The sequence below is a fragment of the Balaenoptera musculus genome, chromosome 10 (genome assembly GCF_009873245.2).
Source record: "Balaenoptera musculus isolate JJ_BM4_2016_0621 chromosome 10, mBalMus1.pri.v3, whole genome shotgun sequence".
Taxonomy (NCBI): domain Eukaryota; kingdom Metazoa; phylum Chordata; class Mammalia; order Artiodactyla; family Balaenopteridae; genus Balaenoptera; species Balaenoptera musculus.
This window is the reverse complement of record NC_045794.1, coordinates 51812839-51932231: the sequence shown is the minus strand read 5'-3', so window position 1 is coordinate 51932231 and position 119393 is coordinate 51812839. Positions and strand designations below refer to the sequence as shown.

Genomic DNA, 119393 nt, shown 5'->3' with positions numbered 1-119393 from the left:
AGCAAAAAACACACAATTAAAAAATAGGCAGAAGATCTGAATAGACATTTTTCCATAGAAGACATGCAGATGGCCAACAGGTATGTGAAAAGATGTTCAACATCACTAACCATCAGGAAATGCAAATCAAAATCACACTGAGATATCACCTCACCCCTGTTCGAATGGCTATTATCAAAAAAAGACAAGGGGCTTCCCTGGTGGTGCAGTGGTTAAGAATCTGCCTGCCAACGTAGGGGACACGGGTTTGAGCCCAGTCCGGGAAGATCCCACATGCCTCAGAGCAACTAAGCCCGTGCGCCACAACTACTGAAGCTCACACACCTAGAGCCCGTGCTCTGCAATAAGAGAAGCCACTGCAATGAGAAGCCTGTGCACCACAAGGAAGAGTAGCCCCTGCTCACCGCAACTAGAGAAAGCCCGTGCACAGCAACGAAAACACAATGCAGCCAAAAATAAATAAATAAAATAAATAAATGTATTTAAAAAACAAACAAAAAGACAAGACAAGGGGGAGTTCCCTGGAGGTCCAGTGGTTAGGACTTGGCGCTTTCACCGGCCATTGCCCGGGTTCAGTTCCTGGTCGGGGAACTAAGATCTTACAAGCTGTGCAGCATGGCCAAAAAAAAAAAAAAATTTTTTTTAAATTTTTAAATTAAAAAAAAAATTTTTTAATTTAAGTTTTTTAATTTAAAAAAATTTAATTTTTTAAAAAATAATAAAAGACAAAGACAAGGATGTGAAGAAAAGGGAACCCTTGTGCACTGTTTGGTGGGAATGTATATTGACATAGGCACTATGGAAAACAGTATGGAGGTTCCTCAAAAAATTAAAAATAGAACTACCATATGATCCAGTAATCCCACTTCTGGGTATTTATCTGAAAAAAAACCCCAAAACACTGATTTGAAATCCCACGTTCATTGCAGCATTATTTATAATAGCCAAGGTATGGAAACAACCTAAGTATCCTATCCATCAAAGGATGCATGGATAAAGAAGATGTATATATATACATACAATAGAATACTATTCTGCCATTAAAAAAGAATGAAATCTTGCCACTTGTGACAATATGGATAGACCTTGAGGGCATTATGTTAAGTGAAATAAGTCAGAGAGACACATACTTTATTATCTCATTTTTTTAACATTTATATTGGAGTATAATTGCTTTACAATGGTGTGTTAGTTTCTGCTGTGTAACAAAGTGAATCAGCTATATGTAGACATATATCCCTATATCCCCTCCCTCTTGCATCTCCCTCCCACCCTCCCTATCCCACCCCTCTAGGTGGTCACAAAGCACCGAGCTAATCTCCCTTATTATCTCACTTATATGTGGAATTTAAAAAAACCAACTACAACAGGACAAAAACAAAGTTCATAGATATGGAGAACAGACAGATGGTTGCCAGAGGTGGGGGGGGGGGGAGAAATAGGTGAAGGGGGCCCAAAGGCACAAACTTCCAGTTATAAAACAAGCCATGGGGATGTCATGTACACCGCAGTGACTATAGTTAATAATACTGAATTGCATATTTGAAATTTGCTAAAGAGTACATGTTAAACATCATCACAAGAAAAAAAAATGTGTAACTATGTATGGCAATGTATGACTAATATAATGACCAAACCTGGTTTACCAAGAGAAACTGGGGCAAACCTTTTGCCAAAACCTATCCAATTGTAGGTACCTGCGACAGGGCAAAGCTGTCCAGTGGTAGAGGCTCGACTTGTCTCCAAAGGGGGAATAAAAAAGTCTTACATACATTATATACTTTAAGAGTATAAGCAAACGCCATTTTGCAGCTATAATTACTAAAACCAAGTAGAAGCTGCTTTGTTGGAATGGTTGCTCAACTGGTGGTCTCAGCACATGCTGGAAAATATTTTAATGGACTCTCTCGGCTGGCAGACCCCAGACACAAATCCAAGTCTTCCCTCCGGGGGGGGGTCTCCATAGCCCACAAAGGCTGGTGCAGGGGAGAGCACAGCACAGGGGTGGAGCTGCTCTTTTAGCAGCTGCTACAGGCCAAGATTCTGGCCTGCTTTCTGAGGCACCTGTTGTCCAAGATCATCAGACGCTACTCCCTTGCCTCATCCTAACGCTAGGAAAGTAGCTCAGAAATGCGAATGATTCTGTTCTTGCTTAAGTCCCTAAGAAAGTGGCTGCCCTGTGTCCTTTTCTTCCCCAATCCTCCTGCTTTTCCCAGCTCCTCCCAGATCAGGTGAGGAGCAACTTCATTAGGCCTGACATCAACATGACATCTTGGATTCTCTCCGCAGTCGGGAATGAGTGACTACTAACTGAGTCATCTATCAGGCAGCCTTCAGACTGTGACTGCACTTTGACGGAGGCTCCCATAAAAAATGAAGCCCAGGGTGCTGAGTCTAGTCCTCTGTACAGCAGGGGAAAACAAACACTGGGGGCCTCGGTCATCCTGCCCCCTTCCTCTTCCTGTAATGCCACTTAAGGCCCTAGTTAAGGGTTCAGCCAGGGGTGAACACTGACTTCACGAGGAGAGGCAGGAAGCTGTAGCTCAGGGTCTGCCTGTAGAGCAGCCCCATCCCTTCTCAAAGCTGCCCAAGGAGCTGTTTCCAGACACTGTGACATGTTTAGTCCCACAGATGTTATGCCCTGCAGCTCAGAGAGATACAGAAAGAGCTGAAGATATGCTCCAGTCCCCACAGAGATTCCTAGTGGTAGAGGCTCACTTGTCTTGGGGTGAGAATTCACATGCATGGCAACACTGAGCAGAAACAAAGGCCAAGGCCCCCAGACAGCACCTACGTGTGACCCTCTGGTCTGAATCGCTCAGCACCTCACAGTAACATGACGGCACGGGCAGCCCTAGTCCCAGCTGCTCTGAGCATTTTGGGTCTAACCTGTCAGAGAAGTCAGACAACACTCTGCCACTGTATTTATGGAGAGCACAAGGAAAGGCACTGAACGAAGATTTCTTGGTCTACTAATTGCCCTAGAATCTTTTGTTTTGCCTTCCCTGAACACGAGTCTAAAAAACAAAAACCAAGAAGATATTTGTTTGAAAAAAATGCCCCTCCTGGAAATTACATCCTAGGTGTTGCTTCTTAGATGAATTTTAGTGTCAACGTGATATGTAAACATCTTGGCCCAGTAGTAAAGCAGCCATACCACTATAGGAAGAAGAACTTGGAGAATAATACCACTCTACACCATGTCAGGCTTTGCGATGTACAGAGTACCTTGACCTTCATTATCTTATTCAGTCCTCACATGAGCCCTGTGAGGAAAGCCAACACATGACACCCACTCCACTTTACAGGGGAAAAAAAGTTGAGCTTGATCCAGAGCAATTGCCATTGTAAATTTTAACTTGCCCTTGCCAAAGATGAACTCTTAACCTGTGGAGAATTATTTAGACCTATATAAGTTCCTTTCTCATAACAGAGGAAAAACAGCTAGCGTGACGCCCATATAACAGGCTGTCAAAAAAAGGCCTGAGAAACCAGTGGCCATTGTGTAGAAAATTTTCATGTAAATCATGAATTCTGCCAGGTAACTCCTGCTCATCCTTAAAATCTTAGCTCTCTAAGTCACTCCCTCAAGGAAGCCTTCTCTAACTGCCTAAGTAGTAGACTCTCATAGCACTCTGTACTTTATCTTTGTGACACTTACCAGTTTGCATTGCTCATAGTCTGGTTTCCGTGAAGACAGGACCATGATGTTCCTTCTCAGCATAATCTACCCAGTACCTAACATCCTTGGGTAATTTATACATACTTGTTGAAGTAAAGAAGTTAAAACACTTGGTGTTCTACTCAAGTTTCTTTTTATGTGAAGAACAGAACAAACTAATATAAGTGACAGGTAAAAAAAAAGAAAAAGGATGGTTGTAAGAATACAGCTATCACAGAACCCAACAGTAAACAGATACACTCATTCCTCAAATATGATTACAATTTGTTCTAAGCTGTTGGTGGGGGGGGGGAAGAGGGAGGGAGGGGAATAGGAAGGGGTGGAAGGAAGGGAGGGAGGAGGAAACAATAATAATTCACATTTTAATAAGCATAAACCCTACTGTATTTCCAATAATATGAAAGTAGGCTTAAATATTAAGTTAGAATATTATTGATCATATGCATTAAAGTTACATACTGTAAATAACTAAATTTCTGAGGGAACCAAAAAGTTGACAGCACCAAGCGACATCAGCACTTGTCATTTGGCAAACTTTTCAAAACTAGGCCAAATTAGGAATGTGTAGAACTCACCTTTTTTTTTTTTTTTTTTTTTTTAAAATAACACTAATTTTTAAGGAAACTTACTTCAATGCAAGGACCTTAAATACAAACATATCAAGCATATCTGTAGGATCTGTAGTGATGTCAACTCTCCTGTTCCTGAGGTGGTAATTTGCATCTTCTCCTTCTTGCCTGGTCTGTATGGTTAGAGGATTATCAACTCTGTTGATCTCTTAAGAACCCACTTTTGGTTTCATTGATTTTGTTTCTGTTTTCTATTTCATTTATTACCACTCTTTATTACTTCCTTTCTTCTGCTTACTTTGGGTTTGCTTTTCTTTTTCTTGTATCTTTAAGTGGAGGCTGAGGTCATCCATTTGAGCCTTTTCATCTTTTCTAATAGGCATTTAGTACTGGGTTGGCCAAAAAGTGCCTTTGGTTTTTAAGTAAAAATAAAAGACGCATTTTTCATTCTCACCAAGAACTTTTTTGGACAACGTATTCACCGTTTTGTTCCACTACCTTCTGCCATTTATCAGGCAACTTCAAATTCTATCTTCCCAAAACTTTTTATCTTTTTGAGCAAAGAACTCTTCCAGGTGCCTTTTACAGTCTTGCAGGGAATTGAAATTTTTCCCATTAAGAGAATTTTATAAAGACCAAAATAAATGGAAATCCAAAGGTGCAATGTCTGGTGAATACGGTGGATGAATCAGAACTTCCCAGCCAAACTGTTAACAGTTTTTGCCTGGTCATCAAAGAAACATGCAGCTTTGTGTTATCCTGATGGAAGATTTTGTGTTTTCTATCGACTAATTCTGGACGCTTTTTGTCAAGTGCTACTTTCAGTTGGTCTAATTGGGAGCAGCACTTGTTGGAATTAATTGATTGGTTTTCTGGAAGGAACTCATAATAGAGGACTCCCTTCCAATCCCACCATATACACAACATCACCTTCTTTGGATGAAGACCAGCCTTTGGTGTGGTTAGTGGTGGTTCATTTCACTTACCCCACGATCTCTTCCGTTCCACATTATTGTACAGTATCCACTTTTCATCACCCGTCACAATTTGTTTTAAAAATGGAACGTTTTCGGGACTTCCCTGGTGGCGCAGTGGTTAAGAATCCGCCTGCCAATGCAGGGGACACGGGTTCGAGCCCTGGTCCAGGAAAATCCCACATGCCGTGGAGCAACTGAGCCCATGCGCCACAGCTACTGAGCCTGTGCTCTAGAGCCCGCGAGCCACAACTACTGAGCCCGCATGCCACAACTACTGAAGCCTGCACACCTGGAGCCCATGCTCTAGAACAAGAGAAGCCACCATGGTGAGAGGCCCGCGCACTGCAACGATGAGTAGCCCCTGCTCGCCGCAACTTAGAGAAAGCCTACATGCAGCAACAAAGCAAAAATAAATAATAAATAAATAAATAAATTTTTAAAACGGAACATTTTCATTACGTTTCAGTAGAGAATCGCATGTGAAAATACGGCCACGGTTTTCTTCACTTATGTGGAACCCAAACATCAAAGTGATTAACATAACCAAGCTGGTGCAAATGATTTTAGACTCTTGATTTGGATATTTTGAGTATGTCAGCTGTCTCCCGCATGGTATAACATTGACTGTTCTCAATTAATGTCTCGATTTGATTGCTGTCAACTGGTCTACCTGACTGTGGAGCATCGTCCAGTGAGAAACCTCCAGCACGAAACTTTACAAACCACTTTTGACAGGTTCGATCACTCACAGCACCTTCTCCATACACTGCACAAATCTTTTTTTGCATTTCGGTTACGTTTTTAACTTTCTTGAAATAATAAAGCATAATATGCCGAAAATGTTGCTCTTTTTATTTCCACCTTCAATATTAACACAGTTTTGACCGGAGACGTATTACAGCCACAGGCGTTAGTTTCTGCAAAAATCCCCCGGTCAATAATGTGTTAAAATGGCTACACAAAAACTCACCAATTTTGATAAATCTTTTTTTAAATGCACGCTGATAAGACAGCTGTCACATACAATCTAACAAAATTGTTTTGAATGAAGCTAAAGACAACTAAGTGCTACTAGAGCCATCTTACGGAAAAAAACAAACGAAACTTTTGGCCAACCCAATACTATAAATTTCCCTCTGTTTCTACTCTGGATCCCATTGCAGAAATGGGCACATGAGTACACAGCTCACGTAAACAAAGATAATTCCTTCCTGAGGGAAGAGGGTATGATTAGGCATCCAACAGCTAACAAATATCAAGTAGGTTCTGAATTTACTTTCCATCTCCCAGAGGCCACACGGCGTCTCCTCTCTGCTTCTCTCTGTTCTATTCTCCTGCTTTCTCTGTAGTCTTTCTCTGCCCCTGAAATAAGGCCCAATGGTGGGTTCAGTCCCCTGGTTTATAAGTACCCATCACAGACTAACTACAATTCCTTTGTTTCTTTATTTAAAATTTTAAGAAAGTTTAACTGATCAACAGCCTTGTATCTGAAGTCTAACTAAGATCCAATTAGCCGTGGTCAGGGCACAGGGTCAAGCTATGTATAGAATTATCCTTTCCAGTGCTAAATGAGGCAGGTCAGGGAGCCTCTCTGCAGGCTAGCCATTACTCTCAGTATGGAAGTAATTTGTTTAAAAAAAAAGAGAGAGAGAGGGGTACAACTGTGCACATGGATATATCCTTTCAGTCTCTGAAATACTCTGGAGAGCTCTAAGATTTACAGTTAGTATTTGAAAAAACATGGGGTGCTTATTAAGGTAGCAGATTCTCAGGGCCTAGTATTAGCTTTGGTGGGGGGGAAGATTTTTAAATCCTCCTTTTAAAAATCAGCACCTCCAGTAGTTCTGGAGGTGGTCCATAAAGAGACAGAGTAATAACTTCAGTTTTGTCTTGAAATCTCTTCCAGCAGATCTTAAGCACTGCCCTTTCCCAACTATTAGCTTCATAACAACTTTTCCCCCAAGACCTACTGCGCCTCTGCTTGGATCGCCTTACTTGCAAAAGAACGAAAATTTTAAAAAGCAAGCTGGGGGTGGAAGGTGACACAGGGGACAGGAACATGGTCCCAGCCTCACCCACACCCTACACACTAGCTCGTTATCTTCCTTGAAGCACACGCCCTTCCCCAGCACACACAAACTCCTGCAGCAAGTTTATCTGGAAGAAAGGCAATGAGGCTTGGGGTTTCCTGAAGGCTGATAGCCAGGTTCCTCGATTTCTAAGGCTGCGGTGTATTCTTAGACAATCATCTTTTATTGATAAGGCATTCAGTGACATGCTTGATTTTACCTAAAAGTCATTGACTTGGAACATTTTCCTTGAGAGATCACACATGCAAGAGAAAACATTTGAAATGTTTGCCATTCTAAAAAGAATCTGAAGACACCATTTGTAGTTTTGAATAAAAGATTTGAATTTATAAAAGATTTAAGCTATCACCTCCCACCCACAGATTAATAATTCAAGGATTCTAACTTTTGGCAAGACACCTCAGTGTGCTGCTCCAGAATTACTAGAACTTTAGCAAATTTTATCACACTTGAAAATCAGAAAGCCCTCTCAAGCAGAGCCCCCTAGAATCCCACTTCAGAGAAAAGGAACTGCACAGGGTTTAATTAATCTCCTGTGTCCACACAGGATGGCTAAATTGAGGGGAGGGTGCACACACCAGGCAAACAACCAGATCTGTGCCACTAAAGACAGAGGAACGTTCAAGGTAACCCTCCTTGTTTAGAAAAATCAATACCAACTCTCGTGGTTAAAGGAACTCCCTCCCTGGGAATTCCCTGGTGGTCCAGTGGTTAGGACTCTGCGCTTTCACCAGTGAGGACAAGCCACGCAGTAAAGCAAAAAAAAAAAGGAACTCCCTCCCAAACAAAAAGCCAAAACCCAACTTCTCTTGAAATTTACAAAGAGTCCTGATGTTTTGTTTGTGTGCAAACATTTTCAAACACCAATACTCACCTTTCTCAGAAAGGAGAAAAGAGGAGCTTTTGGAGTTCAGCTGCCACCAAGTGAGTCACAAGTGACTTTGGAAACTAAGATGAAAAGGTCTGTCCTCTACCTGGTCATTCTCACCTTACAGAATTAAAGGGAAAGATCTGTCAAAAAACCAAAATGAAACCAAAACCACCAACCCCCCAAAAAACAAAAACCAACAGAACTTAAAAAACCCGGAGGTGGGATGGATTGGGAGATTGGGATTGACATATATACAGTACTATGTATAAAACAGATAACTAATGAGAACAGACGGTTAGCACAGGGAACTCTCCTCAATGGTCTGTTATGACCTAAATGGGAAGGACATCCAAGGAAGAGGTGATATATGTATACGTGTGGCTGATTCACTTTGCTGTACAGCAGAAACTAACACAACATTGTAAAACAACTACACACCAATTAAAAAACAAACTAACCTTGCAGATGGAGTTAATACATCTTACCTCACAGTTATTTAACCTGCCCACTCCTTTCCACCACCAACCCCCAGCCCCGGCCCCATTTCTCCCCCCATCTTTATACAGAGCTGCTTTCTTAATTTAGCACTTAATTAAGCAAGTAGTGATTCACACCAGACAGGTGTATACTTTCAAGACTTTGAATACTTAGTTTCCCATGTTTCTTTGGAGAGGATCATCCTTGATGAGGGAGTAAAACTCCAGCGTTTGCAAGTATTTGGTGGCTCCTGGGAACTGTGACTTCTCCCTGAAGCTATTATTCTGGTGGTTCCAGGGAATTATTTTACTAATTACAGTGAGAACACGGGGTTTGGTTACCTGCTCTCTGTCAGTTTCTTTCACGCAACAGAACCTGTAAACAAAAACACAGGTAGGCGTCTCCTTCTACATAACTTAGTAAAATCACTTAAATGGAACGCTAAATGAACAGCAACAACAAAAGGATGATAGAGCACTCTGACATCAAGCCACAAACCCCAACTGTGCCTAAAGAGGCCTGCTTTCAGATGAACTGCCCATTCGAGGCATCCTAATGGGCCCTTCACAGGTAGTTTTACTGAAAAACTAGGTAGAGCTTATAGGAAAAGCCAGTGGACAGGCAGGGCGGCTCTGCCACTCACTCCCAGAGGGGCCGCGGGCAAGTTGCTGGACCTCAATGCGTTTGATTCCTCATCTGTAAAATGGGGATGTTGACAATACCTATCTCATGGGAGAGAAAATGAGTTAATACATATTAAGCTTTTCAGAATAATGCCTGGCACATGGTAAGCACTGTGTTTGAACTTGCTATTATAGTACAGAATGTCCCCAACTTAATGATGGTTTGACTTACAGTTTTTCGACTTTACGATGATGTGAAAGTGATACGCATTCAGTAGAAAATGTACTTGGATTTTTTAAATTAATTTATTTATTTTTACTTTTGGCTGCGTTGGGTCTTTGTTGCTGCGCGTGGGCTTTTCTCTAGTTGCGGCGAGCGGGGGCTACTCTTCGTTGCAGTGCGCGGGCTTCTCATTGGGTGGCTTCTCTTGTCGCGGAGCACGGGCTCTAGGCACGCAGGCTTCAGTAGTTGTGGCACTCGGGCTCAGTAGTTGTGGCTCACGGGCTCTAAAGCACAGGCTCAGTAGTTGTGGTGCACAGGCTTAGTTGCTCCATGGCATGTGGGATCTTCCCGGACCAGGGTTCAAACCTGTGTCCCCTACATTGGCAGGCGGATTCTTAAACACTGCGTCACCAGGGAAGCCCCTGTACTTGGATTTTGAATTGTGATATTTTCCCGGGCTAGTGATATTTTTTGTTTACGAGGGTAAACAACCAATATACTTAGAACCATTCTGTACCCAGACAACCATCCTGTTTTTCACTTTCAGGACAGTATTCAGTACATTACATGAGATATTCAACACTTTATTCTAATAAAATAGGCTTTGTGTCAGATGATTTTGCCCGACTGTAGGCTCATGTATGTGTTCTGGGCAGGTTTAAGGTAAGCTAGGCAGAACTATGACGTTCGGTAGGTTAGGTGGATGGAATGCACTTTTGACTTACGATATTTCCAACTTACAATGAGATTATTAGAACATAACCCCACTGTAGATTAATGAAGATCTGTATAGAGACTTTCCCCCTTCTTTCAAAAACACAAAACTCATAATCAGGATCACCTGACAGAGTCCCAAAACAGTGTACAATTCTTGAGAACTAATTTTGCAACATAAGAATATTCATTTAAACTATTATCAACAGGTAACAAGTTCCTAGGGCAGGAAGCTAACTCCCTTTAAGGGATAAAAATTCCAAAACACTCCCACTGCACCTTGGGTAGTAACCCAGGCCAAACTTCCAAACTAGATTCTTCTGGATATTTTGGTGAAAAAGATCTATATTGAGCCATCATTTCTATCATAATACTTTCACTTACAAAGCAGCTATGGTACTTGAAATGCTTTCCTCCTTACCGATTCACCAGTGCCTCTAGGGGGCAGCGCAGTAGTGAGAACACTTGGACCTGCTTCACCAGTGCCTCTAGGGGGCAGCGCAGTAGTGAGAACACTTGGACCTGCTTCACCAGTACCTCTAGGGGCAGCGCAGTAGTAAGAACACTTGCACCTGCTTCGCCAGTGCCTCTAGGGGGCAGTGCAGTAGTAAGAACACTTGCACCTGCTTCGCCAGTGCCTCTAGGGAGCAGGGCAGTAGTAAGAACACTTGCCTCCAGCAGGCTTGGAAGCCTAAGAGGAGAAGCAGTTGTGCACCCAGCCCATGTGAGACAGTCACATTGACCCCAAAAAAGGTACTTTAATGTTGAAAGTGGTCTATTTTAAGGGCAGGAGGCCTCTGGGCAGGAACGGGTGGTGAAGGAAGAGGCTAAGAAAGAGACAATGTTCTATTTTGGTAGTGGTCACAGGGCAGCCACTTTATAATAATTTTTAACCTATTCGCATGCTTTATAAACTTGTAAATATATGTATATTTCACAAAACAATTGTTTTAGGAATCTGTTGTATGGCCAGACACTCACCTCTGGTTATTCTCCCCAGAGGATAAGGCAAAGGAAAAAATGACATCTGGGAGAACAAATGTGCCCCATTCAAACCTAGTGAAAGTTGTCACATTCCAGCCCGTGTCCCCACGTATCTGCAAAAGCAGCTCCTTCCACCCGTGACCTTCTTTTATCTGACGTATAACCATAAATAAAAACACACAAACATCAACTAACAACTTCAACTTTTAATAATGGAAACGATTTGCCATACCAGAAACAATTTTAGGGAAGAAAACTCTTCCCCATAAAAATAAACTCATCAAAATTATAAATATTATAATTTTTTTACTTCTGCGATTTAAAATGCTCCCCTGCAATACTACCGCTTCATTTAACCTCGTTCCTGTACCATCACATATTGAAGAGAAAACAGTATTACAGCAAAACTTAGATAGTTTAATTTAACATAAGAATTTGTACAATGATTTTTAAAAATCTTTGGCCTCAGTGGCCTTTTACACATTAAAAATGCTGCTGCAGTCACCAGTGTTTGGGAGAGACCGTCGGTCTTCAAGAACCACGAACCGACAGAATTTCAACACAGTAAGTTTTCCAAATTGCAACTTGTAGTGCACATGACAATGAGCGAGGTCCTGGATAATACAGACGAGGATGCCTAATTTAGACAATCTACTTCAAGTAAAAAAAAAAAAAAAATTTCACAGATACCCATCAGCTACTACTTTAAGGTTCTAACAGTGTCTTCATCTGAGAAACAAAGGCTTCACAAAATATGAACTTACTGGGATGGGTAATTAAAAGACCAGGTGGTCGATAACAGTATACTCACACCCAAGCCATCATCTGAATAGTAAAACCAGTATGAAAATCATGAAGGCGTTCCCTGAACAATGAAGGTAAAAGCGTTGGATGACAATGTCACTAAAACCTCACTGATGCACTAAAAAGAACTTACATGCAAAATTAAACAAGATGTGCCATACATATTTTATAGCTATTTCTACTTTTTTTTTCTTTCCAACTTTCCTTAAAAAGCTTAGGAAGATATGATTGTCTCAGTACGTGTGTGGCACAGTAGAAGCGACACTTACATCTGCCTCCAGCAAGACGGGTGTTCTCTGAAAGGTCAGAAGAGCCACCAAGAAGGGAACAGAAATGCAATAAAAAAGGCACAGTTCACTTAAGAGGCAAAGAACTGAAGCACCTTGGAATTTCAAAAAGAATCCATTAGGTGTCACCAAAGTGTTAACAATTCCTTGGGAATTTATAAACAAACAATATCTAAACTAACAATAGACTGGCACAGTACACCTTTCCTGTTGTTTTCAGATTAACTGCTGCGTAAAATGAGGTTATTAACCTGCTTTAAGGAAGGCTCTTATTGCACATGCATTTCTTTGGTTTGCAGGAACATGCACTTCTGTTAAAATGTTTCCATAAAGAACGCCCCCCTCCTGTGTGGTCCGCTGGGGGTGGACACTGCCCGCCTCCTTACAGTCAGGTCACCCTTTTGGAACTGAGGGTCTGACTGTCCTGGGTCTTTAATCCATACCCCTGTTCTACGTTATGTAAGATCGCACTTCTATTGATAAGACAAAGGGAGAAGGGAAAGCAGGGAGGAGAGGGAAGGAGGAAGAAGGGAGGGAAAGACAAAAGGGAAACCAAGGGGGAGGAGGGAGGGACTGTCACAAGTATACTGGGAGCTCCTCACCTGACAAGTCCCCCGGATGCTAACAATCGGGGCAAGTGCCTCCTCCCCGAACTCCTTTTCCACTCTGAAAACGACCTCAGGGGAAAACTGTCACTTCACGGGAGTCATAGCAGATGCTCACTGCCCCATCGGCCCAGAGAAGCTGCACCAATCAGACCTTCCACTCCGGGAAGGAAGGCAGAAGGGGCGCTGGTCCACTGAGAGGGCGGCTCTGTCCCTGTTTGAAAGATCCACCTGCCTTCTCTGCTCAGCTGCAGTTAGTCCCTCCTTCTGGCCCAGCTCCTACTTTCTTTGGTTCTGCTCCCACATTTTACTCACTCATATTGTCAAGCAATATGACAATGGATCTCATGTCTCTAAACTGAAAGCTTTTAACTCATCCACAAGCGAATTCACCTTCTCCTCTACCATCCACTTGCCCAAGACACCTCCCCCATCAGGGCTCCCCACTTCTACCCCACCTTCTTCCAAACTTGCCCTTTACTTTCTTTGTCAGACTCCTCCAAAATCCTTCACCAACCCCTCAGAGCTCCTAGCTTCCTGTGCCCTTCAATTCACATGGATCGTTTCCTGTGACCTTTAAAAAAAACAAACAAACAATAACAGACAGGTAGTTTCAACATAAGACAAGTGTTCAGATAGATTCCTCGTTAAGCTTTTAAAAAATCATTTGCACAACCTTAAGCTTAACATCCTCATCACATACTTAAAATAACTAAAACAAAATAAGAGAAGAGGGAAAAAAAACCCAGAGTCCATGCTTCAAAACACTCTAGAATGCTCCAGATGAGACTACAGGTTCACAGCTTGCCAAGAGGTAAACACCTCAGTGCCGTAACAGAACAAGCTTGCAGAATCCCTTACAGGGGATGCCCAAGGTGCAGGATGCCGCGTGACCGGTTTGGGGAACTAGATCTAGAGATTTTTAAAGGGGAAAGGCCCTAGCATCATGGGGCAAGAAAACCGCCCTCCGACAAGAGACACACTGGCTGCTGGTTTGCACGCAGGTCCCGCACTGTCCCCGAGGGGCAGGGAGCCCCACGCTTTACCCGGGTTTCCAGGCCTCACTGAGGACTTCTTCCAGCTTGTGTCTGTAGGCCGCGTAGCGCTCCTTCAGGTTCTGTAGCTGCTCGTCTTCTTCCTTGTCCAAGATCCGCAAGAAATTCTGTAGCTCTGGCAGGCTGAAGGCTTCCCACTGTGAGAGAACGCAAATATGAAAAAATGCCAGGTGTTTAATTCAGCGTCAAGACTGAGGAATGCGGACGGCAAGCAGAGCACAGGGAGGTGTGGCTGCCCTCCCCTCCCAGCGCACACTGCCCAGCACCGCCCGGCCCTCCTCTCGGAAGTCCTGCTGGACAAGAGCTGAGCCTCCCGACCAGACCTCCACGCCCTCCACGCCCCGCCCCTCCCATCGCCCTCTGCTCCCCTCCTCCCAGCCCCCTCCAAAAGGGCTCTAAGACCAAAGTCCTCCTTATGCCTAAGTCCATTATAGACACTCTAACCCCGAGAGGCATGAGAGATAACTCCACACTCCCTCCACCTTCTCTCTACGTGGAGCCCTCATTGTCACCGTCTTCTTTCCCAGCTCCCGCGATCAATCTCACCACCTCCTAGGCAGCTCTCCCTAGTGCTGTCCACTGCCATCTTCTCCTCCATCCCTGGGACAGCCTCCTAGCTCCACCAAACAGCCAGCCTGAATATGAATACTCTCTGTAAAATGCCAATCTAAGCATGACCCTCCCCTGCCTGGAATCATTCAATGGCTTCCCTTGGTTGTTTCTGCTAAGTCTGAAAGGCCCTACCCTCTCCAGCCACATCTCTCTCACTGTGCCCCTCACTCATTACCTGACATGGCTTTGCACATGCTCTTCCTTCCTCCACTTTGCCTGGCGAACTCCTTCTCAACCTTCAAGTCCCAGCTTAAATGCCACTTTCTCTAAGAAGCCTGCCATGATTTCCTCCCCTTCTCTCCCAGCCAGGATTAAGTCTATTAGAGGCTCTCACTGGGCTCTGGTAGCCTTGAACACAACCTGATCACAAAAGATCTAAAAATTATTATAATTATTTGCTTAGTATCTCTCTCGCCTACACTGCAACTATTGTACTTCTCACTATTTGGGCTTTGTCTTTGGCCCTTGAGTTTCTGAGTTCTCTTTCTCTAACAGAAGCTGGTACTTAGCAGGCACAAAATAAATGTTTGTCGGGTTTTTCTTTAAAAATTTTTAAAATTTAAGCAGTAAGTATCAAGAAGGGTATATGGCTTCACCTGGGAGGGTTTTTTTTATTTTTCAACCTACATGTCCTCCCCGCCCAAAAGGAGGCCCTGGGTCCTGGGCTGAGAATCACTGTCTCAGCCAGGAGCAATTTCTGATAGGGGATTCCCAGGGGTATGGGGTAGGGAAAAGACGAGATGACCTAATACAGGTGCAGAGAGAGGAGACACAATAAAACCACCAAGTGGGCCAATGACAGAAGGCTCTCAGAGATTGAGTGTGAGCTAGTTTTTAAAGAAAATGAGAAGTGAAGCAGGAGAGCAAAACTTTCTACATTAGAATATTCTGTTAACTTAAAAATTAACATCTTATTTTTCACATAAGTTCCTCAAAGTAAAGACATTATAAAATATCATCTCCCTCCCACTCCCTGACAGCTATGGAAAGTTTCTTCCCTCAGTTCAGTTAACCTTGAAAACCCGAGAAACAGAACACAATACAGAGGTCAGAACAGCAGTCCGGAACATTAGAACACAATGTGAAGTGAATTTCAAAACTAAGCCAACATAATTCCCTCCCAGACAATGTAGCTCCAACTGCACTAAACTATGTGCAACACTTAGAAACCAGCACCAAGAAAGACAAGACGCTGACAAGACTACGCTGATGCGTCTGGCTTGGGCTTGCAGAGGGAAGGCTGCCATGTGCCAAACTCAGAAGCCAAATTTTAGACTTCTGCACCCAGCTTTCTCCCCAAAATGAGAGTGGATTTTAAAAATTTCAAAACAAGAGAATCGAAAGAAGCTTCCAGAATGTCCAAAATCATTGTCTTCCTAAAACTTCCTAGTTAAGTTCCAATTTACACTGACATATAAACATACTCTTTACTAAACATGTTTACATACATTTCTAATTTGCGACTCAAAACCAACTTTTCAAGTCTTTAGTCCCACTTTACAGATTTTAAAACTGAGGACTGAAAAGATTAGAACATTTACCCAAGGTCGTGCTCCTAATCTAACAAGAGGAACAGTAGGAAGCAGAGTCTTGGTTTCCTAACTTTTAACCTAGAAACTCTATTCTCACCACATTACAAAATGTTCTGCATGGACAATTCATGCCATTTCCGATTCCAGACAAAAGGCTGAGACCCAGAGCTTGAGAGATTTCCTCAAGTGACACTTTATCTAGAAGGACAGTCTGAAGTGCTTTTTCCTTCAACTGAGTTGACCTAAATACAATCCGCCCTGGAGAGAAAATGGCAAATGATGTACATAGAAACATAATTTCTTAATCATCTGGGCAAAGAGGAAACAAAGATTCTAAAAAGTTAAATGTCTTTCCTAGTAAAGAGATGGCGTTTCCTTTTACTTCCCTTTAGAGCGAAGGAGCCTGGGGGCTTTGGTTAGCAGCAAACATATGGAGAGTGTCGACTTTCAAAGCTCAGCTGGATTAGAGTAATTCCGGGGTAGAGGGGTGAAAATGACTCTCTGGGTGGAGATCAAGTTAAAAAGATTTATTTCCTCCCACCTCTGAAAATCACAGACCAACATAATGAGTGTTATAAAAGAATTATATTGTAGGCTAACTTTGGGTTCATTTCTGACAACTCAAAAACACACAGGAAGCTACCCTCCCTCCACAGGACAACCTCTCCTCCCATGACAGGCAGACAGACAGACACACAGACAGACACACAGGCACATACATTCCCTCTCCCCTCCACCGCCCCCAACCCGTCCTCCTCTGCAATGGTAAAGTCACTAGAGCAGAGCAATAAGACAGGGCCAGCTGGTCTGTAGAGTCTAAAGCAAGAAGGAACAATCACTTACCTCTCCAAATTCATGTTCACGAAGAACAAAACTGAGTGTGTCTGTCCTGGGCCCTGCTACCAAACGCAGAAAGAGTGGATGTTCCCGGTCTGAGAGCTTGCAGGCGTAGACTGGTGAGGAACAAGCGCCATGTCACAAACAGAGCACGACATCATTCCCCAGACCAGCACCCCTCACCACCCTGCCCCCAGATCAAGGCAACAGTGTTATTACCCTGGCTACCAAGGCACCATCCTCCTCATCTTGTTACCAATAAATAGCCCACAGTGGAATGAATTCTATACTATTTCTATTCTATCTGCATAATATGAACTGTGCCTTGATTAAAAAGGAAACCATTCTCAAGAAGGAATTTAAATGAGTATCGCTCCTCAAATGGGCTTACGATTAATTCTGCTCCTCCTTTTTAGAAAGCAAAATAAACTTAAAAAAAGGATCTGCAAACCCCTTTAAAAACAATAAAAAAATACCATCCCAAGAACATGAAATCAGAACTCTAGAAGCAAATCTCTCTACAGATTAATTTAGAATTAGCAGCCGCAAACAAACGAAGCAGTCCATCCAAACACAAGCTCTGGTGGCTTTAAGCCCAGCTACATGTACCTTGTGCTACACACACACACACACACACACACACACACACACAGTACTGGCATTGCCTTGCAGGGTTGAAAGATTTGCCGTGTGGGTAATATATCAGCAAGATGCTATCACTGTCAGATTATGCAGCTGAAGTCCAGGTGGGCAGGCAAAGAAGCTGGCAGGACAAAATGCCATCTGAATTGACCTGTATTATTTCAGTACTTCCGGATACAACCACATTGTAGGTGCTGATTTCCCTGTAGATGTAAACTTCCCCCCACTGCTGAGCCTGTGGCCTCTGGAGGACAGGAACCTTATACCCTATTCATCTCTGTGTCCTGCAGGCCCAGCCCATAATACGGTTTGAAGAAACATGACCATACTCAGCATCTAGCTGGGTTTCATCCCCAGGCAACCAAAGGATTTTCCCGTCATGCCAAGGTGAGTTTATTTTCTGCTCCAGCTGCTGTAGGCTCAACCCAGGAAAATTAGGGAAAGCTTAAATGTTCACATATACACACCATTTTCAAATTAGTGAATCACTGAATCACTTGTTGCCCCCCATTGGTATCAATTTCTGTTCAATGATGACCTGACCTGGAATACCGTATTCAGTTTCATGCAGTAATTTAAGATTCTCTTTTTACTCCACTGATTGTGGGTATTAAGTTCAGATAGGCGGACCTCAGATCAAAACGTTATTTGCCCATTGCATGCGCCCCTGGGGGGCCAGGGTGCCAACACGCCCCCCGGGGAACACCTAGTGCGAGGCAGGCTAAGGGAAAAGGAGAGCCCAAGGCTGTGCCATTTACATAAGTCTGCAATGTGCACTAATACACATGTGCCTCCTGATCCTCGGGTCTCGGGAATGCAAGGCCACCAATCACTCCATGTTCGGATGCACATCCAACGTCGATGTGCTACTGAAAACTTCAAGCGCAGACGCGTTCTTTTCTGTCCGACAGAGAATTAAAATCAAAGCGACGGAAAAAAGAAAAGAAAAAAGGCTATCCTCCTGTGCACATCACAAATCCTCCATAAATACCCATCACATATGGATGCCTCTGGGCTCCTAAGACCCACAACTGTCCAACTGAAAGACACAGACAGCCAAGAAGCATTAAGCACACACCATGATCACCATTTATTCCAGAATCTGGCCCTGGGCCCTGACATAACTGACACACCTATCACTCCCTTCCACTAATGAGGCCAGAAGACAGAAATAAAAGCAGGGACCATTTTCATTTTAAGTGTGGCAGGGTACCTTGATCTTCCCTGTGACAACGCTTATAAAGTGCAAACTTGGTAGGGCTCTCGGTCACAAGAAACTTCTTGAGCAGGGCCTCGATCACTTCCCCGACAGTGTTTGTGCTGCTGATGTGAAGTGTATTCATACAGCCATTGCTACTGGGAGCAAGTTTTCCAGAAGTCTGTGAAGGTTTGCAGAGTTCCATCTGTACTTTAATGAAGCCAGTGTAAATCCCATTTGAATTCTGAAGCAGGAATAAAAACACACACATTAGCTGGGCATTTTAGGGAAGGAGCATATCAAAACAACAACAAAAAAGGAAGGTGAAACACTCCTTCTCTTGTTCTTTTCTTTTTCAGCTCTGTGGCAGAACCTCACTCAAGACTGCCCCTCAGGGAATGACCTCGGGGGAGGTTAACGCGCTCCAGGAAAGTGCTTCCAGAGGCGAGGTCTGCAGGGCAGATGTGGGGACCAAAGTCCAGGACTCCTGCCACTGAAGCTACATGTGAAAGGTCAGGGCCCACGGGTGAGGTTACAATCCCCTGGCACAGATGCTGGCCAAACCACAAGGCTTATTAAAGCTTGGGGATATGTCCAGGCTAACTGCACAAAGGAAACATCAACTGATGACCAGCTATCACACAAAAAAGGAAAGTCACAACTAGGACTTTGAAATACTCAAGTAACAAGGAGCAGACGGGAAGAAAACAAGCTATTTTCATTCCTAGTGGTACCAGAGATTACCAATTTTGCTTAACCTTTTTTATATAGCATGGGATCTGTCACAGCATGGGATACATGATGAGGCATTTCAGACACCTCAAGCAGCAACATTTTTAAAACAAATTCAAGCTATGATGTGAACTATAGACATTATAATACAAGCACTTCTCTTTTTTTTTTTTTTTTTGGGGGGGGCGGTGCGGGGAGGCCAGGCCACACAGCATGCAGAATCCTAGTTCCCCAACCAGGGATAGAACCCGTGCCCCCTGCAGTGGAAGCATGGAGTCCTAACCACTGGACAGGCAGGGAATTCCCAAGCACTTGTCTTTGATTTAACATGGTATTGATGCCTCCTTCTATATATAAGTATGTTTTTAACAGCTTTACTGAGGTACAATTTTTCCATACAAAAAACTGCACATATTTAATATACACAATTTGATGAGTTTAGCACTTGTCTTAATTGATGTAGAATTATTATTTCTTAGTTGCTAAAAATAGTTACAATAGTCTGGTCTTCACTTTTAACTTTTAGTATGTTTAGGTAAAAAACACTGTAATGTTTTATTTAAACAAATCTTCAGGTGTTATAAATAAATGACACAGTTAACACAGAACATGAAAAATCTCCTTTATAGGCCATTATTTTTCTTCCTTTCCACAAGGTCAATTTATAATACTAATTCACTCATTCATTCTTGTGGAAAGTATTATACAACACTTCACATTTTTTTTAGTCTTTGAAACGACATGGAAACTTGCATCTGTTTTAATCTCCAAGGGGAAGAGGAGGGATGTGGAATTTTTCTGCTTTGATAAAAACCGTGTTTGAAGAAGGAGAAGTATGACTGCTGGAATAATGAGGAATAATCTTGAGATCATCCGCTGCCTCCCCTTTTTGGTGGAGTCCCCCTAGGGAGGGATCCTTTATCACAAGGGTTTATATTTAAAAGCTCCTCCCCAAGGGTCACAGAATTCAGTAGGGCCTGTTCTAACCGGTCGCCCTGTCCTTTGCTGAACTCTGTCAGTTCACAGTCAATAGACTGCCAGGCAGGGGTCCAAGGGCCCTGGACATTGGCACCGAGGGATGGCAGGTGCCTCGAGGAAGGTCATCAACTGGATGGGCAAGGCCAGACCAGTTAGAGGAACGTGCATCTGGCTCTGCCTTGGGCTCCCCTTTCTTTGTCACTAAGCCTGTGCTTCTCCCTCCTACACCCTTGCTCCCCACCGAGCTTCTAACAGCATCAGCACAAAGCTGCAGGAGCCTGAAACAACAATATAGAAAGCTGAGTATTACATACTCCATCTTACACATTTTTCTCCAGCTGAGAAAAATCCGAGCTCAGTCAGATCCCAATCCACGGGCACAAGATCCTTTTCCTGACACTTCCAAATTTATTTACACAAGATAAAACTTATCTAAGGCCTTATTAGAATCTGAGTTACTGCCCATGTGTTAAACAGGCAAGGGATTACACTCAGCGTTAAAAATCCTTTGGGGGTCATAACATGTTTTAAAATAAAATTTTAGGAAGTGCTGATTGATTTTGAGATAAAGCTACTTCAAGATACAGCTTTCATTTGAAAGATGCAGAAATATCCCATTCTCCGGTCCTGTATACCTTGACCATTAAGCTTCTGCGAGTATGATTCAGAGATTTTAAAACATACAGACTGTAGTAGCAACAACTTATAGTTGTCTTTCAACACGTGTCAACCTAAACAGTATTATTAGTATGGGTGCTCACCAAGGTCATCTTCAACTTGTCGGTGACTGCTAAGTTGTATTTATGAACTTTCTCTTTGATTTCCTCTTTGCTGAGGTAATTGTGGGTTTCCTTATCTTTCTCCACATCCTAGAAGAAAAATAAGCCAAGTCACACATGAGCAATCACAGAAGAAAATGCAGATAAGCCAGGATTCTTTTCACATTCCATATAACAACAACTACGGAGCACTTTACCTTGACACACACACACACACACACACACACACACAAATCCTATGAACTTTATGATCTTTATAGCTTTACCATCTTTATCAGCAAAAAGTATGGTAGTTAATAAGTGTTAAACTGGCACTAATCACTGACCTGTCAAATTCTATACAACTACCAAGAAGGTCATTTAATCTTCCAAACAAATCCTCATGCCAAGATACAAGTAACCAGACTTCCTGGACCCACCCACTCTCAACCCCTGTCCCCTCCCAGTCTCACCCCACCCTTGCCTCCCCACACTCTGGAGGGGAAGATTTTAGTTAAATCCTCTCATCACTGTGAAACATTCACTAACTGTTTTTGTCTAAAGAGCTCAACCAGGGCATGACATCATGCGACGGCTAATATGCAATCACTGATGGCCACACTCCAGAATATGTTGGCCCCACGAAGCCCGGTATACCAGGCACCTGACTTATACTGCATTTACTTCTCCCAACAACTTACCCAAGTCGGCATTTTTACTCTGGTTTCTGGATGAGATCAAGGTCTAAGAAGTAAATCAACGTACTAATAAAAACTTAACTGCTCTGCAGAAGTGCTGGAGCTTACCTGAAAAAACCTGATTCCAAAGCCCACCAACCCTCAGTAACTCCAAGTACTTCCATATGGGATCCCCATTTAATCCTCACTAATTACCATCCCCTTGTTACAGACAGGGACACTGAGACTCACAGAGGTCAAGTGGCTTGCCGGGGACAACCCAACTGGTTAAGAGACCAAGCTCAATTTTAATCCAGGTCCTCTATGTTGTTTCCACTAAATCGAATAGATCCCCACCATTCCCGTGTGGGTGTTTGAAAACGTAAAGAAAGCCTGCATAATCAGATTCAAACCCGAGAAGCAACTTAAAAAAGACGAAGGGTCCTAACAATCTTCAGGACAGAGAGGAAGAACAATAAGATCGGATGATTTCTCCCCCAAAATAAAACCTTTAAAAAGGTACCTCTTTTCCAGCCAGATAATCACCCCAACCTCACAGCTGGAGGTTATCGAAGCAGGTGTTTGCTCCCACCTACCCACTGTGAGCTACTGTGATAGATACACACGGAACGGCCACGACAGAAACTGCAGGAGAGCTTTAAGGGTATAAAATCCATTCAGGTCTCAAGTTCCTGGATTGGAGACCCCGAGAGGGGTGTGCAGACTACAAGTCATCTCAGTAACTTTTCGATTCCAGCCCTGTCCTAGTGTGGGCTGAGGGGTCAGTGTTGGGGGGACGGCATGGTCATGGCCCAGCTTCAGGAGCAAGCCTCCAAGTCCCTTGGGAGCATTCTATCTACCAGTGTAAAACCCCAACGCAGTCTTATTTTTGGCATCAGTGGTTAGGGGGAGAAAACGCCGTAGATTAAAGTAACTTTTCAGAAGCTTCAATGACTATTCCCAACGTGTCTCTCACGTTTCTCTGCTGGCCCTGCCCCTTCCAATCCACAATTAGGCAGCTACAGGCCATAGCTAAAGTAGAAAATGAGACAGTCTCTGTTTCAACATTCATTTTTCACTATGAACTGTCCGAAGACTCTTCAAAGCATATCCTAAAAAGTACACGGTAAGAGGGGGGAGGGATAAATTAGGGATTTGGGATTAATAGATACACACAACTATATATAAAATAGATAAACAACAAGGACCTACAGTATAGTATAAGGAACCATATTCAATATCTTCTAACAATTTATAATGGAAAAGAATCTGAAAAAGAATATATGTATCTGGGGACTTCCCTGGCGGTCCAGCGGTAAAGAATCCGCCTTCCAATGCAGGGGACGCGGGTTCGATCCCGGGTCGGGGAACTAAGATCCCACATGCCGCGGGGTAACTAAGCCCGCGCGCCTCAATGAGAGAGCCCGCATGCTGCAACCCACAGCGCCCACGCACCCTGGAGCCTGTGCACCACAACCAGAGAAAACCCACACGCCACAACTAGAGAGAAGCCCAAGCAGATCGCGCGCCGTAACGGAAAGATCCCACAAGCCTCAACAAAGATCCCGTGTCCCGCAACTAAGACCCGATGCAGCCAAAAGAAAAGGAAAATAAATTAAAAAAATATATATATATATATCTATAGATGTATCTATAGATATATAACACTGAATCACTTTGCTGTACACCTGAAACATAGTAAATCAACTACATTTCAATAAAAAAAAATAATTATAAAACAAAATTTTTTTTTAAAGACCAAAAAATGTATACAATAAGAGATTTTCCATTTCATGGGGGTGGGATGTGATGATGGCAGGGCAAAGGGTGCTGGGAAAGTGTCGCATTCCAGCCAGACCTGGGCCTAGTCCGGGTCTGTCACTGACTAATGCTGTGCCCTGGGCTACTAACCTGTCTGCATCTGCTCCCTCGTTTCCTATCAAATAAAGGGACTGGAGTAGGCATCTCCAAGGTGCTTCCTGCTTGCAGAGATTTGCTTCCCCGGTGTGACCAACGGGACAAGATGGCTCCACTCAAGGAATCGAGGAAACCAAAGGCTCACCATTAAAAATATACAAAACAGCAAATTACATGAATATTGTAGCATAGATACACCTTAGGGGCTTACTACTTAAAGAAGAAGGAAGAAGTCTAAGAATGAAGAGACAGAGAAGGGGTGATGGGAGTGATTAAGAGCAAAGGGCAGGGTGGTCAAGTTATCTTGGTCAGTTTTTTGTTTTTTGTTTTTAAATGTCTGTTCAATTTATTTGCCTCTTCTTTTTTTCTTTTGGCCACGCCACGAGGCTTTCAGGATCTCAGTTCCCCAACCAGGGACTGAACCCGGGCCACAGCGGTGAAAGCGCCAAATCCTAACCACGAGACCACCAGGGAACTGCCCCATTTTGGTGAGTTCTTAATCACAGGTTTTGCTGATGCTACTGGACTTAGCGTCCATCCTGAGGCCTCCTCAAGTCATCCTTCCCAGAAGCTTGAGCAAAGTCAAAGGAGCAAGCCAGTCTGGGAAGAGAAACTTGCTCTGGGTCATCCAAATACAGATAACTGAGACATGCTTGTATAACCACTCTGCTGCCTTCATCAGAGATTAAAAACCCAGGAAACTGTAGGAAGCAACGACAGAAAACAGGTGGACCCAAAGATCCCTTCCAAAGCTAAAATCTCACTATTAAAAGTGAGATCAACTGGAAAGCAAATCCCAGAGAAGCAGCTAAAACCTAAAGGGCTATGATCCTGTATTTTTTTTCATCGAAGTATAATTGACTTACAATATTATATTAGTTTCAGGTATACAACATAATGATTCAATATTCTTATACATTAGAAAACAATCACCACTGTATTTTTTTTTTGGCCTTGAGTCATAATAACAGGAAAAGAGTTGCTCGCATTATTTCTGATGAGAAATTAGTTGTCTTCTTTTTTCAATTGAGATATAACTGACATATAACATTGTATTTGTTTCAGGTGTACAGCGTAATTTTATGTATATAAAAATGATCACCACCGTAAGTTAACACTCATCACCATACATAATTTTTTTTTTCTTGTGATGAGAACTTCTAAGATCTACACTCTCTTCTGTGATCTTGTTTTTGTTTGTTTTCACCACTCCCCGCAGCTTGTGGGATCTTAGTTCCCCGACCAGGGATCGAACCCGTGCCCCCTTACAGTGGGAGGGCAGACTCTTAACCACTGGACCACCAGGGAAGTCACTGTGATCTTGTATATTTAAGTCAAGTGAGGCAGCAACTGTACACCAAGGCCACAGATCAAGGCCTATTCATTCAGCAAATATTTGCTGAGCAGAAGCTGTGGGCCAGGCCTTGCTCTGCGTGGGGACGTCAGACAGCACCTCCGCCCTCACGGCACTTCCTGTCCAGCACAGGTGGAGTATGAGTGTAGAATGTCAAAGAAAAAAGGCCTCCAAGATAACTAAGCACAGTTCCTCCGAGTGAAGGAGTCTGGCAGCAGAGGGAAAAAGGCACAGGAGTCGCAAGCTCAGGCCCTGGAGAGGAGGACACTGGTTTCTTTTAGTGTCAGAACTGGAGAAAGTCTCCTGATCCGGAAAACGTCCGGATTGTTTGCCCCTTTAAAAGAGACCCCCCACCTCTTCCTCTCACACAGGGAAGAACCCCGCCTGTCCTCCAAACACAGTGCCTTTGGGAATACGGCTATCTTCGCAGGATGGAACCCAGAAGGGAGGAAGTAGGTACAATGCGTACAGAAGTGAAATCAAGAAGCAGAGGGTTAAAAAAAAAAAACCTGTGTGGTGGGCATGGAACAGAGACAGCGGAGTACAGACGTTCATCTTTAATTGTATGGTGAGGAGAGGAAATGGCATGGGCGCATGAGTCTGTGAACGCATCCATTATTGTTCTTGGCAGCGGAGGAAGGTATGATGCCACGCCTGAGAGTGTCTGTTTGGGAAGTTACAAGTCATCTTTTTTATAAGCCACTTTTCTTTTACATTCCCCAAACCCTCCAGTTTCTCAGAGGGAGAGTTCTTCCACGCAAAATTATAAACCCTAGACTCTTCTCTCATGTTTACATCTAGCAAGCAAGCCCTGGACGGCTGCTCTTGGGTTTGCCTCAGTTCCTGGGTGGGGTCACATCACTGTTTTTACACCGGTGACCTTTCATAAAGGACACACCCTACCTCGCAGACACATAGGAATCCCAGGCAGTGTGGCCCCGCCCTAGGCAAGAGCGGATCGCAAATCAAGATCGTCCAAGAATATACAGACCCCTACAAACTTGGACAAAGGGTCTGGACACTGTTCATACCCTTCTTGCTAACTTTTCTGTAATTTTGAAATAATATCAAAATTAAAGTTTTTTCCTTCCAGTTTTATTGAGATATAATTGACAGGACTATATAAATGCAGCATAAAATAATTTAAGTTAAAAATACAACAATAAAAATAAACCTAACAAATATAAAGCATCTGAGAGTAACTATGTGCGAGAGAAAGAGGGAGAGCGAGAAGGTGAATATGGCCCTACCGCTCCCTCTGTTTGAGCCTGGTGAAGGTGTGTGGTCTACGGCTTAGGCACACGTAGGTCTGAGTCACAGCTCTGCCACGTTCTGGCTGTGTGACCATAGGCAAGTTATTTAACCTCTCTGAGTCTCAGTTTTCTTATCTCTTTAGAACGTGAAAAGCAATATGGACTTTATAGAACTGTTATGAAAATATAATACAACTCATTTATTATCAACAACTATTTATTGCCTGCCTACTGGTGCCCATCTCTGTACCAAGCACTTAAAGCCGGGAGAGACCACTGTGGTCCCTGCCTTTCTGCCTTTTCTTGGCTCACAGTCTCGTCAAGTTTGTCTTACTCTCTGCCCCACCCCCTGGCATGTGTGGGGTTGTTTTGTTTGCATCATAGACCTCTTTAAAAAATAAAACTACTGACCCTTTTTTAAAAATGCAAATAGCATAGATTCCCTGATTGAGTGGAGGACAATATATGCACTGTGCCCGTGACAGGAGCATGACAGACAATAAGAGTGTCATCACCTCCCCACTGGTGGTCCTGCCGCTCTCATGGGGAGCAGCTCTGACTCCTGGCCAGGTTTGGGGTCCAGCCTGTGTCAGTGGAGAAGGGTAAACTTACCAAGTCAACAGGTGCCTTCCCTAAGTGAGGCTCCATTCCAAACTCACGAATTCCTACTTGTCATCTTCTCTCCAGTTGGAGAAACAGGCAGTCGCCTACTCATGTCCCAAATAGACTGGGGTACCCAGTGCAATTACAGATAGAACAAATGCCAGCCTTTTACTGTGTACGGAATAAAACACCAAGCACCTCTCATCCTTAAGACCACACTTCCCTGGACCAGTCAGCCCTGCTGCAAATGGAATTCAGGGATAGCTCAAACGGAATGGAGTCTAGGTAATGACTCCTTCACATGTCTTTCTTCCAGGCTCCGTTCCAACAAAAGACATCAAACCAAGTATCGTGTACCTAAACAAAACAGAAAAATCTCCTCTGGGAGAGATCCTTCTACTGCAATCAGGGAGGGACCTACAAGCAAATCAAAGCAGGTTTGCACATAAGCACAGTATGCAGCAGTGATTTTCAGGAGCTAGTGAGCAAGCCGTCTGGGGGGCTCAAAAGAAACTTTCAACAAGTCAGGTTAGATGCTCCTGAACTAGATTTTAAAGTGTGATTAGCAGGAAAACACTGTCCTGAGATGTCCTTTAGGTGTGCAAAGTGGAAACCCGGTGATGAATACAGGAAGGGCTGTCACACAGAGCTAAGCTTGCAAAGCCCCAAGAGGGTCTTTTAGGCTGGGAGCATGTCTTGCTCAACCCTGATGAATGTGTGCCAAGAAAGGCCACGGGGGACAGCTTCGTATTTACAGTTGATGTCTGTCAGACATTCCTCACTTGCGGTACCACAACCTCTAAGATGTTAAAGTAGGCAGAGGTGGACTTCCTTGGTGGTCCAGTGGTTAAAAGACTCCATGCTTCCACTACAAGGGGCGTAGCGTCGATCCCTGGTCCAGGAAGTTCCACATGCCGCAAGGTGCAGCCAAAAAAAAATCGGAAGCACATTAAAATGCTAAAACAGAACAAAACAACAACAAAAACAACTTTTAAAAAAGTAGCCAGAGGTGCTGAGGGGACCCAGAAAAGTCTTCCCAGACAAGGATCGGCATGGCTGATATACATCAGTGCCATCCACCAGCATTATCTGCAATGACGGAAACATTCTATATCTACCTTGTCCAAAAAAGAACCAGCCACACATGGTATCTGAACATTTGAAATGAGGAACTGAGTTTTAAATTTTATTTCATTTTAAATAATTTAAGTGTACATAGCCCCGTGCAGCTTGTGGGACTCCAGTGGACAGCGTGAAGCTGTACTGTAATGTGCACAGGTGTAAATGAACAACTAGGGAGGAAAAGCCACAAGAAAGCAAAGTAAAATAATATGTGACAGTAAAAAGACAACTGTCCTAGAGCAAGGAAGAGTCTATTCCTGAAGGAAAGAACCAGAACACTTGTTTCTGGGGTGTTGGGGGTTGCTGTTCTTGACCTTAAAAGAACAGCTTGCTGCTTGCTGCCGTGTTCTCACCGCACCAGGGTTGGTCGCAGGACGAGTGAGTGCCACGCCTAGAGTCACGCTTATCTTGGTGTCCGGGCCACGGCGTGCTGATTCATCCTGGCCACTCTCAGGTTGTTCCCCCTGCCACACGGGAAGATTTTTTTTTCTTTTTTTTAATGGCAGGATATAGAGCTAGGACTCTATTTCCATTTATATGAGGATTTGGGGACTCATCTTCCCCAAATTTAGCTTGTAGGCAACTCTTCTATGCAGCCATCTAAGATGTTTGCTGCTCCAATAGCAAAGAAAAAGGAAGGGAGGGAGGTAACACCCCCTCACCCTCCCTGGTTCAAGATATGCATCACTGTTATCTTGGGGTAGGAAAAGTAAATGGACAAATGGAGGGCAGCTAAGAGGGCAAGGGCAATGCACACAGCACTGTCAAACAGCAGGGTGCCCCATGGACCGCTAATCCTCCAAGATGTCCTGTGGACAGAAAGGGCTGCCCCCCTCCTCCTCCACTACCCCCCACTGCACTGATTCCCAATGCACTTTAGAATGCTAAAGGCTCTGAGAAGTCCTGCAGGTGAGAAACCTGCACAGGGTGCACACAGCAAGGAAACCTGAAGAGAACAGACCTTTAATAATGTTTTAAGTGTGACATTAATTAATTATGAGCAAATGGGTACATTATACAGGTACAGATATTTCTTTTCTCATCCATTATTCACTTAGTGAGTAGACTCTGTATTTATTAGAATATATTAGCATACCCAAACCACATCTGTTGAACCCAACAATTTTAAACAACCTCTCTGTCTGCAAGGCTACTTGTTAAACAATAACAAAGAGAACGGCAGAAGGGAGTCTAGATGGGTATTTTAGAGGACTTCTAAAAAAAAAAAATGGGCCGCAAAAACAACTGGGCAGCAGCCTTATAAGGACGCAGTACTGTACTAGCCTTCTCTTACATGCACTTGTGAAAGAGAGAGATGGAAAGATCAAAGTGTGCCATCTACTGCCTTTAAATTCTTCCAGCCTTACCCCTACCACTGCACCACCCTACCACTCGGCCCACTTATCTCTCCCCCCGAGAGTACCATGTGCTGTCCCCCTCACCGGCCCCCCTCACCTTGTGACTCTCCCAAGGGTCACGAGGCCACCCCACCCAGGAAGCCATCCTAACCACAGCAGCCTCAGGAACCCCTGCACTACCCCATCAATTCAGACTTAGCATTGCAGCACCTTTTACGGTTTGCTGTTTCCTGTGTTTACGCTTGCCTCCCAACAAGTCATGTTTTTAAATCTTTCACTCCCAGAACTGGAACGAGCTGGATGCTGGGCACCTAGGAGGGAGCTCCATCCCCTTTTCACCTGATTCTGTCTGGTCCCAGAGCCCACAGCTACAAGACTGCATTTAAAACCCATCCTCTTTTGTACATCTTATCGATCTGGATCGTTTTGTTTGCTTCTCAAAACTGAATGCGTCTGCACGGGCACACAAAAGGCCTTTATGGTACCAGATACAAAGTCTGATACGCTTCTGCTATCCATCTGCACCATCAAAGAAGAGAGTCCTTCAAAGCATGCCCCTCGAATACCCCTGCACACCCAGGGCAGGAGAGCAGGCCCAGGCCCAGCATGTTAATAAGATTAATTGCAGTTGTGATACACATTAAAAGCATTTCATCTGGGCCTTCCATGACCTCACTTTGTAAACCCCCCCGGTTACCAGTCTGCCATACCCTATATGGTTGTACTTTTAAAACCGGGTCGCGTGCCAATCGTCAAACAGCCACTCATTTGTTTGGAGCCAGAAAACAAACTTGGAGGTGGACCAGTCTCCCCAGCGTGCCCCAGCTGGAGGTCCCAACCTCAAGGCATACCAGATTACACTCGGACTTAAAAATCCCAGTTTGACATGTTTTCAAAGGGAGTCAATTCAGATGCTATTCATTTCTGAAAGGTGATACATTTCACAACTGGCTTAAGTTTCTTTAAATTCTAGGCAACAAAGAAAGGAAAGATTATAAAAGGCCTCAGAGCCAAGCACATCCAAATCCCGCTCGATAATTAGAAAAAGAATGTGGCCTGAGGTGAGCCAGCACTCCTGCCCCTGCCCCTGCCCCGGCCCCCATCTCTGAGATCTCGGTAAGAAGAGACTCAGGTTTCCAAAGGAAGGCATGGCCTCAAAAACTCAGTTTCCTTGATTATTAAGAGAGCATTGGATTATGGTCCCTTTCAGCAGCAAGTTTTCTAAGATTCTGTACCATCTACAACACCACCCTAATCAAGTACTTATGAAGTCCACTGGGCAGCAGGAAAATTAATGGGAAAAATACATATAAGAGATGGCTGAGAAACCAGGAGGGAAGGGAGACTGGCACTACCATGGCGAGCGGTGACGTAACGCCCGCCCTAAATTTTAGATTAAGACCTGTCACTGCTCAAGGCTCTACAGGTCACCCAGCAGCCGTCCATTTCCTTTGGCAGCAATTACGAGCCACAGCTCCCTAATTCAGGTCACCCCAGGGACGAGAGAGGCTCTTTCAAAGGTCAGGGTTTGGAGGTGAGGTCTGGTGACCACCACATCCCTGGTGAAACCTTGGCAATAAGGGGAGGTTCCAGAGAAGGGAAGTGAGCAGGCTCGTCTGGAGGGAAGCCAGACAGGAAGCATGAAGGAACACTGCAGCAGCCAGGGAGGAGGCGGGTGGAGCCCATCTGGGAAACTCAGCAGGCTCCAGCTCCACGACAGCAGGGATCCGAGAATGAAGGGCAGAGGCTTGCAGACCAACGGAGTCATCCCCCTGCCAGCTGCAAACGAATCTGAACAGAGGATGGAGAGCCTCAAGCAACTAAGACATGTCTGTAGACCAGCACTCCAAGAAAAGCTATCAGAAGCAAGCTTGGTGTCTTCTTCCTTGCCAATTATAATACGGAGTCTAAGTTGCCACCACAGGACTTCCCTGGTGGCGCAGTGGTTAAGCATCCGCCTGCCAACGCAGGGGACACGGGTTCGAGCCCTGGTCCAGGAAGATCCAACATGCCGCGGAGCAACTAAGCCCGTGAGCCACAACTACTGAGCCTGCGCTCTAGAGCCCACGAGCCACAACTACTGAAGCCCACGTGTCTAGAGCCCGTGCTCTGCAACAAGAGAAGCCACCGCAGTGAGAAGCCCGCGCACCGCAACAAAGAGTAGCCCCCGCTCTCCGCAACTAGAGAAAGCCCGCACACAGCGACAAAGACCCAACGCAGCCAAAAATAAATAAATAAAATAAATAAATTAATTTTTTTTTAAAAAAGTTGCCACCACAGGATAAAAGGAGATTTAAAAGCAACTTAGATTCTCCATTTTCAGGTGACACAGAGTTTAAAAACGTAGACGACAACAACTTGTTCAGGTTGACAATGTCCAGGGAGACAATCACATCCAGCTCCTCTAAGGCCTGGATTTGTAAATCCTCAATTCTTACTCAGTGCAGCCCTACTAATGCACTAGTCCAAACACATCTGTACAGCTCGCTCTCATACCAACTGAGGTGCCGAGATAGCACCACAGGAGTAGGGAGAGAATAGGCAGTCCTTCCAAGCCACGTGTCCAGACCATGAACTTCTTTTTTAATAGACAAAGGTGAAAGTCTGAAGGGACCCATGAGGAGTTAAGCTGCTTTATATCACTCTTGCTCCCATTAATTCAATCCACAGCCTCGTCCTGAATTCTCCTCCCCCACGCACTCCACTGCACTCAAGATGGCTCTGCTGATTAAGTCTGTTCATAGCCCTTAAAAGGCATGGCTGAAGTACCAAGTGTACGAGGACTCATTCTTCTGTATCCATGTATTCTTCACAGGCAATACATGATGTGCTCCACTCTCAGAAGGATAATGATCTGTGCAGAAAATGGGCACACGAAGAACATTTACAGATTCAGTGCTACCTCAGCTGTCCCGGGTTTGGGTTTTATCTGAGGAATCACCTTCCTCCTTCCTACCAAGGAGGTGACAGGACTCTGGAGTAATTAAAAGATAAGTTAGAGCAATTCATACAGAAATCAGGGGGATTAGTGCCTTGAAGAGCTTCACACAAGTAACTGCTAAAGATGCTCTTTTCTACAGAAATCCCTTCTTGCCCTCCTGCTTCGCTGTGGATGGGGTGAGAAACACGGAAGACTTCAGTAGAAGACTTTCGGCGGAGTCTTCCGTCAGAGAGGCAGAGGCCGTCAGAGAGGCAGAGGCAGAGGCTTGGGGTGAGTCAGGTGACACCCACAGACAGGCCAGAAGAGAGACTAGGGAGGCAGACACCACCCCCCCCCAGGTGAATGCCCAAGGGCCTGGCGCCCCTGGACCACCCCTCCCACCTCACTGACCCCAGCCAGGGGGCTCAATCCGGGCCCAGACGTCCTGCCCTGGAGGGTTCAGGCGGTGCCGAAACAAACACTTGAACTTTACACTCTTCTCAATACACCTCCCCCATTCTGCTTCCCTTTCCTTTCTGTTCTTCTTCCAAAACTGGACGGGCAGAATTAGCCAACCCGAACCCCTGGAAGGGGCAGAGCAGCAGGACGATGGAAGCAGCTGTATCCCCCAGGTCCAGATACCGCACCACACCCTTCACACCTGACTTACAGTTCTTAAAATAACTTGTGATGGGGGAATCACTCTTATCCCTATTTTGCAAATAGGAAAATGGAGGTTTAGAAGAATTCATGGGCCCAAGAACACGCAGTTAGTGCAGGGGCTGAGGTTCACAGCAGGCCTGTCTGATGCAAAGCCAATTCAGCCAAGAAAGGAGAAAGAGAAGAGAAGGACCGTGGACAAAGGCAGTGAAAGTGCGTGGGGAGACCCTCAGTTTTGTGCATCACTGGCTTCCTGAGGCTGAGGTGTTTGATACACAGGATTCAGCCTGAGTTTTGGAGGGTGAGGTACTAACACAACTAGCAATTTACTAGGGAATTGGTAAACTGGCCAGGTCCACAGAGAATTAGTTTAAAAATCACAAACTATATGCCCAACGTTAAGGAAATGGCTAAATACTTTCATACACCTTAAGAGGGACCATACAGGAGCTGTTAACATGAAGCCTACGGAGACATTCTAATGGGGGAAAAAAAAAATCAGAGGAGAAACTGCACATCCAGTATAACAAACTGTGCATGAAGACTAGAAGGAAATATTCCAAAATGTTAAGAGGGTTTTTGCCTGAAAACTAGAAGGAAATATTCCAAAATGTTAAGAGGGTTTATGCCTGATTGGTAAGATTTGAGGCTTTTTTTTTTTCTTTCTGTAAAAACTTTTACAAAATTCTCAAAAACTTCTCTGGTCTGTATGACTGTTAACTGGGGAGGGAGTGGGGAGTAAAATCTAGTGCGGGTGGGAGAAAAAGACTTTCATGTATTAAAAAAAAATTAAATTAAAAAACAGCCTTGGAAACAAAAGTAAACAAAAGCAGTGCAAGCACTCTGCCAGAGTAACTGAACACACTTTGATGTGCCGACTGCCCCTGACGGGTGAGCCACCCTCAGGAAAACAACTCTGACATTGAGAACAGAGGCACCAAAGTGACAAAGCTAACGTCGTGACAAAGCTAACGTCGGCAGCCAAATGCACTTACAGACGTCAACATATGGAAGTTGCTAGAGAGAGCAAACTAGAGATCTCCCAGGTGACAATAAGCCACTGTGGTCTGGAAAATAAAGAAGGCTTCCCTAGTTATTAAAAAAAAAAAAAAAAAAAAAAAAAACTGCTATGGCCAAGGACTGACAAAAGGAAAAGTAGCTTTTTAAACATTACCCTATTAGTCGACTAATTTATAAATAAAAGCTATATTCTAGTCGCCCAGGAAACTGAATTGCCATTAATTGGCGGGGGGGGGGGGGGGGGGGCGTAATTTACAAGCAATTTAGATTTTCTTTGTTGTGCAGGAATGTTTCTGTCACTTGCACAAGAGAAGGGCTCACACACCCTCCAGCTCCGTTTTCCTCCAGGCGTGCACAGGAAACCCAAGGCCTGAGGAAGTGCCCTCCCGCCCCGCCTTTCCTCAGTACTAGGCGTCCTCGGCAGCCCCGCTGCCCTGCCCCCCCCTCCCCCCTGGCACCTGGAGCCGGTTTCGGGGTGCTGCTCAGCTGAGAGGTGTGGGCTATAAAGTGAAAGGCAGACCTGAACTGGAAGAAAGAAGAGAAACTGAAGTGAACTTAATGAATATACTGGCATTAGGGGTCTGAAACAAACATGCGGATCAAAGTTGTGTGTACTTCGCTAAACTGAAGATCTAGACAGGAAGCAAACAGCAGACACTGCAAGTGGAGGGTCAATGCACAGTATTCAACACAGGATGTGCGCCTGCCTGGAGCTGTATCCTTGTCCCCAAGGGGGGCATCGCCTGAAACAACAGTGTCCCGGAGGGCATGGGTAACTGGTTCATCCAGTACATCTAAGGAAACACCAAGACAGGGACTACATCCCATCACAACGTACAAGTTCTGGGCCAGATCCCTTACACAAAGGCTGTTTCACCTTTCCACCCCTTCACTTAAGCCACTAATGTGCACACGCCACCCCCCACCCCGAACTTTTTCATAGACTCCTCTAACACATGACAAAACAAGACTTCTCCAACAGCTACTTAAAGAATGTCCTAGAAATGAGAATATTTAGATTTGAAAGGCATTAGCTCCCCAAGGTTAAACAGGCCACTTTCAACTCCTGACTATAAAATCAATTCTGATGTGATGCAAGTTTTTCTAAGGTCCGTGTGACATGTGAATTTCTTTCAATTTAGGACTTTTCTTCCTTAGAAGCAATTTTTTTTCCTTCCAAAACATCAAACTTAAAATAGTCAACTTCCAAGTCCCACTCTGCTGAGAACCATCCCCCAATCACCAACTTGGCTGAGGCTCCAAGCCAGATTTTTTTAAAAAAAGAACTGGTGGATTGGTAACTGCCCCAGGCTGGCAGGGTGACATGTGTGACGATTATTTAAGGAAATGGACTGGCCCAGGTTTATATATATATATATATATATAAAAGTTTACTTATTTATTTATTTATTTTTAATTTATTGGCGGCCTTGGGTCTTCATTGCTGCACGCGGGCTTTCTCTAGTTGTGGTGAGCGGGGGCTACTCTTCGTTGTGGTGCACAGGCTTCTCACTGCGGTGGCTTCTCTTGTTGCGGAGCACGGGCTCTAGGCGCGCGGGCTTCAGTAGTCGTGGCACGCGGGCTCAGCTGCTCCGCGGCGTGTGGGATCTTCCCAGACCAGGGCTCAAACCCGTGTCCCCTGCATTGGTAGACGGATTCTTAACCACTGCGCCACCAGGGAAGTCCCCGGCCCAGGTTATTAAACACAGGTTAGAGCTAATGTAACCCTCAAGAGCCCTTGAGGTAGAAAGTTAACCCCACTGTATAGATGCATAAACCCAGGCAAAGGTCACAGAGGTAGCATGTGAACATGAGGCCTGGGCAACTCCAAAACCATGTCCTTTCTACGCATACCAGATGGCCTGGAGAGGCCAGGAGAAAAATCTGTTGCCAACTAGCTGGGTGACCTTAGGAAAGTACATAACCTCTCCAGGTGTCATTTTCTTACCTCTTAAAAGGAAAAGAAGGCTTCCTCTCTCCACCCCATCAGTCTCTGTGCCCACAAGGAAAGGGAATGGGAGCAGTGACTCTGGAAGGAGAGAAAGTGGGCATGCACGCATAGCCGGCCCTTCCCTCTGTCCTCAGTGGGGGCCAGCATCCTGCTCTGACCCTGTAGGGGGGCCATCCCCAGCACAGCACAGGAGGTCAGCCTCGGGATGGCCCCTTGCCCACAGGGATAAGCTGCAGTCTCCACATCGGCTTTATCTGTTACCAGCGGTACAGGTAAATTTTTTGGTCTCTATCCTTATTCCAGTCTTCTCAACTGATTCAGAACTCAGGCAGGGAAATGGGATGTAGTCTGGTCCTATAAAATGGGAACATGCCTAAGACAGAAATTCTATTGGTCTAGAGTACAAGCTATATATAGCCCCCTTCTCTCAAGGAACTACTGATAGAAAGAACACACACGCACACACACACACGGACACCCCCCAACTGAAAAACATTTCCCGACACTAACAAATGGAATCTGTTTACTAAGTACACATACTTTCACAAAAATAAATGTCATTTCCCAATCAAAGCAGGTAAACCATATTTTTGAAAGCACAGACATTGTTTTAAAAAGCAAAACACAGGACTTCCCTCTGGTGGTCTAGTGGTTAAGACTCCGCGCTCCCAATGCAGGGGGCCAGAGTTCGAGCCCTGGTCAGGGAACTAGATCCCACGTGCTGCAACTAAGAGCCCGCATGCCGCAACTAGAAGAGCCCTCATTGTTGCAACAAAGATCCCAGGTGCCGCAAGTAAGACCCGGCACAGCCAAATAAATAAATACATACATACATACATACATACATACATACATACATAAATAAATATTGGAAAGCAAAACACAACTTAGAAATGCACAAAGCCGTCTGGGGCTCAGGCAGAGGAGGATGGGCCCTAGAGCTGGAGGAGGGTGGGTGTGAGACCCTCCACTCCCACCCTCCTCCAGCTCTCCTCCAGGCAAGGGGCTTCTCCCACCACATTCTGACCTTGTCAACACTTCTGAGCCACTCCCATTTCAACTAGTTTCTCTCCCACTTTCTTTTCTATCCCCACTTCCTTCTTAATTTTCATGTGAAAAGATAAGTCTCTTGCTCAACCTCACCATCAAGTAGTATTTTCCTTTCAATCTGCTTAGTCAATGCACCAATTTTAGTATTCAACAAATATCTGTTAAGCACGTAAATATTTAGCCAACAGCTGTGTGAGGCACAGACAGGACAGTAAGCAGCACAGCGTCTGCCCTTCAGGGCAGGGTGGGACATGAAAAGTGGTTTTAGTGGAGGATAAAGTGACAGATGGTCCAGAAGAGAGTGCAGGAGAGAAAAATCTGGGGAAGGCTCCCTGGAGGAGGTGAGATCTAAGCTGGAACCTGCCTCAGATATTTGCAAATTCTTCTGCAAAAGATAAAGTCATTCCCAGTTTGCTTCCCCATCAAACATGCTATCCAGAGCTCTTAAAACCAGAGAGGAGGAACTGGAGCACCTAATGGAAGGCTTCTGAATACCAGAGTGCCTAGCTCAAATCAGCTAATTTTAGACAAAGAGAAAATACTTTAGCATGCTGCTAAAGGGTATGTTTAGAGTTTGCTTCAGTTAACCACTCTGACTTATCGGTAGTTAGAAAGAAAAAGAGAAAGAAAGAAAGACAAGGGGAAGGGAGGGAGGGAGGAAGATTTCAAATTTGTAACAAATAAAAAATGGTCTTCCCTCTTTGTGTCCCATTTCTTTCACCCTAAAACAGAAAATAAACAATCGGCCTTAGGCAATCTGTAACTAATTCCATTCTATACCTAAATACCATAAGTATTTGCTTAGTACTTGGGGAAGAAAGTTGACTACAGCCTGAACTTCTCACTACATATCTTGAGAAAACACTGAACAATGTAAAACACACATGAGCAACAGGCAATAAATTTGGACAAAATGCTGTTTTCCTTCCCTTCCCAATACCACCCAAGAAGGGGCTTAATCACGTTTCATAACCTGAGAGCAACCGCAGGTCTACCCTATGCTCTTAAAACCTAAAAACTAGCCCAGCCTAAGACCAAACCAAATTCCAAAGTTAACGATGGGAAGTTCCAGAAAGCTCAGCTTTCACGATGCACAATGGCACCTGCTTATTTTCTGCAAAAATACATCAGTCTTGGGGATTTCGGCTGCATCACCCAGTACCTTGCGGCTCCTTCTTCAGATCTGTTACTAACTCAGCCTCATTTCCCTAAAAACGCCCCCTAGAACTAGACAGATTCCCCTTCATCCTTGGATTCCTGCCAGTCAGCGAGTCTGCAAGGAAAAAGCAACAACCCCTTTCAGATGGTCACTGCTATTATATCAATACTAGTTGAGCATTTTCCCCATTCCTTTAACAGAGATTAATGAGTGCCCGACACTGTGCAAGGTGCTTGGGGAAGACTCAAAGACAGACCGGACCCTGGAGGAGCTCAGTGTAGGGGTAGAGCTGGCAGTGCTGGCTAGTTTCTCTGTAATGAACTCCCATTCAGTGACAGTTACTGTGCATGTCACCATGTGTCAGGCACTCGGGCCGGTGTAGCGACTGCCCTCAGTGGGTTTAATGCCACCGCTGTGCAGGGGGTGAGCTCTATTTTTTGCAGAATCACTTCTAAATTGCAGACATGATGGCGTTCTACCCCTTCATACTTAAGCATGAGAATCTTAAGAATAAGGTCATTCTCCTGCATAATCAAAACACCCTTATTATCATACCTAAGAAAATCAATAATTTCGTTTCATCATCCAATATCAATTCCATATTCAGAGTTCCCTATTTGTCCCACAAATATCTTTTATAGCTGTTTTTGATCCAATCAAGGTTCTTACCTTGGTTTGCTATGTCCCTTTGGATTTATTTTCATAACGCTGTTGCGGTGAGGTTCACCCCCCTCGCCGCAACTAGAGAAAGCCCGCGCGCAGCAACGAAGACCCAACACAGCCAAAAATGATTTCTCTGTGTATTCACTAAAATGTTGGCATTCAAAGAGAGAAATAAGCACAAGTATAAGTGTGGGGAGCAATGCCGCTTTCTAGAACTTTAAATTTTTGATTTGCAGGTAATTGGAGTATTGGGTATATCAAAAGTTCTAAATTGGTAAGTTTAAGGACAGGCAACCGCTGATTCACCACAAATTCCCAACGGCCTGGAGAGCCTCAGCAATCCTGGAGGAAGAGAGCAAGTGAGAGAAATCATGCACATCTCAGCTTGGTCACCAGACACCCTGGGCAGGCCTATCTGTTGTTTTCCAACCGATTTCCTTCCCTGCAAAACAGAGATTATAGGCTGGACTCTCATTCCAGTGAGAACTGACAGTCATCAGCAGTAATCCAGTTATTTCCCAGGGGAACAGATCAATTTAGAAGAAAGCAAAGTTAGAAACTTCCTGGGAATTTTCAGGGAGACTATGCAAATATACCAGACCTTTAGGATTCCATTCAATCGGCATTCAGAGGGCCCAGTGCTGTATGCATGAAACAAACAGTGGTTCCACGCTGTAGCCACAGGACTGGGCTTCTGCCCTGCAAAAGGCTGACTGCTTCAAAATGCTCTCTTGTATAAGCAACCTCCCACGACCTTTCTGCTCAGATGTTATCTTGATCAATAAAGAGCGATCTTTTAACGTAACATTTTTCTTTCCTTACTTTCTGAATCTCTTAATCTCATGAAGCCGCCTCAGTTTCTTGTCTGCAAAATGAACATGATATAAATACCTGCCCTCAGGTGGTCTTTGTTCAGAGTAACCAAGATAACACACACAAAGCACCTTATAATGATGGCTGGCTACCATCATTACTATTACTATTATTATTAAAGTTGGTGTTTAATAATAACGTTAAGTGAAAAGCTAACATTAAAAATTAACGTCTGTCAGTTGGGCAGTCTGACTGAGGGCTCTCAAAATCAATATTAAGAATGAACAAGGGCTTCCCTGGTGGCGCAGTGGTTGAGAATCTGCCTGCCAATGCAGGGGACACGGGTTCGAGCCCTGGTCTGGGAAGATCCCACATGCCGTGGAGCAACTGGGCCCGTGAGCCACAACTACTGAGCCTGCGCGTCTGGAGCCTGTGCTCCGCAACAAGAGAGGCCGCGATAGTGAGAGGCCCACGCACCGCGATGAAGAGTGGTCCCCGCTTGCCACAACTAGAGAAAGTCCTTGCACAGAAACAAGACCCACCACAGCCAAAAATAAAAATGAATAAATAAATAAATAATAAAAATAAAGGAATTCCTTAAAAAAAAAAAAAAGAATGAACAAACTAGTTCTGACAGAAGTCAGATAAATCAGGTTAAATTTTAGCATCTACCTTGTGCCAAACACTCACACATATATTAATCCATTTAATCATCACAACAACAACCCTGTGAGATAATAATAATCATTACACATGTGAGGGACTTCCCTGGTGGTGCAGTGGTTAAGAATCCGCCTGCCAATGCAGGCAACATGGGTTCAAGCCCTGGTCCGGGAAGATCCCACATGCTGCGGAGCAACTAAGCCCATGCAACACAACTACTGAGCCTGTGCTCTAGAGCCCGCAAGCCGCAACTACAGAGCCAGTGTACCACAACTACTGAAGCCCGCGTGCCTAGAGCTTGTGCTCCGCAACAAGAGAAGCCACCACAATGAGAAGCCCGCGCACCGCAGCGAAGAGTAGCCCCCCCTCGCCGCAAGTAGAGAAAGCCCGCACGCAGCAACGAAGACCCAACTCAGCCAAAAATAAATAAATTTATTTTTAAAAAGATCGAGAAATCATTACACATGTGAGAAAACTGAGATGGAGAGATTAATCTGCCCAAATTTTATACAACTGGCTGAGAGAGGAGCTGACATTCTAACCCAGATCCATGCAAATTCTGAAACTTTCCGCAATACTTCACTGCTTTTCTGATTTTAGAAGATGATTTAGCAGTAGCCTTCAATAAAGTTTCCAGTATAACTTTTAAAACCAGAAACCCATATTCCTTAAACTAAAAAACAACATTGAGAAGTAATGAGAAACTGCAGGTATAAACCACCTAGAATAAGCTTGCACTCCTAAATGGAATTCTGTATTTTCTAAAACCCACATTGAGCCACTAAACAAGAGATGGCCAAAGCTTAAGAAAGCACTGTATCTTTTTTTTTCACCAGTCAGCACGCACCACATCTTTACTAGATTGTTATCCTCTTCTCTTTATCCCTGTACATATTTAGAAACCTGATTATTCTTTGAAAGGTTTCTTCCTTTTACCTATTGATTCAGTAGATAATCACACAAGGCGGCCTTTGTCGCAAATATTAACTGTGGTTCCTGCTTTAAAAACCTATTTCTCCAAAATGGCCCCAGGGGATGAAAGAGGGAGGAGGAGAGAAGACGGGGTGTTTGAAAAGAGAAGTACCAGTGTGGGAAAGATGGAGGGGGGCGCGGTCAACATTACATCTCTGCTCCAAATTTGGTACTTACGTAATTACTTCTTCTAGCACTGGGCACTTTTTTCCCAAGAAAGTGGTCCCTTCAGTTTCTATTTAAAGCTTTGAGTTTTATAACAGAAGACACAACACAGTGTTAACATATAACAGCTAAAATTTATTTATTTTTTTTTTTCAGCTAAAATTTATTGAACGCTTGACACTATTCTAAGCACTCTCCATGGATATCCAAAGACCACACACACACACACACACGCACACACACGCACGCACACCTCTCAAACCTTAAACCTTGCTGTGGAGCCCTCATTCCCAGCCAAGCAAGATCCAGAACCCACCTTCTCCCAGAAACACCACGTCAGGGACAGCAAGGAATTTCTACTTCTACAGAGGGGTGAGTGCTGGCCTCCAGCTAGAGCCTAAAGACCCCATTACACACGGAAACAGCACGCAGCTACATTACAGGTTAAATAATTCAGTGCTCCTTCTCCCCCCATACACACACACACACACACACACACACACCCCGTATCTCACCTTCCATGCTTCACTCGGTTCTCTTCACTTACCACTATCTAAAATATCATATATTTAGTCATCTTATTTATTACTGCCTCACCCACAAGAATCCGCACTCCCTGAAGATAGAGATTTTTCTGTTTTGGGATCCAGTCCCGAGGGCAAGTCCTGGTACACAGGTGGTGCTCAGTAAACATTTCTGAACGAAAGAAACAAGCAGGTTTTGGTGGGCATAACATCCATGGAAAGGATTCTTTCTGAGAACCTGCTGCATAGCAGATAAGTCAGATAATTTTATCTAAAAAAATGTTATCACCACTGTGGGCAAAGAATGTCGCCTACTGTATCAGTAAACAAAGTTTACTTGTTGTTGTGGCCAGCAAGCCCTCAGCCACTGCGGCACCCCCAGTGGTGCACCCTGAGGGGACTCAGGATGGGAAAGCACAGGATACAGGCTCTGGATAGCTGAGGTGCACATCAACGGAATTATGTCAGTGAGCCAGACTCTTGCATCTTCCCATACATAGAAAAGCGCTAAATGCACTAACTTGAAAGGTCTGGTTTTCTTTAATTAACAGTAATCTTTTGGGGACTTCCCTGGTGGTGCAGTGATTAAGAATCCGCCTGCCAATGCAGGGGACACGGGTTAGAGCCCTGGTTGGGGAAGATCCCACATGCCGCGGAGGAACTAAGCCCGTGCGCCACAACTACTGAGCCTGTGCTCTAGACCCCGTGTGCCACAACTACTGAGCCCACGTGCCACAACTACTGAAGCCCGCGCGCCTAGAGCCCATGCTCCGCAACAAGAAAAACCACCACAATGAGAAGCCCGCGCGTACAAGGAAAAATAGCCCCCGCTTGCCGCAACTAGAGAAAGCCCATGTGCAGCAAAGAAGACCAAACACGGTCAAAAATAAATAAATTTATTAAAAAAAAAAACAACACAGTAATCTTTTGATGTTCCGACTACCTGGGGCTTTTTGTTTGTTTGTTTGTTTTGCAAATACCCTGGCTCCTCCCTTAGCTCTTCAGACCTATCTAAGGGGCTGCCTCCCAGGCTTAAGTCCTCAGTATGTCCACCAAATAAAACATAATTCTCAGCTTTTAGGGTGTGCGTCTGTTTCAGTCGACACCACTTACACACGAGCATGCTGAGTTGAACTTGTCGCCACTACAATTCGACTGAGTAGCGGGCCCAGAATCCGGACCCAGGGCCTCCCACACAAGGGCTCTTTCCCTTTGCAAGATGCATTCTTGATTGTCAAGCCTCAGACTCAGGCACAAGCCCTGGTGACACATGTTCATAAGTGAGGAGCCGCTGAGGGACGTTCCACTGACCAGACTACAGATTTCAGCGTTTAACAAACTGCAAGACAGGAAGTGGGTGGGGCGAGAAAGCCAGGTGACCGCCTTCCAAGTCCTCCAAACCCAAGAGACCGGAAAGCCGTGTCCTTGACGAGCCCCTCCACAAAGCAGATTTCCAAACCAGAAAGAACTGCTGGTATGATGAGAGAGAGGCAAGTCAGCAGAAACAAAGTTTGCTCAAAACAAAACCAACAGCTTCCCTGAAAGAAAGAGATTTTCCAGAAACGTATCCATTTTGTCTAATTTCCACGTTTTCTGAGTTGGGTATATATTATTTTAGTCATTGGGGAAAGTCTATTTTAAAAAGAAATTCCCTTGCTCTTATGAGGAAAAACAAACGATAGTGTCACCCCCTATTTTAAAAATATATATATTTGTGACTTACTCCTTGAAGGTCAAGAAATTTGAGTATAACGACAAAGTAGTAGCCTTTGTCCCTCATAGCTAACAGCACGAAGCCAGGTTCAGGCAGCAGTTTTCTCACGACACAGGCCAACACAAACTCCTCGGTATTCACAGCTTTAAACACAATGAGATAGCTCGTTACTCGCTTCCTTTAAAATGCCTATTACAATGACTTCTAAATGTAACTGGTTAACAAGAAGGGAATTGTGAGCAAGTGGAAAGAAAGAAGTATCACTAGTGCAATTATTTTCTAGTTTTCCTTTTCTGGAAAAAAACAGAGGACTTGTTTCCAGCAACATTAGAATAATAATTCTTGGCATTTGATTTTTCTAAACTTCCTTTCAAATTTTGCTGTATTCTGAATTGCTGCAAACCACCACACACACACAGAGTGGAAAGGTGACAGGAAAATAAAGACTATGATTCACTTGTATTGTGAAATTCATAAACAAATCTCAAATCAGAATACAGTACTCCACAAAAACGGGTCCCTCCCTTGGGACTTCCCTGGTGGCACAGTGGTTGAGAATCCTCCTGCCAATGCAGAGGACCGGGTTCGGGCCCTGGTCCGGGAAGATCCCACATGCCACGGAGCAACTAAGCCCGTGCACCACAACTACTGAGCCCGCGAGCCACAACTACTGAGCCCGCGAGCCACAACTACTGAAGCCCGCGTGCCTAGAGTCCGTGGTCCGCAACAAGAGAAGCCACCGCAACGAGAAGCCCGCGCACTGCAACGAAGAGTAGCCCCCGGGCTTCCCTGGTGGCTCAGTGGTTAAGAATCCGCCTGCCAATGCAGGGGACACGGGTTCGATCCCTGGCCCGGGAAGATCCCACATGCCGCGGAACAACTAAGCCCGTGCGCCACAACTACTGAGCCTGTGCTCTAGAGCCCACGAGCCACAACTACTGAAGCCCATGTGCCACAACTACTGAAGCCTGCACGCCTAGAGCCGGTGCTCTGCAACGAGAGAGGCCACTGCAAAGAGAAACCCGCGCACTGCAACGAAGAGTAGCCTCCGCTCACCGCAACTAAAAAACAAAGCCCGCGCACAGCAAAGAGAACCCAAGGCAGCCAAAATAAATATAAATGAATTAAAAAAAAAAGAGTAGTCCCTGCTCGCCGCAACTAGAGAAAGCCCGCGCACAGCAACGAAGGCCCGACACAGCCATAAGTAAATAAATAAATTTATTTAAGAAAAAAAAATTAGCTGTGTCTTTCTTCTGTTACCTCAGGAAAGAGTAACCATCAGATGGACTACCTCACTGTCATCCTGGCGGTTCCTCCAGCACCATGAGGAATTCTTTCTTCCACGAAGAATTTTTAAGGTAGTGACATGTCTTACTCTTCTAGAGACACTCTGTCTTTCCAAAGAGTACCTCTGCAAGTATCAAATTTCAGCCACACGCTGATTTTACCACTTTAAATTAGGCTTCCAGACATCTCACGGTCAGCCCCACCTCACCCCCATCCAGTACTACCTAAATAGTGCCACCCACACTTCCTACCACAGATGAGCACAAGGCACGGTCACATTTAAAAAAAAAAAAAGCAAACGCACCTCTCCCAACCTCCTTCTGCATTATAAGTGCCTTGTGGGCACACTTTTATCCTTCCCTGGTGCCCAGCCCAGCTTCTGGAACACAGCGGATGCGCCATGAGGGACTGGTGGAAGGAACAGAGAGAAAGTGGGGCAGGTAGAGGCCTCACTAAGCACCTTGGTTTCCTCTCTCTCTCTCTCTCTCTCTCTCACACACACACACACACACACACACACACACAACAGCAGCAGAGGCAAGGCCACCAAAAAAGGTGTCCAGTCTAGTAGAGAATCCAAATACCCTGTCTCTTCCTTTTTCCCTCTCACTTTATTATTTTTTTATTGTGGTTAAATAAACATAACACTGAACTTATAACATTCCAACCTTTTTTTTTTTGGCTGTGCGGCACATGGGATCTTAGTTCCCCGGCTGGGGATGGAACCCACGTCCCCTGCATTGGAAGTGCAGAGTCTTAACCACTGGACCGCCAGGGAAGTCCCCATTCTAACCATTTTAAGTGGTCAGTGGCATTAAGCACATTCACACCGTTGTGTAACCATCACCACCATCCGTCTCCAGAACTTCTTCATCTTCCCAAACTGAAACTCTACCCATTAAACACTACCTCACCATGCTCCCCTCGCCCCAGGCCCTGGCAACCACTGTTCCACATTCTGTCTCTATGAATCCGACGACTCCAGGTGCCTCACCGAGGCGGAATCACACTTCTGTGACCGGCATATTTCACTTAGCGTCACGTCTTAAGTTTCCTCCATGCTGTTGCACGTGCCACAGTTTTACTCTTACTTTGCACTACTACTTTGTTGACGGCCTAGCATTGTCCACAAATTAAGGGACCAGTTTCAGGAAACCCCAGATTTCCCAGCAGGCAGCCAGGCCTATTTCTCTGGTCAGTTTTTGCCTGAGTGGGCCTTCAGCCTGCTTTTTCTTATCTCTTGGGCTTACAGCCTGAAGGCTTGTGTAAACAACTTTCACTGCACAGATCTGGGGCCACTCACTCACCATTTCCCCAGCACCAGAACAGAAGAGTGTTTGGTCTTTTTTATCTTTCGTCTCAACTACTTTGGGAGAGCTGGAGAATGGAAAAAGGAAAGCAGGAAGTCACACGCAATTTTGGAATCTTCTCTGCACTGTGAACTCATTAATAAGATCTTTTTTTAAGCACCCTTATTGAGATGTAACTCACATACCATAAAATCCACCCATCTGAAGCATACAAGTCAATGGCGTTAGTATATTCACAAGGCTGTACAATCATCACCACAATCCAAGTTTACAGTTCTATCAACCCAAAGAGAAACCCTATACCCCTTAGTAGTCGGCACCTCACTCCTTCCCATTAATACGATCTTAAACTTTGTCTCTAGCTGATAGTCTTATATTCCTTCCACATCTCCCAAAGTACTTAGCAGGCACTTGAAAGTCCCATAAATACTTGTCTACTACCGTCAAATGCATATATACATATACCGCAAATAACCTCAAAAATAATTCCTTCCAGTAAACATTGTGTTCAGAAATTTTGTTGCTAGGCATATGCCAAGATCTCTTCCTCCCCCACTAACTTGGATTCAAGTTAAGAATAAAAGAATTTATGATTTTTAAAAAAGTATGTTCCTAAAAAAGTAACTTTTGTTTCTGTTGCCTACTAAGGCAACAGAATTGTTTTTTACAATTAAATAATTATTTATTATTAAATAATTAAATAATACAATTATTTATATAATTAAATTATAATTAATATAATTATTAAATAATTAAAATATTTAATTATTTACAATTAAATAATTTTAAAGCAGTAACAAACAGTGGCTAAGATAAGCATTTCAGGAGAGGCCTCCTCTGCAGAACATCCAGTGTTCTTTTCTCTGGGCCTTGCCTCACTGACACCATGGGAGACTAGATCTGCCCACCTGTTCTACGGAGATTCCAGCCTCTCTCCCATCAATAATGACAGTACAGGCTATGAAATGACACTTCAATTGGTAATGTGTGCTTTAAAGTTCTGATGCTGTGTCCTCTTAAATAAAGCAACATCAAAGAAATGGGATATCACAGCTTTTAAAAAAACAAAAAAAGGCTAATTATTTACTCATAATCACAGAGAGCTAAATACTAGATAAAAAACTTGTGAGCATTCTGCCGATTTCAAAACCTCTGTGGATCTACACCAGTGTTGCTTAGAGGACAGCATGGGCTCCGTCCATGAACCAGTTTTGAATTTAAAATCTCCCCTTACCCTTGTTTCTCGTGGGAGCTGATTCCTCCTGGGACAGGTACTGGTCTCATTTGTTCTTGACAGTCAAATAATCTTAGCAAATAAGTAATTTTTTTTTAATAGCATTCACAGACGTTAACGCTGCAACAAAGGAGACCAGGACGTTTACTGAAATCGTTTACTTGGAAATGAGAGAAGGCAATCTTGGTGAATTCGTTCCAGGTGGAACATAGAGTGTTAATTAAAAAGTAGTCAGACTATCGGCAAGATCATTATGCCCAGGTAGAAACGACTCCTCCCGGTGCTACTAATTGACAGAGGAAAAACTGACATCTGGCACTGGAGCAGGCAGATCTTTTTCCAAAATGGACTTGCTCATGATCCAGAAAAGGAGCTCCACTGAAAACTGCCCTCCGCCAACCTGGTGATCCTTCAGCGTCAACCTGAGCTGGGTCATCGTCCTCAGACATCACTCCGTAGGCATGCTCTGGGTGGCTGCTGAAGATGCCAGGACTTCAAAGATAAGAGAATTACATACTGAAACAAAGATCTCCAAGCACCGCACAATTAGGTAATATAAGTATGGGATTACTGCGATAACCTTGACATAATTCCATCATATGTTCAAGGACCTCTCCTGGAGGTAAGAGGCAGCAAAAGACAACACTAAGTGAGAAGTGCAAAGGCCTCATTCATCTCAGTACTGGATGGTCTCCGAGTTCTGAGTGCCGCTCAAGCACTGGCCAGGCAAATAAATTAATCTGTTTCCTCTACAAAATGGACATAATGCCTGTAAACCATGGGCCAGGGATGTGTGTTTAAACAACAGTCTGAGCACCTGCCATGAAGAAAAACACTGTGCTATATATATATAGCACACACTGAAAGATATAGAAGGTTTAAAAATGGACAGTGTCCTTAAAGAAGTCACAGACGGGTTTCTATAAAGCTAAATAAAAATACACTATCTATTCAGAAAATTACATTATTCAAGAAACCGTAAGATTACAATGTTTATTCTGCCATTAGAAACTCTGTCCTCTAGTTTTTAGCTAAGATACCACCCTTCCTCATCTCTATTCAGTAAGTGAAGAAAAGGAAACTGCTGTTACACTGAAAAGCATGGTAATCTATATCTAACCACCAACTAGCTTGTTGTAGCAAACTTCAAAACTGTCTTTGCACTTCCAATAATTCAAAGCAAGAATGTTTAATAATTTACACATAACAATCACCAAGTCTACAATTAAACATTAAATGGTACCTTAAAAGTAACTCTCAATAGATGCCTCTTAAGGCACCATGGTCATTATCATTTTTATTGCCTCTCCAAATATCCTGGGCCTTAAATTAGGTAACCTGCCAAAGTTCCTGACATTTAGTCAGCACTTTAAAAAAATAAAAATGAAGGGGCATCAGAGAGAGGCACAGCCTGTTAAGAGACTGCTTTTGCTATTATTAGATTTAAGTGTCTGAAATGCAATAGCATATCCTTAATAAGTTAGCTCTGTGTATGGTTATAGGGCACTTTCCAACACCAACTTGAAATCTATTTATATCAAATGTAGCCAAGCACATATAGCAAATACCTCTTGGACACTATTCTAAAAGCATGTAAGAAATCAGTGTCAACAGCAGTAGAAGCAGAAGAACTAGCCACACAAACAATCTGACAGGCCCAAGTCATAAAGTTTGCAGAACAGTGTGACTAAAAGTAAACATCCAGTGCAGGGACATTCCAATGCACGTAATATATTTGAAGCAGAAATGTGTAAGAATCTATATGAAACACCTACAACAGTAAATCTCTCTAGTGCAATTGGCTCTTTAAAGTGCAGGAAAAGGCAAGACCCCTAAAACTCCTTTCCCAGTAAACATCTCCTAGGGTGCAAAAGCAATTTTTTTATGTTAGCATCCGGAGCACAACTCAGTATTTTTTTTTTTATGAGGATGATTTTTTGGTTAACATCTTTATTGGAGTGTAATTGCTTCACAATGGTGTGTTAGCTTATGCTGTGTAACAAAGTGAATCAGCTATACATATACATATATCCCCATATCCCCTCCCTCTTGTGTCTCCCTCCCACCCTCCCTATCCCACCCCTCTAGGTGGTCACAAAGCACCGAGCTGATCTCCCTGTGCTATGCGGCTGCTTCCCACTAGCTATCTATTTTACGTTTGGTAGTATATATATGTCCATGCCACTCTCTCACTTCGTCTTGGCTTACCCTTCCCCCTCCCTGTGTCCTCAAGTCCATTCTCCATGTCTGTGTCTTTATTCCTGTCCTGCCCCTAGGTTCTTCAGAACCTTTTTTTTTTAGATTCCATATATACGTGTTAGCATATGGTATTTGTTTTCCTCTTTCTGACTTACTTCACTCTGTATGACAGACTCTAGGTCCATCCACCTCACTACAAATAACTCAATTTCGTTTCTTTTTATGGCTGAGTGATATTCCATTGTATATATGTGCCACATCTTCTTATTCCATTCATCTGTCGATGGACACTTAGGTTGCTTCCGTGTCCTGGCTATTATAAACAGTGCTGCACTGACCATTGTGGTACACGTCTCTTTTTGAATGATGGTTTTCTCAGAGTATATGCCCAGTAGTGGGATTGCTGGATCGTATGGTAGTTCTATTTTTAGTTTTTTAAGGAACCTCCATACTGTTCTCCATAGTGGCTGTCACATTCCCACCAACAGTGCAAGAGGGTTCCCTTTTCTCCACACCCTCTCCAGCATTTATTGTTTGTAGACTTTTTGATGATGGCCATTCTGACTGGTGTGAGGTGATATATTAGTCAACATTGATTCGACACCAGCATTTGGTCTATCAGCTCCTAACTGAACTCACAGGTCATGTGATAAAGATATCCGGGTGCGGCTACCTCAGCCTGACTTTGAGGCCTGCTTCCTCTTCTGCTGGGAGAGGATCAATTTTGCTTATCAAATTGGCAAAATGACATCTGGGAAGGTGGGCCAGCTAACACAGCTAAGATCCACAGGCTCAAAGAATAGGGTGAATCCAAGATGAAATTAAATATATATTTAAGGTCTGTACTTGGGATCCCTCCACTCCCTCAGGGGAAAAAAAAAAAAATTGCAGAAGTGTATTACCTATATAACAAGAGAGGAATAAACGGCCCCCTCTATTTTGTGCAGGTCAAAACGCCTAAATGCGGGGAGGCCTTTTTTGAAGAACAATAGTGACAAAGAGGAACAGTTCAAAGGGGATCATAATGAAGACTCTGAAAACGAGAGTACACTGGTGGCGTTTAGGGTAGGAGAAAGGGAAACTGGTGAGACGTGCAAACTGTCTTTATAACCATAAAGAGTATCACTTGTAGGCAGGACCAGCTTTGTGCTCCCTGCAGGGAAGGCCCACCCTGTGAAAGCTATACAAGGAGATACTTTGGCTTATTTCACCAAAAAGCTTTTCTGATCCTCAAAATTGTCCAAAAACGGCTGCCTGGGAAGTTGGCAAGCTCTGGAAGTGTTTGAGCAGCGACAGCGTGACCACTTTGGAAACAAGGCCTTTTTGGAGATATTTAACGCTGCTCTCTTGCCTCTCAAGACAGAATTTCTGTCTTCTGACTCTCCTGCCCCTGAGATGTGAGTGGGTCCTAAAGGGGTCTCCGTAGACCCGTTTTCCTCAGATTCTAACCTGCAGGGTGGGGAAGGAAAGTGCATTAGAATAAGCAGAGGCTCCTATTAAAATCCATCCCAGAACCACCAATCAGAAGCTCCGAGGTCGGCCCAGGCCTGTGTATCTTATCTTCAAGAGTTTATGAGCAATTCTGACACCCACCCTTGGTTAACGCCCCTCCTCTAGAGAGCTAGCCAGGAGTCTCCGTCCACTCCCACAGCTCCTACAACCAGTTCTGTGTCTATTTTCTCCAGCACAGGTCTCCCTCCTGACCTTCCATCCCACAAGGCTGACATCCTATTGCAAACCTTCCAGAGGCTTCTCCACCTCCACATGCTGCCATACCACTGCCCACCCTCATCTTCCCAAAGCAGGGAATACCTCAAAAGGCTGCCCGGCCAGACATTCAAGAGCCTCCTTGACCTGATCAGGATCTGGGAGGCCACTACTCGCCAAGTTTATGCCTGACACATACCTCATGCCCCATCAAACACGAGTATCTGCAACTTGGGGCACAGATTCCACCCCCCCCCCCATCCCCCCTGGCCCAGCCTCTAGCGCCCACATGTCCAAGGTCCAGCGGGTTTTCAAAGCGCAGGCCAGACACCTCCTACACAAAGCCTGGTACCTCGAGAGTCACAGCTCTTCATCCATGTCACGCACTTTCTAGGGCACGGTCGGCCATACGCATCTCTCATCTTGGGGACTACATACAGCACTGCTGAAGACTGGACCTATTTCCTGCTCATTCTGTTTCATATATTCCTTGGAGGGCCTAAAAACAGTTAATCTTGGGAATAAAACAAATATGGGCTTCATTTATCTTTTGCCAAGATGGGGATAAGGAGGGGGATGTTCGGTTAAAAAGAAACTGAGTTAGTAAATCGTAACTATGTAGAGATCTATCATTTAGTTTATGATTGACAAACTAGTAATAATAAGGAGGGAGGCTAATTTTGCTCATTGTAAGCTAGATAGACTTAGATTAAAATTCCAGCTTCTACACTTACTACTGGATAAACCTGGGCGAATTACTTAACCTCCCGGGGCTTTAGTTTCCTCATCTGTAAAATGGGAATGAGAATAGTAAGTATACCTCACTGGGTTGTGATGGAAAATAAAGGAGCTAAGGAATACAAATCACTTAGAACAGAGACTGGCCCAGAGGAGGCCCTCAACAAAAGCTGTAACAACTGTTATTAGGTTGTCAAAATGTACACATTTTTTCCTGGGTCTTTCACTCCATTATCAATAGAAGAAATATGTGTTGAAAGGAGAGAAATCAAACACTTATCCCTTCTGAAGTACGAGGTTTCCTACAAGAATTTTAAGTAAAGTGATTTTTTTTAATAGTTCAGCATGAAAACGAGGGGGGAAATGATGAGTCTCTTATACTGGAAAAACATAAGCATAATTGGGCTAGAATTTTGACAAAGTTGATTTAAAGAAAAAGTGGATGAATGTGATCCAACCCGCCTTTTTTCAATTGTCATTGAAACAACCACTACATCTGAATAAGTTGCTGAGCAAAATCTTATGGCTGATTGTATATTGTTAATTTATCTTCATCTTATCCAAGTTGCAGCAATCAGCAAACTTCTCCCAAGCTCTGTACTTGAAGATGCAGCAAAAATTCAAACATCTCAAAAAAAACTGTGGGCAAGGATGTGCAGCAAAGGAACTCTCCTCATACATTGCTGGTGGGCATTTACATTGGTCTAACCATGTCAGAATACATATCTACTAAACCCAAACACTCACCCCATGACACAGCAATTCCACTCCTCGGTATATACCCAAGAGAAATGAGGGCATATGTCCATCAAAAGACATGTACTACAATAATGTTCAAAGCAGCTGAAAACAATCCAAATGTTCATGAAGAAAATGGATACATTATGGCATATTCATACAATGGAATACCACAGAGCAATAAAGAATTACTGACAGGGCTTCCCTGGTGGCGCAGTGGTTGAGAATCTGCCTGCTAATGCAAGGGACACGGGTTCGAGCCCTGGTCTGGGAAGATCCCACATGCTGCGGAGCAACTGGGCCCGTGAGCCACAGCTACTGAGCCTGCGCGTCTGGAGCCTGTGCTCCGCAACAAGAGAGGCCGCGATAGTGAGAGGCCCGCGCACCGCGATGAAGAGTGGCCCCCGCTTGCCGCAACTAGAGAAAGCCCTCGCACGGAAACGAAGACCCAACACAGCCAAAAATAAATAAATAAATTAATTAATTAAAAAAAAAAAAAAGAATTACTGACACATGCAACAACATGGATGAATCACATGATATTGCACTGGGCAAAAGACTGCATAGTGAGTGCGTGGTTTCATTTATATGAAGTTCAAGATGAAGCAGAGTTAATTTACAGGGACAGAAGTCAGAACAGTGGTTTTAGCCAAGGAGCGAGGAGATTACTGACTGGGAATGGACACAAAGGAAACTTCTGGGGTGGCAGAATGTACTGTATTTTGATCTGGGTGATAGTTGGTGGTGGAGAGAGGAAGGGGCAGAGAGAGACACGCATTAAGCTGTACCATTAAGATTTGTATATTTTACTTTATATTAGTTATATCTCAATTTTTAACATTCAAATATCTACACAAATAAAGATGAAGCTTCTGTGTCTGAAGACACAACATAGTCCATTCTTAACCTCAGGAATAAAATCTTTATCCTTTTTTCTTCTTTTGATAAAAGATGGCAAGATAGAGGGCTAGTAATAAGTTTTACTTTATAAAACAGAATATAGGGCTTCCCTGGTGGTGCAGTGGTTGAGAATCCGCCTGCCAATGCAGGGGACACGGGTTCTAGCCCTGGTCTGGGAAGATTCCCACATTCCGTGGAGCAACTAAGCCCATGCGCCACAACTACTGAGCCTGCGCTCTAGAGCCCATGAGCCACAACTACTGAGCCCGCGCGCCTAGAGCCCATGCTCTGCAACAAGAGAAGCCACCGCAATGAGAAGCCCACGCACCGCAACGAAGAGTAGCCCCTGCTCGCTGCAACTAGAGAAAGCCCGCATGCAGCAACAAAGTCCCAACACAGCCAAAAATAAAATACATAAATTTATTAAAAAAAAAGAAAAAAACAGAATATAGGGACTTCCCTGGCAGTCCAGTGGTTAAGACTCCACACTTCCACTGCAGGGGCGAGGCTTCCATCCCTGGTCGGGGAACTGAGATCCCACATGCTACGCTGTGCGGCCAAAAAAACCCCAAAAAGACAGAATATATACCAAAAGTACATAAAAACTTTCAAGATGAAAATATTTTTTAAGAAAGGATAAATTCTTCCCTAATGTACTCTCTCCTATAAGTGAAGATGATAATAGTACCTGTCTCATAGGGTTGCTTTGACGATGATGAACTGATAATACAATTAAGCACTTAATACAGTACCTATTCATCACTTAATAATTCACTCATTCAGTACACATTAATACAGTACACGACATTCATCACTTAATAACTGTTTGCGTTATTTGTCCATTTCCTTCACTCCCTTTTGGCCCAACCCACAAAAATTCTCAACCCAGTGAGTGTTCAATATTTGTTGAATAAACTCAGAGAAGCTCTCTCAAAGCATGCAAACCATCAACAATTCCACCTGAATCCATAAGAAAATACCCAAGCTGTCTGGGCCTTGCTTCTCATACCAGCACCTACACAAGCCTCTGGGCATTCCAAGGTATGCTAGAAATCAGGACAAATATGGCACATATGCCTAAGGCAATCTGACTAAAAATTGAGAAGAAAACTTACTGATGTTTAAACAGGTATTAAGGGAATTCCCTGGCGGTCCAGTGGTTAAGACTCCGTGATTTCACTGCCGGGGCCTGGGTTCGATCCCTGGTCAGGGAACTAGGATCCCGTAAGCTGCCGGTGTGGCCAAATAAATAAATAAATACATGTTTTAAAAAATAAATACAATAAAATAAACAGGTATTAAGAAGACTACAACATTTGCTAACACATGGCCCTGCTGAGAAATGTTTCGGTCCTTGGTTCCCCACTCCTTCCTATATTCTCTCCACCTTTACTTCGGGAACAGTTTTAACAGCACGGGCACAGGGAATCTAGACTATTCCTGGCTCTCTACCTTACTCTAATCAAAGTACACCTGGCTTTTGATGCAATTTTAACTGATGACGGTTTAGGCTATTTCCTTGAATTAGAAACACCACTCCATCTGGCTTACTAACCCTGCAGAGCAAAATATTTATTTTCAGCAATGTTGACATGCAAAATCGAAAGAACAGGAAACTACAGTTAAGAAAAACAAAATACCACAGTAAGATTAACAAACGATATACAATTTTAAGGATACCCTTAAGGAAGTGGCCTTTGTATGAAAGCATGTTTTCGACACAACTGTATGCAAGCCACAATGAACCTTAACTTTATTTACATAATTAGTCAACAACAAATGAAACTCTGAGATAAAGTGAAAAATCAAATTGTCCTTTTTAGGATTAACCTGCCAGTAACAAGCTCTGGGTGTTTTTACCCAAAGACTCCAGAAAAAAATTTGTATGCAAAATTTTTTTTTCTATATATTACAAAAGAAAAACAGGACAATTATAGGAGGAAAAATAGCACAGAAGCAAAAGGAGATTAACCTAATACCCAGAGAGATGTTGCCAGTTTTGTTTTGTTTCTTTTCTGTATATAATGATAAACTACACATTTTTTTTTAACATGACTGGAACAGATGATTTTCTTTTTTTTTTTTTTTTTCTTTTTTTTTTGCCTGCGTTGGGTCTTTGTTGCTGCGTGTGAGCTTTCTCAGGTTGCGGCAGCGGGGGCTACTCTTCGTTGCGGTGCGCAGGCTTCTCACTGCAGTGGCTTCTCTTGTTGCAGAACATGGGCTCTAGGTGCGCGGGCTTCAGTAGTTGTGGCACGTGGGCTCAGCAGTTGTGACACGGGCTGTAGAGCACAGGCTCAGCAGTTGTGGCGCATGGGCTTAGTTGCTCCGTGGCATGTGGGATCTTCCCCGACCAGGGGTCAAACCTGTGTCCCCTGCATTGGCAGGCGGATTCTTAACCACTGCGCCACCAGGGAAGCCCCTGGAAAAGATTTTTAAAACAACATGTGTAGGACTTCCCTGGTGGTGCAGTGGTTAAGAATCCGCCTGCCAACGCAGGGGACACGGGTTCGAGACCTGGTCCGGGAAGATCCCACATGCCACGGAGCAGCTAAGCCCGTGTGCCACAACTACTGAAGCCCACACACCTGGAGCCCGTGTTCCGCAGCGGGAGGGGCCACCGCAACGAGAAGCCCACACACTGCAACGAGTGGCCCCTGCTCGCCACAGCTAGAGAAAGCCCACGCACAGCAACGAAGACCCAACAGCCAAAAATAAATAAATAAAATAAATAAATTTATATATATAAAAAAAATCTTTTCCATTTAAAAAAATTCCATGAGTATCTGCGTATTGAATACTTTAACAACAACAGCTAATGTTTGTTGGTCAAAGGGTACAATGTTGCAGTTATACAGGATAAGTCTAGAGAGCTACTGTACAGGATGATGACTACAGCTAAGAATACTGTGCTGAATACAGGAGATGTGCTGAGAGTAGATTTCAGGTGCTCTCATTACACATCAAAAAAAATGGTACCTATGTGAGGAAATCACATGTTAATTAGCTTGACTCTAGTAATCATTTCACTATGTATATCAAATCATCATGTTGTATACCTTATATACAACGTTATGTTAAAATAAAGAATGAATATATATGTATACACACATTTTATTTTTATATAAAAATAAAATAGCTAATATTTATTGAATATTTACAATGGACCAGGCACAGTCTAAGCTTTTTACATGTATTAACTTCTTTGATATCCAAAATAACCCAAAGAAAGCTGTAAATAGTTACAATTATCAACTCCATTAAGAAACTTGACCACACAGCAGTGTGAAAGCACTTAATACCATTTAATTATATACTTAAAGAGGATTAAAATGGTAAATTTTGTTATATATATATACACACACACACACACACACACACATATACTTTTAACCACTGTGATCTGCAAGTAATTTAAAACAGTAGAACATCTATATACCTGACAAATGTGATGTTGGGCCTTTAAATTGTTTCCAAATTTTCCACTATTAAAAACAAGACTTTGATGAGCGTTCTTGTAACAGATCTTTACATAGTTGGGTTTTTTGGGGTTTTTTGGCAGCACCGCAAAGCATGTGGGATCTTAGTTCCCCAACCGGGGATGGAACCTGTGCCCCCTGCAGCGGAAGCACAGAGCCCTAACCACTGGACAGCCAGGGAAGTCCCTACATAGTTTTGTTTTTTTAAGGATAAATTTTTAGAATAAGTGCTAGGTCAGAGGATAAAGCAAACAATTTAACCAGGTGAGCTGTCAACCAGAGCTCATTCTTATCAGCTTACAAGGAAGCCTAATGCAGTAGAAAAGATAATTTGCAACAAATAGTTGTAATTAGATGGCTCCAGGTATAGGAATAAGAATCACTATGTACTTTTACATGACCAAAGAAATTCCGGTATTCAAGAACAGATTACTTGCTTAGATATTCCTTGGAGTCAATTACTTCTCAAACCCAGTGTCAACAGCGGTACAGACTCGTAGGACACCACATCCACAGGATTTCCCATTTGTGTCAGTTTTGACCATCACCTACTTTAAAGTTTCAAGTCCAAACCAGCGGAACAGTGGAGGAGAGTATAAAAGGCCCTCAGAAGCCTCAGATGAATTAGTGATCTACATTAAATCCATAAATGCAAAGTTTACCCCTCATTTCTTCATCATAGAAATAACAGGAGATCGTCTATGCTGCTCAAAAGGTCTCTGTCAGCAGGGAATCCTCCTACACTTTTGGTGGGAATGTAAATTGGTACAGCCACTATGGAGAACAGTTTGGAGGTTCCTTAAAAAACTAAAAATAGAGCTACCATATGATCCTACAATCCCACTCCTGGGCATGTACCTGGAGAAAAACATGGTCCGAAAGGATACATGCGCCACAATGTTCACTGCGGCGCTGTTTACAATAGCCAAGACATGGAAGCAACCTAAATGTCTATCGACAGAGGAGTGGATAAAGAGATGTGGTACATATATACAATGGAATACTACTAAGCCATTAAAAAGAATGAAATAATGCCATTTGCAGCAACATGGATGGACCTAGAGATTGTCATACTGAGTGAAGTAAGCCAGACAGAGAAAGAGAAACACTGTATGATATTACTTACATGCAGAATCTAAAAAAAAATGGTACAAATGAACTTATTTACAAAACAGAAACAGACTCACAGACTCAGAGAACAAACTTATGGTTAGCAGGGGGGACGGGTAGGGGCGGGGGAGGGATAGTCAGGGAGTTTGGGACTGACAAAAAAAAAAAAGTATATCACTATATTGTACACCTGTAACTTACACAATATTGTACATCAACCCATCAATCAATAAAAATAAAGTTAGAAAAAAAAAGGTCTCTGTCAATAATGACATATCACAGGACTTGTGGCCAACAGCCATGAGAAGTAGCCTTCTTATTGATTCCTGCCAGAAGGAAATAAATGTTTGGAGAAACAACTAAACCATAATGGCAAATGGTTTTAGGATCTTATTAAAAAGAGAGTTACAAAAAAGTTCTAAAAAATAAGCTGAGGAAGAAACATAAAGGAACTGATATTATCAGCCTAAAGCCAGTCCAATGGGTATCTTGGAAGCCACAAATTACACGTAGGCAGCTTGAGCAGGAAGACTATGATAAGAAAACAGAACACTCTTTCACCCAAAGAGAGCACACCAGGTTATTTCAAAAAGATCCTGCCGTGATTTACCCCACGCTTAATAATTCAGGCACCTGTTCCCTTCCACTTGATCACCCTGAGACATAATGAGGATTTAAAAAGAGATATTCAGGACAGCATGGCGACTGTAGTGAATACTGTAGTGCATATCTGAAAGTTGCTAGCAGAGTAGATCTTAAGTTCTCATCACGAGGAAAAAAACAATTTCATAACTATGTACGGTGATGAATGTTAACTAGACTTAATGTGGTGGTCATTTTGCAATATATACAAATATTGAATCACTATGTTCGCACACTTGAAACTAATATAATGTTTGTATGTTAATTATACCTCAACAGAATGTTTTTAATTTAAAGAGATTTTCAAGTAAACTGTATAAAACTTAAACACCACCAAAAAATGTTATAATCTATTCAAAAGTCTCCCCCAGGGGGAATGGTGGGGGGGAGGGATAGATTGGGAGTTTGGGATTGACATGTACACACTGTTGTATTTAAAATAGACAACCAACAACGACCTACTGTATAGCACAGGGAACTCAGCTCAATATTCTGTAATAACCTAAATGGGAAAATAATTTGAAAAAGAATAGACACATGTTAACTATTCATGTATAACTGAATCACTTTGCTGTACACCTGAAACTAACGCAACATTGTTAATCAACTATACTCCAATATAAAATAAAAATTAAAAAAAAAAGTCTCCCCTGCCCCACCAAGCCACACTCACTGTAACTTCAAGTGGGTACTGGTAATCAAAGAAATAGAGCTTAGGAATTTCTTTTTTATAGTTCCTAGGTGAAGATATGCAACCATACATTATTCAGTTAAATGGAAATTTACATATATCACCAAAAGTTACAAACCACTAACACATAATAAACATTACCTCTTCTGCATTCCAATTTTTCCCCAAACCACAAGTTTTCAGAGGCCCATTATAGTCTCAAGAAAATTAGTATACAAGTTAAAAAGAAATAATGTCCTAATCCTCAAGTTTCCATTTCAAAGATGGGACTGAGGAACATACCCAAAGAACATGAAGATGCATTCCCTTCCCTATGACTAAGTAGGTCCACTCCTGGGATTATAACCTACAGAAAGTCACACACACGTAAAAATGTGTATTGCAATATCATTTGTATTAGAGAAAAATGGGAGGAAATCATAATTAAATGTCCATGAACAGGAAAATGGATACACTATAGTGTGTTGAGCAGTTAAAAAGAATGAACTAGAGCAGCAAAAACCTCAAAAACAAGGTTGAACAATAGAAGTGACAGATGAAAACATGCACTATGACACCACAGCTACAAGTTTTAAAAACATGTAAAATTAACACTAACTATTGATGATGAATATTTACATAGACACCCGTAGTAAAAATATAAAATACATGGGTGGCAGTGGTAAAAAAAAGAAATGGAGAGAAAGGGAGGGAGAGAGAAAATGGGGCCAGAAGTGAAACCCAGAGTTCAACTCTTATCTGCAGTGTCTTATCTTTTAAGTTGGATGGCAGCTACAAAGGTATTCATACTCCTTTTATATAATTACCGTATTCAGAATTACTTTACAATAGTAAAAAGAAAAATTCTTTCCTAGCATTTTGACCTGCTTCAAGAAATTACTATTTACTTTGACAATATAACAGTTAAAAAATAATTTCCTTTTCTATTACAACCTTGGATTCCCTAGAAATATCTGATTTGATAACTATGGAGAAAGAGTGGGAAGGAACATCCCAATTTAAGATCAATCCCAATCTCATAGATAACACTCTGTAATGATTCTAGAAAGTACTCACTAACCACCTACCTCTGGAGAGAACCTCAATTAGAGACACACATGGCATTTCTGAAAATAAGTCTATAAAACTTGTATGTTTTGGAGGCAATCTAAACCTTTTTAAAACACAAACCAGTGCTTTTTCTACAGAAAAATAAAAGACACATCCACTCCATCATTTTTGAGCTTTTATCCTTCCAACACCCAAATCCAAGCAAGCTTCTACAACCTTCAGGAGGTATTCCTAATTAGGTCTGCCCTTTTCTATTCTGCCTCCTGGTGCCCCCATGCTTAACAAGAGTTGCACAGATGAACAGATCAGGGGTAGCATTGCAACGTGTTTACTTTAAATGTCTCCTAAATGTATTTATTTTAATCTCTTCTATGATCATTTATACAGCTATTTGTTACTATTCACAAATTGCATCCTATTATGTAGGTCTCCCCATATAATCCCAGAGTTCTTTATAGGGAGGGAGCAGGACTCTTTCATAATAACCCAGTTACATGTAGTACTAAACTCTGCACATGATCTGTGCTCAATTAATCCTTACTGCAAACATCTGAGCCATCTCAGTGTGCCAATAAGGGTGAGTGTCTGACTTTACTTCTTGAAACTCATCCATATCCTTTAAATTTTCTTTCTCATCTGCGAGGCAAACACTCAGCGATGTACAACCAGCCTCTAGAGCTCCTTCATCTACCACTCCTTGAAACAAACTTCCAAAGCCTGCTAATTACAGACTGCTCTTTAAATTACAATAAACCACGCAGAAACCCCCAACTTCTTTGGAGTTGTGAGCGACAATCATAATCATTATAATTTCCACCCACATGGTACACTCATATTTTTTAGATGACAGTACAATTGGGATGAAAATAAGAATGCTATAAATTCAAAAGGCTTCTTCTGAATGTCTACAGTAAATGTGCAATAGACACAAAACTGTAAGTATACTTTTAGGAATTTCATGGTAAACCTTGATATAAAAGGAGACACTGCCTTTTTTTTTTTTTTGCCACACTGCGTGGCATGTGGGATCTTAGAGTTCCCCAACCAGGCATGGAACCCGGGACCCCTGCAGTGGAAGCACGGAGTCTTAACCACTGGACCGCCAGGGAAGTCCCAAGACACAGCTTATTTTCACAATCTGGTCTCCATCCCCCTCTCTAGCATCACCTGCCACTGCTTGACTTCAGACTAGCCCATGAGGCTTAATTTAACCTTAACCTTATGATTTCTCCTCCCACCATCCCCTACCCCCAGCCCAAGCTCCACACACTCTTCCCCTGATTTTGCACACATGGCAGAGGTACCCTAACTAAACTGCCGCTTCCCCTACTCTCTTCCTCACTTTTTTAAAGTGTGGGTTCTCACACCAGACTGCCCAGTTTCTATTCCTGGCTCCTCTATTTACCATCTACTATTGAACCTCTCTGTGCCTTTTCTGTGCAAAGAAAATAGCCATGCCTACTTCCTGGGTCAGTGTGAGGATGAAATGAAGCAATCGAGGTAAAATGCACTGTAATGAGGCCATAAACATGAGCCACTGTTGTTATCAACCATCAGTACGGCCCTTCCATGTGCATCCACAATGGTCTCTGAAAGGAAAACTCTTTCTGTACTTTCTGTTCCACTTCATACAACACTGTACTTCTGACACCAGCTCTGTGGGAGTTCCCCACCGCACCAAGCAATTCTCTGCAGACACCACCTGGGTGTCCTACAATTTAATTCAATTCTGACACTATCTACCTTGGGGTTAGCAGACCCCACAGGCAACCCCACAGGCTAACAGCTCAGGCCCACACGGCTTCCTTCCCCACTCTGGATGCCAATGGCAAGTCCAGGTTGTCACCTGTGCTTCTGACCGACTGGCTGTATATCAGGTTGTTCCCATAACCACCCAATTGTGGTTTGATCATTTGCAAGAATGGCTCACACAACTCAGGAAAGCACTTTACTTACTATTCCGTTTATTACAAAGGATACAATTCAGGAACAGCCAAACGGAAGAGAGCATAGGATAGGGTGTGTGGGAAGGGCTAAGAGCGGCTATGCACGTCACCCTCCCAGCACCTGTCCTTGTTTACCAACCAGGAGGCTCTCCAAACGCTTTCAGTTAAGATTTTTATGGAGGCTTTATTACGTAAGCATGAGTGATTAACTCATTGGCCACTGGTGATTGAACCCAATCTCTGGCCCCTCTCCCCTCCCTAGACCCTCGAATCAGGTGCTTGGTTCCCCTGGAAACCAGCCCCTCAAACCTTAGGGGCTTCTCAGAAGTCACCTTGTTAACATAAACTCAGGGTGGTTGAAAGGAACTTATTATGAATAATAAAAGACACTCCTTTCACTTTTCTCACTCTTAACAGTTAGGAAATGCCAAGGGTTTTTAGAAGTTTCGTACCAGGCACAAATACATATTTCTTTTTATGTCACAAAATCACAACAGTTCTTTATGACTTTCCACTGCACAGTGTGCTCTGGAGGGAAGGGACACTGGCTTATTCCTCTCTGAATCCCCATAGCCAAGCACAGCAACTGGGTATAAAGCTGGCACTCAATAAATGTTTACTGATACCAGAAAAGCAGGCATAGTAATCCCTCTTAGGCATTAAATCAAAATGGAAGTAGTAGAGATAGCTCGACAGAGAGTAGCTGGCGGTAGGGGAGGATGATCACTCACATCCCTCCACAAATTCTAGAACGCCCACCACACTGCTGGACATTTCCAGAGATTTAAAGAATTTACTTCTGTGTAATTAACATTTCCACAGAACAGCAATATTACCTGCTTATACATTTTAGGAAGGAAAGCAGGAAAATGTAGATTTTATGGGAGATCCCAAGGCAAGGCTCATTTAGTATTTCGCTAAATGCAAACTGTAATCAGCCTACTTCCTGAAAAGAAATATAAACAGGGCTTCCCTGGTGGCGCAGCGGTTGAGAAGCCGCCTGCCAAGGCAGGGGACACGGGTTCGAGCCCTGGTCGGGGAAGATCCCACATGCCGCGGAGCAACTAAGCCCGTGCGCCACAACTACTGAGCCTGTGCTCTAGAGCCCGCGAGCCACAACTACTGAGTCCACGTGCTGCAACTACTGAAGCCCGCATGCCTAGAGCCCGTGCTCTGCAACAAGAGAAGACACCGCAATGAGAAGCCTGCGCACCACAATGAGGAGTAGCCCCCGCTCGCCGCAATTAGAGAAAGCCCGCGTGAGGCAACAAAGACCCAACGCAGCCAAAAATAAATAAATAAAATAAATAAAATTTAAAATATATATATAAACAACTTCAGTTGTTTTCTTTTTAAATCCATCCCTGGACACTGCATTAGACTACCTAATTATTAAGTATCCACCGTTGCCAAAGCCAGGAAACAAAATGCAATGATACCACACTCAGGACAGTATACTTCACCTTCAAAGACTTTCCAAAAATACAAACAGGTAGTCCCCACCAGTCTTCTGACGTCTCATCAAAAAGAATAAAAGGATTAAAGAAACAGATTTTAATGGGAGAAGAAAAAGCTATCAAGATACCAGCATTTCTACCGAAAGTTCTTAAATATATTTCCTAACATCTTCTTGTCATGTTAATTTTGAGCTGTTTGGGGGGCATGCCACATTCTAGTCATCAAAGGCTTTATTCTAAGAAAGTTAAAACTATACTGCAATGGTCTGAGAAGTTTACATTTACAGTCCACATCAAGATTTATTTTTCTCTTGTTCCTTGAAATAAATCGTAACCACTTCTAATTCAAGGATGATGATCTCATGCTTCCAAATCTTTGCCTCTTGCCTTGACCTCTCTCCTGAGCTCCAGACTCCTGGCCCTGGTGGTCAGCTGGATACTACATAAATGTTCTGTAAATGTGCCTAAAACTGAACTGTCCCACACCTCCTCACTAGACCCGCTTCTCTTCCTCCTGTGCTATTTCCACAACGGTGCTGCCATCCTCCCAGCCGCTTTCCACACCTCCTTCTCCTTTTTCCTCCTCTCCTTCCTCTCCCTCCCTCACCTAGTCAGGCAGGTGCCCATCGGCCCACTTAACTTCTGGAATCCTCAGCTGTCCCAAGGCACTGCCCTATTTCTAGCCCTAACGACCTTCACACAGGTTACTGCAATAGCCTCCCAGACAGCAGCCCTGTCTCTCACTCAACTATGCCATAAACTGCTATTGGTTTCAAAATCATAGGCCACATTATTCCTCCCTAAATGGCAACTCCTTACCCAGAAAACAAAATCCACAGTCGTGAGGCTGGCAAGCAAGGCCCTTTAGAGCCAGCCAAACTTCCTTCTCCAGCTGTGGCTCTCACCACCCCCACAGGGTGACACCAGCTGCCCCATCTACAACACCTGCTGGTTGTCCAGGCACACCAGCACTCCCTCTTCTGCCTCTGCGGGTTTCTGCCCACACCCCGCCCCCCATCCGTGCAAACCCCCTCCTCCATCCAAGTCCACCTGCCACCGACTCAAACTCCCAGTCACCTCCTGTTGTACCATGTACATGCTTCCAGATTTCACTCCCCATCTGTTCTCCAAGAAGCCATCTTTCTAAGCAGGCCTCTTCCACTTACGGTCCAAATACCATCCTTTCCACTGGGGAAGGCAGCTAGCTATCCCCTTCAACAATCCCCTTCCCCTCACCTGCATCCTCACCGCCCATACTCTTTCTTTCTACTCATGCCTCTCAACTAAAAGTGATGACACCCCAACAAGCTTCCTCGACCTATGGCCTCCTCATTTTATTACACTGTCCTCTCCCTCCCAGCCAAGCTTCCTGGGGCCACAGCCTACAGCCACTTTCCCCAGTCCGTCCACAGGTACTCACTCCTCCTCCCACCGTAGTCTGACTGTCCCTCCAGTTCACTGAAGAGCCTCTCCTCCTGGTCTCCAGAGACCTCCTACTGGCTCCGCTTCAGTCCTTCTTGGCTTTTCTGCAGCTCCTGTCCTACTGACCAAGCTCTTGTTCTTTTTTTTTTTTTAACTGAAGTATAGTTGATGTATATTATATAAATTACAGGCATACAACATACTGATTCACAATTTTTAAAGGTTTTACTCCATTTTTAATTATACTCCAGTTATATTATAAGGCTTTTTTTTTTTGTCTGCGTTGGGTCTTCGTTGCTGTGCGCGGGCTTTCCCTAGTTGCGGCGAGCGGGGGCTACTCTTCGTTGCGGTGCGCGGGCTTCTCATTGCGGTGGCTTCTCTTGTTGTGGAGCACGGGCTCTAGGCACGCGGGCTTCAGTAGTTGTGGCTCACATCTTCGTGGACCAGGGCTTGAACCCGTGTCCCCTGCATTGGCAGGCAGATTCTTAAGCACTGAGCCACCAGGGAAGTCCCACTCCAGTTATTATAAAACATTGGCTACATTCCCAGTATTGTACAATATATCCTTATAGCTTATTTTATGCCTAGTAGTTTGTACTTCTTACTCTCCTACTCCTATATTACCCCTCCCCTCTTCCCTCTCCCCACTGGAAACCACTAGTTTCTTCTCTATATCTGTGAGTCACCTTCTTTTTTGTTATATTCACTAGTTTGTTATATTTTTTAGATTCCACATATAAGTGATAACATACAGTATTTGTCTTTCTCTGTCTGACTTATTTCACTTAGCATAATGCCCTCCAAGTCCATCCATGTTGCTGCAAATGGCATTATCTCATTCTTTTTTTGTTTTGTTTTGTTTTGTTTTCTTTTGGCCACACTGTGCGGCATGTAGGATCTTAGTTCCCGGGCGAGGGATCGAACCCATGCCCCCTGCATTGGAAGCACAGAGTCTTAACCACTGGACCGCCAGGGAAGTCCCTCATTCTTTTTTATGGCAGAATAGTATTCCATTGTATACATATACATCTTCTTTATCCATTCATCTGTTGTAGACACTTAGGTTGCTTCCATATCTAGGCTATTGTAAATACTGCGGCTATGAACGTTGGGGTACATTATCTTTGTGAATTAGTGTTTTTGTTTTTTTCAGATATATACCCAGGAGTGGAATTGCTGGGTCATATGGTAGTTCTATTTTTAGTTTTTTAAGGAACCTCCATACTGTTTTCCACAGTAGCTGCATCAACTTATATTCCCACCAACAGTGTATGAAGGTTCTCTTTTCTCCACATCCTGCCAACATTTGTTATTGTTATGTTCTTTTTCATGACAGTCATTAAGATAGGTGTGAGGTGATATCTCACAGTGGTTTTGATCTGTATTTCCCTGACGATTAGCAACGTTGAGCATCTTTTCATGCCAAGCTCTTGTTCTTGAGGCAGGCCCCCGCCTCGGCTCCCAGGACACCCATTCTCTCCGGGCTCTCTTCCTACCTCTCCAGCCACTCCTTCTTGACGCATCTCCGTGAGCACACTCTGCTTTGCCTACCCCTTAAACGCTGGTATTCTCCATGCTTCTGGTTGAAGACCCCATGGCTTCACCAAATCCCAAAGCTCTGTCTCCAGAGCATGTCTACCTTCTCTATCTTCAGGATGACAAACCCAGTAAACGTTGATACCCCACAGACATCTCAAAATACACATTCCCAGATTCATTCATCCCACATTTATCGACTGCATGGAGTCAATACATTATCTGAACTTACCCTCCCTCCCAAATCTGGTCTTTCTTCTATATTCCCTTTCTTGGTGAGTGACGGCATCATCTTCCCAGTCACCCAAGCCAGAAACCCACAATTCATCCCTGACGTCCCATCACTGCCCCAACATATTCAATGCTACCAAATCCTCCGAAGTCAGCAGTATCTCCAACCTGGCCCCGCCTCCACTCTATCCCCACTCTCACTGCCTTTATTCCTCCTCAATCACTAAACAACCACTGGGGACTGGCTAGAACTGACTCCTGATGTAGACATGACTGGACATAACATGTTCTGATAGCCACAAAGAACTTTTAGTGTTTCCAAGCAGCTTTTTTTTAAAATTAATTTATTTTATCTTATTTCTTTGGCCGTGCCACGCGGCATGTGGGATCTTAGTTCCCCCACCAGGGATTGAACCTGTGCCCCCTGCATTGGAAGCACAGCATCTTAACCATCGGACTGCCAGGGAAGCCCTCCAAGCAGCTTTTTAACTTTATATTTCTAACCTTTTTGGAGACATAAATTATACTTCTGGGAGAAATCTATTCCTTTATAGTTCAGCCCATATTTTCCCTTTTGATCACTAAAATTGTTAACATCAGTAAGTGTCTAAATGAGTGGAATGCCATTGTGTAAATTCAGAGATACTGCAAATAATGTTTAATGACTGTAACATTTAGGATCTGGAGACTCAGTGCTTTACTGCCACAAAATGCTAACATTTTAGTTCACATAAACCATTCTGACATGATACTCACTTTTATAAGGCCAACATTTCAAATGAAAACAAACACAAAATGTGAGCAGTTAACTAAATCAACCATCTTTTCTGTATTATCACGTCACACATTTTCCAAACCGAAAATGCACCACAAAACTTCAGGAATACTAGGATATGTTTAATGAAAAAAAACAGTTGTTGCTAGAAAAATCTTTTTTTTATGATTTCCATGGCTGAAAGCAAAACTTGATGTAATTATACATTTAAGCATATTCCTTCCAGCTAAAAGAACAGCTGAAAACCTCAGACTCCTCAGGTGAAAAGGAACCACTCCACCTAGATTTATATCATTCTAAATTATCAATAATCCCTCAAATGTTTAAAAGTCCAATTTTTTAAGGAAAAAGCTTCCCCCATAGCTTCTTGTTGAAATATCCCCTAAAGTATATATGAAATTAGAAACATATGAGAGGGGGCCTCCCTGGTGGCGCAGGGGGTCCAGGAAGATCCCACATGCCACAGAGCAACTAAGCCTGTGTGCCAGAACTACTGAGCCTGCGCTCTAGAGCCCATGAGCCACAACTACTGAGCCCGTGTGCCACAACTACTGAGCCCTGTGCTCTAGAGCCCGTGAGCCACAACTACTGAGCCCACGTGACGCAGCTGCTATAGCCCACGTGCCTAGAGCCCGGGCTCCACGAGGGAGGCCACTGCAATGAGAAGCCCTCGCACCTCAACTAAGAGTGGACCCTGCTCGCCACACCTAGAGAAAGCCCGCGTGCAGCAACGAAGACCCAACACAGCCAAAAATAAATAAATAATAAATAAATAATTTTTTTTAAAAAAGAATCATATGAGAGGAAAGTTCTAAATAAACTGCTCAGATTAAAAATAATCCTTCTCGGGAATTCCCTGGTTGTCCAGTGGTTAGGACTCCATGATTTCACTGCTGAGGGCCCGAGTTCAATCCCTGTTCAATCCCTGGTCGGGGAACTAAGATCCCACAAGACCCCCGGCACAGCCAAAAACAAACAAACAAACAAAAAAACCCACTTCTCTGGAAAGACAATGCCTCAGTAAGGAACCAAGTTAATCATCACATTCATGAAATCATTCGACATGGTCTCTATGAAGCAAAAGTCCCTAGCCCTCAAGAATTTTCACTGTCACAACAGCAATACTTAAATACACGTGTAGCAATCAGAGGACAAGAGATTGTAAGAAACGAGTCTTCAACTGGGTATTTTTGGATCAGTGAATGGAGAGGCTGCTTAAGGCACTCAACACAGAGTGTGGGCAAGAGAAGCCTCTAGAAGTCTGGCATTTGGCTATGTTGTATTAGACAATAGACGCTGACATTTCATAATAGGATTTAACTTGCTAAAAGAAGTTTTCCAGGAACATTTACCCGGCAAGGGTATGTGCAGTTGGAATAAAGGAGACGCTAGAAACAAAAAAAATTAGATTTTCCAGAGGAAATGAATACAGTTCCTCACTCCCAAATGTTGCACCAGCCCACAAGCACACATGCTTAATGAGCACAGTGGCTCCTGTCCTAGCATTCTCAGCAAGCAGATGACTCTCATACACTCATCCTGCCCTGTCTTTGAGGAATGTGGCACTCCTGGTGGGCTCTTTCCTAAATAGTTCTTGACACTATATTTCTAAATCCTGCAATATAGAAGTTCAGAACAATTAACTGTTCCCTTCAACTTGCACAAAACCCATTCCTGTTGGCACTATACATGGATGAATTAAATACACCACAGAAGAGCCTCTTTGATTTTTTTTTTGGGGGGGGGAGCTACGTTGGGTCTTCGTTGCTGCGCAGGGGCTTTCTCTAGTTGCCTCGAGCGGGGGCTACTCTTCGTTGTGGTGCGATGCAGTGCGCAGGCATCTCATCGCAGTGGCTTCTCTTGTTGCGGAGCACGGGCTCTAGGCGGGCGGGCTTCAGTAGTTATGGCACACGGGCTCAGTAGTTGTGGCTCGTGGGCTCTAGAGTGCAGGCTCAGTAGTTGTGGCGCACAGGCTTAGTTCCTCCGTGGCATGGGGGGTCTTCCCGGACCAGGGCTCGAACCCATTTCCCCTGCATTGGCAGGCGGATTCTTAACCACTGCACCAGCAGGGAAGTCCCAGCCCCTTTGATTTCTTTCCCAAGATGTTCCCTCTTCAGGAAAAGAAATAATTCTACATATTCTACATTTCTCAAACGATGATTAATCAATTCACTTAAATTCAACCCTACCCAACCAGATACGACTTAAGATAGCTGTTTCCAAACTAATTCATTTGGCATCTCAATACATTTCATGGAATCCCTTTCAAGCCTTATCTGTTACTTTCCCTCCAATAAGGAATGCAGCTCTAGAATAAAGTAACTATTTGTCACAGAACTGGACAGGTCCTTTGAGGAAGAAACTGAAGCCCAAAGCAGCTAGGTAACTCCCATAGTTACATCCACTATTTAACAAAGAGCAGGCCTAGGAGGTTTCCACATCCCCAGCCCAGCATACTTTCCATTTCACCTAAATGTCTCACTTTCACATGATAGAGAATCTATTACCATTGTTTATCATTACTACTCTTGAAACCAAAAGAAATCTGTTTCACTATGTCACCCAACTTCTTTTTCTTGATTATAATTCTGATGCAAGTCTGATCAAGTCTGATCAGTTGGTCAATCAACAAATATCAACGGCCCCTCTCCGTGCCCTGTGCCAGGCACCACACTAACAGTGAAGATACAGTGGTGATCAGGACAGATGTGGTCTGCCCTCATGAAGCTTACAGACAGGATAATCTGGAAGGCTTAAAACTAATGAAATTTACTCGGGTTCCCCTGATGCATCCAACAATGAACTAGAATGTCATCTTTTTCCAAAGCATCCGAGTGCTTCATAAACAGCACAATCCATTCATAAAGTAATTCACACTTGCGGAGATATAACTGTTCAGGTCCCCAAACACAAATCACCACTTTGCAGATACAAACAGACATACCTGAATGAGATGGGGGAATAAATTCATTTTTCAACAACTATTTGTCAAGTGTCACCTCCAATACTGATAGGCTGAGAATTTATAATCAATTTATAAAAGACAAGATATACATTAAAAACAGGAGAAAATTTTATAGTAGTCTCTAAACACACCTGTGATGCTGTCATACTTACAATTATGCAACAATTTATAATCTAGCAATACCTTCCATACGCATTTTCTCATTTAATTCCTCTATGATAGTTTCTTTTAAAGATTACCAAACTGATACTCAAGGAAGTTAAGGAACCTGCTGCAGCTCTCAGAACTGATAAATGACAGATCCAAAAGCAAGAGTCTCCCAATTCTAGATCCCTAGACTTTTCTACTGAACCACACTGTCTCAGTATAAGCGCCTACCAAATTGTTTTAAACTGATAATGCTAATACCAGTAGAAATAATATTAGTTAACATTAGTTTATTAAACATGTACTCACATGCCAGATACTGTTCCAAGTCTTTCATACGAATTGATGATATTACTTGTAAGAGTACATCAGCAATACTACAGCTCAGTCAAATTAGAGGTTTTTAAAGTGATTAAAATTCTTCACAACGGCATTCAGAATTAATCTAAAGCCGGTTTCAGACAACCAATTTATTGTAAGAAACACACAAGCAAAGGGAGGGGAGGCTGGGGGCAGAAAAGGAATAGCAAACCCCAGGAGGCTCACATGGCCGAAAGGAAGAGGTTTCCCACCGGATTCCAACACTCGGACCACTTCCACAGAGCATAAGTGACCTCTGAAGAGTTAGCCACACAGGTCACATGACTCACTGAGCTTCTTTCATGCCTGCATTCAAATTTTGCATAAGCGAGCTTGTTTCCAAACTGCGGATGCGTCCAGCAACACTGAAACGCCTAAGCGAGGACACAGACACCCTGTGGGTGGGAAGCTAGCCACGCGTGTGGAACGGGTCTCCACGGCACCGCAGCATCTGCCCTGCAGCACGTTACAAAGCTCACATCAATCACCTCATTTGATTCGACCCTATGAAAACCAGAAACAAGACAGTGACTAAGTCCCTAAACAATGAAGCACAAGGCGATTTAGACCTTCGGAAGGAAAAAGGAAAGCCCCCAGGAAGAAGCGTAATTTGTCACCCGGTCAAGCCAGCAGCCTCGAGCAAAACAGCAGCTAAAATCCTGCAACTCAGAGGCAGATCAGACAGGGAGAACAGAGGAAGTTGACAAGAAAAAAGCTTTCGTACAGTGTGTTAACTTTTTCATAAAGGCTTGGGCAAAAGAACCCCACTTCCATATGCCTGCTCATTCTCTTTCCACTGGGGTGGCTTGCTTTAAAGGAGAAAAGAAGAGGGTGAAGACTTGGATAGGTGGCCTCAGGCTTGGTCAGGAGGAATCAGCCCTTTACCAGAAAACAAAGGCACCACAGTGATACAGAAGGGGGGGGAAAAAAAGAAAAGAAAAAGAAAATTAAGCCTCCAGGAATGACTGAAGCGCCTTCCTGATCAATTACACTGAGATTCCCAATTCATTTTGGTCCGTAAAGTCAGAGACACAATCTAATTGCCTGCTGTCTTTCATTCTTTGGCTAGGTTATTAGGTTCACTTCAAATCTCTCAACCACTGTCAGTTCTCCATTCAACCTAGTACACTCAAACCTAGTACATGATTATATACAGTAGAACCTTTTACAAATAATAATGGCTAATATTAATTACTGCTTATTATGTGCCAGGCATGCTACTACTTCACAGATGAAGAAACTGAGGCTTAAAGAGGTGCAATGACTTGCCCAAGACAACACAGCTAGCAAAGATTTAACTCAGGCTGCCTCACACGACTGCTTGCAATCAGTCAAACAAGAACACACCACCCGGGACCTTCCTGGTTGCGCAGTGGTTAAGAATCCGCCTGTCAATGCAGGGGACATGGGTTCAAGCCCTGGTCCGGGAAGATCCCACATGCCACGGAGCAACTAAGCCCGTGCGCCACAACTACTGAGCCTGTGCTCTAGACCCTGTGAGCCACAACTACTGAGCCCGTGTGCCACAACTACTGAAGCCTGCGCACTCTAGGGCCCGTGCTCTGCAACAAGAGAAGCCACCACAGTGAGAAGCCTGCGCGCCGCAACGAAGAGTAGCCCCTGCTCGCCGCAACTAGAGAAAGCCCACGTGCAGCAACAAAGACCCAATGCAGCCAAAAATAAATTAAAATTTTTTAAAAAAACGAACACACCACCCTTTTAGCCTGTAACAAAATCCAGTTCCCCCTTTTTTTTTATAGTAATAGCCTCACCTAAAAAGAACAAAATACATTTTATTTTTTCTTCTTATAAAGATTGATTTTTTTAAATTGAAGTACAGTTGATGTACAATATATAAGTTACAGGTGTACAATACAGTGATTCACAATTTTTAAAGGTTATACTCCATTTATAGTTATTATAAAATAGTAGCTATATTCCCTATTTTGTACAATACACCCTTGTAGCTTATTTTATTCGTAATAGTTGTACCTCTTTACTCCCTACCCCTATTTTGCCCCTCCCCGCTAAGATCCATTTTAATGAAAACTGCACAGGAACTAGTGCAGTGAGAATGGATCTCAAGTTGATTTGCTGATATTGGTGCTAGGTTTGCCTTTTTGAAAGGTACTCCTTCTTCTACAGGACCTACCTCCAAATCCTCTCCACTGAATGGCAGGAATAATTATGCTTTGGGTACGGTTCACAGGACCAATTTCCTCTAGCCGAGACCCACGGTACAGCCGAGGATCCAACCGCACACCTCAGCACAGCAGAACCACCACACTCATGCCAGCCAACTGCACTGCGTGCCCACCCCAGACCATTAGGAAAAGCAAGAAAGGAATTCCCAAACCTCAGACAGATCTGAAACTGCGGCAGTACTTCCCCCCAAAGGAAAACAGGCAAGAAAAAGCAATCCACAAGCGTGTTTAAACAAACAGAAACAGGCCTTAAACATACAAAAGTAATATTGTTTCTTTAAGCCACCTACATAATATTTATATTTTCCCATAGCTGGGAAATCACTGACTACAGTCAAGCAACCCCTGAATTCACCTTTGCCGTGCCATTAAACCTGGACCTGCGTAAACCAATAAAACTTCTGCTTTGTTTCTCATCTCAAAGCTCCACTGAAATTAGAGTCCAAATAAACCAAATGAACCTTAATTCCCCTGGAAAGCTCCTTTAACTGTAAAAAATCATGGAATGTTAAACTTCATTTTAGTATTGGTATTTTTTTTCTCCTATGTAATGCACCTAGCTATGTTTTCCATTTTCATAAAAATGTTTTGGTTTTTGTTTCACTGTTTAAGAACTGTATCAGACACACAAATTTCTATGACTTAAATGGCAAAATACCAAAACAAAATATTCCTCAAAACAAGCATCTGCAGGAAATTTTCAGGGTAAATTTGAGTTGTCTAAGAATATGAGGATTAAGGAGGGTTCATAATCTATCTAAAGTCAGAAATAACTCTTCACATCCTTTTAAAAGATTCACTTAATTAAAATATTCTGAAAGAAGGAAAAAATTAAATGAGACCAAACTAGCGGTTAATCAGATTATAACACATTAAGCCACAATTTCGGACACAGGTGAACCTTAACGCAGACTGTGGGGACAGATTCCATCTAATTGCAATTTCTCAACCACAAACAATAAGCTCACAGGTAAACAGTATAAAAATTCTCTTTTGTAGGTGGGATTTTTACTAGTTTGTCCTAAACTTTTTTCAGTTCCCAGTATATTTACAAGAGAGCTTAGATTCCTCAAAATTCTACCATAGTGGTTGGAAAACTGATGCTAAATTTATTGAAATTCAAAGATGAGCAGGCACTCCCAGTCACCCTTTTTCACGTGGTTAGCAAAAGACACATCATCCAGCTCCCCACCCTCAATATTCCACAGTGTATTCACAGGATGCTGATGCTGTCTTAGCAATGCCTTTCCTGTGCTGTAATTATAGGAGTTAAAAAAGTATTTTGCTCTGAGTTTCAGTGATGTCAGCCTGAAACACATTCTAAAGTATTTCCAAAGGCCAGAACATGCAACCACCCTTTGGTACAAACAAAGTCAAAAATAACCTTTAGTTCAGCTGACCACAAAAAAGGGGAAGCATCTACCCAGCTAAATAGGCATGAGACTCAAAGACCGGTGTTCTCAAGATTTCCACCTACCTAACATATGGTCAAAAGCCATGAACATTGCTCACACCAAGAGGAAGACCCACTCAGAAGTACAAAAAAAATTAAATTCACCGTTGTTTTTTGGTTTTTGGTTTTTTTTGGCCGCACTGCGCAGCATGTGGGATCTTTAGTTCCCCAACCAGTGACTGAACACCCTGCAGTGATGCGGTGGAAGCATGGAATCTTAACCACTGGGCTGTCAAGGAAGTCCCTAAATTCACTGTTAATTAAAGGAATGCAGTAACAATGAGGTGTCTTTACGAAGTTTTTCCTCTTTCTTAATGACTACATCCAGTGGAGCTGAGGGTGCAGTGAAACCAGATAAAAATACAGTCTTAAATTGACAATAAATAACTAGAGCCATAAAATGGTTACACCCTCATGCTCAGTATATTCTATTCTGTACATCTACCCTAAAAGAAAACAATCCAGGACTTCCCTGGTGGTGCAGTGGTTAAGAATCCCCCTGCCAGTGCAGGGGATACGGGTTCAATCCCTGGTCTGGGAAGATCCCACATGCCGTGGAACAACTAAGTCCATGCACCACAACTACTGAGCCTGCGCTCTAGGGCCCACGAGCCACAACTACTGAGACCGTGGGCCGCAACTACTGAAGCCCACGTGCCTAGAGCCCGTGCTCCACAAGAGAAGCCACTGCAATGAGAAGCCCGCACACCACTACGAAGAGTAGCCCCCGCTCGCTGCAACTAGAGAAAGCATGCGCGCAGCAATGAAGACCCAACATAGCCAAAAAAAAATTAAAAATTAAAAATTTTTAAAAAATAGAAAAAAATCCATAAATGGTAAAGGTTTCTTGCTCTTGTTCACTACAGTGTTATTAGCAAAATTAGAAACATCCATGTTTTCCCTTATTTCAGGAATAACAGGCTACTCAGTAAAATACAATGTAGACATCAAAATGATAGCTGAAATCATGCAGCAATATCTCATAATTCTAAGTTTAAATAGCAGGATTCAAATCTATGAGTATAATTTTCCTCAAAAAATTAAAAACTAGAATTATCATATGACTCAGCAATGTCACTTCTGGGTATATACCTGAAATAATTGAAACCAGGGTCTCTAAGAGATATCTGTACACTCATGTTCACAACAGCAATATTCACAATAGCCAGAAGGTGGAAGCAGCCCAAATGTCCATCGACTGATTAATGGATAAACAAAATGAGGTACATATATATATAAAATGGAACATGATTCAGACTTGAAGGAAATTCTGGCACATGGATGAACCTTAAGGACCTTATGCTAAATGAAACAAGCCAGTCACAAAAAGACGAATACTGTTATGATACCACTTATGAGAGACACACAGAAACAAAAAGTAGAATGCTGGTTGCCAGGAGCTGGCCAGGAGGAGAAAAGGGGAATTGTAGTTTAATGAGGACAGAGTTTCAGTTTCCAAGATGAAAAAGTTCTGGCAACTGGATACACAGCAATGTAAATGTGCTTAACACTACTGAACACTTAAAAATGGTTTAGATGGCAAATTTTGTTACCTGTACTAAACCACAATTTTTATTTTTATTTTCTTGTCCATGCCACCGCAGCTTGTGGGATCTTAGTTCCCTGACCAGGGATCGAACCTGGGTCCTCCGCAGTAAAAGCGCAGAGTCCTGACCACTGGACGGCAAGGGAATTACCAAACCACAATTTAAAGAAATGATAGTACAGTATGATTATATACGTGCAAAACAGAAAAATGAAAAAACCTAGAAAACAATTGTACAAAATAATATTTATATATAAATAATATCTGTGATGTGCTTTTTATAGCACTGTTAACAAAATTTAAGGGGCTCCCCTGGTGGCGCAGTGGTTAAGAATCCGCCTGTCAATGCAGGGGACACGGGTTCGGGCCCTGGTCCAGGAAGATCCCACATGCCGTGGAGCAACTAAGCCCGTGCCCCACTACTACTGAGCCTGTGCTCTGGAGCCCTCGAGCCGCAACTACTAAAGCCCGTGCCTAGAGCCCGTGCTCCGCAACAAGAGAAGCCACCGCAATGAGAAGACCGCGCCCCACAACAAAGAGTAGCCCCTGCTCGCCGCAACTAAAGAAAGCCGCGCACAGCAAGGAAGTACCAAAGCAGCCAAAAATTAATTAATTAATTAACAAAAAATAAAATAAAATTTAAGAACATATTGCTCTAGCTATTCATAAAATCTTAAAATCTTTCCAGTACAAATGGCATGCATATGAGAAATTACTCATTTTTTCAGCATATACAAAACAAACATGGAGCCAAATTTTGAACTCAGATCTTGCTCTTTACCATGGATAAGAGTTGATCTCACTAAACGGCATGAGAGCAGGTTTCAGTCTGGTTTGTTCACTGAATCCCTAGCACAGTCTAGGCCATTGTGAATATTCAATAAACACTTGGGAAATGAATTTAGGAAACTCCTTTCACAGTCCACACACACACACACACACACACACACACACACTCTCTGCCCAACCTGCATTAATTTCATGAAAACACTTTGCTGCTTACATTCTAAATCTTTTAAATCCAAGATCTTCTAAATCTATTCTTCTGGTCTCCAATTCCCCAACTCATCCTTTTTCCTTTTATTATCTCACTTTGTTTAGTATCTGGCAAAAGAACTGAGTGTCGCAATATATAATTGGTAAATTATCTTAGCTGATGGAATCATGTAGCAGCAGTGAGCAATTAGTCTATAAAATGCAGATTACTCTGGCTGTTTTAATACTCTATGAAAGAATAAGCCCTCTCCTCTGTACACTGAAGGCACAGTTGCAGCTAGAATGCCATTAGGATGGTTTTATCCTATCAGCTCACAAGTGAAAAAAAGGGAAGTCCCCCCACACGAAAGTTTCACAATCTCAAAATGCTTATATGTGTGACCCAAGCTAGGCTGAGAAGAAACTATACCAAACAGCAAACAGCAAGTTCCTCTTCACAAAGAAAAATCTTCCCAGTGGGCCTGGCTGGTACCACATCCATTCATCTGCAGCCATCTAAAAGACAGAGATTCATACCCCTGGCAAGAGTTAGCGCAAACAGCATTGTCCAACAGAGATATAACGCAAGCCACTAACTTGAAATTTTCCAATAGCCATGGTAAAAATTAAACAGGTAAAAATTAATTTTATTTGACTCAATATATCCCAAGTATTATTTCAACATGTAACCAATATTAAAAAATTATTCTGGTATATTTTATATTCTCTTTCCTTTGTCTTGGAAATCCAGTATGTATTTCAGACTCACAGCCTCTCTCAAATCAGGCGAGCCACATTTCAAGTGCTCAACAGCCATATGTAGCTAATAACTACCCTATGTGGGCAGCGCAGTTTTAGAACGATGGCCACTTCTATTTTGTGACATTTTTACATTTATTTCACATTTTAATCTTTTTTATGAGCTCTGACATCTCTTTCCTAGTGTGTATCTGGGCCCTCTCCATTAAAAATATGTATATAGCAAGTAAACAAAAACCATTTCACCTAGCCACTGAGAGGCAAACCAGAACTAACTATAGGATGATTATGTTTCTGCTGGAACACAATCATCTACAAGTTTAGGACAGATGTCAGCAGAGAAATGTGGCTTGTTTTACAGGGGTACACATCTCAGCCAACGTTTCCATCTAAATAGATGTAATAGCTTTACCAGACTTTGCACAATAGGGGTGGTTCCTGAAAAACTGTAAACAGTTAAAAGGTCCCTTTTACTAAAGGAGCTAGCTCTTTAAAGAAAAATGAGAGATGCTTTAATTTGTGTATTTGATAAGCTTTTTAAAAATTACTAAATGAGGCTAGGGACATTATTTTTTCACTGCTCTGTCCCCAGAGCCAGATTTGGGGGTGGGAGGGGGAGATGCAGATCCTCCTTACACGTCACCTTCTCAGAGAAGTCTTCCTGAATCAGCAATCCGAGTACACACCCCTCCCCTCAGCCTTCTACTCTTTCCATTCATAGCAAAAATAAACTGTTTGCAAAAATAAACTCAACTGTTGCATGAATGAATGAATGGCTTTCTTAAAATAAGGGAAAAAACAGAGTTATATCTAAACTAGAAGTAACAGATATACCAATATCATCCTTTTTTAAATGGCTAAGATACTGTGGAGGCTTATGGTCTAGTTGGGAGGGGGGGAAACTGTGTACATTTGTGTATAAAGGAAAACTCACAGTACCAAGTACTGGGACTTCCAACCAAAATGATGAGTAGGCTTCCATTCATTCAATCGTCTACTAACTGCCGGGTATTTATTTTAGACCCTGGGTAAACGTGCTAGTCTCTGTCCTAAACAAAATATAATAACAAATTATAATTTTTGCTATGAAGGGAAAGAGCAGAGGACTTTAAGAGGGAAGGGTGCCTACTTCGGATTGGTGGTTCAGGAAGACTTCTCTGGGAAGGTGACATGTAAGCTGACAAGGGAAGAGGAACTAAGGGAAGCAATTCCAGGCCCAGGTTCTGTGATGGGGAATAACTTGGATACTGAAGGCAACTGAAGAAGGCTTAATAAGACTAGGGTCCTGGGACTTCCCTGGTGGCACAGTGGTTAAGAATCCACCTGCCAATGCAGGGGACACGGGTTTGAGCCCTGGTCCGGAAGGATCCCACATGCCGTGGAGCAACAAATCCCATGCGCCACAACTACTGAAGCCCGTGCGCCTAGAGCCCGTGCTCCTCAACAAGAGAAGCCACTTCAATGAGAAGCCCGTGCACCGCAACGAAGAGTAGCCTCTGCTCGCCACTAGAGAAAGCCCACGCGCAGTAAAGAAGACCCAACACAGCCAAAAATAAAATAAATAAATAAATTAATTAAAAAAAAAAAAAGACTAGGGTCCTAGTTACAGGCTGTTATTTAAAAGTTGCTGCATCAGAGAGCGAACAATAAGCTGAGCCTTGTTATATAACATATATAATATAGGCAATACTTGCTGAGCCAGAATAAAACCTCCTACAAGGCAACATATGTATCAGCTCTTCAATGAGACAAGGATGCAAACGGGCCAAGTTAGCAAAGATGTACCTTTGCAAGCATATATCTTATAATATCTAATGTTGTCTTTCACCATCCCTTCCAAAGAGGGGTCTGGCTAGCTAATGACCCTGGGACAAATGGGAAGCGAAAAACAAGCCTCGAACTGGGGCTTCTATCAAAAGGCAGATATTTATGTGGGAAGCTGGGAGTAAGCAAGAACTGATGTTCCGGGCTAGAAGCGGGTGATCAGGCCACACTAGAAAGCATTCGGTCAGCCTCATTTTTTTGTCCCAGAAGATGAATGTTTACAGTATGACATGCACTGACTGCCAAAGGAAGTCTAAAAAGAATAACCACATTATTGGATATTTTTAGCTTTTCTTTTCGTAAATGTTTTGTGTCACTGCTTTCCAAATTAATTCCAAATCTTGCAAGTTAGCCAGAAGAAGAAATGAGGTAGAGAGAGTGTATTGTTCATGTATGCGGGTATATAAGATTGGTGACTAACTTCCTTTTGCAATTCAGTTAAAGGAATGTGCCTCTGTGAGTCCTGCTCACACAAACACAAAATTCCAATGGATTAATACTGTGCAAGAACAGAATATATCGGACACGGCAACAAAACATGCACACAACTGTGCACCCGGCAAAACTGACTGCTGGGAATGTTTATATTCAGTAATATAGAGATTCAATGTTAGTATAAAAAGTTTAACCGAAATACCTTTAATGTTATAAACCATGGTTCTTTGCATCCCCACCTCCCGCAGTCTATCACCAAAACTTCCAATGGAAACACTGAATAAAACAGTGCAACTCATTACTGTTGATTCTAGCAATAAGACACAGAACCAGAGAACCACAAAACCATTTAAATTATAATAAGGAAAAAAACCCAGAGGCCTGTTATGAGGCCTGTTATGTGGAGTCTCACAGGCTTGCCTTATTAAACCATTAAACCATTCTTCAGTTTAACGTTTTTAAAAGCGTGGATGGTTCAGAAGACAATTTCAAGTTCTTCAAGACTTCTTGACTATTCTACTTCTAAAGCGAATATAGTATCATGTCTTATTCCTATTATCTACACAAGGCTCAAGCCTTAGCTTACAGTAAAAGCAGAATAAGACATGCTGACAGATTATATTAATAATTTTAGTCCATTTCTTATTTATTTATTTTATTTATTTATGGCTGCGTTGGGTCTTCGTTGCTCTGGGCGGACTTTCTCTAGTTGCAGAGAGCGGGGGCTACTCTCTCATTGCTGTGCGCGGGCTTCTCATTGCGGTGGCTTCTCTAGCTGCAGAGCACGGGCTCTAGGTGCGCAGGCTTCAGTAGTTGTGGCGTGCAGGCTTCAGTAGTTGTGGCACGCAGGCTCAGTAGTTGTGGTTCACAGACTCTAGAGCGCAGGCTCAGTAGTTGTGGCACACGGGCTTAGCTGCCCCGTGGCATGGGGGATCTTCCTGGACCAGGGCTCGAACCAGTGTCCCCTGCACTGGCAGGCGGATTCTTAACCACTGTGCCACCAGGGAAGTCCAACAATTTTAGTCCATTTCTACTCTTGGAAGCCTGAATGTGTAGAAAAGGAAAATTATGGTAACAGACTGTTGACATTCTTGGTTCTGCATGAAACAAAACGGTGAATTCAAAAGTATGAATTATGAACACTGTAATGAAGATATATGAATGACACCTATCAGGTGTCAAAATTTTAAGAAACTCCTAAATTACAGATGTCCATTTTGCAAAAGGAAAATGGAATATTAAAATTATTTTGGGGACTTCCCTGGCGGTCCAGTGGTTAAGACTCAGCACTTCCACTGCAGGGGGTGCAGGTTCGATCCCTGGTCAGGGAACCAAGATCTCGCATGCCGCATGGTGCGGCCAAAAATAAAAAAACAAACTAACAAAAATTATTTTTATAGCCAAGAAGCAGCAAAAAGGAGACCAGAATTTGAGTCAGGAAAACGAGTTCTGCCTTTCCCCCACCTAAATGGAGGTCTTTGGTGAACCACTTAACAAGGCCTAACCTTTCATTAGGTTAATGCTCAGAGGATTCTTGGAAGAATCATGAGACAGGGTACATTGAAAACCCATAAAGAGCCAACAATTATCAAACCAGGAAAGAATTCATTCATTTCAACTAATATTCACTGATGGAGGCCCTGGGGATACAGCAGTAAGCATGACATTCAAACTACCACCAAAAGGGCACACATGTTCATCCCCTCTATATTTTTCAGACCGGTTTTTAAGCCTTTTCCTTTTTTTTTTTTTTTTTTTTCTTTCTTAAAGAGGGCACCAATATAAAATAAGAAAGAAAATAACATTTTTGTTATTCTTGGAGAAAGAAAGAAGTTGGGCTATGTTCCTTTGCCTGGCAAGAGAAGAAAGAAATTTCTCAACCTCCTTCCCCCTTTCTCCCCATCCTGCTTTTACCACAAACAATTTGCTTTCCCTGGATATTTTCAAGAGTTCTAGAAACCATATTTTCCTGGCTTTTCCACCAGGTGGTATAGCACCAAAAAACTCACTATTATCAATAATAGATCCTTCTGACAACATTTCTCTTTCCACCTCTCTGAAGAAAAGATAAACTTCACTTCTACACCATATGTCAGAAGTGCCTACCTAATTCTTACAATCACCAGCGTAAAAAATGAAAAAAGGCTTATCTAACCTTCGGTAAAAGAAATATTCTGTATTAAGAGTGTCTTGCTTTAAATTTATGATGTTTTACTTCCTTAACTCACAAATCTTATCAGGAATTTAACAGATTCACTCTTTAAATAAACCCAAATGCCCACAAAAATTCAATTAGAACACCTTCTGTAACTGGCAAATAAGTCCTCTAACTCAGCACCCTGTATGTGTTATGTTAGAAGGGGAAATACACAGGCAATAAACTTTCAGAATATACTTTGAAGCTCTTTAAGCAAAGGTCTAGGTCTTACTGTCCTGATTTTCAGCACAATCTTCAAAATACATATTGATGTCAGACCAATTCTAAACGCTAAATAAGTAACATTAAATGAGTATAATATATAGATACTAGATGAATATTACATAAGTTAATGAGTATAACATAGAAACACTGTGTGTGTATAAACCCAGAAAAAAATATTTTTACTTTTAAAGCACTAAAGCATTTTCATACAAGTTCAACATGGATACTTTGGTCCTTGTCAAGGAGCATCTCACACCTGGAGAATTCAAGACCAGCTAGTTTTTTGGAGATACTAGTCACCTCCGGAATAGACTTCAAACTACCACAACCATCTCTGACAATCTCTATTCCAAGTGTCAAATGGTGACAGCAAGAAAGTAGAGAAAGGAAAGAAAGGGGAGGTCAAGAAAGAAAGAGAAAAGCAAAGTGAAAAAAGCACAAGGAAATGCAATCCTTCTATGAATGACTGGAGGGTGGGTATTTCTGACTTCGAAACCTCACAGCAAATTCATGTCCTTAAAATACACTCCACTAAAAATAAGATTTCACTTGCTATGGGCTGAATGTTTTGCCCCACCCCTGCCCAGTTCACATGATGAAGCCCTAATGTGACAGGATTTGGGATGCAGGGCCTTTGGGAGGTAACCAGGTCTTGAGGGTGCCCCCCACACAATGGGGTGAGTGTCCTCTTAAGCGGGAAAGAGGCAGCCCTTTCTCCGGGTGAGGACACTGCCAGAAGTCGGCTGTCTGCAAGCCAGGAAGGGGCCCTCATCAGAACCCGACATGCTGGCACCCAGATCTCAGACTTCGAGCCTCTAGAACTGTCAGAAACACATACTTGTTGAAGTCACCTAGCTTGCGGCATTCGTTACAGCAGCCTCAGGTTAAAGTGACCGGTAAATAGTATGGCCTTAAGGCTTAGAAACAATAAAGAACGGAGACCTACTGAACCAGAACTTCACTTGGGGCTACCTGCTACTGAATAAGGGTACCCGACTTCACTCTTGCCCTTCCCTCTCCCCTCTCCCCCCTACTTCTGGTTTGGAAGTTGAGAGGTTCAAAAAACTTCCGAATCGTAACAAGAAATTTGACCTCATAAAGTGGTTAAATAAACTTAAAAAGTCTGGCAAGGAAACCCTGACACATTACTCCGTCCTCACCCCTCCCAGAAGGCATCACCCGGCCTGAACGATTTTCCTTGCTTCTAGTCTCCAGAACTAATAAGTCTGATGGCGATGTCTGGAGCGTGCCTACTGTTTTTTAAGAGCAACCAATTTGTTCCGGTCCAGCCTTCTCTCATCTGATACGAGCACGTCTGGGTTGGCAGGGCTTCCTTGGTGTGGCTCCCAGGGCCAGCAGGCCGCGGGGTTCAAGCGCCCGACTTCAAAGTCTGCCCAAGTGTCCTGTTTCGGGGTAACCTCCCTGAAAGACACTGTCACGGTCGGTGAAACCGGCCCAAGTACTCTTCCCATCTTCTCCCAAGTCATGCTTCCCATGGCACGCTTCCTCCAAAAAAGGAAGAAACCGGCCGAAGGCTCAGCTCTCGCCGGCCGATCCTACCTAGCACCGGAACTTGTTTGCAAAACATTCGAGGCACCTATACAATTAACTTTACTGGAAACGCACAATCTTGACTCCCGCTACCAAGATTTAATGAACGCCTGCTCTGGTCAGGCCAGGCGTTCCTCTCAGCGCTCCCCCACCGATCCCGCCACGAGAGGCGCCTGGACCGGGAAGGTAGGGGAGGCCAGGTCCCCACGTCCACTCCTGGCTGTTACACGGCCCCGAAGCCACTCCAGGGGCCACAGGCCAGGGAACGGACTAATAGTGGGGGCCGGCGTGAGGCCCGCGAGGGGGCGAAGGACGTCCCCAGGCGCAGGGGAAAAGCGGGGAGTGGCCGGCGGACACCTCCTGGCTCTCAGAACTGCCCCCCAGCCGCCGGCCGCCGGAGGCAGAGCAACAGAGGCCATCTGGCGCGGCAGGCGGGAGCGGGACCTCCGCCTCCCCGCCCTCCCTCCGGCTTCCCTCCCCAGGGCGCCCCGCGCACGCCCGCACGCACAAGCTCAAGGCACTACCCCGGCGTCCGGAAAGACAGAAACCCCTTCTCGGAGGCCTCCTCCTCCTCCTCCTTCCTCGCGAGCATCCCCCGCGCGCCCCGCGGAGACCCGTAGACTTGGGGGTCCCGCCGCGCCGGGACTCCCCAGGAGCGACCGAGCGCCGGCTACAGCGCCTACCGGGCACACCACTCACTTGCTGGCCGGCGCGGGGCTTGCCCTGGGGCGCTCTCCTGAAGAAGGAGGTCCTGGCGGTGAAGAAGAAGTCCTCGGCGTCCTCCTCCAGGCTGCTGTAGCCGCTGCTCATGCTGCTGGTCCCGTCGCGCGCGGGCCGCCTCCCCGGGGAGCTGGCGGCCAGGCAGGGGGTGCCGCGCCCGCCCGCCCCGCGAGGTTCCCGGCGCGCGGCCCCGAGCCGCCGGCGGGCCGTCCTGCTGCAGCTGCGCCCGCCGCTCAATTCGGCCGTCCGGGCCCCTCCTGCCGCCTCCCGGCTTCCCGGCCCGATTCTGGGCGCGGCTGGGGCCCTGAAGCTCCCTGCGACCCCGCCCCTGGGGCCCCGCCCCGAAAGGCCCGGGACGCTCCCCGCGCGGCCGCAGGTGGGGGCGGCGCAGCCGGCTTGTTCCAGGCGTGCTGCTTTTCCCTAGCAGTATATAGGGAACCCCGGGAGCCCTGCCACGATGGCTGCGTCTGTGCTCCCGGTCGCTTCCCCAGCCTCCCGGATCCTGCCAATTCCTCTGAGATCAGTCCACCCGCCCCACGCCCGGCTAGCTCGGGTTTGGGGGAGGGCCCAAGCAGAGCAGGGAAATTTCTTCGCTGTCCCCGCACTGCTCGCCCCCTCCCGGGGTCCAGCTGGTGGCAGTGGAGATTGCCCGGCCGAGGGAAAACCCCCCACCCCCGCAAGACCCTCAGGCGTCCTGCAGCCGTTTCGCCCCGTCCTGAACTCCGGCAACTCGGCCCTCCAGGAGGGTTAAAAGTTAGCTGAGACGAATGGGGAGGTAACGACTGGGTTGAGTTTATTCAAATGAAAACATCCTTTCCGGAAATTCAGTTGAGCTTCGGTCTTTCCCTCTCGCCCTTCTTTCTAGTGAGGGTTCATTCCCAGATAAGGACCGCCAAGGTCATTATGATCTTTGAGGCCACTTGGTGCGAAGGGGGGGTGAAGTAGTTCTGCAGTTCGAGTACTTATTAATTAAACGTGCTTTTTAAATGTCCCCTTCCACAATCCGCTTTAAACCTACAAGGCATGATTTCAGCGTTGGGGTGAAGGGTTCAGGGAACTCTATTCACACTCCTCAAAAAAAAAAAAAAAAAATTCCCTATTTTCTGAATCCTGTCAGCTAATCCTCTTTTAAAATGCAAATTTTTCCTCCAAGCCACCTGTGGATGTTAGTCATTTACACCTTGGTGTTATTGAATTGATTTAAATCATACTAATTTCCTTGCAGAGATACTGACCGAAAGGCTGTTTTGAAGTTTCAGCCCTGCTATAGTAAGCCGGCTTTAGGAGAGGTTTCTTAGGAGGGGAAGAGACGGGTTAGAAAACAAATTTTTCAGCCATTATAGCTAAACTTTCTTGCATTATCTCCTTTAGTCCTCAAAACAACTCTATAAGGTAGTTAGGACTATTTTATGCTCATTTTACACCTAGAGCAGCTGAGGCTTAAAGAAAGGAAGGGAGCTGTAAGGTGGCAGGGCTGGGATCATTCTGATCTGAAGAGCTTCAGATACCCTTCTAGGTCCTCTGCTTGGTCCGTGTCAGCCATGGTCGCTTGTGGACTAGCTGGGAGGGAGAGCTGGCCCAGAGATGACAAGAAGGAGAGAATTGGCTCTTGAGTCATCCTATTTCAGGCAGAAAGAAGGCTTGCATACCTGCTCTATCTTCCTTCAGGCTTACTCACATCCAGTTTGCAAAGTTGTCTATTAACCCAAGGGATTCACAGCAACCCCAGGAGGCAGGCCTTGGAGTTACAGCCCATTTTAAAGATCCTGCAACATTAAAGCCTTCCCAGCCACACAGCTACTGAATAATTAGAAACCAGGAATTCTAATTCTATATTGTTTCACCCAGTCTAAACTGATCCCTATGTATGCCATGCACATAACCTAATGTAAGGGAATGAGATGATATACTTACTTTATAATAGATTTTTGTCATTTGGTTTCCATTATTTCATTAACATAATCCTCATTAAATACTCCAATTTAAGAGTCATGTATATGTTAAAGAATTTAAATAACTTGTTTTATTGTGAGTGGAAAGAAGGAAATAACCCAACACAGAACAAATTATTTTACGTAGTTTCTGAATGCTGTGAAGAAACATATTAAAAGAAGAAATACATTAAAGTGCTTTGTGATCCACCATACCATAAATAGGATTTTTTCCTGGTATTGTTTTTAAGTTCCAAAGGACAGAATTAATTTTTATACCTGTCAGCACACCATTAGAATCAGGTGTAACAAAAAGGCATAATTGAATAATTAAGTAGAAGCACTGCTTTTAAACAACAAAAAGCAATAAATAAAGGAAGGAAGAATTGGCATTCTGTTTCCTAAATCAGCATAGTAATCATATATCTATATTTTTCTGATAGTATTTTTTTTTAAACACTTGGGCAAACTTTAGTACCTTTTTTTTTTTTTCGGCCACACCACGTGTCTTGTGGGGTCTTAGTTCCCTGACCAGGGATTGAATCTGGTCCCTAGGCAGTGAGAGCGTGGAGTCCTAACCACTGGATGGCCAGGCAGTTCCCCTGGTAGTATTCTTGATAAAAAAATATTATGAATTTAAAATTTGGTTCATGAAATTAGTATTTGTCTGTAAAATTTGTCTGTAAAAATTCAAAATGTCACATTAAGCATTTTTAACATTTAAAATTCAGGGAAGGGGATGGAATAACTAAAATGTGTGCAACCAAGTTCAGCTGAATGGACTTACTGTCAAATACACAGGAGAATTTGTAAGAATTTGTAAGAAGAGGCTTTAGTAACAGTTTTAACCCTTTTTGCTCACCAAATAAACCACCCAGGAGAAAAATAATCCTATAAATGTGATTATAAATCACGAAGTTTAAATCAGATTCCTTAAGTACTATATATCCACAAATAGTAGAAACTCAAATATCAATATAATAAATGTAGCAAAAAAATTTAGACACAGCTCACCCTTTGACTAAATATATTTAGAGGTAAAATTTTTCTTTTGTCAACTTGTCCTAATAAAACACAAGATCACAGAGGAAAAGACTTCTAGGTTTGACTATGTAAAATTTTTAATATTTTAACACACATAATGGCAAAAGACAGGGAAAAACTGGGGGAAATATTTTGTGCATAACTGTATCCTTAAAATACAAAGAGCTCATATAAATCAATTAGAATTTCGACACCTAATGAAAAAATAAGCAAGGGACATGACAATCAGTTTATAAAAGGAAAAATAGGGACTTCCCTGGTGGTGCAGTGGTTGAGACTCTGTGCTCCCAATGCAGGGGGACCGGGTTTGATCCCTGGTCGGGGAACTAGATCCCACATGCACGCTGCAAATAAGAGTTTGCATACCACAACTAAGGGGCCTGCCTGCTGCAACTAAGACCCAGTGCAACCAAATAAATAAATATTTTTTAAAGTAAATAAAAACTATTAAAAAAAGGAGAAATAGAAATACCTTATCAGTCACTTATAAATTAAAACATTCATTCAGTCAACAAATATTTATTGAGTACATGCTATCTGCCAAACACTAATTTCAGCACAGGATATATCACTGGACAAAAGAGACAAAAATCTTTGTTTTAGGAGAGCATGTATTTTAGTGAAGGTTAGAGGGAGATAGGCAAAATGAATAAGGAAAGTATATGTTAGAAGGTAATAAGTACTCTCACATAAAAATTATGGAAGAAAGATGAAGAATGTTTTAAATAGACTGGTTATTGACACTCTCGCCAAAAAGGTCACTTTTCAGCAAAGATGTAGGAGGTAAGGGAGCTAGCCATGCAGATATCCTTGGGGAAAATATTTCAGGCAGAGAACAGCAAGTGCAAAGGCCCTGAGGCAGGAGTACATTGGCATGTTTGAATAAGAGCAGAGAAGTCAGTGTGTCTGACATGGGTGAGTGGAAGAGTTATAGGAATTGCGATACAAAAGGTTACAGGGACAGAAAGGTTACTGTTCCTATAGTACCTTGAAAACAATTATAGGGACTTTGATTTTGCTTTTTACTCTGAGATGAGAAACCACTGGCGGTTTTGAGCAGAGGAATGACATGATTTGACTTACCTTTTTAAAGGAATCCTTTGGTTGCTGGGCAGAAAATAAACTGTTAAGGCTTATGAAAACTCAAGCAAATGAAAACAACAAGGTACATTTTTCACTCATGAGATTAGCAAGTATTTTTTAAAACAGGTCATGAAACAGTATGTACGCTATGACTACATTTGTGTAACCATAATTGTAGGTAATAATCTTAAGTTATGCTAAAAACTGAGGTAATTTATCTGGGAGATTTATAATAAAGGTCACATTGACAGACAACTGTTGCTTTGATACCTTTGTCCTATGGAAGAAGCGTGGCCTCAGAGGTTAGGCAGACCTGAATTTGAATAACACTGTCACTTACTCTTGTGTGATCTTTAATAATTTAATTAGCTTCTCTGCCTCAGGTTCATCATGAGTAAAATGGAAATAACAATGTCCCTGTTTTAGCTCCTTTAGTTTACTTTAAGGATTAAACAAGAGAATCCATGTAAAGCCCTTGGCATAAAAATAAGGCCAAGCAAATATTAGTCTTTCTTGCCCTAAATATTAGACCTTGTTACATACTCAATATCCACTACTCACTTCCTTGTTAACCAAACAAGGACTTTAGTTCAGGAATCCTCCCCTCCCAGGGAAGGTGATCCAATCCCAGCTTGGGAGGAAAGCCTGATTTTCAGTCAGTTGTGGTGTCCCATGGCCCTTGCCAGGGATCCCTTTATGTGTGAGCAGGTCTCCTACAGACCTGGCCATTGAGACTTTGAGACCTGAGGGAACGTCAGCTGGGTGGCTTTTGGGAAAATTTTCCTCACCTTGAAAAGAGACTCACCAAATAAGGCTCTCTTCCACTGGATCTTGTCATCCCTAAATGTGGTTCCCGAGAATTCTGTAGCCATTTTGTAGACAAAACTGAGAGGCTAAAGATGGCAAAGCAGAATGATGCAAAGAACTGGCATGGGTCTTTGAATTTACCAACTTTGAAGATGCCCCAATTAGGACTCCTTGTTATGTGAGATAATATATTTTTTAAAACTGTTTAAGCCAGTTGAGTCAGCCCATATTATCTTGAGATAGTCCCATCATATCATTTTTTTTTTTTTTTTCCTGCTGGAAAGTCCCTCTCATCATGTTTCTGCCAAGTTCTGTTCTCCTTGACATTGGATAGAATCAATAGAGACACAGAGAGAATCAGAAGTAAGATTTTCAAAATGATAAATTGTTCCCCTGAAAATAATTTAGAAAGGTCATTCTCTCACATTGAAACAAGCAGAACCCATCCAAAGGGATTGGTCTTTAAAATGGCTTTATGGACTTCCCTGGTGGTCCAGTGGTTAAGACTCCGTGCTCCCAGTGCAGGGACACGGTTTCAATCCCTGGTTGGGGAACTAAGATCCTGCATGCTGCATGGCATGGCCTAAAATAATAATAATAATAAAATTTTAAAAAATAAAATGGCTTTAAAAAAGGAAACGAGACATGCTAAAATTTCTCTCAAAAATTCTATGATGCTCAAACTTAAAGATGATGGCAGTTCATCACTTCAGGGCTGACACTTAGAGGATATGCACCAGGGTAGCTACACTAGTACAATCAGTAACTCTTCTGTCTCAACACAAACAGGCACTGTGGCATCAACTATCACTCTTGTTACATCCATTTTGTTCATGACAACAGAAATAAACAATATAATAACTGGAAGGCTGTGTGTTTGGTGGTTAGCTATATGGGCTTGGAAATCAGACTGCCTATGTTGAAATGCAGGCCAAGATGGTGTAACCAACAGCATATTGTCTAACTTGGTTACCTTCCATTCCATATCTGGAAAATGGGGGATAATAGTACTTATTTTGAAGAGTTCTTACAGGGAATAAATAAAATGAGGCTCATAATACACTGTGCCTGGCACATAAAAACAACTCAATTAACGTTAGCTAATATGATTACAGGTAAGGATAATAGTTCCATGTTTGGACATATCCCCAGTACACAAGAAAATGATACACTACCTATGAACCTGGAGGTTACCCAGGTGTATAGGACAAGATGAAGGAAAAAACATATGGTCTTTCCCATCGCTAGATCTGCCAATCCAACCTAACTAGGACCTACTAGAATGAGCCAAAATATTTTACACAAAGGATACTACCTAGCATGATTATTCCCAAATTAACCCCATAGTTTGGTGTCTGTGTCCAAGTAGATTTCATCTTGGCCTTCTGCATTTCCTCATTACTCTGATAAGAATTGGCCAAGGGAAAGCACATAGCTGATGAAAAAGTCCTTTATCATTATGATACTTTATCATGTTACCTTCTTTCTCAGACCCTCAAAGCCCTTGACATTAACACAAACTCTCAAGTGATAATTACTTGTCTCCATTAAAAGATAAACAAAAGACAGATGAGAAGGCTTCTCTTCAGAAGAAGAACGGGGAGCAATCTCTAACTGTAGCTGTGGCATTTTATTTCTTTAAAAAGGAAAAGAGCAAAGCAAATATGTTAAAATGTTAATAAATATTTTATATAGGTATTGAAAAGAGATTTTTTATGGTATTTTCTGTATTTTTTGTATGCCTGGAATATTTCTTAATTTTAAAATCAAAAGGAAACTAAAAGATAGTAACTGCAACTTTTTAAACAATTACATTTTAACACTACAAGGAACTTCATCCATGGATTATAGAATGAGAGGACGGGGTCTCAGACCTAAAACATCTGAGGACTCTCACTATTTTGTGAAAAATATTTTATTTGAAAAAGACAATAACTACTAGAATAGTTTCAATAAGGCCCAGATGGATAAAAATCTAATATGATCTTGGTTTAGGCACTCTGGGGGTTTGCGATGGTGGTAAGAGAAAATTATGAAGACAGGAGAAAAAACATTTAGCACTTCAATGCCTAAGCGTTTCTTTTCTCATGCAAATCTCAACAGAAAACAAGCAAAAATACCCCAGAGTAAAAATCAGTTTAAGGCTGAAAAACCAAATATAGCAAAAATAAAATTTTGTTTGCTATAGCTTCATAAATTGTAAAAACCCAACACCACACAAAACCACCACGGGGGTCTAAGACGTTCATTGGTATTTTCCACTTACCATTAATTACATATGGGTCAGTTGAGAATTTTTATAAGCCAAGCTAAAAAGATGGACCTATACATGGTGAATGAAAATTCTAGAATGAAAACTCTAGTTGCCCTCAAATGAGCAAAAAAACCCCCAAACCCAAAACGAAACATTAAAAACATCATTTTGAATCATTTTGGCAAAGATACAGGACTTCCAAAGGGCGTTTGAAACTAAAACTTAATTAGGTGAGTTGTTCCTCAAATAGTTGGGAATTTTACTGAGTAAACATACTTTGTTTGCCTTCATTAAAGTACTAGTTTAGTCACATTCAGTGAAAGAAATCCTATAGGAAAAAACCTGAAGCGACTGGTATCTTGTTTTTTAATTCCTAAGATATTATTACCATAGAGGATCACTCAGACAAGGCAAAAATAAATATAGATAAACAACAAGGACCTATGTATAGCACAGGAAACTATATGCAATATCTTATAATAATCTACAATGGAAAAGAATCTGAAATATTATATATGTATATCAATCACTTTTCTGTACACCTGAAACTAAACATTGTAAATCAACTGTACTTCAATTAAAAATAAATAAATAAAATTCACTGAACATTTATTGAACTTTTACTATGTGCCAGGCACTATTCTGAGTGCTTGGTCTGTATTAACTCATTTAATCCCCCAAAGCCCCATCGTTATACCCTGATGAAGAAGAAGCATGGAGTAACTCTAAGAGCTACCCTGGATGAAACAGTCTTAGCTCCTACGTTTGCCCTCCTTACCACTGTACTACATTGCCTTTGGGACTTGACCAATCTAGTCAGACTGCCTCAGAGAAAAACCAGGTTTCTGCCAGCCAGAATGATTTGCAGTGAATTGATTTGAAATGCGTTATAATAGAGTGTATTTGTGTGAAAAATATTTGCTATCTGAAGTTTTTAAATGAGAGAAATGATTATTCGTATTCAATTGGCTGGGACTTCGAAGTTTCCAATATTTATTTTGACCAGTCTTTCCAACTAATTTAAGTCCCCACCCTACCCCAACACTTCTGCCAAGGGCTTTTAGCTCCAGATCTTTTATTTTGAATACAGGTAGGGAGAACCTGCACTCATTCGGCCATGGAATAGTCACCATTATTACGGCCCATTCACACGGGCATCGTCTCTTGCAGGGGCCTCTAAAAGCAGAGCTGTGACCGGGAGATTTTAAAAAAAGGAGTCACTATCCATTGCTGAGCCTACTTGTCAAGGGATGTTCTCTCCACAGACATGTTCATTTTATAACCTGTGAAGAATAAAAGGACATTTTCTGCAATTTTTGCTTAAAATTTAACTAATCTCAAGGGGCTGGGAGGTGGAGGGAAGAATGGAGAATTGGGAGAGCTCTGTGGTGAAGGGGTTCAGAACAAGCTTCCCCAAAATGTGCCACTTTGGCATGTGGATTATTTTGAGCTAAAGGCAGTCAAAACCCTGCGGGCTCAAGAGAAACGTCTGCCTCTGCCTTAACTAGCTAGAAGAATTTAAATTGGGGGTCCTTCCCAGAATGATAATTATTACCAGAGAGAAATTTATCTGCGTGACCTATCTGCATGGCAGGGCAAACATCTGATTACCAAACATCTGCTCTCCTGCTTGTCCTGTGAACTGCCCTCCTCTCCTGTGAAGACCCAGGCCCCTTTCCCATTCCTTAGCGCAGGATGGTATATACACCTCATTTTAGCCTTCTATCTTCGGACTTCCCATACATATGAAATTAAATTTGCTTTTCTCCTGTTAATCTGTCTGATGTCAATCTGATTATTAGACCAGCCAAAAGAACCTTTGAAGGGTAGAGGAAAATTCTCCTCAACACTAGTTGACTGTGGAACATTTATCACAAACACAAGGCAGAGATCTGATGACTGTTTTTCAGTAAATAGTACCTATACCCAGAGCCCAAAATGTCTGACTTTGAAATCTGTGTCTTAAGACAACTGCTTTAGCTAAATATTAATGCTTTTTTTTTTTTTTTTTTTTTTGTCCAGGAAAGGTTAATGGTGGCTTCAGAATTTCTATGGAGGAGGCCTTAGGGGCAGCATAAACTGGGCTACATAAATTGTCCACATAAAAGAAGAGAAGAGGGCTTCCCTGGTGGTGCGGTGGTTAAGAATCCGCCTGCCAATGCAGGGGTCACGGGTTCAAGCCCTGGTCTGGGAAGATCCCACATGCCACGGAGCAACTAATCCCATAAGCCACAACTACTGAGCCTGCGCTCTAGAGCCCGTGAGCCACAACTACTGAAGCCCATGCTCTGCAACAAGAGAGGCCACTGCAATGAGAAGCCCACGCACCGCAACAAAGAGTAGCCCCTGCTCCCCGCAACCAGAGAAAGCCCGTGCAGCAATGAAGACCCAACCCAGCCAAAAAAATAAAATAAATTAAATGAATTTTTAAAAAAAAGTTACATTAAAAAAAAAAAAAGGAGACAAATTGCTGATGGGGCTAGATTTCTGGAGGAGAATTAAAGCTCTCCCCTGCTCTCCTCTGGTGCTCTGTAACCTCCATTCTTTTGTTACATTAAGTACCATTTCAGACCTCACTATGTGCACAGCACCAGAGAAACCAGGTAAAGTATAAAAGAAGTGTAAGGTAGGTTCCCTGCCCTCCGAAAGCTCATACTTCAGTTGGTGAGAAAAACATACCCAAGGGAACCATTACATAATGGTGACAGACAGACTGTGCCAAGGCCATCTATGAAGATGTGTCAAAATATAACCCAAAGATCAGAAAATGTGAAGAGATTTGGTGAGACATAAAGCAGAGAGACAAGCGGAGAAGAGAGTAGGAAGTTCAGGGACGAGAGGAAAGGTCACCAGCAAAAACCTAAGCACAGCCTATTAAATGGCTGATTCAAACACTTGAAGATAAGAAGAAAACTTGACAAGAGAGATGAGGGGCCATGGTGTAGAAATATAAGCCAAGGGGCTTCCCTGGTGGCGCAGTGGTTGAGAATCTGCCTGCCAATGCAGGGGACATGGGTTCGAGCCCTGGTCTGGGAAGATCCCACATGCTGCGGAGCAATTGGGCCCGTGAGCCACAACTACCGAGCCTGCGTGTCTGGAGCTTGTGCTCTGCGACAAGACAGGCCGTGATAGTGAGAGGCCCACGCACCGCGATGAAGAGTGGCCCCCGCTTGCCGCAACTAGAGACAGCCTTCGCACAGAAACGAAGACCCAAAACAGCCAAAAATAAATAAAATTAATTAATTAATTTAAAAAAAAAAAAGAAAGAAATATAAGTCAAGGAGTTAAGACTTTATCTTCCAGGCATTTGGGAACTACCAGCCCGGGTTTGACATGAAGGAGGGTGTTGGGAGGCAGGGTCGGGGGCTTGTGTTGTAACACCAACCAGAGAAGAACAAACAAGCTTGACCATCTCTTGTGAAACTTCCTGTGGTTTTGTGAGGGACTCTCACAGTGCAGAGAGGATGAGTGCTGGTTTTGCATTGTGAGACATGACTCCAAATCCTTGAACTTTGTATCACTGACTGCTGCTGTCAAAAACAACCTAGCAAAATTCAATCTCCCGCTAAACTCAAAAAATGCAAGTGATAATGACAGTTCAATGAGTTTTGACAATTATATACAACTGTGTAACCCACCATGACCATAATCAAGATTTAGGACAGTTCCCATCACATATCTTTGACTCTGCCTATTGTATTCTATTTTACCATGATTTTGTCCTTCTTTTTAAAAACCTACTACAACCATGATTTAATGTCAACGGTTTCTTTCAACAAATATCTCATGTTTCTCTTCTGGATTTTAAATGATCATTATACAGCCTGAATGTACATTTTACCTGGGGAGGTCACAGGGGGAGGAAGAAAATTTTTCCTTTATCCTCTTAGGTCCAGGTTCTAGGGCCCTACAAATTAAACTGACAAAATACACATTTAGAGAAAAGTATTTGTTACATAGGCATGAGGGAGCTTCCCAGAAAACGATGGAAAGCCCAAAGGGGCAGATAGACCCAGGGTTTAAATATCTTTCTATCAGTGTGAAGGGGGTTTTGGACTACGGCAAAGGAGGAGGGGAGGTTGTAGGAAGGGCACCAGGTAAATAAGGGTTGTTTAGTAAGATTAGTTAAGCAGACTTAAGTCCTCTCATATGATAAGAGTCTCTGGCCATTCTCTGCCTACAGGAGAGGAAGACACCTTTACAAATGGAAATCTCCTTTATAAAAATGGAAATTTCCTTTACAAAAGGGAAATTTATACTCTGGTTTTAGAGCTTTTCTGGAGTTGGCTGTTTCTCAGTTGCTTTCCATTCAAAAGGATCTTTAGTATTTTGGGGTGTTGTGTCCTGACGCCCCTCAGTAGCACATTGGAAATAGCAAAACTACCAAAAGTCCTTTAAAGGCTGCCATATTCCTTTTTGCACCTTCAACCTACTATTGGGGGAACCACTGACCGAAACCACCCACCCCGGCCAGGCCCGATAGTAACCACTTGCATGAGTTATCTTAAACAGGAGGTCCTGGTAAGGAATGCAGAACTAACAAGCTACCACCAGCCGGAAGAATTCTGGAAAGGTCAAAAGAAGAGAGGAGACTCCAGTCCATATGTCCTACCAACCTCGCAGAATCCTTCTTGCTGAAATCCATCTTGGCTGAGCAATGCGTGCGCCACCAGGAAGGACCCTGAGTCAGAGTCACTGGCCAGAGACAAGCCGGAAACTAACCCCATCACCATAAAGCCGGAGACTGGGAGCCACGTGACAGAGCAGTCCTGCTGGGTTGCCTTACCCTTTTGCTCTCCACCCTGGCGCCCCTTCCCAATAAAGTCTCTTGCTTTGTCAGCACGTGTGTCTCCTTGGACAATTCATTTCCCACTCTCAGGCCCTGGAAGGGGTCCCCCTTTCCTGCAACACCACTGCTTGTACCACAACCAACCCCTCAAATAAAAAAGAGCAACCCTATTCAGCTTTGCTTTAACAGCTTTAACAGAAAAAAAAAAAAAAAGCACTTTATTAGTTATATGTGTCCTTACCAGGTAGAATGTACATTCAGGCTATGTAATGTTTGTTTAAAACCCAGAAAAGAATAATGAGATATTTGTTGAAAGAAACTGTTTACATTAAGTTATGGTTGTAGCAGCTAAAAAAAAAGTACAAAATCATGGCAAAATAGAATACAATGGGTAGAGTCAAAGATAAATGACAGGAACTATTCTAAATCTTGATTGTGGTCATGGTGGGTTACACAATTGTATACATTTGTCAAAACTCATCGAATGGTGCTCTAAAAAGGGTGAGTTGGGCTGTATATAAATTATGCCCTAATTTTTTAAATAAGGGGAAAGGTAATTAACAAACCAGGCAAAAATAATGTAAATTTTGTAACAAACAGCAAATATCCATAATCCAAAAAATGTTCCTAAACATCAAGAAGAGCAGTAACCCAACAGAAAAATAGGCAAAAGATAAGTTCAGATAGTTCACAGAAAAACAAAGGAAAATAGCCCTTAAACCTACAAAAAAAAATGTGCAACCTCACAATAAAAATGCAAAATGGGGGTGGGGGAAGGGGAATGGGCTGAAGGCAATCACACGGTACAAGTTTCCAGTTATGAGACAAGTACTAGGGATATAATGTAGACGATAAATAAAATTAACACTGCTGTATGTTATATGTGACAGTTAAGAGCATAAATCCTAAGAGTTCTCATCACAAGGAAAAACATTTTTTTCTATTTCTTTAATTTTGTATCTATATGAGATGGTGGATGTTCACTAAACTTACTGTGGTAATAATTTCATGATACGTGTAAGTCAAATCATTATGCTGTAGACCTTAAACATATACAATGCTGTGTGTCAATCATATCTTAATAAAACTGGAAAGGGAAAAAAAGCAAACTAAAACTACTGCAAGATACAACATCTTTTCTATCAAATGGGCAAAAATCCAAAAAAGTTAGACAACTTTGTTACTGAGGTTGCAGGGAAACAGGCGTTCTCACATGATTGTTTTCTTGTTTTGGTTTGGTTTTTTGGTTTTTTAGGTATATAAAAAGAGATTTATTATGAAGAATTGGCTCACAAGGCTACGGAGGTTGAGAAGTCCCATGATCTGGTCTGCCAGCCAGAGGCTTAGGAAAGCCAGTGGTATAGTCCCTGTCCAAGCTTGATGGTCTCTGAACCAGGATAGCCAATAATGTATGTAAGTCCCAGTCTGAGTCGGATGGCTCAAGAACCAGGAGTGCCGATGTTTGAAGGCAGGAGAAGATAAACATCCCCACTCAAGCCGAGAGAGCTAATTGACCCTTCTGCCCTATTTGTGCCCTCAACGGATTAGATAATGTCTACCCACACTGGTGAGGGGGTCTTCTTTACTCAGTGTACTAACTCAAATACTAATCTGCTCCAGAAACCCTCACAGAGGGCTTCCCTGGTGGCGCAGTGGTTAAGAATCCGCCTGCCAATGCAGGGGACACGGGTTCGAGCCCTGGTCCAGGAAGATCCCACATGCTGTGGAGCAACTAAGCCCGTGAGCCACAACTACTGAGCATGCGCTCTAGAACCCGCGAGCCACAACTACTGAAGCCCGAGTGCCTAGAGCCCATGCTCCGCAACAAGAGAAGCCACCGCAGTAAGAAGCCCGCGTACCTCAACGAAGAGTAGCCCCTGCTCGCCGCAACTAGAGAAAGCCCCTGCACAGTAACGAAGACCCAACGCAGCCAAAAATAAATAAATAAATTAAAAAAAAAAAAAGAAACCCTCACAGACACATTCAGAAATAATGTTCTACCAACTATCTGGGCATCCCTCAGACCAGTCAAGTTGACGCATAAAATTAACCATCACAGTGACTATTTTTTCTTTTTTATCATGAGAGTATTTTGCCTTTTACTCAGTTAATTCTTGTCATTATATTACATCTTCAATTATACAATCCTCTTTGTTTCTTTTTCTAAATTGCAGTATAGTTGATTTATAATGTTATATTAGTTTCAGGTGTGCAGCATAGGGTTTCAATACTTTTATAGATTATACTCCATTTAAAGTTATTACAGGGAATTCCCTGGCAGTCCAGTGGTTAGAACTTGCTGCTTTCACTGCCAGGGCCTGGGTTCGATCCCTGGTTGGGGAACTAAGATCCCACAAGCTGCGTGGTGTGGCCACAAAAAAAAAGTTATTACAAAATAACGGCTATATTTCTCTGTGCTGTACATCACATATGGTTGTTTGAATGCAAAATGGGTACAACTCTAGGGGAGGATAATCTAGCAATATCTAGCAAAATTACATATACATTTCCTCTTGCGGGAAACAATTTCAAAGACACACTGACGAAAATATAAAATGTCTCATGGTCAAGGTTATGACTGTACCATTATTTATAACTATTAAAAAAATGGAAAAACCCAAGTATCCATCAATTGGGCAATGGGCTAAATAATACTATGTAGCCATAAAAAGAAATGAGAACAATCTCAACCTATTGCTATGGAATGATCTCCAGCATTAATCATTCCAATAGAATAGTGCAGAACAGTTTGTCACATGCTATCTATTTGGAGAATATTTTTTAAAAGAAGCAACAGAAGGATAAACCAAAAAAAGAAATAATAAAAATTAGTTACTTCTAGAGGGATGGAGGGAACCAGTGGAGGCACAGGAGATAGAATCACAACTATGTGAACATATCTTGGTATATAGTTTGGATTTTGGAACTGTGTGAATGTTTACATAATTAAAATCAAAGTTTTATCAAAAGGGGGAAAAAGCAACCCCCCTACAAACTGAAAACACATTAAGATAAACGAAACTAATGATATTTAGTATTGCAGACACACAAAGAAAATAATTGTTCTGAATGTCTTTAAAATAGTATTTTGACTGTATGTCCCTTAGTGAGATGTTCTAAGTATAAAACATTTACCAAGTACTCTTAAGCTGCAAAAGTGTTATAATGGTATTATTTTTAAATGATTATAGGAATATTTGTAGGATAAAGTTATTAAGTGACAATGAAGGCATTGTTTTTATGTGCATAGTTTTTAGAAATATATTTTGAAGTATGTATGGATGATATGATGTCTGGGAATTGCTTGAGCAAAAGAAAGGAAAAGGGAATGGATAAAACAAGGGTGGCAAAATATTGACAACTGTTGAATGTTCCTGATGGGTACATGGGAATTCATTATACAATTCGTTCTCATGTTAAGTTTTACAATAAAAATTTTTAAAAGATGCTATTTTTAGTACCTCCACTTGAATACAATCACCGACTCTCTTACATTATTTAAAAATAAATTCAGCTGCGACCCGATCTCCGATGAAGAAACCTCTTAGCGTACTTTCATCTTCAAAGCTCTTTAAAAACCTCAAAGATAAGAGTTTTATTGTGTCATTGGGGGGTATTTCAGTTAATTGCTGCATTTCTACGTGGAGAAATTAAACAATAGGAGTATAATAATAATAGTTTGATGTATCTTGGGCCATGGTTTTTAAAATGCTCATGGCACTTTCTCACATAGTTATCTCAGCTTCACCTAAAGGCTCTGTAATTACTGCCACTTCACAGGTGGGAAACTGAGTCTTGGAGAATTTCAGCGATGGGCCCATGATCACAGCTGAACTGACCCTGGGACTCAGGTTTCCTACCAGCCCGTTCAACTATTTTATACTGAATACAGAGGAAATTAACAGCAAGAGATGAGATTAAAATTCACGATATTTTAGCTTTTACTTGAGCACTCTGGTTAAATAGTATACACATTAGAAAGATCACCTTAAACCCCTAAATTTCATATGTAATGAATAGTCTAGAACTAGTTAAAAACCTTGCTATGCATTTGGGCTTTTCGTGTGTGTGTGTGTGTGTGTGTGTGTGCGTGCGTGCGTGCGTGCGCGCACCTGTCTTCCTTTTCAACATTACTAGGAAATCAAAGGTGTCCCTTCCCGTTTATTTGAAAGTCAGGTTCATGGGCATATGTATACAAAATAATCGTGGCAGAACACAGTGGTTATTTAATGTGTTTGTGCTATCTTGACACAAGATAGACAAACTATCCTTTCCTTTATATAGGGAAGACTTGAGCTAGGAGGTTAATGTTCATCAAATCATCACAGAATGCATTGTTACAGGGCAAGCCGAAGTCTTGAACACCTCCTCTTCTTCTTTTTCTTTTTTTTGATAAATTTATTTATTTATTTATTTTTGGCTGCATTGGGTCTTCGTTGCTGTGCACAGGCTTTCTCTAGCTGCGGCGAGCAGGGTCTACTCTTCATCGCGGTGCGCAGGCTTCTCTTGTTGCGGAGCACAGGCTCTAAGCCCACGGGCTTCAGTAGCTGTGGCTCAAAGGCTCTAGAGAACAGGCTCAGTAGTTGTGGCGCACAGGCTTAGTTGCTCCACGGCATGTGGGATCTTCCCAGACCAGGGCTCGAACCCATGTCCCCTGCATTGACAGGCGGATTCTTAACCACTGCGCCACCAGGGAAGCCCAACACATTTGGTATTATTTGAATACTTTGTTTTACTATTTTTCAAAAGACAGTATAATTATTTCTAATTTTTCCTTAAGTTTTTTTATTTTTTATTATTTTTATTTTAAAAATTTCTTATTGAGGTATAGTTGGTGTACAATGTTATATGTTTCAGGTGTACAACATAGTGATTCACAATTTTTTTTTTTTGATTCACAATTTTTAAAGGTTATATTCCATTTATAGTTATTATAAAATATCAGCTATATTCCCTTCAGTGTTTTTTAAAATTTTGGTCACAGAAACTTTTTACAAATTAAAAACTAAAAACAAGTCATGGAAAAAATTATAGGAATTAAAAGGTAAATATTTTTACCCCATTAAAAATATTCAACCACATTAGAAGTTACATAAAAACAGGTTTTTATATATGTATATTATATAGACATTAAAATCATCTTATTTAGTATCATGGAGAAATATCCATGATTTCATATCAAGTAAAAAATGTAGGATACAAAACTAAATACATGGCACAACCCCAATTTTGTCTAAAAATAATTTATGCACAGAAAAATGATTAAAAGCCTAGAATATTTATATATATCATCTTAGCCTGGAGGAATTACGGGTCATTTTTCTTTTCTTTTTTTATGTTTTTTTACATTTAATGGATTTTCTATAATAGATATATATTGCTTTTATCATAAGAAAAATATATTTAAAAATCTTTTCTATGCCAGATTTTAATCTACACGAATGAATATTTTAAATAGTGATTACACAGAGCCCTCACCAACTCTGTGGCATGTAGAAATGGACTACAAATGTACAATTGACTGGACAGTTCACAGTTCACTTTTCCAGTTTTCTATCCATCACAGCAGCAAAAGCTCAAATGTATAGAAATATTCCCCTGTGACATCTTCCTTTATTCCCTTACTTTATTCTCAGTAACCATGTGAATAAAACTTGGAATAATTTGCTCTTCCCTGATGTACTAATTTATCAAATGGATTTTGATAAATATAGAAAGCTAAAGATGCAGCCATGTTTATTTAAAGAAATAAATAAGGTCAGCCATGAAAGAACTGAATACTATGATCTTGAAAAAATACTGGGTTGAGATGCCATTGTCTGTGTTGAGGTATTTTTAACTAGAACAAAAATAGAACTGTTACAGTTTCCATTTTCTTCACACAGTTACATGCTGTAAGTTGTTGGAATGATAAAAACCAACCAGGACCTTGCCTCTTAGTATAGAAGCCACAACTGTGCAAGCTCAAGCGCCTGGCAAATACCAACAGAATACCACCCTCTGCACTAGAAGCATCTGTCCCTTATCCCACACGTGAAATGGGGGTGGAGGTCGGGTGACACCACCAAGCTCCAGGCACATTAGTCCTCTGGATGGTGACCCACCACTATCAAAACCCAGGACTTTAAAATTAAATTATAAACACAACATTGTAAATCAACTATACGTCAATAAAATAAATTTTTAAAAAAAGAAATAACATAAAAAAAACACAACACTGTAAATTAACTATACTTCAATATATTTTTAAAAATAAAATAAAAACTAAATTAAATTATGTATTTTACATTCCACTTAACAATACCCTGGCCAGGCAACATAGCAGTCTTATAGATAAAACAGCTTGCTTCTACTGAGTAACAGTGCAATGGACACAGTGTAAGTTGCTACACTCCAGCCAACCAAGTCTTTCCTCCTCCCCAGGGATTTGCTAAGGATTTGATGCTTTCCATTAGAAAGCAATTCTCTGTAAGGACCTTTCTTTCTTTTTTTTTTTTTTTTAAATTTTTATTTTATATTGGATTGTAGTTGATTTATAATGTGTTAGTTCCAGGTGTACAGCAAAGTGATTCAGTTATACGTATACATATAGCTCTTCTTTTTCAAATTCTTTTCCCTGTAAGGACTTTTCCTTATAACTCCTCACCTCCATCTCCCAAGGGTGACAGACTTTCTTGGACACTTTGATTGAATGTATTTATTATACGCATTTCCCCTGGAATTCATAGGAAAGGTCACAAGCATAAAGGTTCAAGAATTTTGAAGGGAAAGAAAGGAGGTAAGGAGATAAGGAGTGGAACAATAACTTTCTTTTTTTTTTGGATCTCATTAGTAGAAGGCAGCAAGACCTCTGAGGGTATGGAAAGCTGGCAGGAGAGGCCAAAAAAAGAAATTTGGACAACAGGGGAGACATGAGCTCTTCACGACAAACTTTACCTCATAATTTTGTCTGACTCTGGCTTCATAAACAAAAGGTCCCTCTGCCCCTCTGGGCAAAAGAGGCAATCAGAATAATTAAATGTTCAGGGTTTGTTAGATGTTAAGTACCTGCAATTCAGCTGAGAAAAGAACTGTTGCATCAAGTGGGGATTTCTCTGTTTAGAACTGCCCTGCAGAAATCAAGCTGGCACCAAAGACTGCTCTGTTTCCCTAGGAGTTTTGCTGCAACCCATAAGTTATCATCAAAGGAAGGAAACGCCTGAGAGATCTGAAGGTTTTAATTGTTGCTGAGTACAGATGGCTTGGATTACTGCACAGCAACGCAGCTCAAGGTCAGGGTCTCTGGCTGTAATCAGCTGCCTGAATACATGGTTTTAGTTGGCCGACAGCATTTCTGGGCAAGAGCTGTGCAGCTACACTGAAGCAAGGTTAGAGCCTGGAACATTGGCTGACGAAGATTAAAATGTACGTTTATCAGAAATTGATAGCACAGATAAACCCACCATGTTTTTCATGCAAAATAAGACCTTGGCAGTGAGGTTCAAAAGAAAAGAGGACTCGGGGGGATAGGACAGGACTGGGGGACAAGACGTCAAGCAAACTCCACGCAGGAGCCTTGGTCTCTTCTAGTCTAGGACAGTGAGGGCTGCCAGGATGGAAGACCTGAGGGACAGGGGGGTGGAGAGGTGTGCCTGGTGCCAGCAAATATCGTGTGGATGACTAAAACACAAGCCTGATTTCCCCTACCTGACACGGAACGCTTGAGCTCTTTACCCCGTGAACAGCGAGTGAAAAAAGGGATTCTTTTTCATTTCAGAAAGAGCCCAAACAAAGCAGCTGCATTAACTATGCCAGAGGGTGGAGACCATTTTGTTCCCACTTTGGGACAAAGACTAAATACTCTGTGCATTGTGTATGTTCCCGAGTTCCTCTCATTACCTTGTGTAGGGAGTGGAGGGGAGGTGGGGTAAAGGAGATCTCTGGAGGGTTGAAAACTGCTCGTGTTGAAAGCAAAAAGAAAGTAGAGGGTTCTCTCTGAAATGTGTACTTAGGGTTTATGCCATTGTGTACTAGTGTGGATAAAGCCCTTCAAAATGAGTGGTGACTCAAAGCTCCTTCTGCGCTTTCAGCCTTCCCAGGGAGAGGTGAGAAAATACATGGGCATACAAACTGGTCAAAATGGTAGGAAAATCACTGGCAGAGCCAAATCAAAACTCTGGCCCAACCTTCAGCATCCTTCCTGCCCTGCGATGCCCAAAGCACAGGAGCCACCAAAGACCCCAGGTATGATTCTGCATCAGGTGTGAAGGTGGGTGTTGGGAGGGAGGTTGTTTCAGAATGAGATTTTTTCAAACTCCATACCTTCTTTTCTCTCATCTTAAGATGCACCCCCCGCCACTCCCCCCCTAAGTCCCACCCCTCCAAGAATCTCTGCAGGGTGATGAGTTATCACTGATAGGACTGTTTGTAGCCTGAATGCCTTAGAGACAAAAAAATATTGTTACCTAGAGTGTTTTTAAACTCTAAAAATGGTCTCCTATGAATCAAATGGTAAAGCTTTTAATGTAAAAATAGACATAATGATTTATTTAGAAATTACATAAGGAAAGGTCAGTCTAGGTACCCTTTTCCGGACGTAGTCTTTTCACTAGAGTGAGCTGGCCGGTGCTGGTGGCCAGGTGTCTAAGCAGAGGAAAATGTGGTGAATTTCAAAGAGCTGGGCAGACTGGTGGTGACACACTGGGAGATCTGTAAAGGGAAGGCTTCACGATTTTACAGCAGACCTGGATCTACTGCTTGGGGAGCCTTTGACCTAGTTCATTTTTTCTGTCTTCTACAATAAAAAGTATCTTGATCTCTGAATAATGTTTTCAGATTTAAAAAGATGATGCATCCTTCTTCAGGCTTTGGCAATGATATCCTCCTTATATGTAACATTTAAAACTTGCCTCTAAATCTGTTTTTTTTTTTTTTTTTTTTTTTTGGCCATACCACATGGCTTGTGGGATCTTAGTTCCCTGACCAGGGATTGAACCCGGGCCCACAGCAATGAAAGCGATCAGTCCTAACCACTGGACCACCAGGTTATTCCCAAAACGGATTTTTTTTAATCTTTATTTTTTCCATTACTAGATGTGACTACTTTCTGGTATTATAATTCCACATAATAATTATTATTATTATCATTAAATTATTGAATTTTATTATTATTTCCATATTTTACTTTGTTCTGAAAGAGCACTTTATCTGTAACCGCTGCTACAAAAAAAACAACAAAAACCAATCTGATGGTTTACAGTGCTCTGTTAGATCTCTTATGAGCTGTGTATACAGTCCTAATAAATCCTTCCCTGATAAAAGTCCTGCCAACGATCAGAATTGTCCACAGACCCACAGGGTGTCTACTGAGATGCTCAGCCACTTTTGATGTGCTCCATGTGGCCCCAACTACCATTGTCAACTTATTACAGAAAAGTCAAGAACTGGATGACTGGTTAGATTAAACAGTGTTTATCAAGCCTCTTCTTTTTAAATCACGGCTAATATTAAGCACACTTTACATTGTGACTCAATACATAGGTTTTACATATATATAATTGTTATAGGTTGAATTGTGTCCACCCTCCAAAGGTATATTGAAGTTGGGATCCCCAGTACCTGTAAATGTGACTTTATTTGGAAATAGGGTCTTTGCAGATGTAATCAAGTTAAGATGAAGTCATTAGGGTGGGCCCTAATCCAGTATGACTGGTGTCCTTATGAGAAGAGGGAAATTTGGATACAGACACACACACAGGGAACACCATGTGACAGCAGAGGCAGAGATGAGGGATGCAGCCGTTAAGCCAAGGAATGCCAAGGATTTCTAGCCATCATGGGGAACTAGGAAGAGGAAAGGAAGAATTCCACCCAGAGTTTCAGAGGGAACATGGTCTTACTGACATCTTGATTTTGGACTTCTAGTTTCCAAAACTGTGAAAGAATAAATTTCTGTTGCTTTAAGTCACCCAGTTTGTAGTACTTTGTTATGGCAGCCCTATGCAACTAATACAATCATTACAACAGGGTTTTTGCTAAATGATACTTATCTTTACCATGTGCAATTTTATTATATTCTGTTGTATTTGTTGAAAATGCTGTCATAACCCAGTCCACTGATTTCACAACCCACAGTATGAAAATACTGGACTAGAAGTGCTCTTTAGGCTCTTTCAAAACTTGAGAGTCTGTAACTCTATGACACACAAATGGGATGTAGATCAGAAGAAGCAGAATGCAAAAAAGACCTAGTTTTGTACCCTATTCTCAGTATAACCAAGCTTTACCCTATAATTCCTTATAGATTCTGGAAAAAAATATTTTAATCTTAGACAACACAAAGCTGTAACATTAAGAAGAGATTGTTTTTTAATAACATTTGGCTATTGCTCATAACTCCTTCAAATAACAGCTATTAAAACACCTAATTATGGGACTTCCCTGGTGAAGCAGTGGTTAGGAATCCGCCTGCCAATGCAGGGGACACGGGTTCGAGCCGTGGTCCGGGAAGACCCCACATGCCGCGGAGCCACAACTACTGAGCCCGTGTGCCACAACTACTTAAGCCCCCTCTCCTAGAGCCTGTGCTCCACAACAAGAGAAGCCACCGCAATGAGAAGCCCACGCACCGCAACAAGAGTGGCCCCCGCTCACCTCAGCTAGAGAAAGCCTGCACACAGCAACGAAGACCCAATGCAGCCAAAAAAAAAAAAAAAGACTGTAAGCTCCCTGAAGGCAGAAACCATGATTTAGACATCTTTGCATTCACTGCATAACTCCAACACAATGCCTTGCACAGGGCAGTTGTGCAATAATATTGGTTGTAGGAATTCACTTCTGAGAACACACCACCACTCCTACTGTTTCTTTCTCCTGCATAAACATTGCCAATTTCTCAAAGGAAGACTAATCTGAAATGCCACAATGAACTTCATGGGCATTAAATGTACCTCATTAATCTAAATGGCAGCAGCAAGTGGAACTGTTCTCAACTTCAAAGATGGGAAAAGCTTAAAGGACCCACGTGAGGTCCATCATCTGTCTGTCAGCAGGGCTGGAAACAGAAGGTAGAATTCCTGACTGCATGACCCCTATGGGGTGGGCTAGTCCTTTTTAAAGAACCTCATCAGAGTAGAGCTTAATAAACTACAGTACATTTCTGGGGGAAATGGGATTTCTGAAAGGGAAAAAAGGCTTTCCCTTCTTTTAGTTTGTCATTCATGGGAAGACCACGCAACAAATTTAGGAATCATTTGCAGAAAAGAAAAAAATTATCCTACCAACTATTTTTGCTTTTGCAAAATACCTTTCAGTCCTTGGTCAGAGGCGTGCACACTTTACGTATCTGCCATCATAGCGTGTGTACCTCTGTGCATCCTGCATCCTTTACTTTGCAAAATACAGATCATTTTCCAGGGTCCTACACTTCATCAGAAGAATTTTTTTTTTTTTTTTTTTTTTTTTTGGCTGTGCCCTGCAGCTTGCGGGATCTTAGTCCCCCGACCGGGGATTGAACCTTGGCCCTTGGCAGTGAAACACAGAGTCCTAACCGCCGGACCGCCAGGGAATTCCTAGAAAAATTATTTTTAATGGCTGCATCTTAGGCCACTGTGTGAGCACGCTATCATTTACTAAGCCATTCCCCCATTTTTTGTTATGTAAACTAGTTTTCAGGAGTTAAGTATATATTCACAAAAGCATTTGTGTCAAATTAACTCCCTTCCTCCTGTGAGTAGAAGCACATTTATGGACATTTGAGATATTAGACTAACTTGCAAATAAGACTTACCAGCCCATCAGTTATTTTTCATTGACCTACTTCTCACAATCAAAGCAATTAAATCAGTATTTTCACTAACAGAACACACTATCTCCCCTGGAAGATGGAATTTCCCTCTCATTGTAATGAAAGACAGTAGAGCAGGCAGAAAGGGGTGAAGGGTGTTTTTTCGGTCCCAGTTTTTCATCAGTGTGTTGTGGCCTTTGTGGTTTTCTCCCCAAAGCCATCCGTCATTTTTTATTATGTATCAGCCTTGTGGCTTTGGTAGGATTTACTCCAGCTCCAAAAGTTGGTCCTGATTAGTCTAAAGGGGTTTCCTGGGCTTCCCTGGTGGCATAATGGTTAAGAATCCGCCTTCCAATGCAGAGGACATGGGTTTGAGCCCTGGTCCGGGAAGATCCACATGCTGCAGAGCAACCAAGCCCGTGCGCCACAACTACTGAACCTGCGCTCTAGAGCCCATGAGCCACAACTACTGAGTCCTGTGCGCCACAACTACTGAGCCTGCACTCTAGAGCCCACGAGCCACAACTACTGAGTCCTGTGTGCCACAACTACCGAAGCCCGTGTGCCTAGAGCCCGTGCTCTGCAACAAGAGAAGCCACTGCAATGAGAAGCCCGTGCACCGCAACGAAGAGTAGCCCCCGCTCGCTGCAACTAGAGAAAGCCCGTGTGCAGCAACAAAGACCCAACGCAGCCAAAAATAAATAAATAAATAAATACCTAAATTCTTTAAAATCAATCAATCAACAAATAAAGGGGTTGCCTTCAAACAAAGCAGAATGTGCCCTCCCCCACACCCTACACACCAAATTGAGAAATGGGGGGATGGTGAGGCATCTACTGGCATTTACTGTTTGGGGGGCCAGGGATGCTGTGGGACAGTCTTGCACCTTGAAGACCTAACTTCTCAAAATGCCAATAGCACCCCTGTTGAAAAATACTTGTCAACAATCAGTCTAGATAGACTCATTGACCTTGCCACAGTGATTGGTTGAGGTGTCCAGTCTTCAGCTAATCAGACCTTGCCATTCCCCTACTCAGTCCCAGAAACTCAAAACTGAAGTCTTTTAATTAAGTATAATTTACATACATAAAATGTGTAACGCTTAGGAGTACAGCTCAACGAATCATCACAAAGGAAATATGCCCATGTAACCACCTAGATTAAAATGTAGAACACCAGCCGCATCAAGCCCCTCAGGCCCCCTCCAGTTATGGTCCCTTCCATCTTCCCCAAAGGAAATTACTTTCTAGACTTCTGACATCACAGATTCGTTTTGCCTGATTTTCAACCAATTCTAATTGGAATTGTGTAGTATGTTTTTACTTGAGTCTGGCTTCTAAGACTCAACACTCGGTTTGTGAGATTTATCCACAGTGTTGAGTGTAGCAGTTACTCAATTTTTATTGTTGTATAGTATTCCATTGACTACCACAATTCGACTACTGATGGATATTTGGATTGTTACAAGTTTTTGGCTATTATAAATAATGTTGTTATTACCATCTTGTACATGACTTATGGAGAACACATGCTTACCTGTTCATCATATACCTAGGAGTGAAGATAACGGGTTATAGTATCTGCATCTTTAGTAGATACTGCCAAATAGTTTTTCAAAGTACTTGTGCTAATTTACACTCCCACCAGCAGCATATGGGAGTTCCAGTTGCTCCATATTCTTGTCATCACTTAATATTTTCAGTCTTTTAATTTTAGTCACTCTGCGGTATAGTGCTATCTCTTTATGGTTTTGATTAACAATTTCTTTTTTTCTTTTCTTTTTTGTGGTCACGCTGCATGGCTTGCAGTTCTCCAACCAAGGACTGAACTTGGGCCAAGGCAGTGAAAGCACAGAATCCTAACCACTAGACCACCAGGGAACTCCCTTGATTAGCAATTTCTCGATCTGCATTTCCTGACTAATGCTGTTGAGCACATTTTAATATATGTGTTGGCCAGGGCATTCCCTGGAGGTCCAGTGGTTAGGACCCTGTGCTTCCACTGCAGGGTGCCTGGGTTCAATCCCTGGTCGGGAAACTAAGATCCCACAAGCCACACAGTGTGGCCAAAAAAAAAATGTGTTGGCCATTCTTCTTTTGTGAGATGAGTACCTATTCATCTCTTTCCCCCATTTTTCTTTTCTCGTTTTTAAAAAAATATTTATTTATTTATTTATTTTGGCTGTGCCGGGTCTTAGTTGCGACATGCAAACTCTTAGTTGTGGCATGCATGCGAGATCTAGTTCTCCGACCAGGGACTGAACAGGGACCCTCTGCATTGGGAGCACGGAGTCATACCCACTGAACCACCAGGGAAGTACCTCCCCCATTTTTCTATTGAGCTTTTTTTCTTATTAATTTATAGGGGTTCATTATATATTTTGGATAGGAGACCTTCGTCAGATATGTTTTTCCCACTCTGAGACTTGCCTTTTCACCTTCTTAATGATGCTCTTCGATGACCTGAAATTCCTAATTTTAATTTAGTCTAATTCAGTGGTTGGCAAACTTTTTATGAAAAGCACCAGATAGTAAATATTTTAGGCTTTGTGGGCCATTAGATTTCTGACACAACTACTCAACTCAGCCACTGCAGCATGAAAGCAGCCATAGTTAATATGTAAATGAATGGGCATGGCTGCTTTCCAGTAAAACTTTATTTACAAAAACAAGTGGCCAGATTTGGCCTGTGGGCTGTAGTTTACCAGTCCTTAATCTATTTATCAATATCAATCATTTCCTTTATGGTTAGTGTTTTTTTGCATCCTACTTTATAAATCTTTGCCTACCCCAAGCTCATGGGGACATCTTATGATATCTTCTAGAAACATTATTGTTTTAGTTTTCACTTTTAGATCTACAATCTAACTGGAATTTATTTTTTGTGTATACAGTCAGATAGGAGTCAAGTTTCTTTTTCTTTTTTCATATAGATATCCAATTGATCCAGAAGCATTTATTTAAAAGACTGTTCAGAGCATCACATTTGTCCTAAATTAAATATCCATAAATGTGTGAGTCTGTTTCTGGGCTCTCAATTCTGTTCCATTGGTTTATTTGCTTATCCTTGAGCCAAAAAGTCACAGAGCCTTAATTATATTGATTTAATTTTTCTGAGAAAAAAATAATTTCCATATTGTTTTCTTCAAGATGGCCTTAGCTATTCTTGGCCCTTTGTGTTTCCAAATATATTTTGGAATTGATATGTAAATTTTCACAAAAGACCTGTTGAGAATTCTATTGGGATTGCACTGGGGAGATCAATTTGGGGATAACTGACATATTTACAGTGTTGAGTCTTCCAATCCATGAACACAACATAGCCCTCCTTTTTTCTTTCAGTGTAGCTTCTTTAGTTTCTCTCAATAGTCTTCTGTACAGACGTGCTGAAAATCTTTGTTTTATTCCTAGGTATTTGATTCTTGTTCATGCCACTATAAATGTTGTATTTTTAAAAGTTTATTTTACAATTTTTTTATTGCTGGCATACAGAAATACAATTGGTTTTGTATATTGACTTTGAATCCAGTGACCTAAATAAATTCACTTATTAATTCTGATAATTGATCTGAAGATTCTTCAGGGTTGTTCGTGTACATAGTCATGTCATCTGCAAATTAGGACAACTTTTTTTCTTTCTATCCTTCTATCATTGTTTTCTATTTCTTGCCTTATTACACTGGCGAAAGTGTCCAGAACTAAGTTAAAAAGAGGTATCAATTGCAGTCAAATTTAACAAGTTTCCAGTCTCAGAGGAAAGCTTTCAACCTACCACTATTAAGTTGATATTAGTTGACAGTACTTTTGCAGATAACCTGCATAAGTTAGCTTTTGTCGCATAACGAAAGAACCACAAAAACCCAGGGTCATATAACGATAGATATTTCTTACACATTTGTGGCAATCAGCTGATCTGGGCTGGGCCTCACTGGGTTGTTCTGCTGGCCTTGGCTGGGCTCACACATGCATCTACAGGTCGCTAGGGGCTACGTTCTCACCTGGGCTTGACTGAGTACCGCAGCTGGGCCAGCTGTGTTCCACCTGTTTCTAATCCCCTTCCTGGGGCCAGTGTGCTAGCTTGAGTAGGTCCTTCTCATAGTAAATGGTAGAAGAACAAAAGAGCAAGCCCCAATAGGCAGTCTCATTTCAGAACTCTGCTGGCATCACATCTGTAAATATCCTAAATATTATGGCCAAATATGGCCAAAATGAGTCATATGGCTGAGTCCAGAGTCAACAGTAATCTTGCCCATGGTGGAAGGGCACCGTATAGTTACATGGCAAAGGGTGTGACACAGGAGGGGTGAGGAAGTCAGGCCATTAATGCAGTCTATCACATCTTTATCAGAATAAGACCAAGCCCTTCCATTTCTAGTTTGTTGAGGGTTTTTGTCATCAGTGGTGTCACATTTTATCAAATACTTTTTTTTTTTTGCATATATTGAGGTGTTCATACTTTTCTTAACATGGTGAATTACAATGATTTTGGATTATTAAACCAACCTTATTGTGGTTGGCAGTCTCTAGGATGACCTGTGATCCCTGCCTCCTGGTATTCACACCCTTGTGTAATACTCTCCCACTGAGTGTGGGCTGGACCTAGTGACTCACTACTAATGAATAGAAAATGATAATAATGATGTGATAGGAAGTCACTTCTGAGATTATGTTACAAAGATTTTAACTTCAGTCTCTCTCTGTATCTCTCTGTCTCTCTCGGGAAGAGCAAGGTGCCACGTTGTGAGTCTGCTATGGAGAGGCCCACTTGGCAAGGAGCAGTCTCTGGCCAACAGTGAGTAAAGATGTCAATAGTCACATGACCAAGCTTGGATGTGGATCCTCCCCGAGTCAAGCCTTGAGGATTAAATAAATTTATGAATGGAGGTAAAACATGTAGAAATACTTTGGCACCTAGTAAAAGCTCAATACAATTGAGCAATATTACCTCTGAGCCTGCCTTGTGTATCTATTAAATGGGAACATTAAAACCTATTTCATAAATGAAATAATGTAGTAGTAAGCACTTAATGAATAGTCACTATTGTTCTCTTAACAGTTTAACTGCTGTTTCCTAAAAGTAGGAATTGAATTTTAGTCATCCTTGAGTTCCCTAACACTCACAACAGAATACATGTTCAATCAATACTTTGGAATTAATTGACAAATTCAATCTGTCTTCATACATGTAAAATTAAAAAAAACAAGCTTCATAGACTGGAATAATTTAAGTTCTGTATTTTCATCTATCGAACGACGGCACTAGACTTACTCTCTATGGTTTCTTCAAGCTCTATTCATTCATTCATTCATTCACTTGTTCATTAGTTTAATAAATATTTATTGGACCCCAACCATATGCCAGTCTCTGTGCTTAGTGCTGGGATTCAATCACGAGGAGAACAGATGTGACTCATGCTCTCATAAAGTTTGCAGTCTAATGGGCGGAAGACATAAAATAAATAGTCACATACATACACACAAATCTACAATCACAAACTGTGATGTAGGAGCCGTGAAAGAAAGGTTCAGGGAGCCATGGGAGAAATCAAAGGGGAAACTGGGCTTAATTCAGGGTAAGAGGAAGCTTATAAACGTCATAAACTATGAAGTCTGAGCTCGGTAGAAGGACGTTTGCCCTTTGCCTATCAGAAAGAATAGATTAAAGTGAGTGATTCTAGGGCTTCCCTGGTGGTGCAGTGATTAAGAATCCTCCTGCCAATGCAGGGCACATGGGTTCAAGCTCTGGTCCGGGAAGATCCCACATGCTGCGGAGCAACTAAGCCCATGTGCCACAACTACTGAGCCTGTGCTCTAGAGCCCGCGAGCCACAACTACTGAGCCCGCGAGCCACAACTGCTGAGCCCGCACGCCTAGAGCCCATGCTCCACAACAAGAGAAGCCACCACAGTGAGAAACCCGCGCACCGGAACGAAGAGTAGCCCCCGCTCGCCGCAACTAGAGAAAGCCCACGCCCAGCAACAAAGACCCAACTCAGCCAAAAATAAATAAAAAAAAAAAAATAAAAGAACCAATAAAAAAAATGTTAAAAAAAATAATAAAGCGAGTGATTCTAGCACCAACAGAATCTCAGAACTCGCTCTGTTTGCCCCCACCGTCCTCCAGCACGCCTCGGTCTGCGTATGTAGCCGCTTACGGCCGGGCGCGGCCAGCATCTGGGGGCCTGACAGGAAGAGAGGAGAGACCACTTGAACAGAATTCATCTCCCAGTTTTAATGAACGCGTTGGAACCGTACAAAGAAAATGTCACAAATCTCTCCACAGGACACCTGTGGTAGGAAGATAACTGCTGGAAATGACCAGCGTGATGCCGTGACCACCAGATCAGAGGAGGCCGCCAAGAGCCTGGCTTTCTCCCCGCTCATGGTAGCCAAAAAACACAGGTGTCTTCAAGAAAAGACAGTGCACAGGCAAGTGCTGAATGATCAGGAAACTCTCGAGTGCCGAAGCCTCAGCCCATCTCCAGGCAGAACCCACTGCAGGGCCCTTCTCTCCTTCCTCCGGTGCCAGGGAATAGTGAGGCTTCGCAGCTGCCTTCACGTCGGAGGAGGGTTGTTCTCATTTCCTGTCGCCCCGTGGCCTCCCAGTCCTCTGAAGCCCTTGTCTTGAAAACCTGACAGCCTTTCTACTCTACGCAGGATGTTGGGGCCCAGCATCTGCGGCGTGTCATTATAGAGGTCAGGGCAGGACAAACTGAGATGACATTCCCCAGGCGCCTCTTCCACAGGCCAGTTAACATCTATCTGGAAGCTTGACTTTCAGGTACTGCCAGTTTCATACTCACCCTGCCTCTCTATTCCTGTAGACCTTTCCTGTCATGGGTTATTCCTGTTGCTGGAATTCAAAATTCTCTTATTGCTTAGGTAAAACTCGGTCCCCCCTCAGAGTGTCCCATGAGTTAGGCTTCACCTCCACAGCATGTACACTGGTGTAAGCTTTTCTGGAGTCGGAGAGTCCCCCGAGGTACAAATATTTACGTGTTTCAGGAAAATGGTTCCAGATGAAATCACTGCCAACTCCTTGAACCTATCCGGAGTGGTGTCTAAGGAGCGGAGAAGCAGTCAGAGGTAAAGGGACACAACCTGGAGCGAGGTTTCTAGATACATCTTAACCCAGGATTTGGCTTGGCAGATGACTTGAGACCCCCTCAAGACCCTCCCCTGTGGCAGGCTTCACCGGGCTGCGATGAACCACGCTGAATTAACAGAACCTGACTCACTTTTTCAACGCTCAACAGATCCTTGTGGTCAATGCCATGACTGATGTTAATACAAAAGCAGTTAGGTTCCTGTGGGGTTGCTCATATAGGAGAGAGTGTGAGGGGAGGGGGAAGGCAGGCAGCTCAATGGCTCTTTAGACAGACAATTTTTCCCTTTGTTTCTGGCTACCAGCTAGAAGTATGTTTCAATTCTCTAGTCAGCAAGTTAAGCCAGATGCGCACATGGTGCCTTGACAAAGAAAGAGGCCAGTATGAAAAGATATTAAAATTCAAAACACACTTCAGAGATGGCCTCCTCCTCAGATTGCACAGTCGTGGGGAGAATTCCTAAATCAGAAAAGAGGTCAAGTGATGGTGTTGAGTTCAGCTTTGTCTGTCCCTTGATATCAATATGATGCCCAGATGAGAACTACCCAGGAGAAAAGGCTAAGCTAAAACATCTGCCCTCCTAGCCCATCAGCCACTAAACATCAGCTTTAGGATGGCACCAAAATAAGCATTCTGAGAGGAGCCATGCATATCATCAGCGTCTGTCCACTTTTTTAATTAAATCAGTCATTTACAGGGGACGCCCCTGGTGGTCCAGTGGTTAATAAGAATCCGTCTTGCAATGCAGGGAATGCAATGCCGGTTCGATCCCTGATCGGAGAACTAAGATGCCACACGCCGCGGGGCAACTAAGCCTGCGCGCCACAACTAGAGAGCCTGCGTGCTGCAACTAATGAGCCTGCGCACAAGCAGAGAGAAGCCCACGCGCCACAAGGAAAGATCCTGTGTGCCGCAACTAAGACCTGACGCAGCCAATAAATAAATAAATAAATAAATAAATAAATAAATAAATAAATAAAATCATTTACAAAGATACATCCTGTGCTTGGGGTTCAAGTTGCAAAGAAAATCCTACATGCAGAAGTCTATTCTCCAAAGCTTGTACAACTTGTAGGGCAGCATCTGTGAGAGCCAAGATCAAATCTGAGCCAACTAAGGCCAAAGTCAGAGTAAGCCATAGACATTCACAAGCTTGAGGATGAGGAAAAGAAAGTCGCACACACTATAGGTCCTGTGTTTTGTTCTGGTTTTGGCCGTGCCGCACAGCTTGTGGGATTTTAGTTCTCAGACCAGGGACTGAACCCAGGCCCTCAGCAGTGAAGAGTGTGGAATCCTAACCCCTGGACCGCCAGGGAATTCCCAGGTCCTGTGTTTTTCATGGGCAGATTGTCCCCTAGAGACTTATTTTTCAGCTGGTTGTTTGAAAAGACCTAGGAATCCATTTCCCCACAGGAGCAACAGTGTTACGGTAGCTGTGTTCTCTGATCAGTCCACAGAATTCTGTTTGCCGCAGTGTAATCGAAAGCACCTCTGGTCATTGTAAAGCCCCCAAGCCTGTGCCTTTGAGCCCCTGGGTGACGGTGATGAGCTGGAGGAGGGGGACTGCTTATTTGTAACTCGCGGCACCGCTGCTGGAAAGACTCCGCTGCCAGATGGAAGGGGCCAGCGGTGCACCGCACAAAGCGCCCGGCTGAAGGCCAGGTCGGGGCTGGGATCCAGTCCGTCCTCCACCAGCCGAACCGGGGCACCTGCGGCTGCCAGAGGAGGAGCCTTTTTCTAATTTGTGCTCAAAAGCTATGCTCCAAAGGAACTCTGGAGGCTTCAGCTGCAACAGCGAAAGACAGCTCTTCTAGAAGAGGGTATCGGGAGTGGAAGGAAACTTGGGCACAAGAGGACATCAGTGGTGGGGAAGAGACGAAAGCCGCCACCCACATACGCATTTCTGTGTCTGGGTCACTGAATGCTGGAGTGGGCACAAACACGTCCTGACCAGAACCTCTTCTGGGGGCAACGCTTGGTCCCCGTCAGCTGTTCTCGCATTCCACCATGAGACTTCCTCTGCGACCTGGCTACTTCAGTGAGGGCACGGCAGCTACCTCGGCAAAGGCTCTTTACACCGTAGGGCCGGTGCCGGGGGTGAATGAAAATGGGACACCTTTTGGAATTTCCATAGCACGTGACCCCCAAAGAGATGAGGCAACGCACGGCTGCGGCTCCTACTCAGGCGGAGTCCAGAGGCTGTTCTGGAAACAGGGAAGGGGGAAGGATGAATGGCCACTATGTGCTACGCTGGGGGCTGTGAGGAAAAGGAGCTGGGAAAAATGACCCTATCTCAACTCCAACGGGGATGAGTGATCCTTACAAAGGCCTAGGGCCCTCTGTTTTAATAGCAAGAAGAAAAACAAGGGGCTTCCCTGGTGGCACACTGGTTAAGAATCCGCCTGTCAATTCAGGGGACACGGGTTCGAGCCCTGGTTCGGGAAGATCCCACATGCCACGGAGCAGCTAAGGCCGTGCGCCACAACTACTGGACCTGTGCTCTAGGGCCTGCGAGCCACAACTACTGAGCCCACGTGTTTTAACTACTGAAGCCCGGGTGCCTAGGGCCTGTGCTCCGCAACAAGAGAAGCCACTGCAATGAGAAGCCCGTGCACCGCAATGAAGAGTAGGCCCCGCTCGCCGCAACTAGAGAAAGCCCGCGTGCAGCAACAAAGACCCAACACAGCCAAAAAGAAAGAATGAAAGAAAGAAAGAAAAACAAGCAAGTGGTTAAACAGCAAATTTTATATCTTGTTTCATGTTTTTTCATGAAGTGTTTAGTGACCTTGTGTTATCTTAAACTAGTTAATAACCAGAGTTTCATTGTTTCATATTAGATAAAAACTAGATATTTCTGGGGAAAAAAATAAATAGCAAAATTTTATGTTACACACAGACGCACACAATTAAAAAACAAAAAAACAGGCAAGCACACACACACAGACATACGCACATGGACACAGCCCAGGGTATGCAGGCAAAGGCTGGAGAGCCTACC

General features: G+C 42.8%; 1 protein-coding gene across 1 annotated transcript; it reads right to left on the bottom strand.

Annotated features, from left to right (window-relative positions):
• Window positions 1-11396: 11396 nt before the first annotated feature.
• On the bottom strand, window positions 11397-86102 carry RASSF3 (Ras association domain family member 3). Its single transcript, XM_036866818.1, has 6 exons — window positions 85598-86102; window positions 21254-21361; window positions 18798-19026; window positions 16949-17058; window positions 13953-14098; window positions 11397-13480 (listed from the first exon to the last, which is right to left on the bottom strand). The coding sequence occupies exons 1-6, from the start codon at window positions 85706-85708 to the stop codon at window positions 13453-13455; spliced, it is 732 nt and encodes a 243-aa protein (XP_036722713.1). The 5' UTR covers window positions 85709-86102; the 3' UTR covers window positions 11397-13452.
• Between the last annotated feature and the right edge of the window lie 33291 nt (window positions 86103-119393).

Excerpts from the sequence above, each read along its gene's own strand:
- RASSF3 (XM_036866818.1), bottom strand. The coding sequence starts at position 85,708 with ATGAGCAGCGGCTACAGCAGCCTGGAGGAGGACGCCGAGGACTTCTTC. Across the intron at positions 17,059-18,797 it reads TTGTCACAGGGAAGATCAAG|TCTACGCCTGCAAGCTCTCA; the intron begins GTACCCTGCCAC and ends GTTCCTCACCAG. Across the intron at positions 14,099-16,948 it reads GTGAACATGAATTTGGAGAG|TGGGAAGCCTTCAGCCTGCC; the intron begins GTAAGTGATTGT and ends GTTCTCTCACAG.